The following is a 144,179-nucleotide window of genomic DNA, read 5'->3' as shown; positions in this document are numbered from 1 at the left end:
CAATACATCCACTGCAGGATCACTGCATCCACAGTCAGGGACAGTGCAGGGGGCACTGCAACCACTGCAGGGACACCTCATCAGCTGGTGACACTGCAGGTGCACTGCATCCACCTTCATGGGCTGTGCTTTCTACAACACAAAACACTTCATCCGCCTTGTGGGCCACTGCATCCAATGCACGGGCATGACATTCTCATTCACCAACGTGGCATGGGAACTACAGCCAGTGCACTATCACTGCATCCACCTTCATGGGCACTGCATACTCAGTCAGAACCTACTGCATCTACTGTCTGTGACAGTGTAGCCAATGCATGGGCACTGCATGCACATTACCGGACATTTCAGGAGGCACTGCAGCAAATGCAGCAACACTGCATCCATCTTCATGTGCAATACATTATCCGTCATATCATAGTGCATCCACCTTGTGGGATACTGCAGCCACTGCATGGGTGCTGCATCCACTTTCAGTGCTAGTGCAGGGGACACTTCATAACGCTGAAGTGGCACTGCAGGTGCACTGATATCATTGCAGGATCACTGTTCCTACTTCAGGGCAGTGAATACTACAACACAAAATACTTCATCCTCCTTGTGGTGCACTGCATCCACAGAAAGGGCAAGGCATTCTGAATCAGGGACACTTCAGGGGCACTGCAACCATGGCAGTGACACAGCATCCAGCTGAAGTGGCAATGCAGGTGCACTGAAATCACTGCACCATCACTGCATCCCCCTTCATGGGCACTGCATCATCCATCGTAACATACTGCAACCACCTTGTGGGACACTGCATCCACTGCATCAGCACTGCATCAACATTCAGGGACAATGCAGGTGGCACTGCAAACACTGCAGGGACACTGCATACCGCTGATGAGGCATTGCATACGCACTGTAATCACTGCAGGCTCACTGCATCCACCTTCGTGAGCACTGCATCCTCCATCACAACAAACTGCATCCACCTTCTCTGAAACGGCAGCCAATGCATAGGCACTGCATCCACATTAAGGGACAGTGCAGGGTGCACTGCAGCCACTGCAGGGAGAATGCATACAGCTGAAGTGGCAGGGTGGGTGCACTGCAATCAACACAGGATCACTGCATCCACTGCATGGGCAGTGGATGCAAATTGAGAGAAACTGCAGAGGGCATTGCAGCCACTGCAGGGTCACTGCATCAACCTTCATGGCCACTGCATCCTCCATCAAAGCATACTGCATCAAACTTGTGGGACACTGCATCCAATGCATGGGCACTGCATCCACATTCAGGGAAAATGCAAGGGTCACTGCAACCACTGCAGGATCTGTGCAACCACCTTCATGGGCACTGCATCATCCAACATGACATATTGCATCCACCTACTGGGACACTGCATCCACTGCATGGGTACTGCAGCAACATTCTGGGACCATGCACCGGGTAATGCAAACCATGCAAGGACACTCCATACCGCTGAAGTTTCACTGCTGGTGCACTGTAATCACAGCAGCCTGGCTGTATCCACCTTCGTGAGCATTGCATCCTCCGTCACTACATACAGCATCCAACATCTCTGACACTGCAGCCCCTGCATGGGCACTGCATCAACATTCTCGGACACTGCACAGGGCACCAAAACCACTGCAGGATCACTGCATCCAACTTCATGGGCACTGCATCATCTGTCACAATATACTGCATCCACCTTGTATGACACTGCATCCACTGCCTTGTCACTGCAATCCACACTCAGGGAAACTGCATGGGGCACTGCCACCACTGCAGGATCACTGCATCCAGCTTCATGGGCACTGCCTCCTCCATCACACCATACTGCCTTCACCTTGTGCGAAACTGCATCGAATGCATGTGCACTGCATCCACCTTCACGGACACTGCATCATCAGTCATGACATATTGCATCCACTTTGTGGGACACTGCATCCACTGCATGGCACTGCATCAACATTCAGGGACAATGCAGCGGGCACTGCAAACACTGCAGGGACACTGCATACCGCTGATGAGGCACTGCAGGGCCACTGAAATCACATGCTCACAGCATACACCTTCGTGAGCACTGCATCCTCTGTCACAACAAACTGCATCCACCTTCTGTGACACTGCAGCCAATGCATGGGCACTGCATCCACATTAAGGGACAGTGCAGGGGGAACTGCAACCACAGCACGCAGAATGCATCCAGCTGAAGTGACAGTGCAGGCACATGTAATCACCAAAGGATCACTGCATCCACTGCATGGGCACTGCATGCACATTCACAGAAACTTCAGAGGGCACTGCAGCCACTGCAGGATCACTGCAAACACTTTCATGGTCACTGCATCCTCCGTCTAAACATCTTGCATCCACCTTGTGGCACAGTGCATCCACTGCCTCGGCACTGCAAACCACGCTCATGGGAACTGCATGTGGCAATGCAACCACTGCAGGATCACTGCTACCACCTTCATGGGCACTGCATTCTCTGTCAAAACATACTGCATCCACCTGGTGGGACAAGGCATCCACTGCCTTGGCACTGCATCCACCTTTGTGGGCGCTGCATCCTCTGTCACAACATATTGCATTCTCCTTCTTTCACACTGAAGCCGCTTTATGGTCACCACATCCTCATTCAGGGAGAATGCAGGGAGCGGGGCAACCACTGCTGGGACACTGCATCCAGCTGAAGTGGCACTGCAGGCGAACTGTATCTCTGCAGGATCACTGCATCCACCTTCATGGGCAATGCACCCTCCGTCAGAACATACTGCATTCAGCTAGCATGTCTCTGCATCCAATGCATGGGCACTGCATCCAGCGGAAGTAGCACTTCAAGCGCACTGAAATCACCTCAGGATCAGTGCAACCTCCTTCCTGGGCACTGCCTCCTTTGTCACAACATAATGCATCCGCATTTGGGACACTGCATCCACTGCATGGGCAGTGCATCTGCATTCAGGGACACTGCAGTGGGCACCGTAACCACTGAAGGAACTGTGCAACCACCTTCATTGGCACTGTATCCTTCGTGACAACATACTGCATCCACCTTGTGGGACAGTGCATCCACTGCCTGGGCACTGCATCCATATTAAGGGACATTTCAGGAGGCACTGCAACCACTGCATACACTGCATCCAACTTCACGGGCACTGCATCATCCGTCATATCATACTGCATCCAACTTTTGGTACTTTGCATCCACTACATGGGCACTGCATCAAAATTCAGGGACAACGCAGGGGGCACTGCAACCGCTGAAGGTTCAATGCATCCAGTGCTTGAGCACTGCATCCACATTCAGGGAAACTGCAGGGGGTAGTGCAACCACTGCAGGATCTGTGCATTTATCTTCATGGGCACTGCATCATCTGTCACAACATATTGCATACACCTTGGGAGACAATGCATCCACAGCATGTGCACAGCATCCACCTTCATGGGCACAGCATCATGCATCATAACATGCTGCATTCACCTTGTGGGACACTGCATTCATGGCATGGGTACTCCAGCAGCATTCTGGGACAATGCAGCGAGCAATGCAAACCATGCAGGACACTGCATACCGCTGAAGGTTCACTGCAGGTGCACTGTAATCACTGCAGTCTCACTCTAACCACTTTAGTGATCATTGCATCCTCCGTAAAAACACACAGCATCCAACTTCACTGACATTGCAGCTACTACATGGGCACTGCATCCACATTCAGGGACAGTGCAGGGGGCACTACCACCACTGCAGGGACACTGCATCCACCTTCAAGAGCACTGCATCATCCATCATAACAGACTGCATCCACCTTGTGGCACACTTCATCCACTGCATGTGCACTGCAAAAAAATTCAGGGACAAAGCACGGGGCACTGCATATACTGCAGGGACAATGCATACAACTGAAGGGGAACTTCAGGCACACTGCAATCACTGCTGGCTCACTGCATCCTCCTTCATGGGCACTAGATCCTCTGTCACACCATATTGAATCCACCTTCTGTGACACTGCATCCACGGCGTGGGCACTGCATCCACATCCTGGGACACTGCAGCATGCACTGCATCCATGGCAGAGACAGTGCATAGAGCTGAAGTGGCATTGCAGGTGCAGTGAAATCACCACTGAATTACTGCATCTTCCTTCATGGGCACTGCATCCTCTGTCACAACATACTGCATCCACGTTGTGGGACAGTGCATCCACTGCATGGGAAGTGTATCCACATTCAGGGACACTGCAGTGGGCACACAACCACTGCAGGATCACTGCATCCACGTTCATGGGCACTGCATCCTCCGTCACAACATGTTGCATCCACCTTTTGGGACACTGCATACACTGCATGAGCACTGCCTCCAAATTCAGGGAAACTGCATGGGGCACTGCCACCATTGCAGGATCACTGCATCCACCTTCAAGGGCACTGCATCCTCCAACACAACGTACTGCATCCACGTTCACTGTCTCCAAATCCACTGCATGGGCACTGAATCCACATTCAGGGAAGGTTCAGGGTGCACTGCAACCACAGCATGGACTCTATATAAAGCTGAACTGGCTCCTCAGGCACAGTGAAATCATGGCAGGATCACTGCATCCAACATCCTGGGCAGTGCATCCTCCGTAACAGCATGCTGCATCCACCTTGTGTGACATTGCATACACTGCATGAGCACTGCCTCCAAATTCAGGGAACATGCAGAGAGCACTGCAACCACTGCAGCAACACTGAATGCACCTTCATGGGCACTGCATCCTCCGTCACAACATACTGCACCAACCTTGTGGGCCACTTCGTCCACAGCATTGGCACTGCATCCACATTACCAGACATTTCAGGAGGCACTGCATCCACTGCAGGGACATGGCATCCACCTTAATGGGCACTGCATCATCCGTCATAACAGGCTTCATCCACCTTGCAGCACACTGCATCCACTGCATGTGCACTGCATCAAAATTCAGGGACAATGCACGGCACAGTGCAAACACTGCAGGGACAACGTATACAGGTGAAGGGGCACTTCAGGGGCACTGCAATCACAGCGGGCTCACTTCATCCTCCTTCGTGGGCACTGGATCCTCTGTCACAACTTATTTCATCCACCTTCTGTGACACTGCATCAACAGCGTGCGCACTGCATCCACATTGTCGGACACTGCAGCATGCACTGCAACCACTGCAGAGACACTGCATACAGCTGAAGTGGCACTGCAGGTGCAGTGAAATCACCGCTGCATCACTGCATCCTCCTTCATGGGCACTGCATCCTCTATCACAACATACTGCATCCACCTTGTGGGACAATGCATCCACTAAATGGGCATTGCATCCACATTCAGGGACACTGCAGTGGGCACCGCAACCACTGCAGGATCACTACCTCCACCTTCATGGGCACTGCATCTTCCGTCATAACATACTGCAATCACCTTTTGGGACACTGCATCCACTGCCTCAGCAATGCATCTTCCGTCATAACATAGTGCATCCACCTTGTGGGACACTTCAGCCACTGTATGGGCACTGCATCCACATTCCCGGACATTTCAGAAGGCACTGAAACCACTGCAGCGACACTGCTTCCAATTTTGTGGGCACTGCATCATCCATCATAACAAACTGTATCCACCTTGTGGGACACTGCATTCACTGAATGTGCACTGCATCAAATTTCAGGGACAATTCACAGGGCACAGCGAACACTGCAGGGACAATGCATAGAGCAGAAGGGGCACGGCAGGCGAACTGCAATCACTGCAGGCTGACTGCATCCTCCTTCGTGGGTTCTGGATCCTCCATCACAACATATTGTATCTACCTTCTGTGACACTGCATCCATGGTATGGGCACTGCATCCACATTCTGGGACACTGCTGCATGCACTGCCACCACTGCAGAGACACTGCATACAGCTGAAGTGGCACTGCAGGTGAAGAGAATTCACCACTGCATCACTGCGTCCTCCTTCATGGGCACTGCATCCTCAGTCACATCATGATGCATCCGCCTTGTTTAACACTGCATAAACTGCATGAGCACTGCCTCCAAATTCAGGGAAACTTCAGGATGCCATGCAACCACTGCAGGAACACTGCATCCACCTTCATGGGCACTGCATCCTCCGTGAAAACATACTGCATCCACGTGGTGGGACACTGCATCCAGTGCATGGGCACTGCATCCACCTTACTGGACAGTGCAGGAGGCACTGCAACCACTGCAGCAACACTGCAGCCACCTTTATGGCGACTGCACATTCCGTCACAACATACTGCATCCACATGTGGGACACTTCAGCCACTGTTTGGGCCCTGCATCCACATTCCTGGACATTTCAGGAGGCTCTGCAACTACTGCAGCGATACTCATCCAACTGCATGGGCACTACATCATTCGTCATATCATACTGCATCCAACTTGTGGGACTTTCATCCACTGCGTGGGCACTGCATCAAAATATAGGGACTATGCAGGGGGCACTTCAACAACTGCAGGTTGACTGCATCCAGTTCATGAGCACTGAGTCCACCTGAATGGGCACTGCATCTTCCCTCAAAACATACTGCATCCACATTGTGGGACACTGCATCCACATTGTGGGACACTGCATCCACTGCCTCAGCACTGCATCCACATTCAGGGACACTGCAGTGGGCACCGCAACCACTGCAGGATCACTGCATCCACCTTCATGGGCACTGCATCCTTCGTCACAATGTACCTCGTCCACCCTGTGCTACACTGCATCCAATGCCTCGGCAGTGAAATCCACACTCAGAGAAACTGCATGGGGCACTGCCACCATTGCAAGATCACTGCATCCACCTTCATGGGCACTGCAACTTCCGTCACAACATACTGCATCCAACTTGTGGAACAGTGCATCCACTGCAGCGGCACTGCAATCCACACTCAGGGAAACTGCATGGGGCACTGCCATCATTGCATGATCACTGCTTCCACCTTCATTGGCATGCATCCTACGTCACAACATGCTGCATCCACCTTCATGAGCACTGCATCCTCCATCACAACATACTGCATAAACCTTCAGTGATACTGAAGCCACTGCATGGGCACTGAATCCACATTCAGGAAAGTTGCAGGGTGCACTGCAACCACAGCAGGGACACTGCATCCAGCTGAAGTGTCACTGCAGGCACACTGAAATCACTGCAGCATCACTGCATCCAACATCCTTGGCACTGCATCCTGAGTCAAAACATGCTGCATCCACCTTGTGGGACACTGCAACAATTGCATGAGCAGTGCCTCCAAATTCTGGTAAACTGCAGGGTTCCCTGGAACCACTGCAGGAACACTGCATCCACATTCATGGGCACTGCGTCCTCCGTGAGAACATATTGCATCCACCTTTTGGGACACTGCATCCACTGCATGGGCACTGCATCCAACTTACCGGACATTGCAGGAGGCACTGCAACCACTGAAGCAACACTGCATCCACCATCATGGGCCCTGCATCCTCCGTCACAACATACTGCATCCACCTTTTGGGATACAAGAAACACTGCATGGGCACTGCAGCAAAATTCAGGGACAAATCCGGGACACTGATAACCATGCAGGGACACTGCATACGGCTGAAGGAGCACTGCAGGCGCACTGTAATCACTGCATCCCTCTTCGTGAGCACTGCATGCTCCATGCCAACATACAGAATCCACCTTGTGGGAAACTTCATCCACTGCATGGGCACTTCATTCACATTACTGGACAATTAAGGAGGCACTGCAACCACTGCAGTGACACTGCATCCAACATCATGGGAACTACATAATCCGTCATATCTTACTGCATCCAACTTGTGGGACTTTGCATCCACTGCATGGTCACTGCATCAAAATTCAGGTACATGCACGGGCCACTGCAAACACTGCAGGGACAATGCATACAGCTGAAGGGGCAATTCAGGCGCATTGCAGTCACTGCAGGCTCACTGCATCCTCTTTTGTGGGCACTGGATCCTCCGTCTCAACATATTGCATCCACCTTCTTTGACACTGCATCCACAGCGTGGGCACTGCATTGACATCTTGGAGCACTGCTGCGTGCACTGCAACCAATGATGAGACACTTCATACAGCTGAAATGGCAATGCAGGTGCAGTGAAATCACTGCTGCATCACTGCATCCTCCTTCATGGGCACTGCATAATCTTTCACAAGATACTGCATACAACTTGTGGGACAGTGCATCCACTGCATGGGCACTGCATCCACATTCATGGACACTGCAGTGGGCACCGCTACCACTGCAGGATCATTGCATCCACCTTCAAGGACAATGCATCTTCCATCACAACATACTGCATTCACCTTGTGGGACACTGCATCCACTGCCTCGGCACTGCAATCCACACTCAGTTAAACTGCATGGGTCATGGCCAAAATTGCAGGATCACTGCTTCCAACGACATGGGCACTGCATCCTACGTCACAACATACTGCATTCACCTTTGGGACACATTATCCACTGCATGGGCAGTGCATCCACATTCAGTGACACAGCCGTGGGCACCGGAACCACTGCAGAAACTGTGCATCCACCTTCCTGGACAGTGCATCCTCCGTGACAACATGCTGCATCCACCTGGTGGAACACTGCATCCACGGCGTGGGCACTGCATCCATATGCTGGGAAAGTGCAGCATGCACTGCCACCACTGCAGAGACACTGCATACAGCTCAACTGGCACTGCAACTGCAATGAAATCACCACTGCATCACCACATCCTCCTTCATGGGCACTGCATACTCTGTCACAACATACTGCATGCACCATGTGGGACAGTGCATCCACTGCATGCGCACTGCATCCAAAATCAGGGACACTGCAGTGTGCACTGCAACCACTGCAGGATCACTGCATCAACCTTCATGGGCACTGCATCTTCCATCACAACATACTGCATCCACCTTTTGGGACACTGAATCCACTGCCTAGGCACTGCAATCCACACTCAGGGAAACTGCATGGGGAACTGAGAGCATTGCAGGATCACTGCATCCACCTTCATGGACACTGCATCCTACGTCACAACATGCTGCATCCACATCATGAGCACTGCATCTGTTGTCACAACGTACTGCATCCACCTTCGGTGACACTGAAGCCCTGCATGGGCACTGAATCCACATTCAGGGAAGCTGCAGTGTGCACTGCAACCACAGCAGGGACGCTGCATCAAGCTGAAGGGGCACTGCAGGCACACTGAAAGCACTGCAAGAGTATTGCATCCAACATCCGGGGCACAGCATCCTCCGTCACAACATGCTGCATCCACCTTGTGGGACACTGCATACATTGCATGGGCACTGTATCCACCTTACCAGACAGTGCAGGAGGCACTGCAACAACAACAGCAATGCTGCATCCATCTACATGGGCACTGCATCTTCCATCACAACATACTGCATCCACCTTGTGGGACACTTCATCCACTGCATGGGCTCTGTATCCACCTTTCCAGACATTTCAGGAGGCACTGCAACCACTACAGTGACACTGCATCCAACTTCATGTGCACTACATCATCGGTCATTTCATACTGCAACCAAATTGTGAGACATTGCATCAATTGTTTGGGCGCTACATCAAAATTCAGGGACAATACAGAAGGCACTGCAATCACTGCAGGTTCACTGCATCCAGTGCATGAGCACTGCATCCACATTCAGGGAAACGTCAGGGGGCACTGCAACCACTGAAGGATCAGTGCATCCACCTTAATGGTCACTGGACCATCAGTCACAACATATTGCATACATACACTTTGTGAGACATAGCATCCACTGCATGCACACAGCATCCACCTTCATGGGCACTGCATCATGCGTCATAACATACTTCATCCACCTTGTGGGACACTACATCCAATGCATGGGTACTGCAGCAACATTCTGGGACAATGCTGCGGGGAATGCAAACCATGTAGGGACACTGCATACCGCTGAAGGTTTCCTGCAGGTGCACTGCCTTCACTGTAGGCTAGCTGTATCCACCTTTGCGAGCACTGCATCCTCCGTCACAACATACAGCATCCCAATTCTCTGACACTGCAGCCACTAGATGGGCACTGCATCCACATTCAGGGACAGTGCAGAGGGCACTGCCACCACTGCAGGGACACTGCATCGACCTTCATGGGCACTGCATCATCCGTCATAACATACTGCATCCACCTTGTGGCACACTGCATCCACTGCATGGGCACTGCATCCAAATTCAGGGACAATTCACAGGGCACTGCAAACACAGCAGTGACAATGCATACATCTGAAAAGTCACTTCAGGCGCACTGCAGTCACTGCAGGCTCACTGCATCCTCTTTCGTGGGCACTGGGTCCTCTGTCACAACATATTGGATCCACCTTCTGTGACACTGATGCCACAGCGTGGGCACTGCATCCACATTCTGGGACACTGCAGCATGCACTGCAACCATTGCAGAGACACTGCATACAGCTGAAGTGGCACTGCAGGCGCAGTGAAATCACGGCTGCATCACTGCATCTTCCTTCATGGGAACTGCATACTCCGTCACAACATGCTGCATCCACCTTGTCAGACACTTCAGCCACTGTATGGGCACTGCATCCACATTACCGGACATTTCAGGAGGCTCTGCAACCACTGCAGTGACACTCAATCCAACTTCATGGGCATTACATCATCCGTCATATCATACTGCATCCAACTTGTGGGACTTTGCATTCACTTCATGGAAACTGCATTAAAATTCAGGGACAATGCAGGGGGCACTGAACCACTGCAGGTTCACTGCATCCAGTGCATGATCACTGCATCCACATTCAGGGACACTGCAGCCAGCACCACAACCACTGCACGGACAGTGCATCCACCTTTCTGGGCACTGCATCTTCCGTCGCAGCATACTGCATCCACCTTGTGGGACACTGCATCCACTGCCTCGGCACTGCAATCCACACTCAGGGAAACTGCATGGGACACTGCCACCATTGCAGGATCCCTGCATCTACCTTCATGAGCACTGCATCCTATGTCACAACATGCTGCATCCTCCTTTAGGGACACTGCATCCACTGCATGTGCACTGCAGCAACATTCAGGGACATAGCAGGGCACTTCAAACCATGCTGGGAAACTGCATAAAGCTGAATGAGCACTGCAGGTGCAGTGTAATCACTGCAGGCTCACTGCATCCCTCTTCGTGAACACTGCATCCTCCGTCACAACACACTCCATCCCCCTTCTGTTACACTGCATCCATGGCGTGGGCACTGCATCCACGTTCAGGGACAGTGCAAGGGGCATTGCAACCACTGCAGAGACAATGCATCCAGCTGAAGTGGCACTGCAGGTGCACAGAAATCCATGCAGGATCACTGATCCACCTTCATGGTCACTGCATCCACATTATGAGACAGGGGAGCCAGCTCTACATCAACTGCAGGATCACTTCATCAACCTTCATGGGCACAGAATCCTTCGTCACAACATAATGCATCCACATTGTGGGACACTGTATCCACTGCCTCAGCACTGCAAGAAACATTCATGGAAACGGCATGGGGCAATGTAACAAGTGCAGGATCACTTCCTTCACCTTCATGGCCACTGTATTCTCTGTCAAAACATTCTGCATCCACCTGGTGGGACACTGCATCCACTACTGGGGCACTGCATCCACCTTTGTGGGCTCTGCATCCTCTGCCACAAAATATTACATTCACCTTCTTTCATACTGAAGCCACTACACGGGCACTGCATCCATATTCAGGGACAAGGCAAGGGGCACTGCCACCACAGCAGGGACACTGCATCCACCTTCATGGGCACTGCATCATCTGTCATAACAGACTGCATCCACTTTGTGGCACACTGCATCCACTGCATGTGCACTGCATCAAAATTCAGGGACAATGTAGGGGGCATTGCAAACACTGCAGGGACAATGCATACAGCTGAAGGTCACTTCAGCAGCACTGCAATCACTGCAGGCTCACTGCATCCTCCTACGAGGGAACTGGATCTTCCATCACAACATAGTGCATCCACCTTCTGTGACACTGCATACACGGCGTGGGCACTGCATCCACATTCTGGGACACCGCAGCATGCAATGCAACCACTGCAGAGACACTGAATACAGCTGAAGTGACACTGCAGGCACAGTGAAATCAGCACTGCATCACTGCATCCTCCTTCATGTGCACTGCATCTTCTGTCACAACATACTGCATCCACCATGTGGGACAGTGCATCCACTGAATTGGCACTGCATTCACATTCAGGGACATTGCAGTGGGCACTGCAACCACTGAAGGATCACTGCAACCACCTTCATGGGCACTGCATCCTCTGTGACAACATACTGGATCCACCTGGTGCGACACTGCATCCAACTTCGTGGGCACTGCATCATACGTAATAACAGACTGCATCCACCTTGTGGCACACTGCATCCACTCCATGGGCACTGCATCCAAATTCAGGGACAATGCTGGGGGCACTGCAACCACCACAGGTTCACTGCATCCAGTGTCTGTGAACTGCGTCCACATTCACATAAACTGCAGAGGGCACTGCAACCACTTCAGGATCTGTGCATCCACCTTCATGGGCACTGCATCATCTGTCACAACATATTGCATGCACTTTGTGGGACAATGCATCCACAGCATGCTCACAGCATCCACCTTCATGGGCAATGCATCCTCCGTCACAATATATTGCATCCACCTTGTGGGACACTTCATCCACTGAATGGGCACTGCATCCACATTACCGAACATTTCAGGAGGCACTGCAACCACTGCAGTGACACTGCATCCAACTTCATGGGCACTACATCATCCGTCATATCATAATGCATCAAACTTGTGGGACTTTGCAGCCACTGCATGGGCACTGCATCAAAATTCAGGGACAATGCAGCGGGCACTGCAACCACTGCACGTTCACTGCATCCAGTGCATGAGCACTGCATCGACATTCAGGGAAACTGCAGGGGCAATGCAACCACTGCAGAATCCGTGCATCCACCTTCATGGGCACTGCCTCATCTCTCAAACCATATTGCAAACACCTTGTGGGACAATGCATCCACAGAATGCACACAGCATCCCCTTCATGGGCACTGCATCATCTGTCATAACAGACTACATCCACCTTGTAGCACACTGCATCAACTGCATGTGCACTGCATCAAAACTCAGGGACAATGCACGGGGCACTGCAAACTCTGCAGGGACAATGCATACACCTTCATGGGCACAGCATCCTCCGTGACAACATACTGCATCCACCTGGTGGGATACTGCACCCACTGCATGGTCACTGCATCCACCTTACATGACATTGCACGAGGCACTTCAACCACTGCAAAAACACTGCATCCACCTTCATGGGCACTGCCTCCTCTGTCACAACATACTGCATGCACCTTGTGGGACACTGCTTCCACTGCCTCGACACTGCAATCCACGTTCAGCGAAACTGCATGGGGCACAGCCACCATTGCAGGATCACTGCATCCAGTGCATGTGCACTGCATCAAATTTCAGGGTCAATGCATGGGGCACTGCAAACACTACAGCGACAATGCATACAGCTGAAGGGGCACTTCAGTCACACTGCAATCACTGCAGGCTCACTGCATCCTCCTTCGTGGGCACTGGATCCTCTGTCACAACATATTTCATCGAACTTCTGTGACACTGCATCCACGGTGTGGGCACTGCATCCACATTCTGGGACACCGCAGCATGCACTGCAACCACTGGAGAGACACTGCAACAGCTGAAGTGGCACTGCAGGTGCAGAGAAATCACCGCTGCATCACTGCGTCCTCCTTCATGGGCACTGCATCCTCTGTCACAACATACTGCATCCACCTGTTGGACAGTGCATCCACTGCATGGTCACTGCATCCACATTCAGGGACACAGCAGTGGGCACCGCGACCACTGCAGGATCACTGCATCAACCTTCATGGGCACTGCCTCTCCCGTCACAACATAGTGCATCCATCTTTTGGGACAATGCATCTACTGCCTCGGCACTGCAATTCACACTCAGGGAAACTGCATGGGGCACTGCCACCATTGCAGGAACACTGCATCCACCTTCGTGAGCACTGCATCCTCTGTCACAATGTACTGCATCCACGTTCGGTGACACTGAAGCCACAGCTTGGGCACTGAATCCACATTCAGCGAAGGTGCAGTGTGCACTGCAACCACAACAGCGACACTTCATCCAGCTGAAGAGGAACTGCAGGCATACTGAAATCACCACAGGATCACTGCCCCCACATTCACGGGCAGTGCGTACTACAACAAAAATCACTTCATCTTCCTTGTGGGACACTGCATCCACAGAAAGTGCACGGCATTCTGTATCAGGGACACTGCAACGGCACTGCAACCACTGCAGGTTCACTGCATCCAATGCATGGGCACTTCATCCACCTTACCGGACATTGCAGGAGGCTGTGCAACCACTGCAGGAACACTGCATCCACCTTCATGGGCACTGCCTCCTCCGTCACAACATACTGCATCCACCTTGTGGGACACTGCATCCACTGCATGGGTACTGAAGCAACATTCTGGGACACTGCAGCGGTCAATGCAAACCATGCAGGGACACTGCATATGGCTGAAGGTTTACTGCAGGTGCACCGTAATCACTGCAGGCTCACTGTATTCACTTTCGTGAGCATTGCATCATCCATCACAACATACAGCTTCCAACTTCTCTGACACTGCAGCCACTGTAAGGGGACTGAATCCAAATACAGGGACAGTGCAGTGGGAACTGCCACCACTGCAGGGACTTTACATCCACCTTCATGGTCACTGCATCATCTGTCACAGCATGCTGCATCCAACTTGGTGAGCACTGCATCCTCCTACACAATTTAGTGCATCCACCTTCGGTGACACTGAAGCCACTGCATCTGCACCGAATCCAAATTCAGGGAAGGAGCAGGGTGCACTGCCACCACAGCAGGGACACTGCATCCAGCTGAAGTGGCACTGGAGGCACACTGAAATCACCACAGGATCACTGCATCCAACCTCCTGGGCACTGCATCCTCCGTCACAACATGCTGCATCCACCTTGTGGGACACTGCATGCATGCATGAGTACTGCCTGCAAATTCAGGGAAACTGCAGGGGACCCTGCAACCACTGCAGGAACACTGCATCCACCTTCATAGGCACTGCATCTTCTCTCACAGCATACTACATCCACCTTATGGGACACTACAGCCACAGCGTGGGCACTGCATCCACATTGCTGGACATTGCAGGAGGCGATGCTACCACTGCAGCGACACTGCATCCAACTTCATGGGCACTACATCATCCGTCATATCATACTGTATCCAACTTGTGGGACTTTGCATCCACTGCAAGGGCACTGCATCAAAATTCAGGGACAATGCAGGTGGCACTGCAACCACTGCAGGTTCACTGCAACCAGTGCATGAGCACAGCATCCACATTCAGGGAAACTGCATGTTGCCCTGCAATCACTGCAGGATCCGTGCATACACCTTCAAGGGCACTACATCATCTGTCATAACGTACTGCATCCACCTTGTGGGACACTGCCTCCCCTGCATGGGTACTGAAGCAACGTTCTGCAACAATGCAGCGGGCAATGCAAACCATGCAGGGACACTGTATACCGCTGAACTTTCACTGCAGGTGCACTGTATCACTGCAGGCTCACTGTATCCACCTTCGTGAGCATTACATCCTCCGTCACAACATACAGCATCTGACTTCTCTGACACTGGAGCCACTGCATGGGCACTGCATCCACATTCAGGGACAGTTCAGGGGCACTGCCACGAATGCAGCGACACTGCATCCACCTTCATGGGCACTGCATCATCCGTCATAACAGACTGCATCCACCTTCTGTGACACTGCATCCACGGCGTGGGCAATGCATCCACATTCTGGGAAACCGCAGCATGCACTGCAACACTGCAGAGACACTGCATACAGCTGAAGTGGCACTGCAGGTGCAGTGAAATCATTGTTGCATCACTGCATCCTCCTTCATGAACACTACATCCTCTGTCACAAAATACTGCATCCACCTTGTGGGACAGTGCATCCAATGCATGGGCACTTCATCCAAATTCAGGGACACTGCAGTGGCCACCCAACCACTGCAGGTACACTGCATCCACCTTCATGGGCACTGCATCCTCGGCCATAACAGACTGCATCCACCTTGTGGCACACTGCATGCACTGCATGTGCACTGCATCCAAATTCAGGGACAATGCACGAGGAACTGCAAACACTGCAGGGACAATGCATACAGCTGAAGGGGCACAGCAGGCGCACTGCAATAACTGCAGGCTCACTGCCTCCTCCTTCGTGGGCACTGGATCCTCCATCACAACATATTGCATCCACCTTCTGTGACACTTCATCCATGGCGTGGGCACTGAATCCACATTCTGGGACACCGCTACTCCCACTGCAACACTGCAGAGACACTGCATACAGCTTAAGTGGCACCTCAGGCATACTGAAATCACCGCTGCATCACTGCATACACTTTCATGAGCACTGCTTGCTCCATCACAACATGCTGCATAGTCCTTGTGGAACACTGCATACACTGCATGAGCAGTGCCTCCAAATTCAGGGAAATTGCAGGGACCCTGCAACCACTGCAGTAAAACTGCATCCACCTTCATGGGCACTGCATCCCCCTTGACAACATACTGCATCCACCCGATGGGACACTGTATCCACTGCATGGGCACTGCATCCAACTTACTGGACATTGCAGGAGGCACTGCAACCACTGCAGCAAAAGAGCACCCACCTTTATGGGCACTGCATCTTCCATCACAACATACAGCATCCACCTTGTGGGACACTGCAGCCACAGTATGGATGCTGCATCCACATTCCCAGACATGTGTGGAGGCACTGCAACCACTGCAGCGATACTGCATCCAACTTCATGGCAATTACATCATCCGTCATATCATACTGCATCCAACTTGTGGGACATTGCATCCACTGCATGGGCACTGCATCAAACTTCAGGAACAATCCAGGGGGAACTGCTACCACTGCAGGTTGAATGCATCCAGTTCATGAGCACTGAATCCACCTACATGGGCACTGCATCTCTGTCACAACATACTGCATCCACCATGTGGGACAGTGCATCCACTGCATGGGCACTGCATTCACCTTCATGAGCACTGCATCTTCCATCACAACATATTGCATCACCTTTTGGGACACTGCATCCACTGCCTTGGCACTGCAATCCAACCTCAGGGAAACTGCATGGGGCACTGCCACCATCTCAGGATCACTGCATCCACCTCCATGGGCACTTCATCCTACGTCACAAAATGCTGCATCCACCTCCATGAGCACAGCATCCTCCATCTCAATGTACTGCATGCACCTTCGGTTACACTGAAGCCACTGCATGGGCACTAAATCCACATTCAGGGAAGGTGCACGGTGCACTTCAACCACAGCAGCGACACTGCATCCATCTGAAGTGGCACTGCAGGCACACTGAAACCACCGCAGGATCACTGCATCCAACATCCTGGGCACTGCATCATCTGTCAAAACATGCAGCATCCACCTTGTGGGACACTGCATGAGCACTGGCTCCAAATTCAGGGAAACTCCAGGGGGCGCTGCAACCACTGCAGGAACACTGCATCTACCTTCATGGGCACTGCATCCTATGTCACAGCATGCTGCATCCACCTTCCTGAGCACTGAATCCTCCATCACACCGTACTGCATCCACCTTCGGTGGCACTGAAGCCACTACATGGGCACTGAATCCACAATCAGAGAAGGTGCAGGGTGCACTGCAACTGCAGCAGGGACACTGCGTCCAGTTGAAGTGGCACTGCAGGCACACTGAAATCACCACAGGATCACTGCATCCAACATCGTGGGCACTGCATCCTCCATCACAACATGCAGCATCCACCTTGTGGGACACTGCATACACTGCATGTGCACTGCCTCCAAATTCAGGGAAACTGCAGGGGGCCCTGCAACCCCTGCAGGAACACTGCATCCACATTCATGGGCACTGCATCCTCTGTGACACATACTGCATCCACCTGGTGGGACACTACATCCACTTCATGGGCACTGCATCCACCTTACCGGACATTTCAGGAGGCACTGCAACCACTGCAGCAACACTGCATAGAACTTCATGGGCACTACATCATCCCTCATAACATACCGCATCCAACTTGTGGGACTTTGCATCCACTGCATGGGCACAGCATCAAAATTCAGGCACAATGCAGGGGGCATTGCAACCACTGCAGGTTCACTGCATCCAGTGCATGAACACTGCATCCACATTCAGGGAAGCTTCGGGGGCACTGCAACCACTGCAGGATCAGTGCATCCACCTTCATGGGCACTGCATTCTCTGTCAAAACAATCTGCATCCACCTGGTGGGACACTGCATCAACTTCCGGGGAAATCCACATTCATGGAAAACACAGGAGGGCGCTGCAACCACTGCAGCTACACTGCATCCAGCTGAAGTGGCACTGCAGCCTCACTGTAATACCCGCAGGATCAATGCATCCACCTTCATGGGCACTGCATCCTCCATCAGAACATACTGCATTCACCTAGCGAGTCAATGCATCCAATGCACCATCACTAGATCCAGCTGAACTCGCACTGCAAGTGAACTGAAATCACAACAGAATCATTGTAACCTGCTTCATGGGCGCTGCATCCTTGGTCACAACATACTGCATCCAAATTTGGGACACTGCATCCAAGGCATGGGCAGTGCATCCACATTCAGGGACACAGCACTGGGCATCGCAACCACTGCAGGATCACTGCATCCAGCTTCATTGTCACTCCATCTTCTGTCACAACATACTGCATTTACCTTGTGGGACACTGCATACCCTGCCTCTGCACTGCAATCCACACACAGGGAAACTTCATGGGGCACTGTCACCATTGCAGAATCACAGCATCCACCTTCATGGGCACTGCATCTTACCTCACAACATGCTGCACCCACCTTTGTGAGAACTGCACCCTCTGCATGTGCACGCAATCAAAATTCAGGGACAATGCACGGGGCACTGCAAACACTGCAGGGACAATGCATACAGCTGAAGGGGAACTTCAGGTGCATTGTAATCACTGTAGGCTCACTGCATCCTCCTTTGAGGGCACTGGATCCTCCGTCACAGCATATTGCACCCACCTTCTGTGACACTTCATCCAGGGCATGGGCATGGCATCCACAATCTGGGACACTTCAGCATGCTCTGCAACCACTGCAGAGACACTGCATACAGCTGAACTGGCACTGCAGGTGCAGTGAAATCACCGCAGGATGACTGCATCCAACATCCTGGTCACAGCATCCTCCGTCAAAACATGCTGCATCCACCTTGTGGGACATTGCATCCACTGAATGGGTACTGCAGCAACATTCTGGCACAAGGCAGCGGGCAATGCAAACCATGCAGAGACACTGCATACCGCTGAAGGTTCACTGCAGGTGCACTGCAATCACTGCAGGCTTGCTATATCCACCTGTGTGAGCATTGCATCCTCCATCACTACATACAGCATCTGACTTCTCTGACAGTGCAGCCACTGCATGGGCACTGCATCACATTCAGGGACAGTGCAGGGGGCACTGCCACCACTGCAGTGACACTGCATCCACCTTCATGCGCACTGTATCAGCCATCATAACACACTGCATCCACCTTGTGGGAAACTGTATCCACAACCTCTGCACTGCAATACACACCCAGGGAAACTGCACGGGGCACTGCCACCACTGCAGGATCACTGCATCCACTGCATGTGCACTGCTTCAAAATTCAGGAACAATGCAAGGGGCACTGCAAACAATGCAGGGACAATTTATACAGCTGAAGGTGCACTTCAGGTAGACTGCAATCACTGCCAGCTCACTGCATCCTACGTCATGGGCACTGGATCCTCCGACACAACATATTGCATCCACCTTCTGTGACACTGCATCCACGGTGTGGGCACTGCATCCACATTCTGAGACACTGCAGCATGCACTGCAACGACTGCAGAGACACTGCAGCATGCACTGCAACGACTGCAGAGACACTGCATACAGCTGAAGTGGCACTGCAGGCACAGTGATATCACCACTGCATCACTGTGTCCTCCTTCATGGGCAATGCATCCTCTGTCACAACATACTGCTCCCACCTTGAGGGACAGTGCATCCACGGCATGGGCACTGCATCCACCTTCATGTGCACTGCATCCTCCGTCACAACATACTGCATCCACCTTGTGGGACACTGCATCCATTACCTCGGCACTGCAATCCACACTCAGGGAAACTGCATGGGGCACTGCCACCATCTCAGGATCACTGCATCCACCTTCATGGGCACTGAATCCTACGTGACAAAATGCTGCATCCACCTCCATGAGCACAGCATCCTCCGTCTCAACATACTGCATGCACCCTCCGTGACACTGAAGCCACTGCATGGGCACTGAATCCACATTCAGGGAAGGTGCAGGGTGCACTGCAACCACAGCAGGGACACTTAATCCAGCTGAACTGGCACTGCAGGCACACTGAAATCAGCGCAGGATCACTGCATCAAACATCCTGGGCACTGTATCCTCCGTGACAAAATACTGCATCCACCATGTGGGACACTCCAGCCACTGCATGGGCACTGCATCCACCATACCGGACATTGCAGGAGGCACTGCAACCACTCCAGCGACACTGCATCCAACTTCGTGGGCACTACATCATCCATCATATCATACTGCATCCAACTTGTGGGACTTTGCATCCACTGCATGGGCACTGCATCAAAATTCAGGGACAAATCCGGCTGCACTGCAACCACTGCTGGTTCACTGCATCCAGTGCGTGAGCATTGCATCCACATTAATGGAAACTGCAGGGAACACTGCAACCACTGCAGGATTCGCGCATCCACCTTCATGGGTACTGCATCATCTGTCACAACATATTGCATACATGCGCACAGCATCCACCTTCATGGGCACTACATCATAAGTCATAACATACTGTATCCACCTTGTGGCACACTGCATCCAGTGAATGTGCACTGCATCAAAATTCAGTGACAATGCAACGGTCACTGCAAACACTGCAGGGAAAATGCATACAGCTGAATGGGCACTTCAGGCGCACTGTAATCACTGCAGGATCACTGCATCCACCTTCATGGGCCCTGCAGCCACATTCTGGGACACGGTAGTCGGGACCGCAACAACTGCAGGTTCACTTCATCAACCTTCATGGGCACTGCATCCTCCATCACAACATACTGCATCCACCTGGTGGGACAATGCATCCACTGACTGGGCACTGTATCCGCGTTCGTGGTCACTGCATCCTCTGTCACAACATATTGCATTCACCTTCTTTCACACTGCAGCCACTGCATTGTCACTGCATCCAGTTACAGGGAAAATGCATGCGGCACTGCAACCACTGCAGGGACACTGCATCCAGCTTAAGTGGCACTGCAGCAGCACTGTAATTCCCAGACGATCACTGCCTCCACCTTCATGGGCACTGCATCCTCCCTCACAACATACTGCATGCACCTAGCGTGTGACTGCATCCAATGCACGGGCACTGCATCTGCCTGAACTGCCACTGCAACCGCACTGAAATCAAAGCAGGCTCACTGCAACCTCCTTCATGGGCACTGCATCCTTGGTCACAACATACTACATCCACCTTGTGGGACAGTGCCTCCACTGCATGGGCGCTGCATCCATATTAAGGGACTCTGCAGTGGGCACCACAATCACTGCAGGATCACTGCATCCACCTTCATGGGCACTGCATCCTACGTCACAAATACTGCATCCACCTTCGGTGACACTGAAGCCACTGCATGGGCACTGACTCACCATTCAAGGAAGGTGCAGGGTGCACTGGAATAACATCAGCGACACTGCATCCAGCTGAAGTGGCACTGCAGGCACACTGAAATCACCACAGGATCACTGTATCCAACATCCTGTGCAAAGCATCCTCCGAAACAACATGCTGCATCCACCACGTGGGGCACTGCATACACTGCATGAGCACTGCCTCCAAATTAAGGGAAACTGCAGGGGGCCCTGCAACCACTGCAGGAACACTGCATCCACCTTCATGGGCACTGCAGCTTCCATCACAACATACTGCATCCACCTTGTGGGACACTGCATCCACTGCTTCCACACTGCAATGCACACTCAGGGAAACTTCATGGGGCACTGCCACCATTGCAGGATCACTGCATCCACCTTCATGGGGCTGCTTCCTACATCACAGCATGCTGCATCCACCTACGTGAGCACTGCATCCTCCATCACAATGTACTGCATCCAACTTCGGTGACCTGAATCCACTGCATGGGCACTGAATCCACATTCAGGGAAGGTGCATGGTGCACTGCAACCACAGCAGCGACACTGAATCCAGGTGAAGTGGCACTGCAGGCACACTGAAATCACCACAGGATCACTGCCTCCACCTTCATGGGCAGTGCATACTGCAACACAAAACAATTCATCCTCCTTGTGGGACAGTGCATCCCCAGAAAAGGCATGGTATTGTGACTCAGGGACACTGCAGGTTCACTGCAACTGCTGAATGGACACTGCATCCAGCTGATGTGACAGTTCAAGTGCACTGCAATCACCAGAGGATCACTGCATCCACTCCATGGGCACTGCATGCACATTCACAGAAACTGCAAAGGGCAATGCAGCCACTGCAGGATCACTGCATCTAACTTCATGGCCATTGCGTTATCCTTTGAAACATACTGCATCCACCTTGTGGGACACTGCATCCAATGCATGGGCACTGCATTGACATTCAGGAAAACTACAAGGGGAACTGCAACCACTGCTGTATCAGTGGATCCACCTTCATGGGCACTGCATCCTCCGTCATAACAGACTGCATCCACCTTGTGGCACACTGCATCTACTGCATTTGCACTGCATCAAAATTCAGGGACAATGCAGGGGGAACTGCAACCTCTGCAGGATCAGCGCATCCACCTTCATGGGCACTGCATCATCTGTCACAACATATTGCATAAACCTGTGGGACAATGCATCCACAGCATGCGCACAGCATCCACCTTCATGGGCACTGCCTCCACATTCAGGGACAGTGCAGGGAACACGGCATAAAGCTGAAGTGGCACAGCAGACCCTCTGCCATCACTGCAGGATCACGGCATCCACCTTCATGGGCAGTGCATACTACCACACAAAACACTTGATCCCCCTTGTGGGACAGTGCATCCACAAAAAGGGCACTGCATTCTGAATCAGGGACACTGCAGGGGAAGGCCAACCACTGCAGGGACACTGCAGTCAGCTGAAGCCACACTCCAGGCGCACTGCAATCATGGCAGGCTCACTGCATCCACCTTCGTGGGCACTGCATCCTCCATCACAACCTACTGCATCCACCTTCTGTGATACTGCAGCCACTGCATTGGCACTGCATCCACATTCAGGGACAGTGCAGGGGACACTGCATAAAGCTGAAGTGGCACTTCAGGCACACTGCCATCACTGCAGCATCACCACATCCGCTTTCATGGGTCGTGCATACTACAAGACAAAACACCTGATCCCCCTTGATGGACACTGCATCCTCAGAAAGGGCACGACATTCTGAATCAGGGACACTGGAGGGGCACTGCAACCACTGTAGGGACATTGCATCCAGCTGAAGTGGCAATGCAGGTGCACTGATATCACCGCACAATCACTGCATCCCCCCTCATGGTCACCGCATCATCCGTCATAACATACTGCATCCACGTTGAGGGACACTGCATCCACTGCAGGGGCACTGCATCATCCGTCATAACATACCACATCCACGTTGTGGGACACTGAATCCACTGCACCCACATTCACCGACAATGCAGCTGGCACGGCAACCACTGCAACATCACTGCATCCAATTTCATGGGCAGTGCATTCTCCATCACAATATACTGCATCCGCCTTGTGGGATACTGCATCCACTGCATGGGCACTGCATCCACATTCCAGGACATTGCGGGTGGCACTGCAACCACTGCAGTACCACTGCATCCACCTCCATGGGCACTGCAACATCTGCCAAAACATACTGCATCCACCTTGTGGGAAACTGCATCCACTGCCTCGGCACTGCAATCCAACTTCAGGGAAACTGCATGGGGCACTGCATCCACTGAAGGATCACTGCCTCCACCTTCATGGGCACTGCATTCTCTGTCACAGCATACTGCATCCACCTTGTGGGACACTTCATCCACAGCATAGGCACAGCATCCAACTTCGTGGGCACTGCATCATCCATCACAACATATTGCATCCACCTTCTGTGACACTGCAGCCACTGCATGGGTACTGCACCCACATTCAGGGACAGTGCAGGGGGCACAGCAACAACTGCAGGGACACTGAATCCAGCTGAAGAGACACTGCAGGGGCACATTCATCACTGCGGGATCACTGCCTCCACCTTCGTTGGCAGTGCATACTCCATAAAATAAGCTTCATCCTCTTTGTGGGACACTGCATCCACAGAAAGGGCATGGCATTCTGAATCAGAGACACTGCAGGGGCACTGCAACCACTGCAGGGACACTGCATCCAGCTGAAGAGGCAATGAGGGTGCACTGAAATCACCGCATGATCACTGCATCCCCCTTCAAGGGCACTGCATAATACGTCATAACATACTGCATCCACCTTGTGGGACACTGCATCCACTGCATCGGCACTCCATCAACATTCAGGGACAATGCAGGGGGCACTGAAAATACTGCAGGGACACTGCATACCGCTAATGAGGCACGGCAGGCCCACCGAAATCACAGCATGCTCACTGCATCCACCTTTGTGAGCAATGCATCTTCTGTCACAACAAACTGCATCCACCTTCTGTCACACTGAAGCCAATGCATGGGCACTGCATCCACATTAAGGGACAGTGCAGGGGGCACTGCAACCATTGCACACTCACTGCATCCAGCTGAAGTGACAGTGCAGTCACACTGCCATCACCACACGCTCACTGCATCCACTGCATGGGCACTGCATGCACATTCACAGAAACTGCTGAGGAAACTGCAGCCACTGGAGGATCACTGCATCCACCTCCATGGGCACTGCATCCTCCGTCAAAACATACTGCATCAATCTTGTGGGACACTGCATCCAGTGTATGGGCACTGTATCCACATTCAGGGAAACTGCAAGGGGCACTGCAACCACTCCAGGATCAGTGCATCCACCTTCATGGGCACCGCATCATCCATCATAACATACTGCATGCGCCTAGTGGGACACTGCATCCATTGCATGGGCACTGCAGCACCATTCTGGGACCATGCAGGGTGCAATGCAAACCATGCAGGGACACGGCATTCCGCTGAAGGGGCACTGCAGGTGCACTGTAATCACTGCAGGCTGACTCCATCACCTTCGTGAGCACTGCATCCTCCGTCACAACATACTGAATCCAACTACTCTGACACTGCAGCCAATGCATTGGCACTCCATCCCCATTCAGGGACAGTGCTGAGGGCACTGCAACCACTGCTGAGACAATGCATCCACCTGAAGTGGCACTGCAGGCCCTCTGCAATCACTGCAGTATCACTGCACCCACGGCCTTGTCACTAAAACCACATTGAGGGAAACTGCAGGGAGCACTGCAACCACTGCAGGATCCCTGTATCCACTGCATGGGCACTGCATCCACATTCACTGAGAATTCAGGTGGCACTTCAACCACTGCAGCATCACTGCATCCACCTTCATGACCAGTGCATACTACAACACTAAACACTTCATCTGCCTTATGGGACACTACATCCACTGAAAGGGCATGGCATTCTCATTAAGGGACAATGCAGGGTACACTTCAATCACTGCAGGATCACTGCATCCACCTTCAGGGGCCGTGCATAATCCGTCACAACATACTGCATCTACCTTGTGGGAAACTGCATCCACTGACTCGGCACTGCAATCCAACTTCAGGGAAACTGCATGGGGCACTGCATACACTGCAGGATCACTGCATCCACCTTCATGGGCACTGCATTCTCTGTCACAGCATACTGCATCCACCTTGTGGGACACTTCATCCACAGCATGGGCAAAGCATCCACCTATGTGGGCACTGCATCATCCAGCACAACATATTGCATCCACCTATCGGTGACACTGCAGCCACTGCATGGGAACTGCATCCACATTCAGGGACAGTGCAGGGGTCACCACAACCACTGCAAGGACACTGAATAGAGCTGAAGTGACACTGCAGGGGCACATCCATCTCTGCAGGATCACTACATCCACGTTCACTGGCATTGCACGCTACAACACAAAGCACTTCATCTGCCTTGAGGGACAATGCATCCACTGCATGGGCACTGCATCCACTTTCAGGGACAGTGCAGGGGACACTGCATAAAGCTGAAGGGGCACTGCACGCGCACTGACATCATTGCAGGATCTCTGTTCCACCTTCAGGGCAGTGCATACTACAACACAAAACACTTCATCCTCCTTGTGGTGCATTGCATCCACAGAAAGGGCATGGCATTCTGAATCAGGGACACTGCAGGGTCACTGTAACCACTCCAGGGACACGGCATCCAGCTGAAGTGGCAATGCAGGTGCACTGAAATCAACGCACGAACACTGAATTCCCCTTTATGGTCACTGTGCAGGAACTATGCACGGGGCACTTCAAAACCTGCAGGGACATTGCCTACTGCTGATGAGGCACTGCAGGCCCACTGTAATCACTGCATGCTCACAGCATCCACCTTCGTGAGCACTGCGTCCTCCAAAACAACAAACTTCATCCACCTTCTGTGACACTGCAGCCAATGCATGGGCACTGCATCCAATTAGGGGACAGTGCAGGGGGCACTGCAACTACTGCACGCACAATGCATCCAGCTGATGTGACAGTTCAAGCGCACTGCAATCACCAAAGGATCACTGCATCCAGTGCATGGGCACTGCATGCACATTCACAGAAACTGCAAAGGGCAATGCAGCCACTGCAAGATCACTGCATCCAACTCATGACCATTGCATTATCCGTCAAAACATACTGCATCCACGCTGTGGGACACATCATCCAATGGATGGGCACTGCGTCCACATTCAGGGAAACTGCAAGGGGCACTGCCACAACGGCTGTATCAGTAGATCCACCTTCATGGGCACTGCATCATCCATCATAACATACTGCCTCGGCATTGTGGGACACTACATCCACTGCATGGGCACTGCAGAAACATTCTGGGACCATGTAGGGGGTAATGCAAACCATGCAGGGACATTGCATGCCTCTTTGGGGCACTGCAGGTGCACTGTAATCACTGCAGCCTGACCGCATCCACCTTCCAGAGCACTGCATCCTCCATCACAACATACAGCATCCACCTAGTGTTACATTGCAGCCACTGCATGGGCATTGCATCCACATTCAGGGACAGTGCAGGGGACACTGCATAAAGCTGAAGTGGCACAGCAGGCCCTCTGCCATCACTGCAGGATCACTGCATCCACATTCATGGGCACTGCATCTTACGTCACAACATGCTGCATCCACCTTGTGGGATGCTGCATCCATTGCATGGGCACTGCATCCACATCCAGTGACAGTGCAGGTGGCACTGCAAGCACTGCAGGATCAGTGCATCCATCTTCATGGACACTGCATCATCTGTGACAACATACTTCCTCCAATCTGTGGGGCACTTCAGCCACAGCATTGGCACTTCATCCACATTACCAGACGTTTCAGGAGGCACTGCAACCACTGCAGCGACACTGCATCCAACTTCATGGGCACTACATCATTCGTCATATCATACTGCACCCAACTTGTGGGACTTTGAATCCACTGCATGGGCACTGCATCAAAATTAATGGACAATGCAGCGTTCACTGCAACCACTGCAGGTTCCCTGCATCCAGTGCATGAGCACTGCATCCACATTCAGGGAAACAGCAGGGGGCACGGCAACCAATGCAGGATCAGTGCATCCACCTTCATGGGCACTGGATCATCTGTCACAACATATTGCATACACCTTGTGGGACAATGTATCCACAGCATGCGCACAGCATCCACATTGATGAGCACTGTATCATCCGTCATAATATACTGTATCCACCTTGTGGGACACTGCATCCACTACATGGGCACTGGATCCACATTCAGGGAGACTGCCGTGGGCACCGCAACCACTGCAGGATCACTGCATCCACCTTCATGGGCAGTGCATCTTCCGTCACTGCATACTGCATAAAGATTGTGAGACATTGCATCCACTGCCTCGGCACTGCAATGCACACTCATGAAAACTGCATGGGTCACTGCCACCATTGCAGGATCACTGCATCCACTTTCATGGACACTGTATCCTACGTCACATCATTCTGCATACACCTTCGTGAGGACTGCATCCTCCGTCACAACGTACTGCATCCACCTTTGGTGACACTGAAGCCACTGCATGGGCACTGAATCCACATTCAGGGAAGGTGCAGGGTGCACTACAACTACAGCGGTACACTGCATCCAGCTGAAGTGACAGTGCAGGCACACTGAAATCACCGCAGGATCACTGCTTCCAACATCCTGGGCACTGCATCCTCCGTCAAAACATGCTGCATCCACCTTGTGGGGCACTGCATACACTACAAGAGCACTGCCTCCAAATTCAGGGAAACTGCAGGGGACCCACCAACCACTGCAGGAACACTACATCCACTGCATGGGCACTGTGTCCAACTTACCGGACATTGCAGGAGGAACTGCAATCACTGCAACAACACTGAATCCACATTCATGTGCACTGCACCCTCCGTCACAACATACTGCATGCACCTTTTGGGACACTTCCTCCACTGCATGGGCACTGCATCCACATTACCAGACATTTCAGGAGTCACTGCAACCACTGCAGCAACACTGCATCCAACTTCATGGGCACTACATCATCCGACATATCATACTGCATCCAACTTGTGGGACTATGCATCCACTGCATGGGCACTGCATCAAAAGTCAGGGACAATGCAGAGGGCACTGCCACCAATACAGGTTCACTGCATCCCGTGCATGAGCACTGCATCCACATTCAGGGAAACTGCAGGGGGCACTGCAACCACTGCAGCATCCGTGCATCCAACGTCATGGGCACTGCATCATGTGTCACAACATATTGCATACACCTTGTGGGACAATGCATCCACAGCATGCGCACAGCATCCACCTTCATGGGCAAAGCATCATCCATCATAACATACTGCATCCACCTTGTGGCACACTGCATCCACTGCATGGGTACTGCAGCAACATTCTGGACAATGCAGCGGGTAATGCAAACCATGCAGGGACAGTGCATTCCGCTGAAGGTTGACTGAAGGTGCACTGCAATCACTGCAGACTCTCTGTATCCACCTTCTTGAGCATTGCAACCTCCATCACAACATATAGCTTCTGACTTCTCTGAAACTGCAGTGATGGCATGGGCACTGCATCCAGATTCAGGGAGAGTGCTGAGGGCACTCCCAACACTGCAGGGACACTGCATCCACCTTCATGGGCACTGCATCATCCGTCATAACAGACTGCATCCACCTTGTGGTACACTGCATCCACTGCATGGGCACTGCGTCAAAATGCAGGGACAATGCATGGGGCACTGCAAACACTGCAGGGACAATGCATAAAGCTGAAGGGGCAGTTCAGACACACTGCAATCACTGCAGGCTCACTGCATACTCATTCAGGGGCACTGGATCCCCCGTCACAACATATTGCATCCACATTCTGTGACACTGCACCCACGGCGTGGGCACTGCATCCACATTCTGAGACACTGCAGCATGCACTGCAACCACTGCAGAGACACTGCATACGGCTGTAGTGGCACTGCAGGCACAGTGAAATCACTGCTGCATCATTGCATCCTCATTCACGGGCACTGCATGCTCTGTCACACCATACTGCATCCACCTTGTGGGACAGTGCGTCCAATGCATGGGCACTGCATCCACATTCAGGGACACTGCAGTGGGCACCGCTACCACTACCGGATCACTGCATCCACGTTCATGGGCACTGTATCCTAGGTCACAACATTCTGCATACACCTTCCTGAGCACTGCATCCTCCGTCACAACGTACTGCATCCACCTTCGGTGACACTGAAGCCACTGCATGGGCACTGAGTCCACATTCAGGGAAGGTGCGGGGTGCACAGCAACACAGCGGTACACTGCATCCTGATGAATTGGCAATGCAGGCACAATGAAATCACCGCAGGATCACTGCATCCAACATGCTGGGCACTGCATCCTGCATCACAACATGCTGCATCCAACTTGTCTGACACTGCATACACTGCCTGAGCACTGCCTCCAAATTCAGGGAAACTGCATGGGGCCCTGCAACCACTGAAGGAACACTGCATGCACCTTCATGGGCACTGCATCCTCCGTCAGAACATGCTGAATCCACCTGGTGTGACACTGCAACCACTGCATTGGCACTGCATCCTCTGTCACAAAATACTGCATCTACCTGTTGGGACGGTGCTTCCACTGCATGGGTAAAGCTGCAACATTCTGGCCCTATCCAGCAGGCAATGCAAACCATGCAGGGACACTGCATACCGCTGAAGGTTCACTGCAGGTGCACTGCAATCACTGCAGGCTCGCTGTATCCACCTTCGTGAGCCCTGCATCCTCCATCACAACATACAGCATCCGACTTCTCTCACACTGCAGACACTGCATGAGCACTGCATCCACATTCAGGGACAGTGCTGGGGGTACTGCCACCACTGCAGGGACACTGCATCCACGTTAATGGGCACTGCATCATCCGCCATAACAGACTGCATCCACGTTGTGGGACACTGCATAAATTGCATTGGCACTGCATCAAAATTCATGGACATGCATGGGTCACTGCAAACACTGCAGGGACAATGCATACAGCTGAAGGGGCACTTCAGGCGCACTGCAATCACTGCAGGCTCACTGCATCCTCCTTCGTGGGAACTGCATCCTCTGTCACAACATTTTGCATCCACCTTCTATGACACTGCATCCACGGCGTGGGCACTGCATCAACATTATTGTATACCGCAGCATGCACTGCAACCACTGCAGAGACACTTCATACAGCTGAAGTGGCACTAGAGACACACTGAAATCACCACAGGATCACTAGATCCAACATCCTGTGCACTGCATCCTCTGTCACAACATGCTGAATACACCTTGTGGCTCACTGCATGCACTGCATGGGTACTGCAGCAACATTCTGGCACAATTCATCGGGCAATGCAAACCAAGCAGGGACACTGTATACCGCTGAAGTTTCACTGCATGTGCACTGTAATCACTGCAGGCTCGCTGTATCCAGCTTCGGGTGCATTGCATCCTCCAACACAACATACAGCATCTGACTTCTCTGACACTGCAGCCGGTGCATGGGAACTGCATCCACATTCAGGGACAGAGCAGGGGGAACTGCCACCATTGCAGGATCACTGCATCCACCTTCATAGGTACTGCATCCTATGTCACAAAATGCTGCATCCACCATCTTGAGCACTGCAACCTCCGTCACAACATAGTGCAACCACCTTTGGTGACACTGAAGCCACTGCATGGGCAGAGAATCCACATTCAGGGAAGGTGCAGGGTGCACTTTAACCACAGCTGTGACACTGCATCCAACTGAAGTGGCACTTCAGGCACACTGAACTCACTGCAGGATCACTGCATCCAACATCCTGGGCACTGGATTCTCCGTCAAAACATGCAGCATCCACCTTGTGGGACACTGCATGAGCACTGCCTCCAAATTCAGGGAAACTGCAGTGGGCCCTGCAACCACTTCAGAAACACTGCATCCAGCTTCATGGGCACTGCATCCTCCATGACAACATACTGCATCCACCTGGTGGGACACTGCATCCACTGAATGGGCACTCCATCCAACTTACTGGGCATTGCAGGAGGCACTGCACCACTGCAGCAGCACTGCATCCACCTTCATGGGCACTGCACCCTCCATCACCACATACTGCATCCACCTTGAGGGACACTGCATCCACTGCATTGGTACTGCAGAAACATTCGGGGACAATGCAGTGGGCAATGCAAACCATATAGGGACAGTGCATACAGCTGAAAGGTTGACCTCACGTGCACTGTAATCACTGCAGGCTCACGGTATCCACCTTCGTGAGCATTGCATCCTCTGTCACAACATACTGCATCCACCTTGGGGGACACTTCAGCCACTGTATGGGCACTGCATCCACATTACCAGACATTGCAGGAGGCACTGTAGCCGCTGCAGCCACACTGCATCCAGCTTCATGGGTACTGCATCCTCCGTCACAACATACTGCATCCACCTTGTGGGACACGTCATCCACTACATGGGCACTGCATCCAAATTCAGGGCCAATGTACGGGGCACTGCAAACACTGCAGGGAAAAGGAATACAGCTGATGGGGCACTTCAGGCACACAGCAATCACTGCAGGCTCACTTCATGACTCTTCGTGAGCACTGAATTCTCAGTCACATCATACTGCATCCACCTTCAGGAAAACTTCATCCACTATAGGATCACTGCATCCACCTTCATGGGCACTGCAACTTCCGTCACAACATACTGCATCCACCATGTGGGACACTGCATCCACTGCCTCGGCACTGCAATCCACACTCAGGGAAACTGCATGGGGCACTGCCACCATTGCAGCATCACTGCATCCACCTTCATGGGCACTGCATCCTACGTCACAACATGCTGCATTCACCTTGTGGGACACTGCGTCCACTGCATTGGAACTGCATCCACATTCAGGGACAATGCAGGCATCACGGCAACTGCAGGATCACTGCCTCCAGCTTCATGAGCACTGCATCCTCTGTCACAACATACTGCATTCACCTTGTGGGACACTGCGTCCACTGCATTGGAACTGCATCCACATTCAGGGACAATGCAGGGGGCACTGCAACCATGGCAGGGACACTGCATCCAGCTGAAGTGGAACTGAATCCTCCATCACAACATACTGCATTCTACATGGTGGACATTGCATCCGCTGCATTTTCACTGCATCCCCATTCAGGGACAATGCAGGGGGCACTAAACCACTGCAGGATCACTGCATCAACATTGATGGGTATGGCATCCTTCATCAGAAAATACTGCATTCACCTAGTGGGAAACTGCATCAAGTGCATGGGCACTGCATCCACATTCACCGAAACTGCAGGGGCCACTGCAGGATCACTGCATCAACATTCATGGGCACTGCATCCTCCATCAGAAAATACTGCACTCACCTCGTGGGAAACTGCATCCAGTGCATGGGCACTTCATCCACATTCAGGGAAACTGCAGGGGGCAATGCAAACAATGCAGGATCAGTGCATCCACCTTCATGTCCACTGCATCCCCTCTCACAACGTGCTGCTTACACCTTGTGAGACAATGCATCCACTGCATGTGCACAGCATCCACCTTCATGGGCACTGCATCTTCATTCACAACATACTGCATAAACCTTTAGGGACACTGCTGCCACTGCATCAGCACTGCATTCACATTCAGGGACACAGAAGGTGGCACTGCAACCACTGAGGCAACACGGCTTCTAGCTGTGGAGGAAATGCCGGCGCACTGCCATCACTTCAGGATCACTGCATTCACCTTCATCGGCACTGCATATTCCAAAACACCAGAATACCTCCACATTGTGGGACACTGCATCCACTGCATGAGCACTGCATCCACATTCCAGGACAATGCAGGGAGTATTGCAACCACTGGAGGGACACTGCATCCAGCTGAAGTGGCACTGAAGATGTACTGCAATCACTGCCAGCTCACTGCATCCCACTCCTGGGCTCGGCATCCTCTGTCACAACATACGGCAACGATCTTTTGGTACTCTGCATCCACGGTATGGGCACTGCATCCACCCTGAGGGATACAGGATGGGGCACTGCAACCACTGCAGGTTCACCGCATCCAACTTCATGGGCACTGCATCCTCCAACAAAACATACTGCATCCGCCTCGTGAGACAAGGCAACCACTGCATGACCCCTGCATTCACATTCCAGCACATTGCCTGGGGCCCTGCAACCACTGCAGGGACACTGCATCCACCTTCATGTGCACTGCATCCTCCGTCACAACATACTGCATGAACCTTTATGTACACTGCCTCTACTGCATGGGCACTGCATTCACCTTGAGGGACACAGAAGGCGGCACTGCAACCACTGCAGCAACACTGCTTCCAGCTGATGAGGAAATGCAGGCACACTGCAATCACTGCAGGATCACTGCATCCACTGCGTGTTCACAACATCCACATTCAGGTACGCAGCATGGTGCACTGCAACCACTGGAGGGACTCTGCACCCATATGAAGTGGCACTGCAGGTGCACTGCAATGACTGCAGGATCACTGCATCGTCCTTCATGGGCACAGAATCCTGCTTCACAACATACTGCATCCACACTGAGTCACACTGCAGACACTGCATGGGCACAGCATCCACATTCAGGGACATGGCTGGGGGCTTGCAACCACTGCAGCTACAATGAATCCAGCTGTAGTGGCACTGCAGGCACACTGAAATCACTGAAGATTCACTGCAGAGGCACTGCATCAAAAACTCAGGTCAATGCCGGGGGCACAGCTATCACTGCAGGGACACTGCATCCGCCTTCATGTGCACTGCATCCTGCGTCACAACATACTGCACAAACCTTTAGGGACACTGCCTCCACTGCATTGACACTGCATTCACCTTCAGCGACACAGAAGGTGGCACTGGAACCACTGCAGCAACACTGCTTCCAGCTGATAAGGACATGCAGGCGCACTGCAATCACTGCTGGATCACTGCATCCACTGCATGTTCACAGCATCCACATTCACGGACACAGCAGGGTGCACTGCAATGACTGCAGGATCACTGCATCGTCCTTCATGGGCACAGAATCCTACATCACAACATACTGCATCCACCTTGAGTCACACTTCAGACACTGAATGGGCACAGCATCCACATTCAGGGACATGGCCGGGGGACTGGACCACTGCAGCTACACTGCATCCATCTGAAGTGGCACTGCACGTTCACTGCCATCACTGAAGGATCACTGCATTCACCTTCATCCTCACTGAATTCTACAACACACCACAATGCCTCCAAATTGTGGGACACTGCATCCACTGCATGAGCACTGCATCCATATTCCCAGACAATGCGGGGGGCACTGCAACCACAGCAGGGACACAGCATCCATCTTCAGGGGCACTGCATCCTGCGACAAAACATACTGCGTCCGGCTTGTGAGATACTGCATCCACTGCATGACACCTGCATTCACATTTCAGGACAATGCCGGGGGCACAGCAAACACAGCAGGGACACAGCATCCACCTTGATGGGCACTGCGTCCTCCATCACAACATACTGCATTAACCTTTAGGTACACTGTATCCACTGCATGGGCACTGCATTCACCTACAGGGACACAGAAGGTGGCACTGCAACCCATGCAGGGACACTGCTTCCAGCTGATGTGGAAATGCAGGTGCACTGGAATCACTGCAGGATCACTGCATACACTGCATGTTCACAGCATGCACATTCTGGGACACAGCAGGATGCACTGCAACCACTGCCGGATCACTGCATCCACCCTCATGGGCACTGCATCCTCCATCACATCATACTGCATGCACCATTTGGGACACAGCATCCACCGCCTGGGGACTGCATCCGCATTCTTGGACATTACAGTGGGCACTGCAACCACTGCAATGACACTGCATACAGCTGAAGTCGCACTGCGGGTGCACTGCATTCTGCACAGGCTCACTGCATCCACCTTCGTGGCCCCTGCACCCTCCATCTCAACATACTGCATCCACCTTTTTGGTCACTGCATGCCCTGTATGACTGCTGCATCCACATTCCCAGACAATGTTGGGGGAACTGCAAGCACTGCAGGGACACTGCATCCACTACATGTTCACAGCATCCACATTCAGGGACACAGCAGGGTGCACTGAAACCACTTCAGGGACACTGCATCCATCTGAAGTGGCACCTCTGTTGCACTGCAATGACTGCAGGATCACTGCATCCTCCTTCATGATCACTGAATCCTCCATCACAACATAAGACATCCACCCTGAGGGACACTGCATCCACTGGATGACCACTGAATCCACATTCAGGTAAACTGCATGGGGCACTGCAACCACTGCAGGATCACTGCATACACCTTCATGGCCACTGCATCCTCCAACACAACATACGGCATCCAACTTGTGTGACACTGCATCCACTGCCTGGGCACTGCATCTGAATACCCAGATAATGCAGACAGCACTGCAACCACTGCAGGGACACTGTATACAGTAGAAGCGGCACTGCAGGTGCACTGCCATCACTGCAGTCTCACTGAATTCATAGTCGTGGGCACTGCATCCTCCATTACAACATACTGAATATGCCTTGTGGGACACTGCATCCACTGCATGGGCACTCCATCCACATTCAGGGACACAGAAGGGGGCACAACAACCAGTACAGGAACACTGCATGCACCTTCATGGGCAATGCATCATCCATATTAGCATACTGCATCCACCTTGTGGGGCACTGAATCCACTGCAAGGGCACAGCATTCTCATTCAAGGACCCTGCATGGGGCACTTCAACCACTGCAGGATCACTGCATCCACCTTCATGGGCACTGCATCCTCCCTCCCAACATATATCATCACTGCATGAACACTGCTTCCAAATTCAGGGAAGGTGCAGGTTGCACTGCAGCGACTGCAGGGACACTGCATTCAGCTGAAGTGGCACGTCATGCGCACTGCAAACAGTGCAGGATCACTGCATCCACATTCATGGGCACTGCATCCTCTGTCACAACATACCACATCCATCTTTTGGTGCTCTGCATCCACTGCATGGGCACTGCATTCGTATTCAGAGACACAGAAGGGGGCACTGCAACCACAACAGGCACACTGCAGCCAGCTGAAGGTGCACTGCAATCACTGCAGAATCACTGCATCCTCCTTCATGGGCAATGCATCATCCGTCATAACATACTGCATCCACCTTGTGGGGCAGTGAATCCACTCCAAGGGCACGGCATTCTCATTCAGGGACCCTGCAGGGGGCACTGCAACCACTGCAGGATCACTGCATCCTTCTTCATGATCACTGAATCCTCCATCACAACATAGGGCATCTACCTTGAGGGAAACTGCATCCACTGAATGACCACTGTATCCACATTGAGGTTAACTGCAGGGGCACTGCAACCACTGCAGGATCACTGCATCCACCTTCTTGGGCAATGCATCCTCCGTCACAACATACTGCATAAACAATTAGGTACACTGAATTCACTGCATGGGCATTGCATTCACCTTCAGGGACACAGAAGGCGGCACTGCAACCTCTGCCAGATTAATGCATGCACCTTCATGGGCACTGCATCCTCGGTCACAACATACTGCATGCAGCTTGTGGGACACTGCATCCAATGCCTGGGCACTGCATCCACGTTCTCAGGCAATGCACTGGGCACTGCAAGCACTGCAGGGACACTGCATACAGCTGAAGTTGCACTCTATGCACACTGCTTTAAGCACAATCTCACTGCATCCACTTCGTGAGCACTGCATCTTCCATCACAACATACGACTTCCACCTTGTGGGACACTGCAACTACAGCATGGGTACTGCATACGCATTCAGGGAACTGTAGGGGGCACTGCAACCACTGAATCATCACTGCATCCACCTTCATGGGCCCGGCATCCTCCATTACAATATACTGCATCCCCCTGTGGGACACTGCATCCACTGCATGACTACTGCATCCACATTCCCGGAGAATGCAGGGGGCACTGCAAGCACTGCAGGGACATTGCATCCACCTTCATCAGAACTGCGTCATCCGTCATAACATACTGCATCCACTGCCTGGGCACTGCATCCACATTCCCTGACATTGCAGGGGGCACTACAACCACTGAAGTTTCACTGCATCCAATGCATTGGTGCTGCATCCACATTCCAGGACCAGGTCGGGGGCACTACAACCATGGCAAGGACACTGCATCCAGCTGAAGTGGCACGGCAGGCACACTGCAATCACTACAGGTTCACTGCATCCACCTTCGTGGGCACAGCATTCTATGTCACAACATACTGCATGCACCTTCTGGGACACTGCATACACTGCATGGGCTCTGCCTCCACATTCAGGGACAATGCAGGGGGCAGTGCACGCGCTGCAGGTTCACCACTTCATCATTCGTGGGCACTGCATCCTCGGACAAAACATACTGTATCCACCTTGTGAGACACTGTATCCACTGCTTTACCACTGCATCGGCATTCTAGGACAATGCCGGGGGCACTGCAACCACTTCAGGGACACTACATCAACCTTCATGATCACTGCATCCTACGTCACAACATACTGCATAAACCTTTAGGTACACTGTATCCTCTGCATGGGCACTGCATTCTCCTTAGGGACACAGAAGGCGGCAGTACTACCCCTGCAGGGAGACTGCTTCCAGGTGATGTGCAAATGCAGGTGCACTGCAATCACTGCAGGATCACTGCATCCACTCAATGTTCACATCATCCACATTCATCGACACAGCATGGTGCACTGCAACCACTGCAGGATCACTGCATACACCTTCATGGGCCCCGCATCCTCCATCACAATATACTGCATCCACCTTGTGGGACACTGCATCCACTGCATGACTACTGCATCCACATTCCCAGACAACGTGGGGGGCAATGCATGTACTGCTGGTACACTGCATCCACCTTCATGAGAACTGTATCATCCATCATAACATACTGCGTTCAGCTTGTGAGACACGGCATCCGCTGCCTGGGAACTGCATTAACATTACTGGACAATGCAGGGGTCACTGCAACCACTGAAGTTTCACTGCATCCACTGTATTGGCACGGCAACAACATTCAGGGAGACAGAACGGTGCTCTGCAACCAATCCAGGGATACTGCAGCCAGGTGAAGTGGCACTGCAGGTGCTCTGCAGTGCTTGCAGGATCACTGCATCCTCCTTCATGATCACTGAGTCATCCATCACAACATAAGGCATCCACCTTGTGGGACACTGCATCCACTGCATGAGCACTGCATCCACATTTAGGTAAACTGTACGGGGCACTGCAACCACTGCCAGATCACTGCATCCAGCTTCATGGGCACTGCATCCTCCATCACAACATACTGCATGCTCATTGTGGGACACTGCATCGACTGCATGGGCACTGCATCCAAGTTCAGGGACACTGCAGTTGGCTGTGCAACCACTGCAGCAACACTGCATCCAGCTGAAGCGGCACTGCAGGCACACTTCAATCAATGCAGGTTCACTGCATCCACCTTCGTGGACACTGCATCCTCCATCACAACATACTGCATTCAGCTTGTGGGACACTGCATGCACTCCATGGGCACTGCATCCATATTCAGGGAACTGCAGGGGGCACGGAAACCACTGCAGGCTCACCACAACCACCTTCCAGGGCACTGCCTCCTCTGACTAAACATACTGCATCCACCTTGTGAGACACTGCATCCACTGCATGACCCCTGAATCCACATTACAGGACAATGCCAGGGGCACTGCATCCACCTTCATGGGCACTGCAACCTCCGTCACAACATACTGCATTAACCTATAGGTACACTGCATCCACTGCATGGGCACTGCTGTCACCTTCAGGGACACAGTAGGCAGCACTGCAACACCTGCAGGGACACTGCTTCCAGCTGATGTGGAAATGCAGGCGCTCTGCAATCACTGCAGGATCACTGCATCCACTGGATGTTCACAGCATCCACATTCAGGGACACAGCAGTGTGAACTGCAACCAGTGCCAGATCACTGCATCTAGTTTCATTGGCCCTGCATTCTCATCACAACATACTGCATCCACCTTGTGGGACACTGCATCCACTGCATGACTACTGCATCCACATTCCTGGACAATGCAGGAGGCACTGCATCCACAGCAGCAACACTGCATCCAGCTGAAGTGGGAGTGCAGGCGCATTCAATCACTGCATGATAACTGCATTCATCTTCATCGGCACTGCATACTACAACACACCACAATGGCTCCACATGGTGGGACACTGCTTCCACTGCATGAGCACTGCATCCACATTACAGAACAATGCAGGGGGCATTGCAACCACTGCAGGACACTGCATCCAACTGAAGTGGCACTGAAGGCATACTGCAATCACTGTCAGCTCACTGCATCCAACTCGTGGGCAGTGCATCCACAGACAGGGATACAGAACGAGGCACTGCAACCACTGCAGGGACACTGCAGCCAGCTGAAGTGGCACTGCAGGTGCACTGAAATGAATGCAGGATCACTTCATCCTCCTTCATGATCACTGAAGCCTCCATCACATCATAAGGCATCCAACCTGAGGGACACTGCATCCACTGCATGAGCACTGCATCCATATTCATGTAAACAGCATGTGGCACTGCAACCACTGCAGGAGCAATGCATCCACCTTCATGGGCACTGCATCCTCCATAACAACATACTGCATGCACATTGTGGGACACTGCATCCAGTGCATGACCACTTCATCCATATTCCAGCACAATGCAGGGAGCCCTGCAACCACTGGAGGGATGCTGCTTCCACCTTCATGTGCACTGCATCCTCCATCACAACATACTGCATAAAACTTTAGGTACACTGCCTCCACTGCATGGGCACTTCATTCACCTTCATGCATAGCTCAGCCATGGCTCACACGTGATGCAGGTGTGCCAAAGAACTGGATCCCATGTGGCTGACACATGACAAAGGTTTTGGTCATGCATGGCTCACACATGGTTCAGGTGTGGTTCATGCATGTCTGTGGTGTTGCTCAGGCGTGGCTCACATGTGTTTGTGGCATGGGTGGCACGTGGTTAAGGCATGGCAGGCAAGTTGTGCCAGTGTGGCTGACACATGCTTCAAGTGAGGCTGACCTGTGGTTCAAGTCTGACTGGCACTTGGTTCAGGCCTGGCTGGCACGTGACTTGGCGTGGCTGAGCCTTGACACAGGCGTGGTTCACACGGTGTTCATGTGTGGCTGACACATGACTCAGGTGAGGTGGAAACGTGACACAGGTGTGCCTGAAAAGTCACGCAGGTGGGGTTCACACATGGTTCATGCATGGCCTTCGTGTGCTTCAGGGGTGGCTGGTGCATGGTTCACGCATGGGTGGCAGGTGGTTCAGGCATGGCTGAAATGTGACTCCGGCATGTGTGAAACAGGACTCCGGTGTGGCTGACACATGTGTCAGGCATGGTTGACTCGTGACTCAGGCATTCATCGCCCAGAATCCATGTGTGAAGGAATTGTGATCACGCAGGAGTCACATCCCGTACATGGGTGGTTCCCACTTGACTACAGGTTGTGGAAACGTGGCTCCCACATACTCAGTCATGGCTTCTACGTGGCTCACAGACGGCTCAGCTGTGTCTCATGGGTGGCTCCCCTGTGGTTCATGCTTGGTTCAAGCATGGAACATGTGTGTTTCACAGGTTCTTCAGATGTGGTTCAAGGGTGTCTCCCATGTGGTTCCTGCATGGCTCACACATGGTTCGGGTGTAATTCAGGCATGGATATCACACGACTCGTCTGTGTCACATATGGTTGAGGACACTCACACACGTGGTTCAGGCATAGCTCAGCCAAGGCTCACACGTGATGCAGGCGTGCCACGCAACTGGCTCTCATGTTGCTGACGCATGATACAGGCTTTGCTCACGCATGGCTCACACATGGTTCAGGTGTGCCTCATGCATGTCTGTGGTGTTGCTCAGGCGTGGCTCACATGTGTTTGTGGCATGGGTGGCACGTGGTTCAGGCATGGCAGGCAAGTTGTGCCAGTGTGGCTGACACGTGCTTCAAGTGAGGCTGACCTGTGGTTCAAGTGTGACTGGCACTTGGTTCAAGCGGGCCTGGCAAGTAACTTGGCAGGGCTGAGACTTGACACAGGCGTGGTTCACATGTTGTTCAGACATGGCTGACACATTACTCAGGTGAGGTGGAAACGTGACAGAGACGTTCATAACACGTCACGCAGGTGAGGTTCACACATGGTTGATCCATGGCCTTTGTGTGGTTCAGGGGTGTCTGGTGCATGGTTCACGCATGGGTGGCAGGTGGAACAGGCGAGGCTGAAATGTGACTCCGGCATGTGTGAAACATGTCTCCCGTGTTTCAGACACATGTGTCAGGCATGGCTGCCATGTGAGTCAGGCATTCATCACCCAGCATCCATGTGTGAAGGAATTGTGATCACGCAGGAGTCACATGCCGTACATGGCTGGCTCCCACGTGACTACAGGTTGCTGAAACGTGGCTCTGGCATACTAAGTTATGGCTGCCACGTGGCTCATGCATGGCTCAGCTGTGTCTCATTGGTGGCTCCCCTGTGGTTCATGCATGGTTCAAGCAAGGAATATGTGTGTTTCACAGGTTTTTCAGATGTGGTTCAATGGTGTCTCGCATGTGGTTCCTGCATGGCTTACACAAGTTTTGTGTGTAATTCAGTCGTGGATCTCACACGACTCGTCTGGGTCACTTATGGTTGAGGACACTCTCACACGTGGTTAAGGCATAGCTCAGCCATGGCTCACACGTGACACATGCGTGCCACTGAACTGGCTGCGATGTGGCTGACATATGATACAGGCTTTGTTGACGCATGGCTCACACATGATTCAGTTGTGGCTCATGCAGTTCTGTGGTGTTGCTCAGGCGTGGCTCACATGTGTTTGTGGCATGGTTGTCACGTGGTTCAGGCATGGCAGGCAAGTTGTGCCAGTGTGGCTGACACGTGCTTCAAGTGAGGCTGACCTGTGGTTCAAGTGTGACTGGCACTTGGTTCAGGCCCACTGGCACGTGACTTGACATGGCTGAGCCTTGACACAGGCGTGGTGCACACATTGTTCAGGCATGGCTGACACATGAAACAGGTGAGGTGAAAACGTGACACAGGTGTGCCTGACATATCATGCAGGTGAGGTTCACTCATGGTTCATGTGTGGCCTTCGTGTGGCTCAGGTTTGGCGGGTGCACAGTGCACGCATGTGTGGCAGGTGGTCCAGGTGTGGCTGACATGTGACACAGGCATGTGTGAAACATGTCTCCGGTGTGGCTGACAAATGTAGGCATGGCTGACACGTGACTCAGGCATACATTGCACAGGATCCATGTGTGGCAAAAATGTGGTCACACCTGTGTGACATGCCGTACAGGTGTCTCTGCCATGTCTCTCACAGGTTGCTTAAACGTAGCTCCCAAATACTCAGTCATGGCTGTCACATGGCTCGCGCATGGCTCAGCTGTGTTTCATGTGTGGCTCCCTGGTGGGTCATGTGCGATTCAAGCATCAAACATCTGTGTTTCACAGGTGGTTCAGATGTGCTTTAAGGGTGTCTCACATGTGATTCATGCATGGCTCACACATGATTCGGGTGTAATTCAGGCGTGGCTCATGCACAACTCTTCTGGGTCTCAAATGGTAGAAGACACTTTCACTGGTGGTTAAGACATAGCTCAGCCCTGGCTCACACGTGATGCTGGCGTGCCACAGCACTGGTTCCCACGTATCTGACACATGTTTCAGGCTTTTGCCACGCATGGCTCACACATGGCTCATGTGTGGCACATGCACAGCTGTGGTACTGCTCAAGCATGACTCACCTGTGTTTGTGGCATAGTTGTCACATGGTTCAGGCATGGCAGGAAAGTTGTGCCATTGTGGCTGAAACGTGCTTGGAGTGAGGCTGACCTGTGGTTCAAGTGTGACTGGCACTTGGTTCTGGTCTAGCTGGCACATGACATTGGCAGGGCTGAGACGTGACTCAGGCATGGCTCACAATTTATGCAGGCGGGGCTGACACATGACTCAGGTTAGGCAGCCACGTGACAGAGGCGTGCGTGACATGTCACTATGCTGTGGTTCACACATGCTTCAACAATGGCCATCATGTAGTTCAGGGGTGGCTGTTGCAGGGTTCACGCATGGGTGGCAGGTGGTTCAGGCGTGGCTGACATGTGACTCAGGCATGTGTGAAACATGACTCAGGTTGGCTCACACATGACTCCGGCATGGCTGACTCATGACTCAGGCATGCATTTCAGAGGATCCATGTGTGGGAGACATATGTTCACACATGTGTGACATGCTGTACAGCTGTGGCTCCCACAAGACTCACAGGTTGCTGCAACGTGGCTCCCACATAGTAAGTCATGGCCGGCACGTGGCTCACACATGGCTCAGCTGTGTATCATGTGTGGCTCCACTGTGGTTCATGTGCGGTTCAAGCACTGAACATGGGTGCTTCCCATGTGCTTCAGAGGCGGTTCAAGTGGGCCTCACATGTGGTTCAGGCATGGTTCAGTTGTGGCTCACACACTGTTCAGATGTAATTCAGGCATGGCTCACACATGACTTGTGAGGGTCACAAATGCTGCAGGAGACTTTCACACATGATATAGGCATGGCCCACACATGGTTCAGGTGCAGCTCAGCCAAGGCTCACACGTGATGCAGGCATGCAACAGAACTGGGTCACATGTGGCTGACGCAAGATTCAGGCATTTGTCACGCATGGCTCCCAAACGGCTGAGGTGTGGCTCATGCATGGCTGTGGTGCTGCTCTGGCATGGCTCACACTTGATTGTGGCATCGTTGGCACGTGGTTCAGGCATGGCAGGCATGTGGCTCCAGCATAGCTGACACGTGCTTCAATTGAAGCAGGCATGTGGTTAAATTGGGACTGACACATGGTTCAGTCGTGGCTGGCACATGACTTCGTCATGGCTGAGATGAGACTCAGGAGTGGCTCAAAAGGTTTTCAGGCATGGCTGACACATGACTCAGGTGAGGCTGCCATGTGACACAGGCGTGCCTGTCACATGATGCAGGTGTGGCTCGCACCTGGTTCATGCACAGCCTTCACGTGGCTCAGGGCTGGCTGATGGGTGGTTCACGCAGGGGTGCCAGGAGTTTCAGGTGTGGCTGACACATGATGCAGGCATGGCTGACACATGACTCATGAATTCATCACACATTATCCATGCCTGGCAGACAAGTGTTTCATGCATGGGTTACATGTCGTTCATGTGTGGCACACACGTGACTCGTTCACTGCTGACACATGGCTCCCACCTACTCAGACTTGGCTGGCACATGGTTCACGAATGCCCCAGCCATGATTCACGAGTGGCTCCCTTGTGGTTCACACCTTGAACATGTGTGATTCACACGTGTTTCCCATGTGGTTCAAGTGTGACACATGTGGTTCAGTCATGGTTCAGATGTGGCTCCCAAATGGTTCAGGTATAACCCAGGTGTGGCTCAAACATGGCTCATGTGCGTGTCACCTATGGTTGAGGAGTGTTTCACCCGTGATTCAGTCGTGGCTCACACGTGGTGCAGGCATGGCTCAGCCATGGCTCACCTGTAGTTCCGGAGAGCCTCAGACTGGGGCCAGGTGTGGATGACACACGATTCCGGAGTTTGCCACACATGGCTAACACATGTCTCTGGTGAGGCTCACACCATGCCTGGGCGTGTCTCTGGCATTGTTGCCCCGTGGCTCAGGCATGTCTGACACGAGATTCAGGAGTTGCTGTCATGTGTTTCAGGCATGGGATTAAGGCATGTCGCACATGGGTTCCAGTGGTATGTGATGCTTCATTCAGGCCACAGTGACACACATGATTTAGGCATGGCCCACACATGGTTCAGGTGCAGCTCAGCCAAGGCTCACACATGATGCAGGTATGCCACACAGCTGGGTCACATGTGGCTGATGCAAGATTCAGGCGTTTGTCATGCATGGCTCCCACACGGCTGAGGTGTGGCTCATGCATGGCTGTGGTGCTGCTATGGCGTGGCTCACACTTGTTTGTGGCATGGTTGGCACGTGGTTCAGGCATGGCAGGCAGGTGGCTCCAGCGTGGCTGACAAGTGCTTCAACTGAGGTGGGTGTGTGTTTAAATTGGGACTGACACATGGTTCAGTCGTGGCTGGCATGTGACTTCAGCATGGCTGAGATGAGACTCAGGCGTGGCTCACACGTCTTTCAGGCATGGCTGACATGTGACTCAGGTGAGGCAGCCACATGACACAGGCGTGCCTGTGACATCACACAGGTGTGGCTCGCAACTGTTTCATGCACGGCCTTCACATGGCTCAGGGATGGATCATGTATGGTTCCCGCATGGGTGCCAGGTGTTTTAGGTGTGGTTGACACATGATGCAGGCATGGCTGACATGTGACTCAGGCATTCATTGCACATTATCCATGCCCGGCTGACATGTGTTTCATGCATTGGTTACATGTCGTTCCTGTGTGGCACACATGTGACTCACTCCGTGCTGACAGATGGCTCCCACCTACTCAGACGAGGCTGCCACGTGGCTCATGCATGGCCCAGCCATGTTTCACGAGTGGCTCCCTTGTGGTTCACGTGTGGTTCACACCTTGAACGTGTGTGCTTCACACGTGTTTCACATTTGGTTCAAGTGTGTCTCATGTGGTTCATTCATCATTCAGTTGTTGCTCCCAAATGGTTCAAGTGTAACCCAGGTTTGGCTCACACATGGCTCATGTGCATGTCACCTATGGTTGAGGAGTGTTTCATCCGTAATTCAGGCGTGGCTCACACGTGGGGCAGGCATGGCTCAGCCATGGCTCACCTGTAGTTCAGGTGAGCCTCAGACCGGGGCCAGGTGTGGCTGACACATGATTCAGGAGTTTGCCACACATGGCTAACACATGTCTCAGGTGAGGCTCACGCCATGCTGGGGTGTGGCTCCGGCATGGTTGCCTCATGGCTCAGACATGTCTGACCCGAGTTTCAGGCGTTGCTGGCATGTGTTTCAGGCATGGGATTAAGGCGTGTCACACATGGGTTCCAGTGGTATGTGATGCTTTGTTCAGACCACAGTGACACATGATTGCTGTGTGGCTGACACTTGGTGTGTCGCCACTGACACATGGCTCAGGCGTGGCTCACATGTTGTTCGGATGTGGGTGACAGGTGATTCAGGCGTGGCTGGCAATTTTCTGATGGGTAGCTGACACATGAGGCATGCATGGGCCACACCTGACTCAGACATTCATTGCACATTAACCATGCGTGGCAGGCATGTGTTTCATGCATGGGTTACGTGTCGATCATTTGTGGGACACACATTACTCACTTTTTTCTGACCCATGGCTCCCACCTACTCAGACGTGGCTGGCACGTGGCTGACACATGGCCCAGCCATGTTTCACGTGTGGCTCCCATGTGGCTCACGTGTGGTTCAGGCTTTGAACATGGGTGCTTCACTCGTGCTTCCCATGTGGTTCATGTTTGACACATGTGGTTCAGTCATGGTTCAGCTGTGGCTCCCAAATGGTTCAAGTGTAACCCAGGGCTGGCTCACATATGGCTCATGTGCATGTCACATATGGTTGAGGAGTGTTTCACCTGTGATTCAGGCATGTCTCACAAGTGGTGCAGGCATGGCTCAGCCATGGCTCACATGTAATTCAGGCGAGCCTCAGACTGGGGCCAGGTGTGGCTGACACGTGATTCAGGAGTTTGTCACACGTGGCTAACACATGTCTCAGGGGAGGATCACGCATGGCTGGGGCGTGTCTCTGGCATGGTAGGCACATGGCCCAGGCATGTCTGTCATGAGACTCAGTCGTTGCTCACATGTGTTCCAGGCATGGGTTTCAGGTGTGTCGTGCATGGGTTCCAGTGCTGTGTGGTGCTTCGTTGAGTCGGCAGTGACACGTGATTGCTGTGAGGCTGACACTCGGTGTGTCCCAGTTGACACATGGCTCAGGCGTGGCTGGCATGTGGGTAGGATGTGGGTGACAGGTGATTCAGCTGTGGCTGGAACTTTACTGGTTCGGGGTTGACACATGACACAGGCATGGCCCACACGTGACTCAGTTATTCATCGCACATTATCCATGCATGGCAGGCATGTGGTCACAATGGGACATGTTGTACAGGTTTGGCTCCCACATTGCTGAAATGTGGCCCCCACATACTTAGTCATGGCTGGCACGTGGCTCATGCATGCCTCAGCCATGTGTCATGTGTGACTCACCTGAGGTTCATGTGTGGTTCAAGCATAGAACATGTCTGCTTCCCATGGGCTTCAGATGTGGTTCAAGGGTGCCTCACACATGGATCCAGCATGGTTCACTTGTGGCTCTCACACGGTTCAGATGTAATTCAGGCATGGCTCACACATGACTTGTGTGCGTCACAAATGCAACAGGAGACTTTCACACATGATTTAGGCATGGCTCACACATGGTTCTGGTGCAGCTCAGCCAAGGGTCACATGTGATGCAGGCATGATACAGAACTGGGTCGTATGTGGCTGACGCACAATTCAGACGTTTGTCATGCATGGCTCCCACATGGCTGAGGTGTGGCTCATGCATGGCTGTGGTGCTGCTCAGATGTGGCACACACTTGTTTGTGGCATGGTTGGCACGTGGTTCAGGCATGGCAGGCAGGAGGCTCAAGCATGGCTGTCATGTGCTTCAAGTGAGGCTGGCGTGTGGTTAAATTGGGACTGGCACATGGTTCAGTCATGGCTGGCATGTGACTTAGGCATGGCTGAGATGAGACTCAGGCGTGGCTCACACGATTTTCAGGCATGGCTGCCACATGACTCAGGTGAGGCAGCCACGTGACACAGGCGTGCCTGTCACATCATGCAGGTGTGGCTCGCACCTCGTTCATGCACAGCCTTCACGTGGCTCAGGGGTGGCTGGTGCGTGGCTCCTGCATGGGTTCCAGGTGTTTCAGGTGTGGCTGCCACATGCCACAGGCACGACTGACATGTGACAGAGGCATTCATTGCTCTTTATCCATGTATGGCAAACATGTGTTTCATGCATTGGTGACGTGTTGTCCGTGTGTGGGACACACGTGACTCACTTTTTGCTGACCCATGGCTCCCACCTACTCAGACGTGCCTGGCACCTGGCTCACACATGGCCCAGTCATGTTTCACGTGTGGCTCCGATGTGCACCATGTGTGGTTCAGGCATTGAAGATGCAACCCCCACTCGTGGTTCTCATGTGGTTCAAGTTTGACACATGTGGTTAAGTCATGGTTGATATGTGGCTCCCAAGTGGTTCAGGTGTAACCCAGGTGTGGTTGACACATGGCTCATGTGCGTGTCACATATGATTGAGGAGTGTTTCACCCGTGATACAGGCGTGGCTCACACGTGGTGCAGGCATGGCTCAGCCACGGCTCACCTGTAGTTCAGGTGAGCCTCAGACCGGGGCCAGGTGTGGCTGACACTTGATTCAGGAGTTTGTCACACAAGGCTAACACACGTCTCAGTGGAGGCTCATGCATGGTTGGGGCATGGCTCTGGTAGTGTAGGCATGTGGCTCAGGCATGTCTGACACGACACTCAGGCTGATGTTGACATGTGTTTCAGGCATGGGATTCAGCTGTGTCGGACACTGGTTCCAGTGCTGTGTGGTGCTTCGTTGAGGCTGCAGTGACATGTGATTGCTGTGGGGCTGACACTTGGTGTGGCGCCGTTGACACATGGTTCAGGCGTGGCTGACATGTGGTTCGGATGTGGGTGATAGGTGAGTCAGCTGTGGCTGGCATTTTACGGATGTGGGGATGACACATGACACAGGCATGGCTCACACACGACTCAGGCTTTCATGGCACATTATCCATGCGTGGCAGGCATGTGGTCACACGTGGGACATGTCGTACACTAGTGGTTCCCACGTTGCTGACACGTGGGCCACACATACTCTGTCATGGTGGGCACGTGGCTCATGCATGCCTCAGCTGTGTTTCATGAATGGCTCACCTGAGGTTCATGTGTGGTTCAAGCATTGAACATGGGTGCATCCCATAAGGTACAGATGTGGTTCAAGGGTGCCTCACATGTGGTTCAGGCATGGTTCAGTTGTGGCTCACACACAGTTCAGATGGAATTCAGGCATGGCTCACACGTGACTTGTGTGGGTCACAAATGCTGCAGGAGACTTTCACACATGATTTAGGCATGGCCCACACATGGTTCAGGAGCAGCTCAGCCAACGCTCACACGGGATGCAGGCACGCCACAGAACTGGGTCACATGTGGCTGATGCAAGATTCAGGCATTTGTCACTCATGGCTCCCACACGGCTGAGGTGTGGCTCATGCATGGCTGTGGTGTTGCTCCAGCGTTGCTCACACTTGATTGTGGCATGGTTGGCATGTGGTTCAGGCATGGCAGGCAGGTGGCTGCAGCGTGGCTGCCACATGCTTCAAGTGAGGCTGGCATGTGGTTAAATTGGGACTGGCACATGGTTCAGTCATGACTGGCATGTGACTTCGGCATGGCTTAGATGAGACTCAGGAGTGGCTCACAGGTTTTTCAGGCATGGCTGACACATGACTCATGTGAGGCAGCCATGTGACACAGGCGTGCCTGTCATCACACAGGTGTGGCTCGCACCTGTTCATGCATGGCCTTCATGTGGCTCAGGGATGGCTGGTCTGTGCTTCATGCATGGGTGCCAGGTGTTTCAGGTGTGGCTGACACATGACGCAGGCATGGCTGACACGTGACTCAGGCATTCATCGCACATTATCCATGCCTGGCAGACATGTGTTTCATTCATGGGTTATGTGTCGATCATGTGTGGGACACATGTTACTCGCGTTTTTCTGACCCATGGCTCCCACCTACTCAGACATGCCTATCACGTGTCTGACACATGGCCCAGCCATGTTTCACGTGTGGCTCCCATGTGGATCACGTGTGGTTCAGGCATTGAACATGGGTGCTTCACTCGTGGTTTCCATGTGGGTCAAGAGTGACACATGTGGTTCAGTCATGGTTCAGGTGTGGCTCCCAAATGTTTCAGGTGTAACCCAGGTGTGGCTCACACATGTCTCATGTGTGTGTCATCTATGTTTGAGGAGTGTTTCCCCCGTGATTCAGGGGTGGCACACACGTGGTGCAGGCATGTCTCAGCCATGGCTCACATGTAGTTCAGGCGAGCCTCAGACCAGGGCCAGGTGTGGCTGACACGTGATTCAGGAGTTTGTCACACATGGCTAACACACATCTGAGGGGAGGCTCCCGCATGGCTAGGGCATGGCTCTGGAATGGTAGGCACGTGGCTCAGGCCTGTCTGACACGAGACTCAGGCGTTTCTCACATGTGTTTCAGACATGGGATTCAGGTGAGTCAGGAACAGGTTCCAGTGCTGTGTGGTGATTCATTGAGGCCGCAGTGACACGTGACTGCTGTGGGGCTGACACTCGGTGTGTGGCAGTTGACACATGGAACAGGCGTGGCTGACATGTGGTTCAGATGTGGGTGACAGGTGATTCAGCTGTGGTTGGCCCTTTACTGATGCAGTGCTGACACATGATGCAGGCATGGCCCACACGTGACTCAGGCATTCATCGCACGTTATCCATGCTTGACAGGCATGTGGTAACACATGGGACATATCATACAGGTGTGGCTGCCAGGAAGCACATCTGAACTGCCTGTGAAACACAGATGTTCGATGCTTGAACCGAACATGACCCACAAGGGAGCCACACATGAAACCCAGATGAGCCATGCGTGAGCCATGTGCCAGCCATGACTGAGTATGTGGGAGCCACATTTCAGCAACCTGTGAGTCACGTGGCAGCCACACCTGTATGGCATGTCACACTCGCATGACTACATGACTACCACACATGGATCCTGTGTGATGAATGCCTGAGTCACGTGTCAGCCACGCCTGAGACATGTGTGAGCCACACCCGAGCCATGTTTCACACATGCCTGAGTCACATGTCAGCCACGCCTGAACCACCTACCACCCATGCATGAACCCTGCACCAGCCACCCCTGAACTACACGAAGGCATGAACCATGTGAGAATCACACCTCCATGACATGTCAGGCACGCCTGTTTCTCGTGGCCCCCTCACCAGAGTCACGAGTCAGCCATGCCAGGATAGCGTGTGGGTCACTCCTGAGTCACATCTCACCCGGGCCAAAGTCAAATGCCAGCCACGCCTGAACCAAGTGCCAGTCATACTTGAACCACAGGTCAGCCTCGCTTGAAGCATGTGTCAGCCACACTGGCACAACTTGTCTGCCATGCCTGGACCACGTGCAAACCATGCCACAAACACATGTCAGCCACACCTGAGCAGCACCACAGCCGTGCATGAGCCACACCGGAGCCATGTGTGGGCCCAGCATGACAAAAGCATGAATCACGTGTCAGCCACATGGGAGCAAGTGCTGTGGCACGCCTGCATCATGTGAGAGCCATGGCTGAGCTATGCCTGAACCACGGGTGAAAGTGTCCTCTATGATATGTGACCCACACGAGTCGTGTGTGAGCCACGGCTGAACTACACCTGAACCATGTGTGAGCCAGGCGTGAACCACATGGGAGACACCCTTGAAGCACATCTGAACCAACTGTGAAACACACATGATCGATGCTTGCATCGGACATGACCCGCAAGGGAGCCACACATGAGACACAGCTGAGCCATGCGTGAGCCAGGTGCCAGCCACGACTGAGTATGTGGGACCAACGTTTCAGCAACCTGTGAGTCACGTGGCACCCACAACTGTATGGCATGACACACACGTGTGACCACAAGTTTGCCACGCATGTATCCTGTGCGATGCATGCCTGAGTCATGTGTCAGCCATGCCTGTGACATGTTGAACCAAACCAGAGTCATGCTTCACACATGCCTGAGTCACGTGTCAGCCACACCTGAACCTCCTGCCACACATGCATGAACCCTGCAGCATCCACCCCTGAAGCACACAAAGGCCATGCAGGAACCATGTGTGAACCACACCTGTGTGACATGTGATGCAAGCCTGTGTCACATGGCCGCTTCACCTGAGTCACGTGTCAGCCACTCTTGCATATCTTGTGAGCCTCGCCTCAGTCACGGCTCAGCCATGCCAAAGTCACATGCCAGCCAGGCCTGAACCAAGTGCCAGTCACACTTGAACCACAGGTCAGCCTCACTTGAAGCACGTGTCAGCCACACTGGCAGATCTTGCCTGCCATGCCTGAACCACGTGACAACCATGCCACAAACACATGTGAGTCATGCTTGTGCAACACCACAGGAGTGCATGTGCCACACCTGAGCCATGTGTGAGCCATGCATGACATATGCCTGAATCATGTGTCAGCCAAATATGAGCCAATCCTGTGGCACGCCTGCATCATGTGTGAGCCATGGCTGAGCTCTGCCTGAACCACGTGTGAAAGTGTCCCATACCATGTGTCACCCAGACGAGACGTGTGTGAGCCCCGCCTGAATTACACCCGAAGCATGTGTGAGCCATGCATGAATCACATGTGAGACACCCTTGAAGCACATCTGAACCACCTGTGATCACAGATGTTCGATTCTTGAAATGCACATGACCCGCAAGGGAGCCACACATGAAAAACAGATGAGCCATGCGTGAGCCACGTGCCAGCCGTGCCTCAGTATGCGGGACCCATGTTTCAGCAACCTGTGAGTCACATGGCAGCCACACCTGTAATGCATGTCACACTTGCATGACCACATGACTACCACACATGGATCCTTTGTGATGAATGCCTGATTCACGTGTCAGCCACACCTGAGACATGTGTGAGCCACACCTGAGCCATGTTTCACACATGCCTGAGTCACATGTCAGCCACGCCTGAACCACCTGCCACACATGCCTTAACCCTGCAGCAGCAACACCTGACCCACTAGAATTCCATGCAGGAACCATGTGTTAATCACTCCTGTGTGACGTGTGATGCTATCCTGTGTCACATGGCCGCCTCACCTGAGTCACGTGTCAGCCACGCCTGTATAACTTGTGAGCCACACCTGAGTCACGGCTCAGCCGTGCCGAAGTCACATGCCAGCCGGTCCTGAACCAAGTGCCAGTCACATTTGAACCACAGGTCAGCCTCACATGAATCACGTGTCAGCCACACTGGCAGGACTTGCCTGCCATGCCTGAACCACGTGACAAGCATGCCACAAACACATGTGAGTCACGCTTGAGCAACACCACAGGCGTGCATGTGCCACACCGGAGCCATGTTTGAGCCATGGATGAACCATGCATGACGTATGCCTGAATCATGTGTCTGCCAAATGTGAGCCAGTCCTGTGGCACGCCTGCATCACGTGTGAGCCATGGCTGAGCTCTGCCTGAACCACGTGTGAACGTGTCCCAAACCATATGTCACCCAGACGAGTCGTGTGTGAGCCACGCCAGAATTACACCCAAAGCATGTGTGAGCCATGCATGAATCACATGTGAGACACCCTTGAAGCACATCTGAACCACCTGTGAAACACAAATGTTTGATGCTGGAGCCACACATGAACCGCAGGGGAGCCACACATGAAACACAACTGAGCCATGCGTGAGCCACGTGCCAGCCATGACTGAGTATGTGGGAGCCACGTTTCAGCAACCTGTGACTCACGAGGGAGCAACACCTTTACAGCATGTCACACACACGTGACCACATCTTCCACATATGGATCCTGTGAGATGCATGCCTGAGTCAAGTGTCAGCCATACCTGAGACATGTGTGAGCCACAGCAGGGTCATGTTTCACACAAGCCTGTGTCACATTTCAGCCACACCTGAAACACCTGCCACCCATGCATGAACCCTGCACCAGACACCCCTGTGCCACACGAAGGGCATGCATGAGCCATGTGTGAACCACACCCAGGTGACATGTCACACACGCCTGTGTCATGCGGCCGCCTCACCTGTGTCATGTGTCAGCCACGCCTGCATGACGTGTGAACCAGCCTGAGTCACATCTCAGCCATGCCGATGTCACGTGTCAGCCCATCCTGAACCAAGTGCCAGTCACACTTGAACCACAGGTCAGCCTCACTCGAAGCACGTGTCAGCCACACTGGCACATCTTGCCTGCCATGACGGAACCATGTGCCAACCAGGCCACAAACACATGTGAACCATGCCTGAGCAACAACACAGCTGTGCATGAGCCACTCCTGAGCCATGTGTGAGCCAAGCATGACAAAAGCCTGAATCATGTGTCAGATAAGTGGGAGCCAGCGCTGTGGCACGCCTGCATCATGAGTGAGACATGGCTGAGCTATGTCTTAAACACTGATGAAAGTGTCCTCTACCATTTGTGACCCAGACGAGTCATACATCAGCCACGCATGAATTACAATGGAACCATGTGTGAGCCATGCATGAACCACATGTGAGACACCCTTGAAGCACACCTGAACCACCTGTGAAACACACATGTTCGATGCTGGAGCCACACATGAAACCCAGCTGAGCCTTGTGTGAGTCACATGCCAGCTGAGACAGACTATGCGTGAGCCACGTTTCAGCAACCTGTAGTCAGGTGGGAGCCACACCTTTACGGCATGTCACACACGTGTGAGCACATGGCTGCCATTTATGGATACTCTGTGATGCATACCTGAGTCACGTGTCAGCCGTGACTGAGACATGTGTGAGCCACACCAGGGTCATGTTTCCAACATAGCCAGAGTCACATCTCAGCCACGCCTGAACCACCTGCCACCCATGCATGAACCCTGCACCAGCCACCACTGAACTACACGAAAGCCATGCAGGAAGCATGTGTGAACCACACCCAAGTGACGTGTCATGCATGCCTGTGTCATGTGGCCACCTCACCTGAGTCATGTGTCAGCTACGCCTGGATAACGTGTGAGCCATGCCTGAGTTATGTCTCAGCAGTGCCGAAGTCACATGATGGCCTGGCCTGAACCAAGTGCCAGTCACACTTGAACCACAGGTCAGCCTCACTTGAAGCACGTCTCAGACACACTGGCACAACTTGCCTGCCATCGGGGAACCACATGCCAACCATGAAAGAAACACATGTGAGCCATGCCTGAGCAACACCTCAGCCGTGCATGAGTCACTCCTGAGCCATATGTGAGCCAAGCATTAGAAAAGCCTGAGTCATGTGTCAGATAGTTGGGAGCAAGTGCTGTGGCACACCTTCATCACGTGTGAGCCATGGCTGAGCTATGCCTGAACAACATGTGAAAGTGTCCTCTACCATTTGTGACCCAGACCACTCTTGCGGGAGCCACACCTGAATTACACCCAAAACATGTGTGAGCCATGCAGGAACCACATGGGAGACACCCTTGAACCACATCTGAGAACCTGGGAAACACACATGTTCCATGCTTGAAGCACGCATGAACCACAGAGAAGCCACCCATGAGACACACCTGAGCCATGCGTGAGCCACGTGGCAGCCATGAGTGAGTATGTGGGAGCCCCGTTTCAGCAACCTGTAGTCCCGTGGGAACCACCCATGTATGGCATGTGACTCCTGCGTGATCACCTCTCCGTCACACATGGATACTGGGCGATGAATACCTGAGTCATGTGTCAACCATGTCTGACACATGTGTCAGCAAAACTGGAGTCCTGTTTCAAACATGCCAGATTCACATTTCAGCCATGCCTGAACCACCTGCCACCCATGCGTGCACAATGCACCAGCCACCCCTGATCCACATGAAGGCCTGCATGAACCATGTGTGAAAGACATCTGCGTGACTTGTCAGGTAAACCTGTGTCACGTTTCCACCTAACCTGAGTCACGAGTCAGGCACGCCTGAACAACATGTGAACCACACCTTTGTCAAGGCTCAGCTGCTCCAAGTCACGTGCCAGCCAGGCCTGAACCAAGTGCCAGTCAGACTTGAGCCACAGGTCAGCCTCACTTGAAGCACGTGTCAGCCACACTGGCACAACTTGCCTGCCATGCCTGAACCACGTGCCACCCATGCCACAAACACATGTGAGCCACGCCTGAGCAACACCAGAGACATGTGTGAGCCACACCCGAACCATGTGTGAGCAATGCGTGACCAAAGCCTGTATCATGTGTCAGCCACAGGGGAGCCAGTTCTGTGGCACGCCTGCATCATGTCTGAGCCATGGCTGAGCTATGCCTGAACCACGTGTGAGAGTGTCCTCAACCATATGTGTACCAACCGAGTTGTGTGAGATCCACACCTGAATTACACCCAAACCATGTGTGAACCATGCCAGAACCACATGGGAGATACCCTTGAACTACATCTGAAAACCTGTGAAAGACACATGTTCCATGCTTGAACCACGCATGAACCACAGGGGAGCCACCCATGAAACACAGCTGAGCCATGAGTGAGCCACGTGGCAGCCATGACTGAGTAGGTGGAAGCCACGTTTCAGCAACCTGTAGTCAAGTGGGAGCCAACCATGTACTGCATGAGACTCATGCGTGATCACCTTTCAGTCACACATGGCTACTGGGCAATGAATGCCTGAGTCACGTATCAGCCACACCAGATTCATGTTTCACACTTGCAGGAGTCAATTTTCAGCCACGCCTGAACCACCTGCCACCCAGGCATGCACCATACTCCAGCCAGCCTTGAACCACACGAAGGGCATGCATCAACCATGTGTGAACCACACCTGCATGATGTGTCAGGCACGCCTGCGTCACGTTTCCACCTCACTTGAGTCATGAGTCAGCCACGCCTGAACAACGTGTGAACCAAGCCTGTGTCAAGGCTCAGCCACGCCAAGTTACATGCTGGCCAGGCTTCAACCAAGTGCCAGTCACACTTGAACCACAGGTCAGCCTCACTTGAAGCATGTGTCAGCCACACTGGCACAACTTGCCTGCCATGCCTGAACCACGTGTCACCCATGCCAAAAACACATGTGAGCCACGCCACTCCAACACCACAGACATGCATGAGCCACACCTGAACCATGTGTGAGCCATGGGTGACCAAACCTGTATCATGTGTCAGCCACCTGGGAGCCAGTTCTATGGCACGCCTGCATCACGTGTGAGCCATGGCTGAGCTATGGTGAAGCACGTGTGAGAGTGTCCTCAGCCATATGTGACCCAGATGAGTCGCGTAGGATCCACGCCTGAATTATACCCGAACCATGTGTGAGCCATGCGGGAACCACATGGGAGACACCCTTGAACCACATATGAAGAACCTGTGAAACATACATGTTCCATGGTTGAACCACGCATGAACAACAGGGGAGCCACCCATGAGATACAGCTGAGCCATGCGTGAGCAACTTGGCAGCCATGACTGAGTATGTGGGAGCCACGTTTCAGCAACGTGTAGTCACGTGGGAGTCACCCATGTACGGCCTGTGACACCTGCATGACCACATTTCAGTCACACATGGATACTGTGCAATGAATGCCTGAGTCACGTGTCAGCCACACCGGATTCGTGTTTCACACACGTAGGAGGCACATTTCAGCCATGCCTGAACCACCTGCCACCCATGCTCCAGCCAGCCCTGAATCACACGAAGGCCATGCATGAACCATGTGTGAACCACACCTGCGTGACATGTCAGGCACGCATATGTAACATTTCCACCTCACCTGAGTCATGTGTCAGCCACACCTGAACAACGTGTGAACCATGCCTGTGTCAAGGCTCTGCCGCGCCAAGTCACGTGCCGGCCAGGCCCGAACAAAGTGCCAGTCACACTTGAACCACAGGTCCGCCTCACTTGAAGCCCGTGTCAGCCACACTGGCACAACTTGCCTGCCATGCCTTAACCACATGCCACCCATGCCACAAACACATGTTAGCCACGCCTGACCAACACCACAGACATTCATGAGCCACACCTGAACCATGTGTGAGCAATGCATGACCACACCTGTATAATGTGTCAGCTACATGGGACCCAGTTCTGCGGCACGTCTGTGTCACTTGTCAGCCATGGCTGAGCTATGCATGAACCGCGTGTGAGTGTCCTCAACAATATGTGACCCAGACGAGTCGTGTGAGATCCACGCCTGAATTACACCTGGACCATGTGTGAGCCATGCAGCAACCACATGGGAGACACCATTGAAACACATTTGAAGAGCCTGTGAAAGACACATGTTCCATGCTTGAACCACGAATGAACCACAGGGGAGCAACCCATGAAACACAGCTGAGCCATGCGTGAGCCACGTGGCAGCCATGACTGAGTATGTGGGACCCACGTATCAGCAACCTGTAGTCACGTGGGAGCCACCCATGTACGGCATGTGACTCCTGCATGATCACCTTTCCGTCACACATCGATACTGAGCAATGAATGCCTGAGTCACGTGTCAGCCATGCCTGACACATTTGTCAGCCGCACCAGAGTCCTGTTTCACACATGCCAGAGTCACATTTCAGCCACGCCAAAACCATCTGCCACCCATGCATTCACCATTCACGAGCCAGCCCTGAACCACACGAGGGCCATGCATGAAGCATGTGTGAACCACACCTGAGTCACGTGTCAGGCATGCCTGTGTCACGTTTCCACCTCACCTGAGTCATGTGTCAGCCACCCCTGAACAACATGTGAACCACACCTGTGTAAAGTCTCAGCTGCACCAAGTCACATGCCAGCCTGGCCTGAATCAAGTGCCAGTCACACTTCAGCCACAGGTCAGCCTCACTTGAAGCACATGTCTGCCACACTGGCACAATGTGTCTGCCAAGCCTGAACCACGTGCCACCCATGCCACAAACACATGAGAGCCATGCCTGTCCAACACCACAGACATGCATGAGCCACATCTGAAACATGTGTGAGCCATGCATGACCAAAGACTGTATCAGCCACGTGGGAGCCAGTTCTGTGGAATGCCCGTCTCACATGTGAGCCATGGCTGAGCTATGCCTAAACCACGTGTGAGATTGTCCTCAACCATATGTGACACAGACGAGTCGTGTGAGATCCACGCCTGAATTACACCGGAACCATGTGTGAGCCATGCGGGAACCACATGGGAGACCACCTCACCTGAGTCATGTGTCAGCCACGCCTGAACAACCTGTGAACCACGCCTGTGTCAAGGCTTGGCCGCGCCAAGTCACGTGCCAGCCAGGCCTGAACCAAGAGCCAGTCACAGTTGAACCACAGGTCAGCCTCACTTGAAGCACGTGTCAGCCACACTGGCACAACATGCCTGCCATGCCTGAACCATGTGCCACTCATGTGAAAAGCATGTGTGAGCCACGCCTGACCAACACCACAGACATGCATATGACACACCTGAACCATGTGTGAGTCATGGGTGACCAAAGCCTGTATCATGTGTCAGACACTTGGGAGCCAGTTCTATGGCACGTCTGCCTCACGTGTGAGCCATGGCTGAACAATCCCTGAAGCACCTGTTAGAGTGCCCTCAACCATATGTGACCCAGACGAGTCGTGTGAGACCCACGCCTGAATCACACCCGAACCATGTGTGAGCCATGCAGGAAGACATGGTAGACACCCTTGAACCACATCTGAAGAACCTGTGAAACACACATATTCCATGCTTGAACCACTCATGAACCACAGTGGAGCCACACATTAAACACTTCCGAGCCATGTGTGAGCCAGGTGGCAGCCATGACTGAGTACATGGGAGCACTGTTTCAGCAACACATGAGACCCGTGGGAGCCACACCTGTATGGCATGTCACACACGCATGCCCACACATCTGCCACACATTGATACTGTGCAAGGAATGCCTGAGTCACGTGTCACCAACACCCGGCAAGTTTCACACATGCCTGAGTCACATGTCAGCCTCGCCTGAACCACTGGCCACCCATGCGTGAACTGTGCACCAGCCACGCCTGAAGCACGTGTCACCACACTGGCACAACATGCCTGCCATGCCAGTCCCACATGCCCACCATGAGACAAACACATGTGAGCAACACCTCAGTCATGCATGAGCCACACCTTACCCATGTGGGAGCCATGCGTGACAAAAGCCTGAATCATGTGTCAGCCACAGGTGAGCCAGTTCAGTGGAACGCCTGCATCACTTGTGAGCCATGGCTGAGCTAGTCCGGAACCACGTGTGAAAGTGTCCACTACCACATGTGACCCACACTAATCTTGTGTGAGCCATGCCTGAATCACGCACGATCCATGTGTGAGCCATGCATGAACCACATGTGAGACACCCTTGAACCACATTTGAAACACACATGATCGATGCTTGAACCACACATGAACCACAGGGGAGCCACAGATGAAACACAGCTGAGCCATTCGTGAGCCACGTGCCAGCCATGACTGAGTACGTGGTAGCCCCGTTTCAGCAACACGTGAGACCTGTGGGAGCCACATCTGTACGGCATGTCACACACATGTGCCCACACGTCTGCCACACATGGATACTGTGCGATGAATGCCTGAGTCAAGTGTCACCAACACCCGGCATGTTTCACACATGCCTGAGTCACATGTCAGCCATGCCTGAACCACCAGTCACCCATGCCTGAACCAAGCCTCAGCCACACCTGAACAAAATGTGTGCCATGCCTGAGACACGTGTCAGAAACGCCCGAGGCACATGTGAGCAAGGTCAGATCAACACCCCACCCATGCATGAGCCTAACCAGAGAAATGTGTTAGCCATGTGTGACACACTCCTGAATCGCGAGTCAGCCACACCTGACCCCGGGTAGAGGAACGCCTGAACTACATGTGAGCCATGGCCCAGCCACTGCTGAACCACCTGCGAGCCACACATGAATCACAGATGAAAGCCCCCTGAACCATATGAGACGTCCACTTGAGTCATGTGTGATCCAAACCTGAGTTCCACCTGAACCACTGGTGAGCCTCCCTGAACCATGCCTGAACCTCATGTGACACACTTGACCCACATGTGAAGCACGTGTGAAGCACACATGTTCAATGCTTGAACCACACATGAGGCACATGGGATCCGCACGTGAAACATGGCTGAGCCATGCGTGGGCCACTTGCCAGACACGCCTGAGTATGTGGGAGCCTCATGTCAGCAACGTGTGAGTCACGTGGGAGCCACAAGAGAACGACATGTCCCCCATGGGTGAAGCAAGTGTACGCCACGTATGGATACTGTGCGATAAAGGCCTGAGTAGGCTGTCAGCCATGCATAAGACATGTGTCAGCCACACCAGAGTCATGTTTCTCACATGCCTGTGTCACATGTCAGCCTCGCCTGAACCACCGGCCACCCATGCGTGAACCGTGCACCAGCCACACCTGAAACACACGAAGGCCATGCATGAACCATGTGTGAACCACACCTGCATGACGTGTCAGGCACTATAGTGTCCTTCGGCCACCTCAACTGTGTAGTGTCAGCCTCGCCTGAATAACGTGTGAGCCATGCCTGAGTCACTTCTCAGCCATGCCAAAGTCACCTGCCATCCAGGCCTGAACCAAGTGCCAGTCACACTTGAACCACAGGTCAGCCTCACTTGAAGCACGTGTTGCCACACTGGCACAATGTGCCCACCATGCCTGTCCCACGTGCCCACCATGAGACAAACACATGTGAGCCATGCCTCACCAACACCTCAGCCATTCATGAGCCACACCTTAGCCATGTGGGAGCCATGCATGACAAAAGCCTGAATCATGTGTCAGCCACAGGTGAGCCACTTCAGTGGCACGCCTGCATCACTTGTGAGCCAGGGCTGAGCTAGGCCGCAACCACGTGTGAAAGTGTCCTCTACCATATGGGACCCATACTAGTCATGTGTGAGCCACGCCTGAAACATACCCGATCCACGTGTGAGCTGTGCATGAACCACATGTGAGACACCCTTGAACCACATCTGAAACACACATGTTCGATGCTTGAACCACACATGAACCACAGGGGAGCCACACACGAAACACAGCTGAGCCTTGTGTGAGCCACGTGGCAGCCATGACTGAGTATGTGGGGGTCACGTTTCAGCAATGTGGGAGCCACGCCTGTATGACATGTCCTACATGTGACCACATTCCTGCCACCCATGGATACTGTGCGATGAATGCCTGAGTCACGTGTCAGCCATGCCTGCGTCATGTGTCCTCCCCACATCAGGAAAGTGCCAGACACACCTGAATCACCTGTCACCCCAATCGGAACCACGTCAGGGAAACCTGAGCCATGCGTCACCTAGACACACCAAGTGTCAGCCACACCACAATCACGTGTCACTGCAGCCTGAACGAAGCCTCACACACCACTGGAAACCATGTCCGACACACCTGAATCTCATGTCTGAAACACATGTCAGCAACGCCTGAGTCTCATGTGAGACATGCCTGAGCCACGTGCCAACCATGCCAGATCAATGCCCAAGCCAGGCGTGAGTCTCACCTGAGACATGTGTTAGCCATGTTTGACATACTCCTGAATCATGTGTCAGCCACACCTGGACCCCATCTGAGGCTCACCTGAACTCCATGTGAGCCATGGCTGAGCCATGCCTGCACCACGTGTGAGCCACGCCTGAATCACGGGTGGAACAATCCTGAACCATCTGTGACACACACACGAGCCGTGTGTTAGCCACACCTGCGTTACACCTGAACCATTTGGGAGCCACACTTGAACCATGACTGAACCACATGAGACACACTTGAACCACATGGGAAACACGTGAGAAGCACACATGTTGAAGGTTTGAACCACACGAGACCCACAAGGGAGTCACTCGTGAAACATGGCTTGGCCATGCGTGAGCCACTTGCCTGCCATGTCTGAGTAGGTGGGAGCCATGTGTCAGCAGCAAGTGAGTCACAGATGAATGGCATGTAACCCATTCATGAAACACATGTCTGCCAGGAATGGATAATTTGTGATGAATGCCTGAGTCACTTGTGGGCCATGCCTGCATCATGCGTCAGCCCCACATCAGAAAATTGCCAGCCACACCTGAATCACCTGTCACCCACATCAGAACCACATGTCAGCCACGCCTGAGCCATGTGTCAACTGTGACACACCAAGTGTCAGCCACACAGCAATCACGTGTCACTGTGGCCTGAATGAAGCATCACATACCAATGGAACCCGTGTGCGACACGCCTTAATCCCATGGCTGAAATGCATGCCAGCAACGCCGGAATCTCGTGTCAGACATGCCTGAGCCACGTGCCAGCCATGTGTGACAAACTCCTGAATCATGTGTCAGCCACACCTGGCCCCGGTCTGAGGCTCAACTGAACTACATGTGAGCCATGGCAGATCCATGCCTGCACCACGTGTGAGCCACGCCTGAATCACGGGTGGAACACTCCTGAACCATAGGTGACATGCACACGAGCCGTGTGTTAGCCACACCTGCGTTACACCTGAACAATTTGGGAGCCACACTTGAACCATGACTGAACCAAATGAGACACACTTGAACCACATTGGAAACACGTGTCAAGCACACATGTTGAAGGTTTGAACCACACGTGAACCACAAGGGAGCCACTCATGAATCATGGCTGGTCTATGCATGAGCCACATGCCAGCCACATCTGAGTAGGTGGGAGATGTGTCAGCAGGGAGTGAGTCCCGTGTGTGCCACACATGAACGACATGTAACCCATGCATGAAACACATGTCTGCCAGGCATGGATAATGTGCGATGAATGCCTGAGTCATGTGTCAGCCATGCCTGCATCATGTGTCAGCCACACCTGAAACACCTGGCACCCCAGCGTGAACCATGCACCAGCCAGCCCTGAGCCACATGAAGGCCATGCATGAACCAGGTGCGAGCCACACCTGCGTGATGTGACAGTCACGCCTGTGTCACGTGGCTGCCTCACCTGAGTTGTGTCAACCATGCCTGAAAAACGTGTGAGCCACGCCTGAGTCTCATCTCAGCCATGCTGAAGTCACGTGCCAGCCACGACTGAACCATGTGTCAGTCCCAATTAAACCACACGCCCGCCTCACTTGAAGCACGTGTCAGCCACGCTGGAGCCACCTGCCTGCCATGCCTGGACCACGTGCCAACCATGCCACAATCCAATGTGAGCCACACCAGAGCAGCACCACAGCCATGCATGAGCCACACCTCAGCCGTGTGCGAGCCATGCATGACAAATGCCTGAATCTTGCATCAGCCACATGTGACCCAGTTCTGTGGCATGCCTGCATCACGTGTGAGCTTGGCTGAGCTGCACTTGCACAATGTGTGAGCCATGCATAAATCATGTGTGAAAGTCTCCTGCAGCATTTGTGACGCACACAAGTCATGTGTGAGCCATGTCTGAATTACATCAGAACTGTGTGTGAGCCACAACTGAACCATGCCTGAACGACATGTGAGGCACCCTTGAACCACATCTGAACTGCATGAGAAGCACTCATGTTCAATGCTTGAACCACACATGAACCTCAGGGGAGCCACACATGAAACACAGCTGAGGCCTGCATGAGCCACGTGCCAGCCATGACTGAGTATGTGGGCGCCGCGTTTCAGCACCGTGGGAGCCATACCTGTATGACATGTCCCCCGTGTGACCACATTCCTGCCACACATGGATAAAGTGCGATGAATGCCTGAGTAACATCTGAGCCATGTCTGCATCATGTGTCTGTCCCGCATCAGAAAAGTGCCAGCCACACCTGAATCACCTGTCACCCACATCTGAACCACGTCAGGCATGCCTGAGCCATGTGTCAACTGTGACACACCAAGTGTCAGCTACACAGCAAGCACGTGTCACTGTGGCCTGAACGAAGCCTCACACACCACTGGAACCCGTGTCCGAAACACCTGAATCACTTGCCTGAAACACATGTCAGCAACGCCTGAGTCTCATGTCAGACATGCCTGAGACACGAGCCAACCATGCCAGAGCCATGCCCCAGCCAGTCGTTAGTCTCACCTGAGACAAATGTTAGCCATGTGTGACAAACTCCTGAATCATGTGTCAGCCACACCTGGCCCCCATCTGAGGCTCACCTGAACTCCATGTGAGCCATGGCTGAGCCATGCCTGCAGCACGTGTGAGCCACGCCTGAATCACGGGTGAAACACTCCTCAACCATAGGTGACACGCACATGAGTCATGTGTGAGCGACACCTGGGTTACACCTGAACAGTTTGGGAGCCACACCTAAACCATGACTGAACCACATGTGACACACTTGTACCACACGGGAAACAACTGTGAATCACACATGTTCAAGGTGTGAACCACAAGGGAGCCACTCATGAATCATGGCTGGTCCATGCGTGACCCACGTGCCTGCCATGTCTGAGTAGGTGGGAGCCATGTGTCAGTAGGGAGTGAGTCACGTGTGTGCCACAAAAGAATGACATGTAACCCATGCATGAAACACATGTCTGCCAGGCATGGATAATGTGCGATGAAGGCCTGAGTCACGTGTCAGCCAGGCCTGCGTCATGTGTCAGCCAAACCTGAAACACCTGGCACTCCTGCGTGAAGCACCCACCAGCCAGCCCTGAGCCACGTGAAGGCCAGGCATGAACCAGGTGCGAGCCACACCTGCGTGATGTCACATCACGCCTGTGTCCCGTGGCTGCCTCACCTGAGTCATGAACAGCCATGCCTGAAAAACGTGTAAGCCACGCCAGAGTCTCATCTCAGCCATGCCGAAGTCACATGCCAGCCACAACTGAACCACGTGCCAGTCCCCATTTAACCACACGCCCGCCTCACTTGAAGCACGTGTCAGCCACGCTGGAGCCACCTGCCTGCCACGCCTGAACAATGTGCCAACCATGCCACAATCAAGTGTGATCCGCGCCTAAGCAGCACCACAGCCATGCATGAGCCCCACCTCAGCTGTGTGTGAGCCATGAGTGACAAACACGTGGATCTTGCATCCGCCACATTGAAGGATGGAGGCAGTGCTTTGTGCCTTCCACCTGCAGAACAATGGAGGGCATGGCTGAGAGCAAAGGGGGCTTTCTGCCATAGGTGCTTTCTGATCCCCTTCAGCGGTGGTGCCAGTGCCTTGTGCCTCCTACATCTAGAGGAATGGAGGGCACGGCCAAGAGTAAAGGGCCTTTCTGACATTGGTGCTTTCTGACACTCCCCCAACCATTGCTCAAGGGCGGTTCGTTGAAAGCCTATTGTCTGTCTCCTCCTCAGCATGTGGAACCACAATCATCCGGGCTTCGTCCCCATTGCTCAAGGGGAAGATGTAGGCATTTCGTCTGAGCCGGGTTGGCAAGGTGGAAATGCGGCAGAAGCAGATGTTGCAGATTGGCGAGTTAAGGGCTGAAAGGACACGGCGTTCAGCTGCGTTTGTATGAGATGTTCCCAGGACGCTGTAAGAGCACTGTGGAAAGAGAGTTTTTTCTCAGCTTCCTAAAGAGCTGGAAGCAGGACAAGATGTGGTTTGTCTCCCATTGAGGGGTGGATCCAGAGCCAGTGCCTTGTGCCTTCCACCTCTTGAGCAATGGAGGGTATGGCTGAGAGCAAAGGGGCCTTTCTGATATAGCTGCTTTCTGACACTCTCTCCAGCAGTGCACAATGGTGGTTGGAAATAGGCGTGCAGTCTATTGCCTCCTAAGCACGTGTACGCTCAATCATTTGGGACTCAGCCCAGTTGCTTCAGGGGAATATGTAGGCATTTCGTCTGAGCCAGGTTGGCAAGGTGGAATTGCGGCAGAAGCAGAAGTCCTAAAGTTGTGAGTTAAGGGATGGGAAAAAATGGCTTTTGAGCTGCCTTTGTATGAGAGGTTCCTGGTATGCTGTAACAGGACTGTGGAAGGCGAGTTGTTTGTCAGCTTCCTAAAGAGCTGGAGGCAAGACAGTTTATGGCTTGTCTCCCATTGAAGGATGGAGGCAGTGCTTTGTGCCTTCCACCTGCAGAGCAATGGAGGGCACGGCTGAGAGCAAAGGGGGCTTTCTGCCATTGGTGCTTTCTGACACTCTCCCAACCATTGCACTTGGTGGTTAGTTAAAAGCCTATTGTCTGTCTCCTCCTCAGCATGTGGAACCACAATCATCCGGGCCTATCCCCATTGCTCAAGGGGAAGATGTAGGCATTTCATCTGACCTGGGTTGGCAAGGTGGAAATGTTCAGGATGCAGATGTTCCAGACCGACGAGTGAAGTGCTGAAAAGAAACGGCGTTCAGCCTCCTTTGTATGAGATGTTCCCAGGACGCTCTAAGAGCACTGTGGAAAAGGAGTTTTTTCTCAGCTTCCCAAAGACCTGGAAGCAGGACAAGATGTGGTTTGTCTCCCATTGAGGGGTGGATCAAGAGCCAGTGCCTTGTGCCTTCCACCTCTTGAGCAATGGAGGGCACGGCTGAGAGCAAAGGGGCCTTTCTGACATAGCTGCTTTCCCACACTCTCTCCACCAGTGCACAACGGTGGCTTGTAAAAAGCCTATTGTCTATCTCCTCCTAAGCAGGTGGACGCTCAGTCCTTTGTGACTCAGCCCAGTTTCTTCAGGGGAAGATGTAGGCATTTCGTCTGAGCCGGGTTGGCAAGGTGGAATTGTGGCAGAAGCAGAAGTTCTAAAGTGGCGAGTTAAGGACTGGCAAGAAATGGCGTTTGACCTGCATTTCTATGACAGTTTCCCTGTAGGTGGTTCCCGGGAGTCGAGCAGGTGTTTCTGGCATTCTTGGCAGGTGCAGAAGGCGCGTCCATCAGGTGGTTCTGGACTTTCACGGAAGTGGTCCGGGGCGTCCAGCACGTTGTACTGGCACATCCGAGAGGTGGTTCCGGCATGCCCGGCAGGATATTCTGGAGTGTCGGCCAAGTGGTTCTGGCGTAGCCGGCAGGTGATTTTGGCATATCCAGCAGGTGGTTCCAGCGAGTCGAGCAGGTGGTTCCGGCGTGCTAGTAAGGTGGTTCAGGCGTGTTGGGAAAGTGGTTCCAGTCTGTCTGGGAGGTGGTTCCAGCGTGTCCAGCAGTTTTCTCAGGCACGTCTGAGAGGTGGTTCTGGCATGCCCGATAGGTGATTCCCGGAGTGTCCGCCAAGTGGTTCTGGCGTAGCCGGCAGGTGATTTTGGTGTGTCTGGCAGGTGGTTCCGGCATGTCGAGCAGGTGGTTCCGGCGAGCTCGGCAGGTGATTCTGGCGTCTCTGGCACGTGGTTCTGGCGTAGCCGGCAGGTGTTTTTGGCGTTTCCTGTAGGTGGTTCTGGGGAGTGGATCAGGTACTTCCAGCATGCTGGGCAGGTGCTTCCGGTGTCTCCGACATGTGATTCTGGGACATCTGAGGGGTGGTTCCGGCGTGCCCGGCAGGTGGTTCAAGCATGTCAGGCAGGTGTTTCCAGTCTGTCCAGGATGTGGTTCCGGCATGCCCAGCAGGTGATTCCAGACTGTCCGCCACGTGGTTCTGGCATAGCCAGCAGGTGATTTTGACGTGTCCGGCAGGTGGTTCCGGAGAGTCGAGCAGGTGGCTTCGGCGTGCTTGGCAGGTGGTTCTGGCGTGTCCAGCAGGTGGTTCCGGTCTGTCCAGTAGGTGGTTCCGGCATGTCCGCTACGTGGTTCTGGCACATCTGAGAGGTGGTTCCAGCATGCCTGGCAAGTCATTCCGGAGTGTCTGCCAAGTGGTTCTGGTGTAGCCGGCAGGTGATTCTGGCGTGTCCAGCAGGTGGTTCTGGGGAGTGGATCAGGTGGTTCCGGGATACTCGGCAGGTGGTTCCGGCGTGTCCTGCACATGTTTCTGGCACGTCTGAGAGGTGGGTTTGGCATGCCCGACAGGTGATTCCGGAGATTCCGCCAAGTGGTTCTGGTGTAGCCTTCAGGTGATTTTAGCATGTCCCTCATGTTGTTCAGTTCAGTCCGTGAGGTGGTTCTGGCGTGTACTTCACGTGGTTCTGACACATCTGAAGGGAGTTCTGTCATGCCCGGCAGGTGATTCTGGACTGTCTGACAAGTGGTTCTGGTGCAGCCGGCAGGTCATATTGGCGTATCCAGTAGGTGGGTCCTGCGAGTTGAGCAGGTGGTTCCAGCATGCTCGGCAGGTGGTACTGTCGTGTCCAGCAGGTGGTTCCAGTCTTTCCAAGACGTGGTTCCTGTGTCTCCGGCACGTGGTTCTGGTACATCAGAGAGGTGTTTCCGGCATGCCCAGCAGGTGATTCCGGACTCTCCGCCACGTAGTTCTGGCACGTCTGAGAGGTGGTTGTGGCATGCCTGGCAGGTGATTCTGGATTGTCCACTAAGTGGTTCTGGCATAGCCGGCAGGTGATTTTGACGTGTCCAGCAGGTGGTTCCGGCATGTCGAGCAGGTGGTTCAGGCGAGCGCGGCAGGTGCTTCTGGCGTCTCTGGCACATGGTTCTGGCAGGTTTGAGAGGTGGTTCCAGCATGCCCGGCAGGTGATCCAGGAGAGTCCGACAAGTGGTTCTGGCGTAGCCAGCAGGTGATTTTAGCTTGTCTGGTAGGTGGTTCAGGTGGGTCCAGCAGGTGGTTCCAGTCTGCCCAGGAGGTGGTTCCGGCGTGTCTGGCATGTGGTTCTGACACGTCTGAGAGGTAGTTCCAGCCTGTCCGGCAGGTGATTCCAGAGAGTCCCTCAAGTGGTTCTGGCGTAGCCAGCATGTGATTTGGACGTGTCCAGCAGCTGCTTCCAGCGAGTCGAGCAAGTGGCTCCGGCATGCTGGGCAGGTGCTCCCGGTATCTTTGGCACGTGGTTCTGGCACATCTGACAGGTGGTGCTGGCATGCCCGGCAGGTGATTCTGGAGTGACCGCCAAGTGGTTCAGGCATGTCCGGCAGGTGGTTCCGGTGAGTCGAGCAGGTGGTTCGACAGTGCTTGGCTGGTGGTCCAGGTGTGCCCGGCTGGTGGTTCCAGTCTGTCCGGGAGGTGGTTCTGGCGTGCCTGGCACGTCATTCTGAGACATCTGAAAGGTAGTTCTGGCATGCCCTTCAGGTGATTCCAGACTGTCTGCCACATCGTTGTGGCGTAGCCAGCAGGTTATTTTGGCGTGTTTGGCAGGTGGTTCCTGCAAGTTGAGCACATGATTCCGGCATCCTCGGCAGGTGGTTCCAGTTTGTCCGGCATGTGGTTCTTGCATAGCTGTCAGGTGATTTTGTCATATCAGGCAGGTGTTTCTGGAGAGTCGACCAGGTGCTTCCGGCGTGCCTGGCAGGTGGTTCAGGCTGGTCCCTCAGGTGGTTCCGGTCTGTCCGGGAGGTGGTTCCGGTGTGTCTGGCACATGATTCTGGCACATCTGTGACATGGTTCCTGCATGCCCAGCAGGCGATTCCGGACTGTCCGCCAAGTGGTTCTGGCGTAGCCAGCGGTTGATTTTGGCGTGTCCGGCAGGTGGTTCCGATCTGTCCAGGAGGTGGTTCTGGCGTGTCCCTCACGTGGTTCTGGGACATGTGAAGGGTGTTCTGGCATGTCCGGCATGGAACTCCAGAGTGTCTGCCAAGTGGTTCTGGTGTAGCCGGCAGGTGATTTTGGCGTGTCCGGCAGGTGGTTCCGGCGAGTCAAGCAGGTGGTTCCGGAGTGTCCAACAAGTGGTTCTGGCGCAGCTGGCATGTGATTTTGACATGTCCGGCAGGTGGGCCTTGGGAGTCGAGCAGGTGGTTCCGGCGTGCTCGGCAGGTGGTTCAGACGTGTCCAGCAGGTGGTTTGAGTCTGTCCAGGACGTAGTTCCGGCGAGTCTGGCACGTGGTTCTGGTACCTCTCAGAGGTGGTTCCCGCATGCCCAGCAGGTGATCCAGGAGACTCCTCTAAGTGATTCTGGTGTAGCCGGCAGGTAATTTTGGCATGTCCTTTACAAGGTCACGGCTTGCTCTGCAGGTGTTTCCGGCGTGTTCGGCCAGTGCATCCGGTGTCTCTGGCACGTTGTTCTGGCATGTCTTAGAGGTGGTTCCAGCATGCCAGGCAGGTGATACCGGAGTGTCCAGCAAGTGGTTCTGGCGTAGCCAGCAGGTGATTTTGGCATGTCCAGCAGGTAGTTCTGGGGAGTGGATCAGGTGGTTCTGGCATGCTCAGCAGGTGATTCCGGAGTGTCCGACATGTGGTTCTGGAACGTCTGAGAGGTGGTTCCTGCATGCCTGGCAGGTGATTCTGGAGTGTCTGCCAAGTAGTTTTGGCATAGTCGGCAGGTGATTTTGGCATGTCCGGCAGGTGGCTCCGGCGAGTCGAGCATGTTGTTTGGGTGAGCTCGGCAGGTGCTTCCGGCGTCTCCGGCACGTGGTTCTGGCACGTGTGAGAGGTGGTTCTGGCATGCCCGGCACGTGATTCCGGATTGTCCACTAAGTGGTTCTGGCGTAGCCGGCAGGTGTTTTGGCGTGTAAGGCAGGTGGGTCCTGCGAGTCGAGCAGGTGTTCTTGGCATTCTCAGCAGTTGGTTCAGGCATGTCCGGCAGGTGGTTCCGTTCTGTGCGGTTGGTGGTTCCAGCATGTCCGGCACGTGGTTCTGGCATGTCTGAGAGCTGGTTCCGGCATGCCTGACAGGTGATTCCGGAGTGTCCGCCAAGTGGTTCTGGCGTAGCCGGCAGGTGATTTTGGGGTTTCTGGCAGATGGTTCTGTGGAGTGCATCAGGTACTTCAGGCATTCTCGGCAGGTGCTTCCGGCGTCTCTGACTCATGGTTCTCGCACATCTGAGAGTTGGTTCCGGCATGCCCAGCAGGTGATTCCGGAATTTCCAGCAAGTGGTTCTGGCATAGCCGGCAGGTGATTTTGGCGTGTCCGGCAGGTGGGTCCTGTGAGTCGAGAAGGTGGTTCCGGCATGCTCGGCAGGTGCTTCCAGCGACTCCAGCATGTGTTTCTAGCACGTCTGAGAGGTGGTTCCGGCTTGCCCGGCAGGTGATTCTGGAGTGTCCGGCAAGTGGTTTTGGCACAGCCGGCATGTGATTTTGGCATGTCCGGGAAGTGGTCCTGCGAGTTGAGCAGGTGGTTCCTGCGTGCTCGGCAGGTGGTTCCAGTCTGTCCAGGACGTAGTTCAGGGGTGTCTGGCACATAGTTCTGGTAAGTCTCAGATGTGGTTCCGGTATGCCCAGCAGGTGATCCAGGAGACTACTCTAAGTGATTCCGGCGTAGCCGGCAGGTAATTTTGGCATGTCCAGTATGAGGTCACGGCCTGCTCTGCAGGTGATTCAGGCAGGTCCGGCAGGTGGTTCCGGTCTGTCCGGGAGGTGGTTCCGGCGTGTCCAGCACTTGGTTCCAGCACGTCTGAGAGGTGGTTCCAGCATGCCCGCCAGGTGATTCCGGATTGTCCACCAAGTGGTTCTGGTGTAGCCGGCAGGTCACTTTGGCGTGTCCGGCAGGTGGCTCCGGTGACTCGAGCATGTGGTTTGAGCGAGCTCGGCAGGTGCTTCTGGCGTCTCCGGCAGGTGGTTATGCCACTTCTGAGAGGTGGTTCTGACATGCCTGGCACGTGATTCTGGATTGTCCACTAAGTGGTTCTGGCGTAGCCGGCAGGTGATTTTGACGTGTCCGACAGGTGGGTCCTGTGAGTCGAGCAGGTGGTTCCGGCTTGCTCGTCAGGTGGTTCAGGCGTGTCCAGCAGGTGGTTCTGTTCTGTCTGCTAGGTGGTTCTGGCATGTCCGGAACTTGCTTATGGCACGTCTCAGAGGTGGTTCCGGCATGCCGGGCAGGTGATTCCGTAGTGTCCAGCAAGTGGTTCTGGCGTAGCCGGCAGGTGATTTTTGCGTGTCCGGCAGGTGGTTCTGTGGAGTGGGTCAGATACTTCCGGCATTCTCGGCAGGTGCTTCCGGCGTCTCTGGCTCATGGTTCTGGCACGTCTGAGAGGTGGTTCCGGCATGCCCGTCAGGTGATTCCAGAATGTCCGGCAAGTGGTTCTGGTGTAGCCGGCAGGTGATTTTGGCATGTTCGGCAGGTGTGCCCTGGGACTCGAGCAGGCGGTTGTGGCATGCACAGCAGGTGTTTCCAGCAACTCCAGTACGTGTTTCTGGCACGTCTGAGAGGTGGTTCCGCCAGGTCGAGAAGGTGGTTCCAGTGAGCTCGGCAGGTGCTTCCAGAGTCTCCGGCACGTGGTTGTAGCACGTCTGAAATGTGGTTCCATCATGCCTGGCAGGTGATTCCGGAGTGTCTGACAAGTGGTTCTTGTGCAGCTGGCATGTGATTTTGGCATGTCTGGTAAGTGGGTCCTGCAATTCGAGCAGGTGGTTCCTGCGTGCTCGGCAGGTGGTTCAGGCGTCTCTGGCAGGTGGTTCCAGTCTTTCCAGGACGTGTTTCTGGCGTGTCCGGCACGTGGTTCTGGTACATCTCAGAGGTGGTTCCGGCATGCCCGGCAGGTTATTCCGGAATGTCCCTCATGTGGTTCTAGCACGTCTGAGAGGTGGTTCCGGCATGCCCGGTAGCTGATCCCAGAGAGTCCTCCAAGTGATTCTGGCATAGCCGGCAGGTGATTTTGGCGTGTCCGGCAGGTGGTCCCGGGGTTCTCGGCAAGTGGTTCTGGCCGGTCCGGCATGTGGTTCCGGTCTGTCTGGGAGGTGGCTCCAGCGTGTCCGGCACTTGGTTGCGGCACGTCTGAGAGGTGGTTCCGGCATGCCCACCAGGTGATCCCGGAGAGTCCGCCAAGTGGTACTGGCATAGCCAGCATGTGATTTGGGTGTGTCCAGCAGGTGCTTCCAGCGAGTCGAGCAAGTGGTTCCGGCGTGCCCGCCAGGTGATCCCGGAGAGTCCGACAAGTGGTTCTGGCATAGCCGGCAGGTGATTTTGGTGTTTCCGGTAGGTGGTTCTGGTGAGTCGAGCAGGTGGTTCCGGCGTGCTCGGCTGGTGGTTCAGGCGGGTCCGGCAGGGGGTTCCAGTCTATCTGGGAGGTGGTTCAGGCGTTTCCGGCACGTGGTTGCGGCACGTCTGAGATTTGGTTCTGGCATGCCCGGAAGGTGATTCCAGAGATTCAGCCAAGTGGTACTGGCATAGCCGGCATGTGATATGGGCGTGTCCGGCAGGTGCTTCCAGCGAGTCGAGCAGGTGGTTACGGCATGCTCGGCTGCTGCTCTTGGTGTCTTTGGCACGTGGTCCTGGCACGTGTGAGAGGTGATTCCGGCATGCCCGGCAGGTGATTCCGGTGTGTCCAGCAAGGGGTTCTGGCGTAGCCGGCAGGTGATTTTGTGTGTCCAGCGGTGCTTTCGGCGAGTCGAGCAGGTGGTGCCGGCGTGTCCGGCAGGTGGTTTCGGGCTGTCCGGGAGGTGGTTCCGGCGTGTCCGGCATGTGCTTCTGGCACATCTGAGAGGTGGTTCCGGCATACTCGGCAGGTGATTCTGGATTGTCCACCAAATAGTTCTGGCGTAGCCAGTAGGTGTTTTTGGCGTGTCTGGCAGGTGCTTCCAGCGAGTCGAGCAGGTGGTTCCGGCGTGCTCGGCAGGTGGTTCACTTGTGTCCGGCAGGTGGTTCCACCCTATCCAGGACGTGGTTCTGGTACGTCTGAGAGGTGGGTCCGGCATGCCTGGCAGGTGATTCTGGAGTGTCCGGCAAGTGGTTCTGGCGTAGCTGGCAGGTGATTTTGGTGTGTCCAGCAGGTGGTTCCAGCGAGTCAAGGAGGTGGTTCTGGCGTGTCCAGCATGTGGTTCCGGACTGTCCAGGAGGTGGTTCCGGCATGCTCGGCATATGGTTCTGGTCTGTCCTGTAGGTGGTTCTGGCGAGTCCAGCAGGCGGTTTGGAGTGCTCGGCATGTGGTTCAGACGTGTCCGACAGGTGGTTCTGGTCTATCCGGGATGTGGCTCCGGCATGTCCGGCACATGTTGCTGGCACATCTAAAGAGGTTTCCGGCAGGCCCGACAGGTGATTTGAGAGTGTCCACCAAGTGGATCTGACATAGCCTGCATGTGGTTCCGGCGTGCTCAGCAGGTGGTTCAGGCGTGTCCTGCTGCTGGTTCTGGCACTTCTGAGAAGTGGCTCCGGCATTCCCCGCAGGTGATTCTGGAATGTCCACCAAGTGGTTCTGGCCTAGCTGGCAGGTGATTTTGGAATGTCCTGCAGGTGGTTCTGGCGAGTCGAGAAGGTGGTTCCGGCGTGCTCAGCAGGTGGTTCAGGCGTGTCTGGCAGATGGTTCCGGCGAGTCAAGCAGATGGTTCCGGTCTGTCCGGGAGGTGTTTCCTGCATGTCTGGCACATGGTTCTGGCATGTGTTACATGTGGTTCCGCCGTGCCTGGCAGGTGATTCCGGAGTGTCCGCCAAGAGGTTCTGGTGTAGCCGGCAGGTGATTTTGGCATGTCCAGCAGGTGGTTCCAGCGAGTCGTGCAGGTGGTTCCGGCATGCTCGGCAGTTGCTTCCGGTGTCTCCGGCACGTGTTTCTGGCACGTCTGAGAGGTGGTTCCGGCATGCACAGCAGGTGATTCCGGATTGTCCACCAAGTGGTTCTGGCATAGCAGGCTGGTGATTTTCCCGTGTCTGGCAGGTGCTTCCAGCGAGTCGAGCAGGTGGTTCCGGTGTGCTTGGCAGGTAGTTCAGGTGTGTCTGGCAGGTGGTTCCAGTCTAACCACGACATGGTTCTTGTGTGTCCGGCATGTGGTTCTGGTACGTCTGAGAGGTGGGTCCGGCATGCCCGGGAGGTGATTCCGGGGTTTCCGCCAAGTGGTTCTGTCATAGCCGGCAGGTGATTTTGGCGTGTCCGGCAGGTGGTTCCTGAGTGTCTGACAAGTGGTTCTGGTGTAGCCAGCTGGTGATTTTGGCGTGTCCGACAGGTGGTTCCGGCGAGTCGAGCATGTGGTTTTGGCATGCTGGGCTGGTGGTTCATGTGTGTCTGGCAGGTTGTTCTGGTCTGTCCGGGAGATGGTTCCCGTTTGTCCAGCAGTTGGTTCCTGTCTGTCCGGGAGGTGGTTCAGGCATGCTTGGCAGGTGCTTCCGGCGTCTCTGGAACGTGCTTCTAACACATCCAAGAGGTGGTTCCAGCATGCCCGGCGGGTGATTCCACAGTGTCCCGCAGGTGGTTCTGGTGTAGCTGGCAGGTGATTTTGGCGTGTCCGGCACGTGCTTCCCGCGAGTCGAGCAGTTGGTTCCCACGTGCTCGGCAGGTGGTTCAGGTGTGTCTGGCAGGTGGTTCCAGTCTGTCTGAGAGGTAGTTCCAGCATGTCCGGCATGTGGTCCTGGCACATCTGAGAGGTTTTTCCGGCATGCCAGGAACATGATTGCAGCTTGTCCGGCAAGTGGTTCTGGTGTAGCCGGCATCTGATTTTGGCGTGTCAGGCAGGTGGTTCTGGAGAGTCGATCGGGTGGTTCCGGCATGCTCGGCACGTGCTTCCGGCTTCTCCATTACGTGGTTTGTCATGTCTGAGAGGTGGTTTCGGCATGCCCGGCAGGTGATTCCGGAGTGTCCGCCAAGTTGTTCTGGCATATCCGGCACGTCATTTTGGCTTGTCAGGCAGGTGGTTCCGGCAAGTCGAGCAGGTGGTTCCGGTGAGCTCGGCAGGTCCTTCTGGCCTCTCTGGCACATGGTTCTGGTACGTCTGAGAGGTGGTTCCGGCATGATGGCAGGTGATTCCGGAGTATCTGGCAAGTGGTTCTGGCGTAGCCAGCAGGTTATTTTGGTGTGTATGGCAGGTGGTTCCTGCGAGTGGAGCAGGTGGTTCTGGCGTGCTCGGCAGATGGTTCAGGCTTGTCCGTCAGGTGGTTCTGGTCTGCATGGGAGGTGGTTCCGGCGTCTCCAGCACATGGTTCTGGCACTTCTGAGACGTGGTTCTGGCATGCCCGACAGGTGATTCTGTAGCATCCGTCAAGTGGTTCTGGCATAGCTGGCAGGTGATTTTTATGTGTTAGGCAGGTGAGTCTGGCGAATCGAACAGGTGGTTCCGGCGTGCTCGGCAGGTGGTTGAGGCATGTCCAGAAGGTGGTTCCCGTTTATGCGTGAGGTGGTTCCTGCGTATCCGGCACGTGCTTCCGGCATGTCTGAGAGGCTGTGCCGGCATGCCCAGCAGGCGATGCCGGAGTGTCCAACAAGTGGTTCTGGCGTAGCCGACAGGTGATTTTGTGTGTCCAGCGGTTGTTCCGGCGAGTCGAGCAGGTGGTTCCGGCATGCTCGGCACCTGCTTCCAGTGTCTTTGGCACGTGGTTCTGGTATGTCTGAGAGGTGGTACGGGCATGCCCGGCAGGTGATTCTGGAGTCTCCGCCAAGTGGTTCTGGCGTAGCCGGCAGGTGATTTTGTGTGTCCGGAGGTTGTTCCGGCGAGTCGAGCAGGTGGTTCTGGCGAGTCTGGCAGGTGCTTCCAGTCTGTCCGGGAGGTGGTTCTGGCATGTCCAGAGGGTGCTTCAGGCACGTCTGAGAGGCTGTGCTGGCATGCCTGGCAGGTGATTCCGGAGTCTCTGGCATGTGGTTCTGACACGTCTGAGAGGTGGTTCTGGCATGCCCAGCAGGTGATTCCGGAGTGTCCGACAAGTGGTTCTGGCGTAGTCAGCTGGTGATTTTGGCCTGTCTGACAGGTGGTTATGGGGAGTCGAGCAGGTGGTTCCGGCATACTGGGCTGGTGGTTCAGGTGTGTCCGACAGGTTGTTCTGGTCTGTCCGGCAGGTGGTTCCTGTCTGTTCGGGAGGTGGTTCAGGCGTGTTCGGCAGGTGGTTCCGGTGTCTCCGGCACGCGCTTCTACCACATCCGAGAGGTGGTTCCGGCATGCCCGGAGGGTGATTCCACAGTGTCCTGCAAGTGGTTCTGGTGTAGCCGGCAGGTGATTTTGGCGTGTCCGGCAGGTGCTTCCCGCGAGTCGAGCAGTTGGTTCCCACGTGCTTGGCAGGTGGTTCAGGCGGGTCCGGCAGGTGGTTCCGGTCTGTCCAGGAGGTTGTTCCAGAGTGTCCAGCACGTTGTTCTCGCACCTCTGAGAGGTGGTTCCGGCATGCCCGACAGGTGATTCCGGACTGTCCACCAAGTGGTACTGGCGTAGTGGCAGGTGATTGTGGCATGTCCGGCAGGTGGTTTCGGCGAGTCGAGCAGGTGGTTCCTGCGTGCTTGGGAGGTGCATCCGGTGTCTCTGGCACATGGTTCTGGCATGTCTGAGAGGTGGTTCCAGCATGCCAGGCAGGTGATTCTGGAGTGTCAGCCAAGTGGTTCTGGCGAGGCCGGCAGGTGATTTTGGCGTGTTTGGCATGGGCTTCCGGCGAGTTGAGCAGGTGGCTCCGGCGTGCACCACAGGTGATTCAGGCGTGTCCAGCAGTTGGTTCCATTCGGTCCGGTAGGTGGTTCCGGCGTGTCTGGTTTGTGGTTCTGGCACGAATGAGAGGTGGTTCTGGCATGCCCAGCAGGTGATTCCGGAGTGTCTGCCTAGTGTTTGGCGTTTCCGGCACGTGATTTTGGCGTGTCCGGCAGGTGTGTCCGGCCATTCTAGCAGGTGGTTCCAGCGTGTCAGGCAGGTGGTTCTGGTCGGTTCCGAGGTGGTTCCGGTCTGTCTGGGAGTTGGTTCCGGCATGTCCAGCACGTGGTTCTGGTGCAGCCAGCAGGTGATTTTGCCATGTCCGGCAGGTGGTTCCGACGAGTCGAGCAGGTGGTTCCGGCATGCTCGGCAGGTGGTTCAGGTGTGTCCGGCAGGTGGTTCCAGTCTGTCTGGGAGGTGGTTCCGGCGTGTCCGGCACGTGGTTCTGGCACGTCTGAGAGGTTTTGCCGGCATGCCCGGCACGTGATTCCAGCTTGTCTGGCAAGTGGTTCTGGTGTAGCCAGCACCTGATTTTGGCGTGTCTGGCAGGTGGTTCTGGCAAGTCAATCAGGTGGTTCCGGTGTGCTCGGCAGGTGGTTGCTGTGGGTCCGGCAGGTGGTTCCGGTCTGTCCGGGTGGTGTTTCCGGCGTGTCCGGCAAGTGCTTCCGGCACATCCGGGAGGTGGTTCCGGCCTGCTCGGCAGGTGCTTCCAGCATCTCCGGCATGTGGTTCTGGCACGTTTGAGAGGTCATTCCGGAATGCCCGGCACGTGATTCCGGAGTGTCCAGCAAGTGGTTCTGGCGTAGCCATAGGTGATTTTGGCGTGTATGGCAGGTGTGTCCTGCGAGTCTAGCAGGTGGCTCGGGCGTGCACAGCAGGTTGTTCAGGCGAGTCCGGCAGGTGGTTCCAGTCTGTCCAGGACCTGGTTCCGCCGTGTCCGGCACATGGTTCTATTACGTCTCAGATGTGGTTCCGGCATGTCCAGCAGGTGATTCCGGAATGTCCGCCAAGTGTTTCTGGCATAGCAGACACGTGATTTTGGCGTGTCTGACAAGGGGTTCCGGCGAGTCGAGCAGGTGGCTCCGGCGTGCTTGGAAGGTGGTTATGGCATTTCTGGCAGGTGGTTCCGTTCTGTCCGATAGGTGGTTCCTGGGTGTCAGGCAAGTGGTTCTGGCACGTCTGAGAGGTGGTTCCGATATGCCCAGCAGGTGATTCCGGAGTGTCAGCCAAGTGCTTCTGGCATAGCCATCAGTTGATTTTGGCGTGTCCGGCAGGTGGTTCTGGGAAGTGGATCAGGTGGTTGCGGCATGCTCGGCAGGTGCTTCCAGAGTCTCCAGCATGTGGTACTAGCACGTCTGAGATATGGTTCCAGCATGCCGAGCAGGTGATTCCGGAGAGTCCGCCAAGTGGTTCTGCTGTAGCCGACAGGTGATTTTGGCGTGTCCAGCAGGTGGTTCCGGAGAGTCGAGAGTTGTTCCGGTGTCCTCAGCAGCTGGTTCTGGGATGTCCGGAATGTGGTTTTGGCATGTCTGAGAGGTGGTTCTGGCATGCCTGGCATGTCTTTCCACACTGTCCTCCTCATGGTTCTGGCGTAGCCGGCAGGCGATTTTGATGTGTCTGGCAGGTGGTTCCAGCGAGTTGAGCAGGTGGCTCCAGCGTGCTCGGCAGGTGGTTCAGGCATGTCCAGCACGTGGTTCCGGTCAGTCCGGGACACGATTCCGGCGTGTCCGGAATGTGTTTCAGGCACGTTCGAGAGGTGGTTCCGGCATGCCCGGCAGGTGATTCCGGAGTGTCCGACAAGTGGTTCTGGTGTAGCCGGATGGTGATTTTGGCATGTCCGACAGGTGGTTGTGGCGAGTCGAGCAGGTGCTTCCAGCGTGCTCAGCAAGTGGTTCAGGCGTTTCGTGCAGGTGGTTCCAGTCTGTTCTGTAGGTGGTTTTGGCGTGTCCCGCACATGGATCTGGCACGTCTGAGAGGTGGTTCCAGCATGCCCGGCAGGTGACCTCGGAGAGTCCTCCAAGTGGTTCTGGCGTAGCCGGAAGCTGATTTTGCCATGTCCGACAGGTGGGTCTGGCGAGTCGAGCAGGTGGTTCCATGGTGCTTGGCAGGTGGTTCAGTCCAGTCTGGCAGGTGGTTCTGTCCTGTCGGGGAGGTGGTTCCGGGGTGTCCGGCACATGGTTCCGGCATGTCTGGGAGGTGGTTCCAGCATGTCCGGCAGGTGATTCCAGAGAGTCCGCCAAGTGGTTCTGGTGTAGCTGGCAGGTGATTTTGGCATGTCTGGCACGTGGTTCCGGCGAATCGAGCAGGTGGTTCTGGCGTGCTCAGCAGGTGGTTCAGTCAGGTACGGCAGGTGGTTCCGGTCTGTCTGGGAGGTGGTTCCGGCGTGTCCGGCACGTGGTTCCGGCACGGCGGGGAGGTGGTTCCAGCCACGCTATCAGGTGATTCCAGAGAGTCCGCCAAGTGGTTCTGGCGTAGCCGGCAGGTGATTTTGGCATGTCCGGCAGGTGGTTCCAGCAAGTCGAGCAGGTGGTTCTGGCATGTTCAGCAGGTGCTTCCGGTGTCGTTGGCACATGGTTCTGGCATGTCTGAGAGCTGGTTCCAGCAAGCCCTGCAGGTGATCCTGGAGTGTTTGCCAAGTGGTTCTGGCGTAGCTGGCACGTGATTTTGCATGTCCGGCGGTTGTTCCGGGGAGTCAAGCAGGTGGTTCCGGCGTGTCCGGCAGGTGGTTCTGGGGTGTCCGACACGTGGTTCTGGCATGTTTGAGAGGTGGATCCGGCATGCCCGGCAGGTGTTTCGGGAGTGTCCGGCCAGTGGTTCTGGCATAGCTGGCTGTTGATTTTGGCGTCTCTGGCAGGTGGGTCCAGCGAGTCGAGCAGGTGGTTCCGGCATGCTCAGCAGGTGGTTCAGGAGCATCCAGCAGGTCGTTCGGTTCTGTCTGGTAGGTGGTTCCGGCGTGTCTGGCATGTGGATCTAGCACGTCTGAGAGGTGGCTCTGGTATGACCGACAGGTCATTCCGCAGTGTCCGGCAAGTGGTTCTGGCATAGCAGGTAGGTGATTTTGGCGTGTCCAGCCTGTGGGTCCTGGGAGTCGAGAAAGTGCTTCCTGCGTGCTCGGCAGGTGCTTCCAGCGACTCCAGCACATGTTTCTGGCACGTCTCAGAGGTGGTTCCCGCATTCCAGGCAGGTGATTCCGGAGTGTCCGGCAAGTGGTTCTGGCATAGCCGGCAGGTGATTTTGGTGTGTCCGGTAGGTGGTTCCGGCAAGTCTAGAAGGTGGTTCCGGTGAGCTCGGCAGGTGCTTCTGGAGTCTCCGGCACGTGGTTGTGGCATGTTGAGATGTGGTTCTGGTATGCCTGGCAGGTGATTCCGGAGTGTTCGCCAAGTGGTGCTGGCGCAGCCAGCATGTGATTTTGGCATGTCCAGTAAGTGGGTCCTGCGACTCGAGCAGGTGGTTCCGGCATGCTCGGCAAGTGGGTTAGGCATGTCCGGCAGGTGGTTCCAGTCTGTCCAGGACGTGGTTCCGGTACGTCTCAGAGGTGGTTCTGGCATGCCCGGCAGGTGATTCCGGACTGTCCCCCACGTGGTTCTAGCACGTGTGAGAGGTGGTTCCAGCATGCCTGCCAGGTGATCCCGGAGAGACCAACAAGTGGTTCTGGTGTAGCCGGCAGTTGATTTTGGCGTGTCCGGTAGGTGGTTCTGGCGAGTTGAGAAGGTCGTTACGGCGTGTACGGCAGGTGGTTTCGGTCGGTCTGGGAGAGGTTCCGGCATGTCTGGCACTTGCTTCTGGCACGTCTGAGAGGTGGTTCCGGCATGCCAGGCAGGTGATTCCGGATTGTCCACCAAGTGGTTGTGGTGTAGCTGGCAGGTGATTTTGCCATGTCTGGCAGGTGGTGCCGGCGAGTTGAGCAGGTGGTTTGGACGAGCTCGACAGGTGCTTCCAGCGTCTCTGGCACGTGGTTCTGGTACGTCTGAGAGGGGGTTCAGGCATGCCTGGCACGTGATTCTGGATTGTCCACTAAGTGGTTCTGGTGTAGGCGGCAGGTGATTTTGGTGTGTCCGGCAGGTGGTTCTGTGGAGTGGATCAGGTACTTCTGGCATTCTCGGCAGGTGCTTCTGGTGTCTCTGGCTTGTGGTTCTGGCACATCTGAGAGGTGGTTCCAGCATGCCCGGCAGGTGATTCTGGAGTGTCCGAAAAGTGGTTCTGGCATAGCCGGCAGGTGATTTTGGCATGTTCGGCAGGTGGTTCTGGCAAGTCAAGCAGGTGGTTCCAGCGTGCTCGCTAGGTCGTTAACGCAGGTCCGGCAGGTCGTTCTGGTCTGTCCAGGATGTGGTTCCGGCGTGTCCGGCACATGGTTCTGTTTCATCTCAGAGGTGGTTCCAGCATGCCTGGCAGGTGATTCCGGACTGACCCCCACCTGATTCTAGCACGTGTGAGAGGTGGTTACAGCATGCCTGCCAGGTGATTCCAGAGTGTCCGGCAAGTGGTTCTGGCATAGCCGGCAGGTGATTTTGGTGTGTCCATCTGCTGGTTCCTGCGAGTCAAGAAGGTGGTTTCTGTGAGCTCGGCAGGTGCTTCTGGAGTCTCCGGCATGTGGTTGTGGCACGTTTGAGATGTGGATGCGACATGCCCGACAGTTGATTCCAGAGTGTCTGACATGTGGTGCTGGCGCAGCCGGCAGGTGATTTTGACATGTCTGCCAGGTGGTTCCGGCGAGTCGAGCAGGTGGTTCTGGCATGCTTGGCAGGTGCTTCCGGCGTCTCCAGTACGTGTTTCTGGAAAGTCTGAAAGGTGAATCCGGGATGCCCGACAGGTGCTTCCGGCATCTCCGGCACGTGTTTCTGGCATGTCTGAGAGGTGGTTCCTGCAGGTGGTTCAGACGTTTCCGGCAGGTGGTTCTGGCGAGTCGAGCAGGTGGTTCTGGCGAGCTTGGCAGTTGGTTCCGGTCTGTCCGGGAGGTGGTTCCTGCGTGTCTGGCACATGATTCTGGCACGTCTTAGATGTGGGTCCGATACGCCTGGCAGGTGATTCCGGAGTGTCCACCAAGTGGTTCTGCCGTAGCCGGCAGGTGATTTTGGTGTTTCTGGCAGGTGCTTCCGGCGAGTCAAGCCGGTGGTTCTGGCGTGCTTGGCAGGTGCTTCCGCCGTGTCTGGCATGTGGTTCTGACACGTCTGACAGGTGGTTCCGGCATGCCCGGCATGTCTTTCCAGACTGTCTGCCACGTGGTTCTGGCATAGCCGGCAGGTGATTTTGACATGTTCTGCAGGTGTTTCCGGCGAGTGGAGCAGGTGGTTCTGAGGTGCTCAGCAGGTGGTTCTGGCGTGTCCGGCATGTGGTTCCGGTCTGTCCGGCAGCTGGTTCCAGTGTGTACTGCACGTGTTTCTGGCACGTCTGAGAGGTGGTACCGGCATGCCCGGCAGGTCATTCCAGAGTGTCCGACATTTGGTTCCTGGATAGCTGGCATGTGATTTTTGCTGCTCTGGCAGGTGGTTCCGGCGAGTTGAGCAGCTGGGTCTAGCGTGCTCAGCAGGCGGTTCCGGCGTGACCAGCATGTGGTTCAGGCACATCTGAGAGGTGGTTCCAGGATGCTCGGCAGGTGATTCCTGAGTGTCCGCCAAGTAGTTCTGGCGTAGCCGGCAGGTGGTTGAGGCGAGTCCAGCAGGTGGTTCCGGCAAGTTGAGCAGGTGGTTCCGGCGTGCTCGGCAGGTGGTTCAGGCATGTCCCGCAGGTGGTTCCGGTCAGTACGGGAGGTGGTTCTGACATGTCCGGCACGTGGTTCTGGCACGTCTGAGAGGTGGTTCTGGCATGCCCAGCAGGTGAATCCTGAGTGTCCGCCAAGAGGTTCTTGCCTAGCCGGCAGGTGATTTTGGCAGGTCTAGCAGGTGGTTGTTGCGAGGCGAGCAGGTGGGTCCGGCATGCTCAGCAGGGGGATCAGGCGTGTCCTGCAGGTGGTTCCAGTCACTCCTGGAGGTCGTTCTGACCTGTCCAGCACGTGGTTCTGGCACGTCTGAGAGGTGGCTCTGGCATGCCCAGCAGGTCATTCCGGAGAGTCCGCTAGGTGGTTCTGGTGTAGCCAGCACGTGATTTTGGCATGTCCGGCAGTTGGTTCCGGCGAGTCGAGCAGGTGGATCCGGCGTGCTCGGCAGATGGTTCAGGCGTGTCCGGAATATGATTTGGCACGTCTGAGAGGTGGTTCTGGCATGCCTGGCATGTCTTTCCACACAGTCCGTCACGTGGTTCTGGCGTAGTCAACAAGCGATTTTGATGTGTTCGGCAGGTGGTTCCGGCGATTTGAGCAGGTGGGTCCGACATGCTCAGCAGACGGTTCCGGAGTGGTTCCAGCATGTCAGAGAGGTCGTTCTGGGATGCTCGGCTGGTGATTCCTGAGTGTCTGCCAAGTAGTTCTGACATAGCCGGCTGGTGGCTGAGGCGAGTCTGGCAGGTGGTTCCGGCGTGCTCAGCAGATGCTTCAGGCGTGTCCGTCAGTTGGTTACGGTCAGTCCGGGAGGTGCTTCTGGCGTGTGCGGCACGTGTTTCTGGCACGTCAGAGAGGTGGTTCTGGCATGCCCAGCTGCTGATTCCGGAGTGTCCACAAGTGGTTGTGGCGTACCCGGCCGGCGATTTTGACGTGTCCGGCATGTGGTTCCGGTGAGTCTAGAAGGTGGTTCTGGAGTGCTCAGCATGTGATTCCAGAGTGTCCACCAAGTGGTTCTGGCCTAGTCAGCAGGTGGTTTTGGCGTATCCAGCAGGTGGTTCCGGCGAGTTGAGCAGGTGGCTCCAACGTGCTCGGCAGCTGGTTCAGGCATCTCCGGAATGTGGTTTTGGCAAGTCTGAGAGGTGGTTGTGGCATGCCCGCATGTCTTTCCACACTGTCCGCCACGTGGTTCTGCCATAGCCGGCAGGTGATTTTGGCATGTCCGGCACGTGGTTCTGGCGAGTTGAGCAGGTGGCTCCGGCATGCTCAGCAGGTGGTTACGGCGTGTCCGGTTGGTGGTTCCGGCCTGTCCAGTAGGTGATTCCAGCGTTTCAGGCACGTGGTTCTTGTACGTCTGAGAGGTGGTTCCTGCATGCCCAGCAGGTAATTCCGGAGTGTCCGCTAAGTGGTTCTGGCGTAGCCGGCAGGTGATTTCCACCTGTCTGGCAGGTGCTTCTGGGGTTGTATCAGGTCGTTCCGACATGCTCGGCAGGTGCTTCCAGTGTCTTCAGCATGTGGTTCTGGCGCATCTGAGAGGTGGTTCCGGCATGCCCTGCAGGTGATTCTGGACTGTGTGCCAAGTGGTTCTGACGTAGCCGTCAGGTGATTTTGGCATGTCCAGCAGGTGGTTCTGGCGAGTTGAGCAGGTGCTTCCAGCGTGGTCGGCAGATGGTTCAGGAGTGTCCGACTGGTGGTTCCTGTCTGTCCGGTAGGTGGTTCTGGCGTGTCCGGCATGTGGTTCTGGCACGTTTGAAGAGTGGTTCCAGCATGCCCGGCATGTGATTCCGGAGTGTCCAGCAAGTGGTTGTGGCATAGCCGTCAGGTGATTTTGGCATGTCCGGCTGGTGGGTCCTGCGGGTCAAGCAGGTGGTTCCGGCACGTACGGCAGGTGGTTCTGGCGAGTCGAGCAGCTGGTTCCGGCGTGCTCGGCAGGTGGTTCAGGCAGGTCCCGCAGGTGGTTCTGGTCTGTCCGGCAGGTGGTTTCTGCGTGTCTGGCACATGGTTCTGTCACGTCTTAGATGTGGTTCTCACACGCCCTGCAATTGATTCCGGAGTGTCCACCAAGTGGTTCTGGTGTAGCCAGCAGGTGATTTTGGCATGTCCGGCAGGTGGTTCTGGCGAGTCGAGCAGGTGGTTCCGGCATGCTCGGCAGGTGCTTCCGGCGTCTCCGGCATGTGTTTCTGGCACGTCTGAGAGGTGGTTCTGGCATGCACGGCAGGTGATTCCAGATTGTCCACCAAGTGGTTCCAGTGAGTCGAGCAGGTGGTTCCTGCATGTCCGGCAGGTGGTTCCACTCTGTCCTGCAGGTGGTTCCGGTCTGTCATGGAAGTGGTTCCGGCGTGCTCGGCATGTGCTTCTGGTGTCTCTGGCATGTGGTTGTGGCACGTCTGAGAGGAGGTTCTGGAATGCCTAGCAAGTGATTCCGTAATGTCCGCCAAGTGGTTCTGGCGTGCCAGCGGGTGATCCTGGCGTGTCCAGCAGGTGGTTCCGGCGAGTCGAGCAGGTGGTTCCGGCATGCTCGGCATATGGTTCCGGTCTGTCTTGTAGGTGGTTTCGGCGTGTCCGGCACGTTGTTCTGGTACATCTGAGAGGTGGTTCAGGCATGCCCTACAGATGAATCCGGACTGTCCGGCACGTGGTTCTGGCATAGCTGGCAGGTGATTTTGGCGTGTCTGGCAGGTGGTTCCAGCGTGCTCGGCAGGTGGTTCAGGCACGTCCGGCAGGTAGTTCTGGTCTGTTCTGGAGGTGGTTGTGGCTTGTAAGGCACGTGGTTCTGATACGTATGAGAGGTGGTTCTGGCATGCCCGGCAGGTGTTTACAGAGAGTGCATCAAGTGGTTCTGGCATAGCAGGCAGGTGGTTCCGGTCTGTCTTGGAGATGGTTCCAGCGTGTCCGGCATGTGCTTCTGGCACGTGTGAGAGGTTGTGCCGGCATGCCCGAAACGTTATTCCGGCTTGTCCGCCAATGGGTTCTGGCATAGCTGGCAGGTGATTTTGGCGTGTCCGGCAGGTGGGTCCGGCGAGTCAAGCAGGTGGTTCCGGCAACTCTGGCAGGTGGTTCTGGTCTGTCCGGCAGGTGGTTCCGGCGTGTCTGGCACGTGCTTCTGGCACGTCTGAGAGGTTGTGCTGGGATACCCGGCAGGTTCTTCCAGACTGTCTGGCAAGTGGTTGTGGTGTAGCCGGCAGTTGATTTTGGCCGGTCCGGCTGGTGGTTCCAGTGAGTCGAGCAGTTGGCTCCGGCGTGCTCAGCAGGTGGTTCCAGCGTGTCTGCCAGGTGGTTCCATTCTGTTCTGTAGGTGGTTCCGGCGTGTCCGGCACGTGTTTCTGGCACGTCTGAGAGTTGGTTCTGGCATGCCCAGCAGGTGATTCCGGAGTGTCTGCCATAGGATTCTGGCATAGTCAACGGGTGATTTTGGCGTGTCCGGTAGGTGGTTCTGGCGAGTCAAGCAGGTGGCTCCGGCGTGCTCGGCAGGTGCTTCAGGTGTCTCCGACATGTGGTTCTGGCACGTCTGAGAGGTGGATCTGGCATGCCCAGCAGGTGATTCCGGAGTGTCCGGCAAGTGGTTATGGTGTAGCCAGCACTTTATTTTGGCGAGTCTGGCAGGTGGGTCCTGCGAGTTGAGCAGGTGGTTCTGGCATGCTCATCAGGTGGTTCAGGTGTGTCTGGCAGGTGGTTCCAGTCTGTCCAGGACGTGGTTCCAGCATGTCTGGCACGTGGTTCTGGTACGTCTGAGAGGTGGTACCCACATGCCTGGCAGATGATTCCGGACTGTCCGCCAAGTGGGTCTGCCATCGCCGACAGGTGATTTTGGCATGTCTGGCAGGTGGGTCCTGCGAGTGGAGCAGGTGGTTCCGGTGTGCTCGGCAGGTGGTTCAGGCATGGCCGGCAGGTGGTTCCAGTCTGTCCAGTAAGTGGTTCCAGCTTGTGCGGCACGTGGTTCTGGTACGTCTGAGAGGTGGTTCCGGCATGGCTGGCAGGTGATTCTGGACTGTCCCCCGGTGGTTCTGGCATAGCCTGCAGTTGATTTTGGCCTCTCCAGCAGGTGGTTGCGTCATGTCAAGCAGGTGGTTCCAGCGTGTTCGGCAGGTGGTTCCAGCATGTCTGGCAGGTGGTTCCATTCTGTCTGGTAGGTGGTTCCAGCATGTCCAGCACGTGCTTCTGGCGTGTCTGAGGGGTGGTTCTGGCCTGGCCGGCTGGTGACTCCGGCATGTGTGGCAAGTGGTTCTGGCGTAGCCGGCAGTTCACTTTGGTGTGTCCGGCAGGTGGGTCCTGCGATTCAAGCAGGTGGTTCCGGTGTGCTCGGCCTGTGGTCCAGGAGTGTCCGGCAGGTGGTTACAGTCTGTCCGGGACGTGGTTCCAGCATATCCGGCATGTGGTTCTGGTACGTCTGAGATGTGGTTCCCGCATGCCCGGCAGGTTATTCCGGACTGTCCTCCAGGTGATTCTCTCATAGCCAGCAGTTGATTTTGGCATGTCTGGGAGGTGGTTCCGGTGAGTCGAGCAGTTGGCTCTGGCGTGCTCGGCAGGTGGTTCCGGCATGTCTGGCAGGTGGTTCCGTTCTGTCCAGTAGGTGGTTCTAGTGTGTCTGGCACGTGGTTCTGGCACGTCTGAGAGTTGGTTCCAGCATGCCCAGCAGGTGATTCCGGAGTGTCCGCCAAGTGGTTCTGGCATAGCCGGAACGTGATTTTGGCATGCCCGGTAGGTGGTTCTGGGGAGTGGAGCAGGTGGTTCCAGCATGCCTGGCAGGTGATTCCGGAGTGTCCAGCAAGTGGTTCTGGTGTAGCCTGCAGGTGATTTTGCTGTGTCTGGCACATGGTCCCGGCGATTCAAGCAGGTGGTTCCGGCATGCTCGGCAGGTGGTTCAGTCTGGTCCGGCAGGTGGTTCTAGTCTGTCCGGGAGGTAGTTCCGGCATGCCCACACATGGTAATGGCACGTCTGAGATGTTGTGTCGGCATGCCCGACACGTATTCCAGCTTGTCCTGCAAGTGGTTCTGGGGTAGCTGGCAGGTGATTTTGGCATGTCCAGCAGATGGTCCTGGCAGTCGATCTGGTGGTTCCAGCATTCTCGGCACGTGATTCCAGAGTGTCCAACAAGTGGCTCTGTCATAGCAGGCTAGTGATTTTGGCAAGTCAGACAGGTGGTTCCCGCTGGTTGAGCAGGTGGTTCTGGCATTCTGGGTTGGTGGTTCAGGCTTGTACGGAAGTTTGTTCTGGTCTGTCCGGGAGGTGGTTCCGTCTTGTCCAGCACGTGGTACCTGTCTGTCCGGGAGGTAGTTCCGGTGTGCTTGACAGGTGCTACCGGCGTCTGCGGCACATGCTTCTAGCACGTCCGAGAGTTGGTTCCGGCCTGCAAGGCAGGTGATTCCGGAGTGTCCAGCAAGTGGTTCTAGCGTAGCCGGCTGGTTATTTTGGCGTGTATGGCAGGTGGTTGCTGCAAGTGGAGCAGGTGGTTCTGGCGTGCTTGGCAGATGGTTCAGGCTTGTCCGGCAGGTGGTTCCGGTCTACACGGGAGGTGGTTCTGGCGTGTCCAGCACATGGTTCTGGCACGTCTGAGATGTGGTTCGGGCATGCCAGGCAGGTGATTCCGTAGCGTCCGCCAAGTGGTTCTGGTGTAGCCGGCAGGTGATTTTGGCATGCCCGGCAGGTGATTCTGGAGTGTCTGACAAGTGGTTCTGGCGTAGCCGGCTGGTGATTTTGGCATGTCCGGCAGGTGGCTCCGACGAGGCAAGCAGGTGGTTCCGGTGGTCTCGGCAGGTGGTTCAGGTGAGTCCGGCAGGTGGTTCCAGTCTGTCCAGGAGGTGATTCCAGTGTGACTGGCACGTGGTCCTGGCACGTCTGAGAGGTGGTTCTGGCGTGCCCGGCAGGTGATTCCAGAGTGTCCGACATGTGGTTCTGGCTTAGCCGGCTGGTGATTTTGCCGTGTCCAGCAGGTGGCTCCTGCGAGTCAAGCAGGTGGTTCCTGCATGCTCGGCAGGTGGTTCAGGCGTGTCCGGCAGGTGGTTCCAGTCTGTCCAGGGCGTGATTCTGGCATGTCTGGCATGTGGTTGTGGCATGTCTGAGAGGTGGTTCCGGCATGCCCGGCTGGTGATTCTGGAGTGTCTGCCAAGTCATTCTGGCGTTGCCGGCAGGTGATTTTGGCGTGTCCGGCAGGTGGTTCTGGGGAGTGGATCAGGTGGTTCTGGCATACAAGGCAGGTCGTTCTGGTGTGTCCGGCACATGGCTCTGGAACGTCTGATAGGTGGTTCCGGCATGTCCGGCAGGTGATCCTGGAGAGTCCTCCTAGTGGTTCTGGCATAGCCCGCAGGTGATTTTGGCATGTCCGACAGGTGGTTCCGGTGTGCTCGACAGGTGGTTCAGGCAGGTCCGGCAGGTAGTTCCGGTCTGTCCTGGAGGTTGTTCTGGCGTGTAAGGCACATGTTTCCAGCACGTATGAGAGGTGGTTCTGGCATGCCTGGCAGCTGATTCCAGAGAGTCTACCAAGTGGTTCTGGCATAGCCGGCAGTTGATTTTGGCGTGTCCAACAGCTGGTTCCGGTGAGTTGAGCATGTGGCTCCAGCGTGGTCAGCAGGTGCTTCCGGTGTCTTTGGCACGTGGTTCCGGCACGTCTGAGACGTGGTTCCAGCATGCCTGGCAGGTGATTCCAGAGTGACCAACAAGTGGTTCTGGCGTAGCCGGCAGGTAATTTTTTCGTGTCCGGCAGGTGGTTCCAGCAAGTCAAGAAGCTGGTGCCGGTGTGCTCAGCATGTGCTTCCGGCATCTCCGGCATGTGGTTGTGACATGTCTGAGAGGTGGTTCCGTCATGCTTGACAAGTGATTCCAGAGTGTATGCCAAGTGCTTCTGGCGTGGCTGGCGGGTGATTTTGGCATATCCAGCATGTGGTTCTGGCGAGTCGAGCAGGTGGCTCCGACATGCTCAGCAGGTGGTTCCGGAGTGTCCAGTTGGTGGTTCTGGCCTGTCCGGTAGGTGCTTCCGGCGTTTCTAGCACGTGGTTCTGGCACATCTGAGAGGTGGCTCCTGCATGCCCGGCAGGTGATTCCGGAGTGTCCGCCAAGTGGTTCTGGCGTAGCTGGCAGGTCATTTTGGCCTGTCCGGGAGGTGGTTCTGGGGAGTGGATCAGGTCGTTCCGGCATGCTCGGCAGGTGCTTCTGGCATCTCCGGCATGTGGTTCTGGCGCGTCTGATAGGTGGTTCCGGCATGCCCTGCAGGTGATCCCGGAGAGTCCTCCAAGTGGTTCTGGCATATCCTGCAGGTGATTTTGGTGTGTCCTGCGGTGGTTCCGGCGAGTCGAGCAGGTGGTTCCGGCGTGTTCGGCAGGTCGTTCCGGTCTGTCCAGGAGGTGGTTCCGGCGTGTCTGGCACATGCTTCTGTCATGTCTGAGAGGTTGTGCCGGCATGCTGGAAGGTTATTCCAGCTTGTCCGCCAATTGGTTCTGGCACAGCCGGCAGGTGATTTTGGCATGTCCGGCAGGTGGTTCCGCCGACTTGCACAGGTGGTTCCGGCGTGTCCGGCAGGTGGTTCTGGTCTGTCCGGGAGGTGGTTCTGGCATGTCCAGCACGTGGTTCTGGCACGTCTGAGAGGATGCTTTGTGCATGCCCAGCAGGTGATTCCTGGGTGTCCGCCAAGTGGTTCTGGCATCACCGGCAGTTTATTTTGGTGTGTCCGGCAGGTCTTTCCAGCTTTTTGGGCTCATGGCTCTGGCTTGTAAGACAAGTGTTGGTGGCATTTCTGGCCCCAGGTTCTGACATACACTGCAGGTGGTTTCAATGATTCTGGCACCAGTTTGCGGCGTAACCATCAGGTGTTTCCAATGTGTCTGGCATGTCGTTGTGCTACGTTTGGAATCTGGTTCCGTCATGTCTGTTTTGTGCAGCTGGCATGTTGAAGAGATGGTTCTGCTGTGTCAGAATCGTTGTTCCACTGTGTCTGGCAGGTGGTTACAGGTGGTTCTGGTGTGAAACGTTGGTGCTTCTGGTGTGCCTGTTGGGTCATTCTGGCATGAATGTGTGGCTCTTTGAAAGTGTGCAGAGGGTGTTTTTGGCATGTCTCCAAAGGGTTTTCTGGCATCTAAGGGGCATGATTCCTTTCTATACGTCAGGTGAGTTTTTTCTCAGCTTCCTAAAGAGATGGAAGAAAGATGATCTGTGGCTTGTCGCCCCTTGAGGGCTGGAGCCAATGCATTGCGCATTCTATGTCTAGAGCAACGGAGGGCAAGGCAGAGAGGAAAGGGGACTTTCTGACATAGGTGCTTCCTGAGACTCGCTTCCCCAGCGCTCAACTGTGGTTGGTGAAAAGCGCATTGTCTATCTCCAGCTAAGCACATGGTCGCACAATCATTTGGGACTCAGCCCAGTTGCTTAAGGGGAAGATGTAGGCATTTCGTCTGAGCCGGGTTGGCAAGGTGGAATTGCGGCAGAAGCAGAAGTCCTAAAGCTGCGAGTTAAGGGCTTGGAAGAAATGCCGTTTGATCTGCCTTTGTATGAGGGGTTCCTGGTATGCTGTAACAGGACTGTGGAAAGCAAGTTGTGTGTCAGCTTCCTAAAGAGCTGGAGGCAAGACAGTTTATGGCTTGTCTCCCATTGAAGGATGGAGGCAGTGCTTTGTGCCTTCCACCTCTAGAGCAACGGAGGGCACGGCTGAGAGCAAAGGGCCCTTTCTGACATAGGTGCATTCTGACACTCTCTGACCCAGTGCACAATGGCGGTTTGTAAAACACCTATTTTCTGCTCCTGCTAAGCATGTGTAAGCATAATCATCTGGGCCTCGTCCCCATTGCTGAAGGGGAAGATGTAGGCATTTTGTCTGAGCCGGGTTGGCACGGTGGAAATCTGGCAGAAGCAGAAGTTCCAAATCAGCGAGTTAAGTGCTGAAAAGAAAAGGCATATGAGCTGCCTTTGTATGAGATGTTGCCAGGACACAGAAAGAGCACTGTTGAAAGCGAGTTCTTTCTCAACTTCCTAAAGAGCTGGAAGGAAGATGGTCTGTGGCTTGTTGCCCCTTGAGGGGTGGAGCAAGTGCATTGTGCATTCCACGTCTAGAGAAATGGAGGGCACGGATGAGAACACAGGGGTCTTTCTGAAATAGCTGCTTTCCAACACTCTCTCCAGCAGTGCACAATGGTGGTTGGAAAAAGGCCTGCAGTCTATTGCCTCCGAAGCACGTGGACGCTCAATCATTTGGGACTCAGCCCAGTTGCTTCAGGGGAAGATGTAGGCATTTCATCTGAGCCGGGTTGGCAAGGTGCAATTGTGGCAGAAGCAGAAGTTCTAAAGTGGCGAGTTAAGGGCTGGCAAGAAAGGCCGTTTGACCTGCATTTCTATGACAGTTCCCCGGAGGCAGTTCCCGGGAGTCGAGCAGGTGTTTCCGGCATGCTCAGCAGGTGGTTCCGGTCTTTCACGGAAGTGGCCCGGGGCGTCCAGCATGTGTTTCTGGCACATCTGAGGGGCGGTTCTGGCATGAGTGGCAGGTTATTCCAGATTGTCGGCCAAGTGGTTCTGGCGTAGCCGGCAGGTGGTTCAGGTGGGTCCAGCAGGTGGTTCTGGGGAGTGGATCAGGTGGTTCCGGCATGCTCGGCAGGTGCTTGCGGCGTCTCCTGCACGTGGTTCTGGTACATTTGAGAGGTGGTTCCGGCATGCCAGGCAGGTGATTCCGGAGTGTCCGGCAAGTGGTTCTGCCATAGCCGGCAGCTGATTTTGGCATGTCCGGCAGGCGGGTCCTGTGAGTCAAGCAGGTATTTCCGGCATGCTCGGCATGTGGTTCTGGCTTGTCCGTCATGTGGTTCCGTTCTGTCTGGTAGGTGGTTCCGGCATGTCCGGCACGTGGTTCTGGCACGTCTGAGAGGTGGTTCCAGCAAGCCCTGCTGGTGATTCCGGAGTGTCCAAGTGGTTCTGGCATAGCGGGCTGTTCATTTTTGCGTGTCCATTATGTGGTTCTGGTGAGTCAAGCATGTGGTTTCGGCGTGCTCGGCAGGTCGTTCAGGTGGGTCCGGCAGGTCGTTCCGGTCTCTCCAGCATGTGGTTCCGGCGTGTCAGGCACATGGTTCCAGCACGTCTGAGAGGTGGTTCGGGCATGCCCGCCAGGTGATCCCGGAGAGTCCAACAAGTGGTTCTGGCATAGCCGGCTGGTGATTTTGGCGTGTCAGGTAGGTGGTTCAGGCGGGTCCGGCAGGTGGTTCCGGTCTGTCCGGGAGGTGGTCCCGGCATGTGCAGCACGTGGTTCTGCCACGTCCGTGGTGTTGTGTCGGCATGCCCTGCACGTAATTCAGGCTTGTCAGGCAAGTCCTTCTGGTGTAGCCGGCATGTGATTTTGGCGTGTCTGGCAGGTGGCTCTGGCGAGTCGATCAGGTGGTTCCGGCATGCTCGGCAGGTGCTTCTGGCATCTCCGGCACATGGTTTGGCACGTCTAAGCGGTTGTGCCGGCATGCCAGGCAGCTGATTCCAGAGTGTCCACCAAGTGGTTTTGACATAGCCGGCATGTGATTTTGGCGTGTCAGGCAGTTGGTTCAGGCGAGTCGAGCAGGTGGTTCCGGAGAACTCAGAAGGTGCTTCCGGCATCTCCGGCACGTCATTCTGGCACATCTGAGAGGTGGTTCCCGCTTGCCTGGCAGGTGATTCCGGAATTTCTGACAAGTGGTTCTGACTGGTTATTTTGGCATGTATGGCAGGTGGTTCCTGCGAGTGGAGGAGGTGGTTCTTGCGTTCTCGGCAGATGGTTCAGGCTTGTCCTGTTGGTGGTTCCTGTCTGCACGGGAGGTGGTTCTGGCATGTCCAGCACATGGTTCTGGCACGTCTGAGACATGGTTCTGGCATGCCAGGCAGGTGATTCCGTAGTGTCCGCCAAGTGGTTCTGGCATAGCTGGCATGTGATTTTTGCGTGCTAGGCAGGTGGTTCAGGCAGGTCTGGCAGGTGTTTGCAGTCTGTCCATGACGTAGTTCCGGCATGCCCGGCAGGTGATTCCGGACTGTCCGCCACGTGGCTCTGGCATAGCCGGCAGGTGATTTTGGCGTGTCCGGCAGGTGTTTCCGGTCTGTCCTGGAGGTGGTTATGGCGTGTCCGGCATGTGCTTTTGGCACATCTGAGAGGTTGTGCCGGCATGCCCGAAATGTTATTCCTTTTTGTTCACCAAGTGGTTCTTGCGTAGCCGGCAGGTGATTTTGGCGTGTCCAGCAGGTGGGTCCAGCGAGTCAAGCAGATGGTTCTGGTGAGTCTGGCAGGTGGTTCTGGTCTGTCCAGGAAGTGGTTCCAGCGTGTCTGGCACATGCAGCTCGCACGTCTGAGAGGTTGTGCCAGGATGCCCAGAATGTTATTCCGGCTTGTCTGCCAAGTGGTTCTGGCGTAGCCGACTGGTGATTTTTGTGTGACTGGCAGGTGGGTCTGGTGAGTCAAGCAGGTGGTTCCGGTGAGTCTGGCAGGTGGTTCTGGTCTGTCCGGGAGGTTGTTCCGGCATGTCCGGCACGTGCTTCTGGCACGCCTGAGAGCTTGTGCTGACATGCCTGGCAGGTGATTCCAGAGTGTCCACCAAGTGATTCTGACATAGCCCGCAGGTGGTTCCAGCGTGCTCAGCATGTGGTTCAGTCGTGTCGGGCAGGTGGTTCCGGTCTGTCCAGGAGGTGGTTCCGGAGTGTCTGGCACGTGTTTCTGGCACTTCTGAGAAGTGGTTCTGGCATGCCCGGCAGGTGATTCCTGAATGTCCACCACGTGGTTCTGGCGTAGCCGGCAGGTGATTTTGACGTGTCCGGCAGGTGGTTCCAGCGAGCCGAGCAGGTGGTTCCGGTGTGCTCGGCAGGTGGTTCAGATGTGTCTGGTAGGTGGTTGCAGTATGTCTGGGAGGTGCTTCCAGGGTGTCCAGCACACGTTTCTGCTGCGTCTGAGAGGTGGTTCCAGCATGCCTGGGAGGTGATTCTGGAGTGTTCACCGAGTGGTTCTGGCTTAGCCGGCTGGTGATTTTGGGGTGTCCGGCAGATTGTTCCGGCAAGTCGAGCAGGCAGTTCTGGAGTGCTCAGCAGTTGGTTCAGACGTGTCCAACAAGTGGTTCCGGTCTGTATGGAAGGTGGTTCCGGCGTGTCCGGCACATGGTTCTGGCACATCTAAAGGGGTTTCCGGCATGCCCAACAGGTGATTCTGGAATTTCTGCCAAGTGGTTCTGGCGTGGCTGGCAGGTGATTCGACAGTGTCCGTCAAGTGGTTCTGACATAGCCTGCCTGTGGTTCCGCCGTGCTTAGCAGGTGGTTCAGGCATGTCCGGCAGGTGGTTCTGGAATTTCAGAGATGTAGTTCTGGCATTCGCAGCAGTTGATTCCAGAGTGTCCTCCAAGTGGTTCTGGCATAGCCGGCCGGTGATTTTGGCATGTCCGGCAGGTGGTTCTGGAGAGTCGAGGAGGTGGTTACGGCGTGCTAGGCAGGTGATTCAGGCGTGTCCAGCAGATGGATCCGGCAAGTCGAGCAGGTGGTTCTGAAGTGCTCGGCAGGTGGTTCCGGACTCTCTGGGAGGTGGTTCCTGTGTGTCTGGCACATGGTTCTGGCATGTCTTAGATGTGGTTCCGACACGACTGGCAGGTGATTCCAGAGTGTCCACCAAGTGGTTCTGGCGTAACCGGCAGGTGATTTTGGCATGTCTGGCAGGTGGTTCCGGCTAGTTGAGCCGGTGCTTCCGGCCTGCTCTCCAGGTGCTTCCGGTGTCTCTGGCACGTGTTTCTGGCACGTCTGAGAGGTGGTTCCGGCATGCACGGCAGGTGATTCCTGATTGTCCACAAAGTGGCTCCGGCGAGTCGAGCAGGTGGTTCCGGTGTGTCCGGCAGGTGGTTCCGGTCTGTCCTGGAGGTGGTTTCGGCGTGACTGGCACGTGCTTCTGGCACGTCTGAGAGGTTGTGCTGGCATGCCCTGCAGGTGATTCCGGAGTGTCCAGCAACTGGTTGTGGTGAATCCGGCAGGTGATTTAGGAGTGTCCGGCAGGTGGTTCCGGTGTGCTCTGCAGGTTGTGCAGGCAGGTCCGGCAGGTGGTTCCGGAATGTCCCCCACGTGGTTCTAGAATGTCTGAGAGGTGGTTCCAGCATGCCCGGCAGGTGATCCCGGAGAGTCCTCCAAGTGATTCTGGCGTAGCCGGCAGGAGATTTTTCCGTGACAAGCAGGTGGTCCTGGCGTGCTCGGCAGGTGGTCCAGGCTGGTCCAGCAGGTGGTTCTGGTCTTTCTGGTAGGTGGTTCTGGCGTGTCCGGCACTTGGTTCCGGCACGTCTGAGACGTGGTTCCAGCATGCCTGTCAGGTGATAGCGGAGAGTCCGACAAGTGGTTCTGGCATAGCCAGCAGGTGGTTCCGTCATGTCTGGCACGTGGTTCTGGCACATCTGAGAGGTGGTTCCAGCATGCCCTGCAGGTGAATCCGGAGTGTCCCCCAAGTGGTTCTGGCATAGCCGGCAGGTGATTTGGGCGTGTCCAGCAGATGGTTCTGGCGTGGATCAGGCGGTTCCAGCATACTCAGCAGGTTGACCCCGTGTGTCTGGCACATGGTTCTGGCACGTCTGAGATGTGGTTCTGGCATGCATGGCAGGTGATCCCGGAGAGTCCGACAAGTAGTTCTGGCATAGCCGACAGGTGTGTTTGGCGTGTCCATCAGGTGGGTCCTGCTACTCAAGCAGGTGGGTCCGGCATGCTCGGCAGGTGGTTCAGGCGCGTCTGTCAGGTGGTTCCGTTCTGTCTGGCCCGTGGTTCTGGCGAGTCAAGCAGGTGGTTCCAGCATGTTCGGCAGGTGCATCCGGTGTCTCTGGCACGTGGTTCTGGCATGTCTTAGAGGTGGCTGCAGCATGCCAGGCAGGTTATGCCGGAGTGTCCAGCAAGTGGTTCTGGCATAGCCGAAAGGTATTTTGGCGTGTAAGGCAGGTGAGTCCTGCGTGTCGAGCAGGTCGTTCCGGCATGCTTGGCAGGTGGTTCAGGCGCATCCATCAGGTGGTTCCGTTCTGTACGGTAGGTGGTTCCGGCGTGTCCGGCTCGTGGTTCTGGCACGTCTGAGAGGTGGTTCCCGCATGCCCGGCAGGTGATACCGGAGTGTCTGCCAAGTGGTTCTGGTGTAGCCGGCAGGTGATTTTGGGGTGTCCGGCAGGTGGTTCTGTGGAGTACATCAGGTACTTCTGGCATTCTCAGCAGGTGCTTCCGGCGTCTCCTGTTCAAGGTTCTCGCACGTCTGAGGGGTGGTTCTGGCATGCCCAGCAGGTGATTCTGGAATGTCCTGCAAGTGGTTCTGGCGTAGCTGGCAGGTGATTTTGGTGTGTCCGGCAGGTGAGTCCTGGGAGTCGAGAAGGTGGTTCCGGCATGCTCGGCAGGTGCTTCCAGCGACTCCAGCACGTGTTTCTGGCACGTCTGAGAGGTGGTTCCAGCATGCCCAGCCCGTGATTCCGGTGTGTCCGGCAAGTGGTTCTGGCATAGCCGGCAGGTGATTTTGGCGTGTCCAGCAGTTGGGTCCTGGTAGTCGACAAGGTGGTTCCGGCGTGCTCGGTAGGTGGTCCAGGCGGGTCCGGCAAGTGGTTCCAGAGTGTCCGGGAGGTGGCTCCAGCATGTCCAGCACGTGGTCCTGTCACGTCTGAGAGGTGGTTCCGGCATGCCAGGAAAGTGATTCCGGCATGGCTGCCAAGTGGTTCTGGCGTGCCGACGGGTGATCTTGATGTGTCTGGCAGGTGGTTCCGGCTAGTCGAGCAGGTGGTTCCGGCATGCTCGGCATATGGTTCCGGTCTGTCCTGTAGGTGGTTCCGGCGTACCGAGCATGCGGTTCTGGAGTGCTTGGCTGGTGCTCCCGGTGTCTTTGGCATGTGGTTCTGGCATGTCTTACAGGTGGTTCCGGCATGCCGGGCAGGTTATTCTGGTGTGTCCGGCAAGTGGTTCTGGTGTAGCCAGCAGGTTATTTTGCGTGTCCAGCGGTGGTTCCGGCGAGTCGAGCAGGTGGTGCCGGCATGTCCAGCAGGTGATCCAGGAGACTCCTCTAAGTGATTCTGGCATAGCCGGCAGGTAATTTTGGTGTGTCCGGTAGGAGGTCATGGCGTGATCTGCAGGTGGTTCAGGCAGGTCCGGCCAGTGGTTCTGGTCTGTCCGGGAGGTGGTTCTGGCGTGTCCGGCACTTGGTTCCAGCATGTCTGAGAGGTGTTTCTGGCATTCCCACCAGGTGATTCCGGATTGTCCACCAAGTGGTTCTGGTGTAGCCGACAGGTCACTTTGGCATCTCTGGCAGGTGGCTCCGGCGAGTCGAGCATGTGGTTTGAGCAAGATCGGCAGGTGCTTTCGGCGTGTCCGGCACATGGTTCTGACACATCTAAGAGGTGGTTCTGGCATACCTGAAAGGTGATTCCGGAGTGTCCGCCAAGTGGTTCTGACATAGCCGGCAGGTGATTTTGGGGTGTCCGGCAGGTGGTTCTGTGGATTGCACCAGGGACTTCCTGCATTCTCAGCAGGTGCTTCCGGCGTCTCCGGCTGATGGTTCTGGCACGTCTGAGAGGTGGTTCCAGCATGACCGGCTGCTGATTCCGGAATGTCCGGCAAGTGGTTCTGGCACAGGGGCATGTGATTTTGGCATGTCCGGTAAGTGGGTCCTGTGAGTCGAGCAGGTGGTTCTGGCATTCTCGGCAGGTGATTCAGGCGTGTCCAGCAGGTGGTTCCAGTCTGTCCAGGATGTGGTTCCTGCGTGTCCGGCACGTGGTTCTGGTACGTCTCAGTGGTGGTTCTGGCATGCCCATCAGGTGATTCCAGAGTGTCTCCCAAGTGGTTCTGGTGTGGCCAGCAGGTGATTCGAGAGTGTCCGCCAAGTGGTTCTGACATAGCCTGCATGTGGTTCAGGTATGCTCAGCAGGTGGTTCAGGCGTGTCCCGCAGGTGGTTCTGGCACTTCTGAGAAGTGGTTCCAGCATTTCCTGCAGGTGATTCCGGAGTGTCTGACAAGTGGTTCTGTCCTAGCTGGCAGGTGATGTTGGCGTGTCCGGCAGGTGGTTCCAGCGAGTCGAGGAGGTGGTTCTGGCGTGCTCGGCAGGTGGTTCAGGCGTGTCTGGCAGGTGGTTCCGGCAAATCGTTCAGGTGGTTCCAGCATGCTCGGCAGGTGGCTCCGGTCTGTCCGGGAGGTGTTTCCTGCGTGTCTGGCACATGGTTCTGGCATGTCTTAGATGTGGTTCTGACGCGCCCGGCAGGTGATTCCGGAGTGTCCAGCATGTGGTTCTGGCATAGCCGGCAGGTGATTTTGGCGTGTCCCACAGGTGGTTCTGACGATTCGAGCACGTGCTTCCGGTGAGCTCGGCAGGTGCTTCTGGCGTCTTTGGCACTTGATTTTTGCACATTTGAGAGGTGGTTCCGGCATTCCCGTCAGGTGATTCCGGAGAGTCTGGCAAGTGGTTCTGGCATAGCCGGCATGTGATTTTGGTGTGTCAGGATGGTGGGTCCTGTGATTCGAGCAGGTGGTTCCTGCATGCTCGGCAGGTGGTTCAGTCATGTCCGGCAGGTGGTTCCGTTGTGTCCGTTAGGTGGTTCCGGCGTGTCCAGCACATGGTTCTGGCACGTCTCAGAGGTGGTACCTGCATGCCCGGAAGGTCATCCCGGAGAGTCCTCCAAGTGGTTCTGGCGTAGCTGGCAGGTGATTTTGGCATGTCCGGCAGGTGGTTCTAGCCAGTGGATCAGGTCGTTCCGGTCTGTCCTGTAGGTGGTTCTGGCGTATCCGGCATGTGGTTCTGGCACGTCTGAGAGGTGGTTCCGGCAATCCCGGCAGGTGATTCTGGAGTGTCCGCCAAGTGGTTCTGGCGTAGCCAGCATGTGATTAGGGTGTGTCCGGCAGGTGCCTCCAGCGAGTCGAGCAGGTGGTTCTGGGGTGCTGGGCCTGTGCTTCCGGCGTCTCTGGCACGTGGTTCCAGCACGTCTGAGAGATGGTTCCAGCATGCCCGGCAGGTGATTCCGGAGTGTCTGCCAAGTGGTTCTGGTGTAGCCGGTAGGTGGTTCAGGCGTGTCTGGGAGGTGGTTGCGGTCTGTCCGGGTGGTGTTTCCGGCGTTTCCAGCAGGTGGTTCTGACACGTCTGAGAGGTGGTTCTGGCATTCCCGGAAATTGATTCCGGAGTGTCCGCCAAGTGGTTCTGAGGTTGCCGGCAGGTGATTTTGGTGTGTCTGGCAGGTGGTTGTGGCAAGTCAAGCAGGGGGATCTAGCATGCTTGGCAGCTGGTTCAGGCGTGTCCGCCAGATGGTGAAGGTCTGTCCGGGAGGTGGTTGCGGCGTCTCTGGCATGTGACTATGACTCATATGAGAGGTGGTTCCGGCATGCCCGGCAGGTGATTCCACATTGTCCACCAAGTGGTTCTGGCATAGCCAGCAGGTGATTTTGGCGTGTCCAGCAGCTGGTTGCAGCGAGTCGAGCAGTTGGTTCCAGGGAGCTCGGCAGGTGCTTCCGGCGTCTCCGGAATGTGGTTCTGGCACATCTGAGACGTGGTTCTGGCATGCCCGGCAGGTGATTCCGGAGTGTCCGACAAGTTGTTCTGGCGTAGCTGGCAAGTGATTTTAGTGTGTCCGTCCGGTGGTTCTGGGGAGTGGATCAGGTCTTTCTGGCATGCTCGGCAGGTTCTTCAGGCGTCTCCGGCATGTGCTTCTGGCACGTCTCAGCGGTGGTTCCAGCATGCCCGGCACGTGGTTCTGGAGTGTCCGACAAGTGGTCTGGTGTAGCTGGCTGGTAATTTTGGCGTGTCCGACAGAGGGTTCCAGCGAGTCGAGCAGGTGGTTCCAGTGTGCTCGGCAGCTGATTCAGGCGGGTCCGGCAGGTGGCTCCAGTCTGTCTGGGAGATGGTTCCAGCGTGTCCTGCACATGGCTCTGCCACGCCTGAGAGGTAGTTCCGGCAAGCCCGGCAGGTGATCCCAGAGATTCCTCCAAGTGGTTGTGGTGTAGCTGGCAGGTGAATTTGGCGTGTCCGGCAGGTGGTTCTGGCAATTCTAGCAGGTGGTTCCAGTGTGCTCTGCAGGTGGTTCAGGCGGGTCCATCAGGTGGTTCCGGTGTGTCCCGGAGGTGGTTCCAGGGTGTCCGGCATGTGGTTCCGGCACATCTGAGAGGTGGTTCTGGCATGCCTGGCAGGTGATTCGGGAGTGTCCAATGAGTGGTTCTGGCGCAGCCGGCAGGTGATTTTGGCGTGTCTGGTAGGAGGGTCCTGCGAGTCGAACAGGTGGTTCCTGCGTGCTCGGCAGGTGGTTCCGGCGTGCTCGGCAGGTGGTTCAGACGTGTCCAGCAGGTGGTTCCAGTCTGTCCAGGACATGGTTCCGGAGTGTCTGGCACATGGTTCTGGTACGTTTGACAGGAGGTTCCGGCTTGCCCGGCAGGTGATTCCAGACAGTCCACCAAGTGGTTCTGGCATAGCCGGCTGGTGATTTTGGCGTGTCCGGCAGGTGGTTCCAGCGAGTCGAGAATGTGGTTCCAGTGTACTCAGCTGGTGCTTCCAGAGGCTCCGGCACGTGGTTGTGGCATGTCTGAGATGTGGTTCCAGGATGACTGGCAGGTGATTCCAGAGTGTCTGACAAGTGGTTCTGGCGCAGCCAGCGTGTGATTTTGGCATGTCCGGTAAGTGGTTCCTGCGAGTCGAGCAGGTGATTCCGGCATGCTCGGCAGGTGGTTCAGGAGTGTCCTGCAGGTGGTTCCAGTCTGTCCAGGACGTGGTTCCGGCATGTCCGGTACGTGGTTCTGGTACATCTCAGAGCAGGTTCCGGCATGCCTGGCAGGTGATTCCGGACTGGCCCCCCCGTGGTTCTAGCAGGTCTGAGAGGTGTTTCTGGCATGCCCGGCAGGTGATCGCAGAGAGTCCTCCAAGTGATTCTGGCGTAGCCAGCATGTGATTTTGGTGTCTCCAGCAGGTAGGTCTTGCGAGTCGCGCAGGTGGTTCCTGCATGCTCGGCAGGTGGTTCAGGCATGTGAGGCAGGTGGTTCCGTTGTGTCCAGTAGGTGGTTCCAGCGTGTCCAGCACTTGGTTCTGGCTCGTCTGAGAGGTGGTTCCGGCATGCCTGGCAGGTAATTCCGGAGTGTCTGCCAAGTTCTGGCCTCGCCCACAGGTGATCTTGGCTTGTCCGGCAGGTGGTTCCGGCGTGCTCGGCAGGTGGTTCAGGCAGGTCGGGCAGGTGGTTCTGGTCTGTCCAGGAGGTGGTTCCGACATGTAAGGCACCTGGTTCCGGCATGTATGAGACGTGGTTCTGGCTTGCCTGGCAGGTGATTCCGCAGAGTGCAGCAAGTGGTTTTGGCGTAGCCGGCAGGTGATTTTGCCATGTCCAACAGGTGGTTCTGGCAAGTTGAGCACCTGTTTCCGGCGTGCTTGGCAGGTGCTTCCAGTGTCTTTGGCACGTGGTTCTGGCATGTCTGAGAGGTGGTTCCGGCATGCCCGGCAGGTGATTCCGGACTGTCCCCCACGTGATTCTAGCACATCTGAGAGGTGGTTCCGGCATGCCTGGCAGGTGATTCCGGACTGTCCCCCACGTGGTTCTAGCACGTCTGAGAGTTGGTTCCGGCATGCCCAGCAGGTCATCCCAGAGAGTCCTCCAAGTGATTCTGGCGTTGCTGGCAGGTGATTTGGCATGTCCGGCAGGTGGTCCCGGCATGCTCGGCAGGTGGTTCAGGCAGGTAAGGCAGGTGGTTCCAGTCTGTCCGGGAGGTGGTTCCAGCGTGTCCGGCACTTGCTTCCGGCACGTGTGAGAGGTGGTTCTATCATGCCCGGCAGGTGATTCCGGAGTGTCCATCAAGTGGTTCTGGAATAGCCGGCAGGTGATTTTGGCATGTCCGACAGGTAGGTCTTGCGTGTCGAGCAGGTGGTTCCTGTATGCTCAGCAGGTGGTTCAGGCGTGTCAGGAATGTGGTTCCTTTGTGTCCAATAGATGGTTCCGACGTGTCCGGCACGTGGTTCTGGCACGTCTGAGAGGTGGTTCCGGCATGCCTGGCAGGTAATTCCAGAGCGTCTGTCAAGTTGTTCTGGCGTAGCCGGCTGGTGATCTGGCATGTTCCTCAGGTGGCTCTGGGGAGCGGATCAGGTGGTTCCGGCATACTTGGCAGGTGGTTCCGGTGTTTCTGGCATGTGGTTCTGGCACGCCTGAGAGGTGGTTCCGGCATGCCCAGCGGGTGATCCCGGAGAGTCCTCCAAGTGGTTCTGGTGTAGCCCGCACGTGATCTTGGCGTGTCTGGCAGGTGGTTCCGGCTAGTTGAGCAGGTGGTTCTGGCGTGCTCGGCAGGTGTTTCCGGGGTCTCCAGCACGTGTTTATGGCACATGTGAGAGGTTGTGCCGGCATGCCTGACAGGTGATTCCGGAGTGTCCTGCAAGTGGTTCTGGCATAGCCGGCAGGTGATTTTGGCATGTCCAGCTGGTGGTTCTGGTGATTCGAGCAGGTGGCTCCGGCAGGCTCGGCAGGAGGTTTTGGCAGGTTTGGCAGGTGGTTCCAGTTTGGCTGGGAGGTTGTTGCGGTGTGTACGGCACATGGTTCCAGAACATCTGAGAGGTGGTTCTGGCATGCCCAGCAGATGATTCCAGGGAGTCCCCCAAGTGCTTCTGGAGTAGCTGGCAGGTGATGTTGGTCTGTCTGACAGGTGGTTCCGGCGATTCGACCAGGTGGCTCCAGAGTGCTCGGCAGGTGTTTCCGGTCTGTCAGGCAGGTGGTTCTGCGGTGTCCGGGACGAAGTTCTGGCATGTCTGAGAGGTTGTGCCGGCATGCCCTTCACGGGATGCTGGCTTGTCCGCCAAGTGGTTCTGGTGTAGCGGGCAGGTGATTTTGGCGTGTCCGGCTGGTGGGACCGGTGAATCAAGCAGGTGTTTCCGACAAGTCTTTCCTGTGGTTCTGGTCTGTCCAGGAGATGGTTCCGGCCTTTCCGGCATGTGCTTCTGGCACATCTGAGAGGTTGTGCTGTCATGCCCGGCAGGTGATTCCGGAGTGTCCGCCAAATGGTTCTGTCGTAGCCGGCAGCTGATTTTGCCGTGTCTGGCATGTTGTTCCAGCGAGGCGAGCATGTGGTTCCGGCGTGCTCGGCAGTTGGTTCAGGAATGTCTGGCAGGCGGTTCCAGTCTGTCTGGGAGGTGGTTCCAGCGTGTCCGGCATGTGGTTCTGGCACGTCTGAGAGGTGGTTCCCGCATGCCTGGCAGGTGATTCCAGAGAGTCCGCCAAGTGGTTCTGGCATAGCCATCTGATGATTTTGGCATGTCCAGCAGGTGGTTCTGGCGAGTCAAGCAGGTGGTTCCGGCGAGCTCGGCAGTTGCTTTTGGTGTCTCCAGCATGTGGTTCTGGCACATCTGAGAGGTGGTTCCTGCATGCCTGGCTTGTGATTCAACAGTGTCCGGCAAGTGGTTCTGGCATGGCCGGAAGGTGAATTTGGCATGTCCTGCAGGTTGGTCCTGGGAATCCAGCAGGTGGTTCTGGGTTGCTCGGCAGGTGGTTCAGGCATGTCCGGCAGGTGGTTCCAGTCGGTCCAGAACGTGGTTCCGTCATGTCCGGCACGTGGTGTCAGTACATCTGAGAGGTGGTTCTGGCATGCCCGGCAGGTGATTCCGGAGTGTCCGGCAAGTGGTTCTGGCATCGCTGGCAGGTGATTTTGGCGTATCCGGCAGGTGGGTCATGTGAGTCAAGCAGGTGGTTCTGGCATGCTCGGCAGGTGGTTCATGCCTGTCCGGCAGGTGGTTCCCGTCCGTCCAGGACGTGGTTCTGGCGTGTCCGGCACATGGTTCTGGTACATCTGAGAGGTGGTTCCGGCATGCCCGGCATGTGATTCCGGACTGTCTGCCACGTGGTTCTGGCATAGACGGCTGGTGATCTTGGCGTGTCCAGCAGGTGGTTACGGCGAGTCGAGAAGGTGGCTTCGGCGTGCTAGGCAGGTGGTTCTGGTCTGTCCTGTAGGTGGTTTCGGAGTGTCCGGCAGGTGATTCAGGAGTGTCCACCAAGTGGTTCAGGCATGTCCAGCAAGTGGTTCTGGTCTGTCCAGGTGGTGGTTCTGGCGTGTCCGGCACATGGTTCTGGCACGTCTGATAGGTGGTTCCAGCATGCCCGGCAGGTGATTCCGGAGTGTCCGGCAAGTTCTCCTGGCGTAGCCGGCAGGTGATTTTGGCATGTCCGGCAAGTGGGTCCTGCGAGTGGAGCAGGTGGTTCCGGCGTGCTTGGCAGGGGGTTCACGCGTGGCCGACAGGTGGTTCCAAACTTTCCAGTACGTGGTTCCAGCTTGTCCGGCACGTGGTTCTGGTACGTCTGAGAGGTGGTACCCACATGCCCGGCAGGTGATTCCGGACTCTCCGCCAAGTGGTTCTGCCATAGCCGACAGGTGATTTTGACATGTCCTGCAGGTGGTTCTGGGGAATGGATCAGGTGGTTCCGGCGTGCTCCGCAGGTGCTTCCGGTGTCTCTGGCATGTGGTTCTGGCACATCTGAGAGGTGGTTCCGGCATGCACGGCAGGTGATTCCGGACTGTTCCCCAGGTGGTTCTGGCATAGCAGGCCATTGATATTGGCCTGTCCGGCAGGTGGTTCCGGCGACTCAAGCAGGTGGCTCTGGCGTGTTCAGCAGGTGGTTCCAGCGTGTCTGCCAGGTGGTTCCGTTCTGTCCGGTAGGTGGTTCTGGCGTGTCCGGCACGTGCTTCTGGCACGTCTGAGAGGTGGTTCTGGCATGGCAGGCAGGTGATTCTGGAGTGTCCGGCAAGCGGTTCTGGTGTAGCCGGCAGTTCATTTTGGCGTGTCCGGCAGGTGGGTCCTGCAAGTCGAGCAGGTGGTTACGGCGTCCTCGGCAGGTGGTCCACGGGTGTCCGGCAGGTGGTTCCAGGCTGTCCAGGACGTGGTTACAGCATGTCCGGCACATGGTTCTGGTACGTCTGAGAGGTGGTACCTGCATGCCCAGCAGGTGATTCCAGACTGTCTGCCAGGTGGTTCTCGCATAGCCAGCAGTTGATTTTGGTGTGTCCGGCATGTGGTTCCGGCGAGTCGAGCAGATGGCTCCGGCGTGCTCGGCAGGTGGTTCCATAATGTCTGGCAGGTTGTTCTGGTCTGTACAGTAGGTGTTTCCAGCGTGTCCAGCACGTGCTTCCGTTACATCTGAGAGGTGGTTCCGGCATGCGCAGCAGGTAATTCCGGAGTGTCCGCCAAGTGGTTATGACGTACCCGGCAGGTGATTTTGGCATGTCCAGCTGGTTTTTCTGGCAAGTCGAGCTTGTGTCTCCGGCATGCTCAGCAGGTGCTTCCGGAGTCCCTGGCACGTGGTTCTGGTGTGTCTGATAGCTGGTTCTGGCATGTCTGGCATATGATTACGGAGTGTCCGTCAAGTGGTTCTGGCATAGCCTGCTGGTGATTTTGCGTGTCCGGTGGTGGTTCCGGCGAGTCGAACAGGTGGTTCCGGCATGTCTGCCAGGTGGTTCCATTCTGTCCAGCAGGTGGTTCCGGTGTGTCCGGCACGTGGTTCTTGCATGTCTAATAGGTTGTGCTGGCATGCCCGGCCCGTGATTCTGGCTTGTCTGCCAAGTGGCTCTGGTGTAGCCGGCAGGTGATTTTGCCGTGTCCGGCAGGTGGTTCCAGTGAGTCAAGCAGGCAGCTGCGGCGTGCTCGGCAGGTGCTTCCGGCATCTAGGCATGCGGTTCTGGAGTGTCTGAGAGGTGGTTCCGGCATGCCCAGCTGGTGTTTCCTGACTGTCCGCCAGGTGGTTCTGGCATGCCTGGCAGGTGATTCCAGAGTGTTCGGCAAGTGGTTCTGGTGTAGCCGGCAGGTGATATTGGCGTGTCCGGCAGTTGGTCCTGTGAGTCGAGCAGGTGGTTCCAGCATGCTCAGCAGGTGGTTCAGGCAGGGCCGGCAGGTGGTTCCAGTCTCTCCAGGACGTGGTTCCAGCGTGTCCAGCACGTGGTTGTGGTACATCTAAGAGGTGGTTCCGGCATGCCCGGCAGTTGAGTCCGAGTGTCCGCCAAGTGGTTCTGGCGTAGCCAACATGTGATTTTGGCGTGTCCGGCAGGTGGGTCCGGGGAGTCGAACTGGTGGTTCCGGCAAGCTTGGCAGTTTGTTCTGGTCTGTCCTGGAGGTGGTACCGGCGTGTCCGGCATGTGCTTCAGGCACGTCTGAGAGGTTGTGCCGGCATGTCTGGCAGGTGATTCCGGAGTCTCCAGTAAGTGGTTCTGGTGTAGCCGGCAGGTGATTTTGGCATGTCCGGCAGGTTGGTCCTGGGAGTCAAGCAGGTGGTTCCGGCTTGCTCGGCAGGTGGTTCAGGCATGTCCGACAGGTGGTTCCAGTTCGTCCAGGACATGGTTCCGATGTGTCTGGCATGTGGTTCCAGTACATCTGAGAGGTGGTTCTGGCATGCCCGGCAGGTGATTCCAGAGTGTCCGGGAAGTGGTTCTGGCATCGCCGGCAGGTGATTTTGGCATGTCTGGCAGGTGGGTCTTGTGAGTCGAGCAGGTGGTTATGGCATGCTCGGCAGGTGGCTCATGCCTGTCTGGCATGTGGCTCCCGTCCGTCCAGGACCTGGTTCCGGCATGTCCGGCACACGGTTCTGGTAAGTCTGAGATGTGGGTTCTGCATGCCCGGCAGGTGATTCCGGAGTGTCTGCCAAGTTGTTCTGGCATAGTTGGTAGGTGATTTTGGCATGTCCGTCATTTGGTTCTGGGGAGTGGATCGGGTGGTTCAGGCATGCTCGGCAGGTGCTTCCGGCGTCTCCGGCATGTGCTTCTGGCACGTCTGAGACGTGGTTCCGGCATGCCCGGTAGGTGATTCCAGTGTGTCCAACAAGTGGTTCTGGCATAGCCGGCTGGTGATTTGGGTATGGCGGGCTGGTGGTTCCAGCGGGCTCAGCAGGTGGTTCAGGAGTTTCCGGCAGGTGGTTCTAGTCCGTCCTATAGGTGCTTTCGGCATGTCCCACACATGGTTCTGGCATGTCTGAGAGTGGGTTTCGCCGTGCCCGACAGATGATACCAGACTGTCCCAAACGTGGTTCTGGCGTAGCTGGCAGGTAATTTTAGCGTGTCCAGCAGGTGGTTCCGGTGATTTGAGCAGGTGGTTCCGGCGAGCTCTGCTGGTCGTTCAGGCGTGTCCGGTAGGTTGTTCCTGTCTGCCCGGGAGATGTTTCCGGCGGGTCCGGCAGGTGGTTCCTGTGTCTCCGGGAGGTGGTTGTGGCGTGCTCAGCAGGTGCATCCAGTGTCTCCGGCACGTGCTCCTAGCACATCTGAGAGGTGGTTCCGGCATGCCTGGTAGGTGATTCTGTACTGTCCGCCACGTGGTACTGGCACATCTGAGAGGTGGTTCCGGCATGCCTGGCAGGTCTTCTCAGACAGTCCTCCAAGTGGTTCTGGCGTAGCCGTCATGTGATTTTGGAGTGTGCAGCAGGTGGTTCCAGCATGCTTGGCAGGTGGTTCATGCAGGTCTGGCAGGTGGTTCCGGTCTGTCCGGGAGGTGGCTCCGGCGTGTCTGGCATGTGGTTCCGGCACGTCTGAGAGGTGGTTCTATCATGCCCGGCAGGTGATTTCAGAGAGTCCGCCAAGTGGTGTGGCGTAGCCGGCAGGTGATTTTGGCAAATCCAGCTGCTGGTTCTGGCGAGTTGAGCAGGTGGTTCCGGCGTGCTTGGCAGGTGCTTCCGGCGTCTCTGGCACGTGTTTCTGGCACGTCTGACATTTGGTTCTGGCATGCCCGACAGGTGATTGTGCAGTGTCCAGCAAGTTGTTCTGGCAAGGGGGCAGGTGATTTTGGCGTGTCTGGCAGGTGATTTTGGCGTGTCTGGCAGGTGGTTCCTGTTAGTCGAGCAGGTGGCTCCGGCATGCTCGGCAGGTGGTTCCGGCATGTCCGACAAGTGGTTCTGGCATAGTCGACAGGTGATTTTGGCTTGTCCAGCAGGTGGTTCCAGCGAGTCGAGCAGGTGGTTCCGGAGTGCTTGGCAGGTGGTTCCGGTCTGTCTGGGAGGTGGTGCCAGCGTGTCCGACATGTGGTTCTGGCATGTCTAAGACGTTGTTCCAGCATTCCCTGCAGGTGATTCCGGAGTGTCCGCCATGTTGTTCTGGCATAACCGGTGTGTGATTGTGGTGTGTCCAGCACATGGTTCCACCGAGTAGAGCAGGTTATTCCGGCGTACCCAGCATGTGCTTCCGGTGTGTTCGGGAGGTGGTTCCAGCGTGTCAGGCATGTGGTTGTGATACGTTTGAGAGTTGGTTTCTGCATGCCTGCAGGTGATTCTAAAGTGTCCGCCATGTGGCTCTGGCATAGAAGGCAGGTGATTTTGGCATGTCCGGCAGGTGGTTCCGCCGAGTTGAGCAGGTGGTTCCAGCATGTCCGGCACGTGGTTCTGGCACGTCTGAGAGGTGCTTGGGACATGCCCGGCAGGTGATTCCTGGGTGTCCACCAAGTGGTTCTGGCATCACCGGCAGGTTATTTTGGAATATCCGGCAGGTCTTTCCTGCTTTTTGGGCTCGCGGCTCTGGCTTGTAAGACAGGTGTTGGTGGCATTTCTGGCCCCCGGTTCTGACATACTCCGCAGGTGGTTTCAGTGTTTCTGGCACCTGTTTGCGGCATATACATCAGGTGTTTCCAATGTGTCTGGCATGTCATTGTGCTGTGTTTGGAATCTGGTTCCGTCGTGTCTGTTGTGTGCGGCTGGCATGTTGAAGAGATAGTTCTGCAGTGTGAGAATCGTTGTTAGACTGTGTCCGGCAGGTGGTTACAGGTGGTTCTGGCATGCAATGTGGGTGCTTCTGGTGTGCCTGTTGGGTCGTTCTGGCATGAATGTGTGGTTCTTTGAGAGTGTGCGGAGGGTGTTTTTGGCATGTCTCCTGGGGATTTCTGGCATCTAAGAGGCATGATTCCTTTTTATACGTCAAGTGAGTTTGTTCTAAACTTCCTAAAGAGATGGAAGAAAGATGGTCTGTGGCTTGTGGCCCCTTGAGGGGTGGAGCCAATGCATTGTGCATTCCACGTATAGAGCAATGGAGGGCAAGACTGAGAGGAAAGAGACCTTTCTGACATAGCTGCTTTCCGACACTCTCTCCACCAGTGCTCAACTGTGGTTGGTGAAAAGCGTATTGTCTATCTCCTGCTAAGCACATGGTTGCACAATCATTTGGGACTCAGCCCAGTTGCTTAAGGGGAAGATGTAGGCATTTTGTCTGAGACTGGTGAGCAAGGTGGAATTGCGGCAGAAGCAGAAGTTCTAAAGCTGCGAGTTAAGGGCTGGGAAGAAATGCAATTTGAGCTGCCTTTGTATGAGAAGATCCTGGTATGCTGTAACAGGACTGTGGAAAGCGAGTTGTTTGCCCACTTCCTAAAGAGCTGGAGGCAAGACAGTTTATGGCTTGTCTCCCATTGAAGGATGGAGGCAGTGCTTTGTGCCTTCCACCTCTACAGCAATGGAGGGCGCGGCTGAGAGTAAAGGGGTCTTTGTGCCATTGGTGATTTCTGACACTCTCTCAATCATTGCACTTGGTTGTTAGTTAAAAGCCTATTGTCTCTCTCATCCTCAGCATGTGGAACCACAATCATCCGGGCCTCATTCCCATTGCTTGAGGGGAAGATGTAGGCATTTCGTCTGAGCCGAGTTGGCAAGGTGGAAATGTGCTGGATGCAGATGTCCCAGACCGACGAGTGAAGTGCTGAAAAAAAATGGCGTTCAGCCTCCTTTGCATGAGATGTTCCCAGGACGCTGTAAGAGCACTGTGGAATGCGAGTGCTTTCCCAGCTTGCTAAAGAGCTGGAAGCAGGACAGTTTATGGCTTGTCACCAATTGAAGGACGGAGGCAGTGCTTTGTCCCTTCCACCTGTAGAGCAATGGAGGGCACGGCTGAGATCAAAGGGCCCTTTCTGACATTGGTGCTTTCTGACACTCCCCCAACCATTGCTCAAGGGCGGTTGGTTAAAAGCCTATTGTCTCTCTCCTACTAAGCAGGTGGAACCACAATCATTCTGGCCTCGTCCCCATTGCTTAAGGGGAAGTTGTAGGCATTTCGTCTGAGCCGGGTTGACAAGGTGGAAATGTGGAACATGCAGATGTTCCAGATCGGCGAGTGAATTGCTGGAAGAAACGGCGTTCAGCTGTCTTTGTATGAGACGTTCCCTGGATGCTCTAAGAGCACTATGGAGTGCGAGCTCTTTCTCAGCGTCCTAAAGAGCTGGACGCAAGAAGGTTTGTGGTTCGTCTGCCATTGAGGGGTAGAGCCAGAGCCAGTGCATTGTGCCTTCCTCCTCTAGAGCAAATCAGGGCACGGCTGAGATCAAAGGGACCTTTCTGACATAGGTGCTTTCTGACACTCTCTCCACCAGTGCACAATCGTGATGTGTAAAAAGCCTATTGTCTCTCTCCTCTTAAGCATGCGGAAGCACAGTCATATGGGCCTCGTCCCCGTTGCTGAAGGGGAAGATGTAGGCATTTCGTCGGAGCCCGGTTGGCAAGGTGGAAATGCGGCAGAAACAGAAGTTCCAAATCAGCAAGTTAAAGGCTGAAAAGAAACGGCCTTTCAGCTGCCTTTGTATGAGATGTTCCCTGGATGCTGTAAGATCACTGTTGAAAGCGAGTTCCTTCTCAGCTTCCGAAAGAGATGGAAGCAAGGTGGTCTGTGGCTTGTCGCCCCTTGAGGGGTGGAGCAAGTGCATTGTGCATTCCACGTCTAGAGCAATGGAGGGCACGGCTGAGAGCAAAGGGGTCTTTCTGACATAGCTGCTTTCTGACACTCTCTCCAGAGTGCACAATGGTGGTTGGAAAAAGGCCTGCAGTCTATCGCCTCCTATGCACGTGGACGCTCAATCATTTGGGACTCAGCCCAGTTGCTTCAGGGTAAGATGTAGGCATTTCAGCTGAGCCGGGTTGGCAAGGTGCAATTGTGGCAGAAGCAGAAGCTCTAAAGTGGCGAGTTAAGGGCTGGCAAAAAAGGCCGTTTGACCTGCATTTCTATGACAGTTTCCCCGGAAGCGGTTCCCGGGAGTCGAGCAGGTGTTTCCGGCATGCTCGGCAGGTGGATCCGGTCTTTCACGGAAGTGGCCCGGGGCGTCCAGCATGTGGTTCTGGCACATCTGAGGGGCGGTTCAGGCATGAACGGCAGGTTATTCCGGAGTGTCGGCCAAGTGGTTCTGACGTAGCCGGCAGGTGGCTCAGGTGGGTCTGGCAGGTGTGTCCGCTGAGTCAAGCAGGCGGTTCTGGCGTGTCTGGCAGGTGGTTCTGTTCTGCCCCAGAGGTGATTCCGGAGTGTCCTGCAAGTGGTTCTGGTGTAGCCAGGAGGTGATTTTGCTCTGTCCGGCAGGCGGTTCTGGCGTGTCTGGCAGAACGTTCTGTTCTGCCCGGAGGTGATTCCGTAGTGTCTGGCAAGTGGTTCTGGCATAGCCGGCAGGTGATTTTGGCGTGTCTGGCAGGTGATTCTGGGGAGTGGATCAGGTGGTTCCAGCATGCTCGGCAGGTGCTTCCGGAGTCTCTGGCATGTGGTTCTGGCACTTCTGAGAGGTGGTTCCGGCATGCCAGGTGGGTGATTCCATAGAGACTGCCCCGTGGTTCTGGCATAGTTGGCAGGTAATTTTGGCGTGTCCAGCAGGTGGTTCCGGCGAGTCGAGCAGGTGGTTCTGGCATGTCCGAGATGTTGTGTCGGCATGCCCGGCATGTGATTCAGGCTTGTCCGGCAAGTCGTTCTGGTGTAGCCGGCATGTGATTTTGGCATGCCTGGCAGGTGGTTCTGGCGACTCGATCAGGTGGTTCTGGCATGCTCGGCAGGTGCTTCTGGCGTCTCCGGCACGTGGTTTGGCACGTCTGAGAGGTTGTGCCGGCATGCAGGCATCTTATTCCGGAGTGTCCACTAAGTGGTTTTGGCATAGCTGGCGCGTGATTTTGGAGTGTCAGGCAGGTGGTTCCGGCGAGTCGAGCAGGTGGTTCCGGTGTGCTCAGCAGGTGCATCTGGTGTCTTTGGCACGTGGTTCTGGCATGTCTGATAGGTGGTTCCAGCATGCCTGGCAGGTGATTCCGGAGTGTCCGCCAAGTTATTCTGGCGTAGCCGGCAGGTGATTTTTCGTGTTCGGCATGTGGTTCCGGCGAGTCGAGCCAGTGGTTCCAGCGTGCTCGGCAGGTGGTTCAGGTGGGTCCGGCAGGTGGTTCTGGTCTGTCCTGGAGGTGGTTCCTGTGTGTCCGGCACGTGCTTCAGGCATGTCTGAGAGGTTGTGGTGGCATGCCCGGCAGGTGTTTACGGAGTCTCCAGTAAGTGGTTCTGGTGTAGCCGGCAGGTGATTTTGCCATGTCCAGCAGGTGGTTCCGGCGAGTCAAGCAGGCGGCTGCGGCGTGCTTGGCAGGTGCTTCCGGCGTCTAGGCATGCAGTTCTGGAACGTCTGAGAGGTGGTTCTGGCATGCCCAGCAGGTGATTCCGGAGTCTCCGGCAAGTGGTTGTGGCGTAGCCGACAGGTGATTTTGGTATGTCCGGCAGGTGGTTCCAGCGAGAGGAGCTGGTGGTTTTGGTGAGCTTGGCAGGTGCTTCCGGCATCTTGGGCACGTGGTTCTGGCACGTCTGAGAGGTGGTTCTGGCATGCCCAGCCTGTGATTCCGGAATGTCCTGCAAATGGTTCTGGCTTAGCCGGCAGGTGATTTTGGCGTGTCTGGCAGGTGGTCCTGGGAGTTGAGGTGGTGGTTATGGCGTGCTCGGCAGGTGGCTCCAGTGTGTTAAGGTTGTGGATCTTGCATGTCCGGCACATGGTTCTGGTATGTCTGAGAGGTGGGTCCGGCATGCCCGGCAGGTGATTCAGGACTGTCCGCCATGTGGTTCTGGCATAGCCGGCAGGTGATTTTGGCGTGTACAGCAGGTGCTTCCGGCGTGTCCGGCACGTGCTTCTGGCATGTCTGTGAGGTGGTTCCGGCATGCCCCGCGGGTGATTCCTGATTGTCCACCAAGTGGTTCTGGCGTAGCCGGCATGTGATTTTGCATGTCCGGCGGTGGTTCCGGCGAGTTGAGCAGGTGGTTCCGGCGTGTCCGGCAGGTGGTTCCGGCATGTCCGGCAGGTGGTTCCAGTCTGTCCTGGAGGTGGTTCCGGCGTGTCCGGCACGTGCTCCTGGCATGTCTGAGAGTTTGTGCCGGCATGTCCGGAACGTTATTCCGGCTTGTATGCCAAGTGGTTTTGGCGTAGCCGGCAGGTGATTTTGGTGTGTCTGGCAGGTGGGTCCAGCGAGTCAAGCAGTTGGTTACAACGAGTCTGGCAGGTGGTTCCGGTCTGTCCGGGAGGTGGTTCTGGCGTGTCTGGCATGTGCTTCTGGCACGTCTGAGAGGTGGTTCCGGCATTCACAGCACGTGATTCTGGTTGTCCATGAAGTGGTTCTGCCATAGCCGGCAGGTGATTTTGGCGTTCTCGGCAGGTGCTTCCAGAGACTCCAGCATGTGTTTCTGGCACGTCTGAGAGGTGGTGCCGGGATGCCCAGCAGGTGATTCCGGAGTGTCCGACAAGTGGTTCTGGCACAGCCAGCATGTGATTTTGGCATGTCCGGTAAGTGGGTCCTGCGAGTCGAGCAGGTGGTTCCAGCGTGCTCGGCTGGTGGTTCAGGCAGGTCTGGCAGGTGGTTCTGGTCTGTCTGGGAGGTGCTTCCGGCGTGTATGGCACGTGGTTCTGGCACCTCTGAGAGGTGGTTCCAGCGTGTCCGGCAGTTGATTCCAGATTATCCAGCAAGTGGTTCTGGTGTAGACGGAAGGTGATTTTGGCGTGTCTGGCATGTGGTTCCAGCGAGACGAGCTGGTGGTTTTGGCGAGCTCGGCAGGTGCTTTCGGTGTCTCGGGCACGTGTTTCTGGCATGTCGGTGAGGTGGTTCCAGCATGCCCAGCCTGTGATCCCGGAATGTCCGGCAAGTGGTTCTGGCTTTGCCGGCAGGTGGTTATGGCGTGCTCGGCAGGTGGTTCCACCATGTCTGGCAGGTGGTTCCGGTCTGTCCAGTAGGTGTTTCTGGCACGTCCGGCAAGTGAGTCCGGTACGTCTGAGAGGTGGTTCCGGCATGCCCGGCATGTGATTCCGGCTTGTCCGCCAAGTGGTTCTGGGGTAGCCGGCAGGTGATTTTGGCGTGTCCGGCAGGTGGGTCCGGCGAGTCAGGCAGGTGTTTCCAGCGAGTTTGGCAGTTGGCTCCAGTCTGTCTGGGAGGTGGTTCCTCCGTGTCCGGCAGATGGTTCCAGCACGTCTGAGAGGTGGTTCTAGCATGCCCTGCGGGTGATTCCAGAGAGTCCGCCAAGTGGTTCTGGCGTAGCCGGCAGGTGATTTTGGCATGTAAGGTAGGTGGTTCTGGTGGGTCGAGCAGGTGGTTCTGCCGTGCTCGGCAGGTTGTTCAGGCGGGTCCGGCATGTGGTTCCGGTCTGTCCGGGAGGTGGTTCCGGCACGTCTGGCACATGGTTCCGGCACGTCTGAGAGGTGGTTCTAGCATGCCCTGCAGGTGATTCCAGAGAGTCCGCCAAGTGGTTCTGGCGCAGCCGGCATGTGATTTGGACGTGTCCGGCAGCTGCTTCCAGCAAGTCGAGCATGTGGCTCTGGCGTGCTGTGCAGGTGCTCCCGGTATCTTTGGCATGTGGTGCTGGCATGTCTGAGAGCTGGTTCTGGCATGCCTGGCAGGTGATTCCGGGGTGTCTGCCAAGAGGTTCTGGCGTAGCCGGCAGGTGATTTTGGCGTGTTCGGCAGGTGGTTCAGGCATGTCTGGCTGGTGGTTCAGGTCTGTCCTGGAGGTGGTTCCGGCGTGTCCGGCACGTGGTTCCGGCACGTCTGAGAGGTGATTCCTGCATGCCCAGCAGGTGATTACAGAGAGTCCGCCAAGTGGTTCTGGCATTGCCGTCTGATGATTTTGGCGTGTCCAGCAGGTGGTTCTGGCGAGTCAAGCAGGTGGTTATGGCGAGCTCGTCAGTTGCTTCCGGCGTCTCCGGCATGTGTTTCTGGCACGTCTGAGAGGTGCTTCCTGCATGCCCGGCTAGTGATTCAACAGTGTCCAGCAAGTGGTTCTGGCATAGCCGGCAGGTAAATTTGGCGTGTCCTGCAGGTTGGTCCTGGGAGTCGAGCAGGTGGTTTCAGCTTGCTCAGCAGGTGGTTCAGGCATTTCCGGCAGGTGGTTCCTGTCGGTCTGGGACGTGGTTCCGTCGTGTCTGGCACGTGGTTTCAGTACATCTGAGAGGTGGTTCTGGCATACCCGGCAGGTGATTCCGGAGTGTCCGGCAAGTGGTTCTGGCATCGCTGGCAGGTCATTTTGGTGTGTCCGGCAGGGGGGTGCTGTGATTCGAGCCGGTGGTTCTGGCATGCTCGGCAGGTGGTTCATGCCTGTCCGGCAGGTGGTTCCCGTCCATCCAGGACGTGGTTCCGGCGTGTCCGGCATATGGTTCTGGTACATCTGAGAGGTGGTTCCGGCATGCCCGGCTGGTGATTCCGGACTGTCTTCCACGTGGTTCTGGCATAGCCGGCTGGTGATTTTGGCGTGTCCAGCAGGTGGTTCCGGTGAATCGAGAAGGTGGCTTCGGTGTGCTCAGCAGGTGGTTGCGGTCTGTCCTGTAGGTGGTTTCGGAGTGTCCGGCAGGTGATTCCGGAGTGTCCACCAAGTGGTTCAGGCGTGTCCGGCACGTCGTTCTGGCTCGTCTGAGAGGTGGTTCCGACATGCTCGGCAGGTGATTCTGGAGTGTCCGGCAAGTGGTTCTGGCATAGCTGGCAGGTCATTTTGGCATGTCCGGCAGGTGGGTCCTGCGAGTGGAGCAGGTGGTTCTGGTGTGTACGGCAGGTGGTTCTGGCGTGTCTGCCAGGTGGTTCTCGCATAGCCAGCAGTTGATTTTGGCATGTCCTGTAGCTGGTTCCGGCCAGTCGAGCAGGTGGCTTCGGTGTGCTCAGCAGGTGGTTCCGCTCTGTCCTGGAGGTGGTTCTGGCAAGTCCAGCACGTGCTACTGGCACGTCTGAGAGTTTGTGCCGGCATGCCCTGAACGTTATTCCGGCTTGTATGCCAATTGGTTCTGGCGTAGCCGGCAGGTGATTTTGGTGTGTCCGGCAGGTGGGTCCGGCGAGTCAAGCAGGTTGTTCTGGCGTGCTCAGCAGGTGGTGCAGGCGGGTCCGGAAGGTGTTTCCGGTCTGTCCAGTAGGTGGTTCCGGCGTGTCCGGCATGTGCTTCCGGCACATCTGAGAGGTGCTTCCGGCATGCCCCGCGGGTGATTACATAGAGTCCGCAATGTGGTTCTGCCCTAGCCGGCAGGTGATTTTGGCGTCTCCAGCAGGTGGTTCCGGCGTGCTCGGCAGGTGCATCCGGTGTCTCTGGCACGTGGTTCTGGCACATCTGAGAGTTGGTTCCAGCATGCCTGGCAGGTGGTTCCGGAGTGTCCGCCAAGTGGTTCTGGCGTAGCTGGCAGGTGATTTTGCCGTGTCCAGCATGTGGTTCCGGCGACTCGAGCATGTGGTTCCAGCGTGCTCGGCAGGTGGTTCAGGTGGGTCCGGCAGGTGGTTCTGGTCAGTCCTGCAGGTGGTTCCGGCATGTCCAGCACATGGTTCTGGCACGTCTGAGAGGTGTTTCCGGCATGCCCGACAGGTGATTCTGGAGTGTTCGGCAAGTGGTTCTGGGGTGTCTGGCAGGTGATTTTGGCATGTCCAGCAGGTGATTTTGACGTGTCCGGCAGGTGTTTCTGGCAAGTTGTTCAGGTGGTTCCGGCGTTCTCGGCAGGTGATTCCGGCATGTCTGGCATGTGGTTCCAGTCTGTCCAGTAGTGGGTTCCGGCGTGTGCTGCACGTGGTTCTGGCACGTCTCAGAGTTGGTTCCGGCATGCCCCGCGGGTGATTACATAGAGTCCGCAACGTGGTTCTGCCCTAGCCGGCAGGTGATTTTGGCGTCTCTGGCAGGTGGTTCCGGCAAGTCGAGCAGGAGGTTCCGGCGTGCTCGGCAGGTGCATCCGGTGTCTCTGGCACGTGGTTCTGGCACGTCTGAGAGTTGGTTCCAGCATGCCTGGCAGGTGGTTCCGGAGTGTCCGCCAAGTGGTTCTGGCGTAGCTGGCAGGTGATTTTGCCATGTCCAGCATGTAGTTCCGGCGACTCGAGCATGTGGTTCCAGCGTGCTTGGCAGGTGGTTCAGGTGGGTCCAGCAGGTGGTTCTGGTCAGTCCTGCAGGTGGTTCTGGTATGTCCAGCACGTGGTTCCGGCACGTCTGACAGGTGGTTTGGGCATGTCCAGCAGGTGATTCCGGATTGTCCACCAAGTGGTTCTGGCGTAGCCGGCAGGTGATTTTGGCGTGTCCAGCAGGTGGTTCTGCGGAGTGGATCAGGTGGTTCCGGCATACTCGGCAGGTGGTTCCAGCTTGTCCGGCACATGTGTCTGGCACGTCTGAGAGGTGGTTGTGGCATGCCAGACACGTCATTCCCGATTGTCCACTAAGTGGTTCTGGTGTAGCCGGTAGGTGATTTTGGCAAGTCAGGCAGGTGAGTCCTGTGAGTCGAGCATGTGGTTCTGCCATGCTCGGCAGGTGGTTCAGGCACGTCTGGCAGGTGGTTCCGTTTTGTCTATTAGGTTGTTCCGGCGTCTGCAGCACGTGCTTCAAGGACGGCTGAGAGGTGGTTCCGGCATGCCCGGCAGGTCATCCCGGAGAGTCCTCCAAGTGGTTCTGGCGTAGCCGTCAGGTGATTTTGGCATGTCCGACATTGGGTTCCGACGTGCTCGGCAGTTGGTTCAGGCAGGTCCAGCAGGTGGCTCCAGTCTGTCCTGGAGGTGGTTCCAGCGTGTCCGGTACATGGTTCCGGTACGTCTGAGAGGTGGTTCTATCATGCCCGGCAGGTGATTCCAGAGAGTCCACCAAGTGGTTTTGGCATAGCCGGCAGGTGATTTTGGCGTGTCCGGCAGGTGGTTCAGGTGAGTTGAGCAGGTGGTTCTGCCGTGCTCGGCAGGTGCTTCAGGCGTCTCCAGCACGTGCTTCTGGTGTGTCTGACAGCTGGTTCCGGCATGTCTGGCAGATGATTTCGCAGTGTCCGGCAAGTGGTTCTGGCATAGCCAGCATGTGATGTTGCCTGTCCGTCGGTGTTTCCGGCGAGTCAAACTGGTAGTTCCGGCGTGTCTTCCAGGTGGTTCCGGTGTGTCCGGGAGTTGGTCCGGCGATTCCGGCACGTGGTTCTTGCACGTCTGATAGGTTGTGCCGGCATGCCCGGCACGTGATTCCGGCTTGTCCACCAAGTGGTTCTGGTGAAGCCGGCAGATGATTTTGGCGTGTCCAGCAGGTGGGTCCAGGGGGTCAAGCAGGCGGTTCCGGCGAGTTTAGTAGTTGGTTCCGGTGTGTGCTGGAGGAGGTTCCGGCATGTCAGGCATGTGCTTTTGGCACATCTGAGAGGTTGCGCTGGTATGCTCGGCAGGTGATTCCAGAGTGTCCGGCAAATGGTTCTGGTGTAGCCGGCAGGTGATTTTGCTGTGTCCGGCAGGTGATTCCGGAGAGTCGAACAGGAGGCTCCGGCGTGCTCGGCAGGTGCTTCCGGAGTCTGGAGCACGTGGTTCTGGCACGTCTGAGAGGTGGTTCCCCCATGCCCGGCAGGTGTTTCCGGACTGTCCGCCAGGTGGTTCTGGCATGCACGGCAGTTGATTCCGGAGTGTCCAGCAAGTGCTTCTGGCATAGCCTGCAGGTGATTTTGGCGTGTCCGGCAGTTGGTCCTGTGAGTCAAGCAGTTGGTTCCGGCGTGCTTAGCAGGTGGTTCAGGCAGGGTGGGCAGGTGGTTCCAGTCTCTCCAGGACGTGGTTACAGCGTGTCCAGCACGTGGTTGTGGTACGTCTAAGAGGTGGGTCCGACATGCCCGGCTGGTGCTTCCGAGTGTCCGCCAAGTGGTTCTGGCGTAGCCGACAGGTGATTTTGGCATGTCCGGCAGGTGGGTCCGGCGAGTCAAGCAGGTGGTTCCAGCGAGTTTGGCAGTTGGTTCCGGTGTGTCCTGAAGGTGGTTCCGGCGTGTCCGGCACGTGCTTCAGGCACGTCTGAGAGGTTGTGCTGGCATGCCCGGCAGGTGATTCCGGAGTATCCGGCAAGTAGTTCTGGTGTAGCCGGCAGGTGAGTTTGCTGTGTCCGGCAGGTGGTTCCGGAGAGTCGAGCAGGAGGCTACAGCGTGCTCAGCAGGTGCTTCTGGAGTCTCCGGCACGTGGTTCTGGCACATCTCAGAAGTGGTTCCGGCATGCCCAGCAGGTGATTCTGGAGTGTCCGGCAAGTCGTTCTGATGTAGCCGGAATGTGATTTTGCCGTTTCCGACAGGTGGGTCCTGGGAGTCGAGCAGGTGGTTATGGTATGCTCGGCAGGTGATTCAGGACTGTCCGCCACGTGGTTCTGGCATAGCCGGCAGGTGATTTTGGCGTCTCCAGCAGGTGGTTCCGGCGTGTCCGACACGTGCTTCTGGCACGTCTGAGAGGTGGTTCCGGCATGCCCGGCAGGTGATTCAGGACTGTCCGCCACGTGGTTCTGGCATATCGGGCAGGTGATTTTGGTGTGTCCAGCCGGTGGTTCCGGCGTGTCCGACACGTGCTTCTGGCACGTCTGAGAGGTGGTTACGGCATGCCCGGTGGGTGATTCCGGATTGTCCACCAAGTGGTTCTTGCATAGCCAACAGGTGATTTTGGCGTGTCCGGCAGGTGGTTCCAGCGTGCTTGGCAGGTGTTTCAGGCGTGTCCGGCACGTGGTTCCGTTGTGTCCTGTAGGTGATTCCGGCGTATCCAGCACATGGTTCTGGCATGTCTGAGAGGTGGTTCCGCCATGCCTGGCAGGTGATTCCGGAGTGTCTGCCGAGTGGTTCTGATGTAGCCGGCAGGTGATTTTGGCGTGTCCAGCAGGTGGTTCTGGGGAGTGGATCAGGTGGTTCCAGCATACTCAGCAGGTGGTTCTGGCGTGTCTGGCACATGTGTCTGGCACGTATGAGAGCTGGTTCCAGCATGCCTGGCAGGTGCTTCCAGAGTCTCCACAAAGTGGTTCTGGCATAGCCGGCAGGTGATTTTGCCGTGTCTGCCATTTGGTTCCGGAGACTCGAGCAGGTGGTTCCAGCGTGCTCAGCAGGTGGTTCAGGTGGGTGTGGCAGGTGGTTCTGCTCTGTCCTGGAGGTGGTTCCGGCATGTCCAGCATTTGGTTCTGGCACGTCTGAGAGGTGGTTCTGGCATGCCCAACAGATGATTCCAGAGTGTCCGGCATGTGGTTCTGGCGTAGCCAGCAGGTGATTTTGGTGTGTCCGTCAGGTGATTTTGACGTGTCCGGCAGGTGTTTCTGGCGAGCTGTTCAGGTTGTTCTGGCATTCTCGGGAGGTGATTCCGGTGTGCTCGGCAGGTGCTTCCGGAGTCTCCAGCACGTGGTTCTCGCACGTCTGAGAGGTGGTTCCGGCATGCCCGGCAGGTGATTCCTGAGTGTCCGGCAAGTGGTTCTGTCATAGCCGACAGGTGATTTTGGCGTGTCCAGCAGGTGGGTCTGGCGAGTCAGGCAGGTGGTTCTGGCGAGTTTGGCAGTTGGTTCCGGTCTGTCCTGGAAGTGGTTCCGGCGTGTTCGGCATGTGCTTCAGGCACGTCAGAGAGGTTGTGCTGGCATGCCCTGCAGGTGATTCCGGATTGTCCAGTAAGTGGTTCTGATGTAGCCGGCAGGTGATTTTGCCATGTCCAGCAAGTGGTTCTGGTGTAGCCGGCACGTGATTTTGCCGTGTCCAGCATGTTGTTCCGGCGACTCGAGCAGGTGGTTCCAGCGTGCTCGGCAGGTGGTTCAGGTGGGTCCGGCAGGTGGTTCTGGTTATCCCGGAGGTGGTTCCGGCATGTCCAGCACATGGTTCTGGCACGTCTGAGAGGTGGTTCCGGCATTCCCGACAAGTGATTCCGGAGTGTCCGGCAAGCGGTTCTGGCATAGCCGGCAGGTGATGTTGGCATGTCTGGCAGGTGATTTTGGCATGTCAGGTAGGTGGTTCTGGCGGGTTGAGCAGGTGGTTCTGCCGTGCTCGGCAGGTGGTTCAGGCGGGTCCGGCAGGTGGTTCTGGTCTGTCCGGGAGGTGGTTCTGGCATGTCTGGCACATGGTTCTGGCACGTCTGAGAGGTGGTTCTAGCATGCCCTGCAGGTGATTCCAGAGAGTCCGCCAAGTGGTTCTGGCGTAGCTGGCATGTGATTTGGACGTGTCCGGCAGCTGCTTCCAGCAAGTCGAGCATGTGGCTCTGGTGTGCTGTGCAGGTGCTCCCGGTATCTTTGGCATGTGGTGCTGGCATGTCTGAGAGCTGGTTCTGGCATGCCTGGCAGGTGATTCCGGGGTGTCCGCCAAGTGGTTCTGGCGTAGCCGGCAGGTGACTCCATGTCCGGCGGTGGTTCCGGTGTGCTCAGCAGGTGCTTCCGGCGTCTCTGGCATGTGCTTCTGGCACATCTGAGAGGTGGTTCCGGCATGCCCGGCAGGTGATTCCGGAGTGTCCGACATGTAGTTCTGTCACATCTGAGAGGCGGTTCCGGCATGCCCGGCTGGTGATTCCAGATTGTCCGCCACGTGGTTCTGGCACGTCTGAAAGGTGGTTCCAGCATGTCCAGCAGGTCATCCCAGAGAGTCCTCCTAGTGCTTCTGGTGTAGCCGTCAGCTGATTTTGGCATGTCTGGCATTTGGTTCCAGCATGCTCGGCACTTGGTTCAGGCAGGTCCAGCAGGTGGTTCCGGTCTGTCTGGGAGGAGGTACCGGTGTGTCCGACAAGTGGTTCTGGCGTAGCTGCCAGGTGATTTTGACGTGTCTGGCAGGTGGTTATGTGGAGTGCATCAGGTACTTCCGGGATTCTCAGCAGGTGCTTCTGGCGTCTCCGGCTCATGGTTGTTGCACATCTGAGAGTTGGTTCCAGCATGCCCAGCTGGTGATTCCGGAATGTCTGACCAGTGGTTCTGGCATAGCCAGCAGATGATTTTGGCGTGTCTGGCAGGTGGGTCCTGGGAGTTGAGAAGGTGGTTCCGGCGAGCTCGGCAGGTGCTTCTGGCGTTTCCGGCACGTGGTTCTGGCACGTCTGAGAGGTGGTTCTGGCATGCCCGGCAGGTGATTCTGGAGTGTCTGCCGAGTGCTTCTGGTGTAGCCCGCAGGTGTTTTTGGTGTGTCCAGAAGGTGGTTCTTGCGAGTCGAGCAGGTGGTTCCGGCGTGGTCGGGAGGTGGTTCAGGCAGGTCCGGGAGGTGTTTGCAGTCTGTCCATGACATGGTTCCGGCATGCCCGAAGGGTGATTCCGGACTGTCCGCCACGTGGTTCTGGCATAGCCTGCACGTGATTTTGGCGTGTCTGGCTGGTGGTTCTGGCGATTTGAGCAGGTGGCTCTGGCGTGCTCGGCATGTGGTTCCGGCATGTCCTGCGCTGCTTCCGGCAATTCGAGCAGGTGGTTCTGGCGTGCCCGGCAGGTGGTTCCAGTCTGTCCTGGAGGTGGTTATGGTGTGTCCGGCACGTGCTTCTGGCACATCTGAAAGGTTGTGCTGGCATGCCCGGAACGTTATTCCTTCTTGTTTGCCAAGTGGTTCTTGCATAGCCGGCAGGTGATTTTGGCGTGTCCGGCAGGTGGGTCCATCGAGTCAAGTAGGTGGTTCTGGTGAGTCTGGCAGGTGGTTCTGGCCTGTCCAGGAAGTGGTTCCAGCGTGTCCAGCACATGCAGCTGGCACGTCTGAGAGGTTGTGCCAGCGTGCCCAGAACGATATTCCGGCTTGTCCGCCAAGTGGTTCTGGCGTAGCCAGCTGGTGATTTTGGTGTGACTGGCACGTGGGTCTGGCGAGTCAAGCAGGTGGTTCCAGCGAGTTGGCATGTGGTTCAGGTCTGTCCCGGAGGTTGTTCCGGCATGTCCGGTACGTGCTTCTGGCACGTCTGAGAGGTTGTGCTGGCATGCCCGGCATGTGATTCCATAGTGTCCGCCAAGTGGTTCTGACATAGCACACAGGTGGTTCCGGCGTGCTCAGCATGTGGTTCAGTCGTGTCCGGCAGGTGGTTCCGGTCTTTCCGGGAAGTGGTTCCGGAGTGTCCGGCACGTGTTTCTGGCACTTCTGAGAAGTGGTTCTGGCATGCCTTGCAGGTGATTCCAGAATGTCTGCCACGTGGTTCTGGCGTAGCCGGCAGGTGATTTTGGCATGTCCGGCAGGTGGTTCCAGCAAGTCGAGCAGGTGGTTCAGGCGTGCTCGGCAGGTGGTTCAGACGTGTCCGGTAGGTGGTTGCAGTCTGTCCGGGAGGTGCTTCCAGAGTGTCCAGCACATGTTTCTGATGCGTCTGGGAGGTGGTTCCAGCATCCCTGGGAGGTGATTCTGGAGTGTCCACTGTGTGGCTCTGGCTTAGCCGGCTGGTGATTTTGGCGTTTCCGGCAGATGGTTCCGGCGAGTTGAGCAGGCAGTTCTGGAGTGCTCCGCAGGTGGTTCAGACATGTCCAACAGGTGGTTCCGGTCTGTATGGAAGGTGGTTCCGGCACCTCCGGCACATGGTTCTGGCACATCTAATGGGGTTTCCGGCAGGCCCAACAGGTGATTCCGGAGTGTCTGCCAAGTGGTTTTGGCCTGGCTGGCAGGTGATTCGAGAGTGTCCGTCAAGTGGTTTTGACATAGCCTGCCTGTGGTTCCAGCGTGCTTAGCAGGTGGTTCAGGCATGTCTGGCAGGTGGTTTTAGCATTTCTGAGAGGGGGTTCCGGCATTCCCAGCAGTTGATTCCGGAGTGTCCACCAAGTGGTTCTGACATAGCCGGCAGGTGATTTTAGCATGTCCAGCAGGTGGTTCCGAAGAGTCGAGGAGGTGGTTATGGCGTGCTCGACAGGTGGTTCAGGCGTGTCCAGCAGATGGTTCCGGCGAGTCAAGCAGGTGGTTCCGGAGTGCCTGGCAGGTGGTTCCAGACTCTCTGGGAGGTGGTCCTGTGTGTCTGGCACATGGTTCTGGCACGTCTTAGATGTGGTTCTGACACGCCTGGCAGGTGATTCCGGAGTATCTGACAAGTGGTTCTGGCGTAACCAGCAGGTAATTTTGCCATGTCTGGCAGGTGGTTCCAGCTAGTCGAGCCAGTGGTTCTGGCCTGCTCGCCGGGTGTTTCCGGTGTCTCTGGCACGTGTTTCTGGCACGTCTGAGAGGTGGTTCCAGCATGCACAGCAGGTGATTTCTGATTGTCCACCAAGTGGTTTCGGCGAGTCGAGCAGGTGGTTATGACGAGTCTGGCAGGTGGTTCCGGTCTGTCCGGTAGGCGGTTCTGGGGTGTCCTGCAGGTCCTTCTGGCACGTCTGAGAGGTGGTTCCGGCATTCATGGCATGTGATTCCAGATCGTCCATCAAGTGGTTCTGCCGGAGCTGGCAGGTGATTTTGGCGTGTCCGGCAGGTGGGACCTGGGAGTCGAGCAGGTGGTTCCAGCGTTCACGGCATGTGCTTCCAGCGACTCCAGCATGTGTTTCTGGCACGTCTGAGAGGTGGTTCCGGCATGCCCAGCAGGTGATTCCAGAGTATCCGACAAGTGGTTCTGGCGCAGCCAGCATATGATTTTGGCATGTCCGGCAAATGGGTCCTGCGAGTCGAGCAGGTGGTTCCGGCGTGCTCGGCTGATATTTCAGGCAGGTCCGGCAGGTGGTTCCGGTCTGTCTGGGAGGTGGTTCCGGCGTGTCGGGCACATGGTTCCGGCACGTCTGAGAGGTGGTTCTATCATGCCCGGCAGCTGATTCCAGAGAGTCCACCAAGTGGTTGTGGGGTAGCTGGAAGGTGATTTTGGTGTGTCTGGCAGGTGGTTCAGGCGAGTTGAGCAGGTGCTTCCGGCGTGATCAGCAGGTTCTTCCGGCGTCTCCGGCATGTGTTTCAGGCACATCTGAGAGGTGGTTCCGGCATGCCCGATAGCTGATTCCAGAGTGTCCGGCAAGTGGTTCTGGCGTAGCTGGCAGGTGATTTTGGCGTGTCCGGCAGGTGGTTCTGGCGAGTCGAGCAGGTGGCTCCGGCATGCTCGGCAGGTGCTTCCGGCGTGTTCAGCAGGTGGTTCCGGTCTTTCCAGTAGGTGGTTCCGGCGTGTACGGCACGTGGTTCTGGTATGTCTCAGAGGTGGTTGCGCATGCCCAACTGGTGATTCCGGACTGTCCGCCACGTGGTTCCAGCACATCTGAGCATTGGTTCCAGCATGCCCGGCAGGTCATCCCGGAGAGTCCTGTACGTTTTTCCAGCTTGTCTGGCACGTGGTTCTGGTACGTCTGAGAGGTGGTTCCGGCATGGCTGGCAGGTGATTCTGGACAGTCCCCCAGGTGGTTCTGGCATAGCCAGCAGTTGAGTTTGTCCTGTATGGCAGGTGGTTCCAGTGGGTCGTGCAGGTGGCTCCGGCGTGTTCAGCAGATGGTTCTGGCGTGTCTGGCAGGTGGTTCCAGTCTGTCCAGTACGTGTTTCCAGCTTGTCCAGCACGTGGTTCTGGTACGTCTGAGAGGTGGTTCCGGCATGGCTGGCAGGTGATTCCGGACTGTACCCCAGGTTGTTCTGGCATAGCCGGCAGTTGAGTTTGGCCTGTCCCTCAGGTGGTTCCAGCAAGTCGAGCTGGTGGCTCCGGCGTGTTCGGCAGGTGGTTCCGGCATGTCTGGCAGGTGGTTCTGTTCTATCCTGTAGGTCGTTCCTGCATGTCCGGCACGTACTTCTGGCATGTCTGAGTGGTGGTTTTGGCATGCCCAGCACGTGATTCCGGAGTGTCCGGTAAGTGGTTCTGGTGTATCCGGCAGTTCATTTTGCTGTGTCCGGCAGGTTGGTCCTGTGAGTCGAGCAGGTGGTTCCGGCGTGCTCGGCAGGTGGTCCAGGCGTGTGTGGCACGTGGTTCCAGTCTGTCCAGGACGTGGTTCCAGCGTGTCCGGCATGTGACTCTGGTACGTCTGAGAGGTGGTTCCTGCATGCCTGGCAGGTGATTCTGGACTGTCCGCCAGGTGGTTCTCGCATAGCCAGGAGTTGATTTTGGCATGTCCGACAGGTGGTTCCGGCGAGTTGAGCAGGTGGCTCCAGCATGCTCGGCAGGTGGTTCCAGCATTTCTGGCAGGTGGTTCCGGTCTTTCCGCTAGGTGTTTCCGGCGTGTCTGGCACATGCTTCTGGCACGTCTGAGAGGTGGTTCCGGCATGTGTGGCAGGTGATTCCGGAGTGTCCGCCAAGTGGTTCTGGCGTACCCGGCAGGTGATTTTGGCATGTCCGGCAGGTGTTTCTGGCGAGTCGAGCAGGCGGCTCCAGCATGCTCGGCAGGTGCTTCCGCCGTCTCCGGCACATCGTTCTGGTGTGTCTGAGAGCTGGTTCCGTCATGTCCGGCAGATGATTCCGGAGTGTCCGCCACGTGGTTCTGGCATACCTGGCAGGTGATTTTGGCATGTCAGGTAGGTGGTTCCGGCGAATCGAGCAGGTGGTTCCAGCATGCTTGGCAGGTGGTTCAGGTGGGTCTGGCAGGTGGTTTCGTTCTATTCGGGGTGTTGTTCCGGCATTTCCGGCACATGGTTCTGGCACGTCTGAGAGGTGGTTCCGGAATGCCTCGCAGGTGATTCCAGAGAATCCACCAAGTGGTTCAGGCATAGCCGGCAGGTGATTTTGGCGTTTCCGGCAGGTGTTTCCGGCGATTCAAGCAGGTGGCTCCAGACTGCTGGGCAGGTGCTTCTGGTCTTTGGCACGTGGTTCTGGCATGTCGGAGAGTTGGTTCCGGCATGCCTGGCAGGTGATTCCGGAATGTCCGCCGAGTGCTTCTGGCTTAGCCAGCTGGTGATTTTGGCATGTCCGGCAGCTGGTTCTGACGAGTCGAGCAGGTGGTTCAGGAGTGCTCGGCAGGTCGTTCAGACGTGTCCGACATTTGGTTCCGGTCTGTCCGGGAGGTGGTTCCAGCGTGTCAGGCACCTGGTTCTGGCACATCTAAAGGTGTTTCCGGCAGGCCCGACAGGTGAGTCCGGAGTCTCCGCCAAGTGGTTCTGACATAGCCGGCATGTTGTTCCGCCGTGCTCCGCAGGTGGTTCAGGCATGTCTAGCAGGTGGTTCCGGTCAGTCTGTGATGTGGTTCCGGCGTGTCCAGCACGTGGTTCTGGCATGTCTGAGAGATGCTTCCGGCATGCCCGGCAGATGATTCCGGAGTGTCCTACAAGTGGTTCTGGCGTAGCCAGCAGGTGATTTTGTCATGTCCGGCAGGGGGTTCCAGCAAGTCGAGCAGTTGGTTCCAGCGTGCTCGACAGGCGGTTCCGGTCTGTGCTGGAGGTGGTTCCGGGGTGTCCGGCACGTGTTTCTGGTACGTCAGAGAGGTGGATCCTGCATGCCCGTAGGGTGATTCTGGAGTGTCCTGCAAGTTGTTCTGGCATACCTGGCAGGTGTTTTTGTCGTGCCTGGCACATGGTTCCGGCGAGTCAAGCAGGTCGTTCCGGCATGCCTGGCAGGTGATTCCCGATTGTCCACTAAGTGGTTCTGGCATAGCTGGCAGGTGATACTGGCAAGTCCGGCAGGTGGGTCCTGCGAGTCGAGCAGGTGGTTCCGGCGTGCTCGGCAGGTGGTTCAGGCGGGTCAGGCAGGTGGTTTCCCTCTGTTCGGGGTGTGGTTCTGGCATCGCATGCACATGGTTCTGGCACGTCTGAGATGTGGTTGCGGCCGGCCCGACAGGTGTTTCCCCAGTGTCCGCCAAGTGGTTCTGGCGTAGTTGGTAGGTGATTTTGGCATGACCGGCAGGTGGTTCCAGGAAGCCCGGCAGGTGATTCCGAAGTGTTCACCAACTGGTTGTGGCATAGCCAGCAGTTGATATTGGCCTGTCTGGCAGGTGGTTCCGGCGAGTCAAGCAGGTGGCTGCGGCGTGCTCGGCAGCTGGTTCCGGTCTGTCTGGTAGGTGTTTCCAGCGTGTCCGGCACGTGCTTCCGGCACGTCTGAGAGGTGGTTCCGGCATGCACGGCAGGTGATTCTGGAGTGTCCGCCAGGTGGTTCTGGCGTACCTGGTAGGTGATTTTTGCGTGTCCGACAGGTGTTTCCGGCGAGTCGAGCAGGTGGTTCCGGCGTGCTCGGCAGGTGGTCCAGGTGTGTCCGGCAGGTGGTTCCAGTCTGTCCAGGACGTGGTTCCAGCGTGTCCGGCACCTCGTTCTGTTATGTCTGAGAGGTGGTTCCTGCATGCCCGGCAGGTGATTCCGGACTGTCCGCCAGGTGGTTCCCGCATAGCCAGCTGTTGATTTTGGCCTGTCCGGCAGGTGGTTCCGGCGAGTCGAGCAGGTGGCTGCGGCGTGCTCGGCAGCTGGTTCCGGTCTGTCTGGTAGGTGTTTCCGGCGTGTCCGGCACGTGCTTCCGGCACGTCTGTGAGGTGGTTCCGGCATGCGCGGCAGGTGATTCTGGAGTGTCCGCCAGGTGGTTCTGGCGTACCCGGCAGGTGATTTTGGCGTGTCAGGTAGGTGGTTCCGGCGAGTCGAGCAGGTGGTTCTGGCGTGCTCGGCAGGTGGTTCAGGTGGGTCTGGCAGGTGGTTTCCCTCTGTTCGGGGTGTGGTTCTGGCATCTCATGCACATGGTTCTGGCACATCTGAGATGTGGTTGCGGCAGGCCCGACAGGTGTTTCCGCAGTGTCCGCCAAGCGGTTCTGGCGTAGTTGGCAGGTGATTTTGGCATGACGGGCAGGTGGTCAGCAAGCCCAGCAGGTGATTCCGAAGTGTTTACCAACTGGTTGTGGCGTAGCCGGCAGATGATTTTTGCGTGTCCATCAGGTTGTTCTGGCGAGTCGAGCAGGTGGTTCCGGCGTGCTCGGCAGGTGCTTCCGGGGTCATTGCCACGTGGTTCTGGCATGTCTGAGAGGTGGTTCCGGCATGCCCGGCAGGTGATTCTGGAGAGTCCACCAAGTGGTTTTGGCGTAGCCGGCAGGTGATTTTGGCATGTCCGGCAGGTGGTTCAGGCGAGTTGAGCAGGTGGTTCCGACGTGCTCAGAAGGTGCTTCCGGGGTCTCCGGCACGTGTATCTGGCACATCTGACAGATGGTTCCGGCATGCCGAAAGGTGATTCCGGTATGTCTGGTAGGTGGTTCTGGAATGCACGGCACGTGGTTCTGGTATGTCTCAGAGGTGGTTGTGCATGCCCAACAGGTGATACCAGACTGTCCGCCACGTGGTTCTGACACGTCTGAGAGGTGGTTCCAGCATGCCCGGCAGGTGATTCCGGAGTGTCCGCCAAGTGGTTCTGGTGTAGCCGGCTGGTGATTTTGCATGTCCGGCGGTGGTTCCGGAGGGTCGAGCCGGTGGTTCCGGCGACTGTTTCCTGTGGTTCCGGTCTGTCCGGGAGGTGGTTCCGGCGTGTCCGGCACGTGGTTCCAGCATGTCTGAGAGGTGGTTCTATCATGCCCGGCAGGTGATTCCAGAGAGTCCACCAAGTGGTTTTGGCGTAGCCGGCATATGATTTTGGCCTGTCAGGCAGGTGGTTCCGGCATGGCCAGCAGGTGGTTCCGGCGAGCTCGGCAGTTGCTTCCGGTCTCTCCGGCACGTGGTTGTGGCACGTCTGAGAGATGGTTCCGGCATTCCCTGCAGGAGATTCCGGAGTCTCCGGCGTGTGGTTCCGGCACCTCTGAGAGGTGGTTCCAGCATGCCCGGCAGGTGATTCCGGAGTGTCTGCCGAGTGGTTCTGGCATGGCCGGCAGGTGATTTTGGCGTCTCCAGCAGGTGGTTCTGGGGAGTGGATCAGGTGGTTCCGGCATACTCGGCAGGTGGTACCGGCGTGTCTGGAACATGGTTCTGTCAAGTCTGAGAGGTGTTTCCGGCATGCCCGACAGGTGATTCCGGAGTCTCTGGCATGTGGTTCTGCCTCATCTGATAAGTGGTTCCGGCATGCCCGGCAGGTGATTCCGGAGTCTGCGGCATGTGGTTCTGGCACATCTGAGAGGTGGTTCCTGCATGCCCTGCAGGTGATTCCAGAGTGTCCGGCAAGTGGTGCTGGCATATCCGGCTCGTGATTTTGGCATGTCCAGCAGGTGGCTCCAGCGAGTCGAGCAGGTTGTTCTGGCGTGCTCAGAAGGTGGTTCAGGCGGGTCAGGCAGGTGCCTCCAGTCTGTCCAGTAGGTGGTTCCGGAGTGTCCTGCACGTGCTTCCGGCACGTCTGAGAGGTGGTTCCGGCATGCCCGGCGGGTGATTCCATAGAGTCCGCCACGTGGTTCTGGCCTACCCGGCAGGTGATTTTGGCTTCTCCGGCAGGTGGTTCCGGCGAGTCGAACAGGAGTTTCTGGCGTGCTCGGCAGGTGCATCCGGTGTCTCTGGCACGTGGTTCTGGCACGTCTGAGAGGTTGTTCCAGCATGCCCGACAGGTGATTCCGGAGTGTCCAGCAAGTGGTTCTGGCGTAGCCAGCAGGAGATTTTGGCGTGTCCAGCAGGTGATTTTGACGTGTCCGGCAGGTGTTTCTGGCGAGCTGTTCAGGTGGTTCCGGCCTTCTCAGCAGGTGGTTCCGGCAAGTCGAGCAGGTGGCTCCGGCATGCTAGGCAGGTGGTTCCGGTGTGTCCGGCAGGTGGTTCCGGTCTTTCTGGTAGGTGGTTCCGGCGTGTACGGCACGTGGTTCTGGTACGTCTCAGAGGTGGTTGCGCATGCCCAACTGGTGATTCCGGACTGTCCGCCACGTGGTTCTGGCACGTATGAGAGGTGGTTCCAGCATGCCAGGCAGGTCATACTAGAGAGTCCTCCAAGTGGTTCTGGCGTACCCGGCAGGTGATTTTGGCATGTCTGGCTGGTGGTTCTGGCGTGCTCGGCAGTTGGTTCAGGCAGGTCCGGCAGTTGGTTCCAGTCTGTCAGGGAGGTGGTTGTGGCGTGCTCACCAGGTGCTTCCAGCATCTCCGGCACGTGCTTCTAGGACGTCTGAGAGGTGGTTCCGGCATGCCCGGCAGGTGATTCCAGAGTGTCCGGCAAGTGGTTCTGGCGTAGCCAGCAGGTGATTTTGGCATGTCCGGCAGGTTGGTCCTGCGAGTGGTGCAGGTGGTTCCAGCGTGTTCGGCATATGGTTCACGCGGGGCCAACAGGTGGTTCCAGTCTGTCCAGTACGTGGTTCCAGCGTGTCTGGCACGTGATTCTGGTACGTCTGAGAGGTGGTTCCTGCATGCCCGGCAGGTGATTCCGAGTGTCCGCCAAGTGGTTCTGGTGTAGCGGGCAGGTGATTTTGGTGTGTCCGACAGGTGGGACTGGTGAGTCACGCAGGTGGTTCCGGCGAGTATTTCCTGTGGTTCCACTCTGTCTGGCAGATGGTTCCGGCCTGTCCAGCACGTGCTTCTGGCACTTCTGAGAGGTTGTGCTGGCATGCCCAGCAGGTGATTCTGGAGTGTCCGTCAAGTGGTTCTGGTGTAGCCAGCAGGTGATTTTGCCGTGTCCGGCATGTGGTTCTGGCGAGTCGAGCATGTGGTTCCGGCGTGCTCGGCAGTTTCTTCAGGCAGTTCCAGCAGGTGGTTCCGGTCTGTCCGGGAGGTGGTTCTAGCGTGTCTGGCACATCGTTCCGGCACATCTGAAAGCTGGTTCCAGCATAGCTGGCAGGTGATTCCAGAGAGTCCGCCCAGTGGCTCTGTCATAGCTGTCATTTGATTTTGGCACGTCCAGCAGGTGGTTCCTTTCTGTCCAGTAGTTGGTTCTGGTGTCTCCGGCACGTGGTTCTTGCACGTGTGAGAGGTGGTTCTGGCATGGCCGGAAGGTGATTCTGTAGTGTCCGCCAAGTTGTTCTGGCGTAGCCGGCAGGTGATTTTGGTGTGTCTGCCAGGTGGTTCTGTGGGGTGGATCAGGAACTTCCGGCATTCTCGACAGGTGCTTCCGCGGTATCCGTCATGTGGTTGTGGCACCTCTGAGAGGTGGTTCCAGCATGCCCGGCAGGTGATTCCGGAGTGTCTGACAAGTGGTTCTGGTGTAGCCGGCTGGTGGTTTTGGCGTGTCTGGCAGGTGGTTCTGGCGAGTTACGCAGGTGGTCCCGGCGTGTCCGGCAGGTGGTTCCGGTGTGTCCTGGAGGTGGTTCCCACGTGTCCAGCATGTGCTTCTGACACATCTAAAAGGTTGTGCCGTGATGCCCGAAACGTTATTCCAGCTTGTACACAAAGTTGTTCTGACGTAGCTGGCAGGTGCTTCCGGCGAGTCTGGCAGGTGGTTCCGGTCTGTCCGGTAGGTGGGTCCAGCGTGTACGGCACGTCGTTCTGACACCTCTGAGAGGTGATTCCGGCATGCCCAGCAGGTGATTCCCGAGTGTCCGCCAAGTGGTTCTAGCATGGCCGGCAGGTGATTTTGGCGTTTCCGACAGGTGTTTCCGGCTAGTCGAGCAGGTGGCTCTGGCGTGCTCGGCCGGTTGGTTCCGGCGTGTCCAGCAGTTGGTTCCCTTCTCTCCAGTAGGTGGTTCCCGCATGTCCGGCATGTGGTGCTGGCACGTCTGAGAGGTGATTCCGGCATGCCCAGCAGGTGATTCCCGAGTGTCCGCCAAGTGGTTCTAGCATGGCCGGCAGGTGATTTTGGTGTTTTCGGCAGTTGGTTCTGTGAAGTGGCACAGGTGGTTCTGGCATGCTCGACAAGTACTTCCGGCGTCTCCGATATGTGGTTCTTCCACATTTGAGAGGTGGTTCCGGCTTGACCGGCATGTGATTCCGGAGTGTCTGCCACGTGGTTCTGGTGCAGCCGGCAGGTGATTTGGGAGTGTCTGGCAGGTGGTTCTGGCGAGTGGATCAGGTGGTTATGGCATGCCCGGTATTTGAACCTGGACTGTCAGCCACGTGCTTCTGGCACACCCAGCAGGTGATTTTGGCATGTCAGGGATCTGGTTACGGTGAGTCGAGCAGGTGGTTCCGGTGTGCTCGACAGATGGTTCCAGTGTGTCTGGCAGGTGGTTCCGGTCTTTCCGGTAGGTGGTTCTGGCGTGTACGGCACGTGGTTCTGATACGTCTCAAGGTGGTTGCGCATGCCCAACAGGTGATTCCAGATTGTCCGCTCCGTGGTTCTGGCACGTCTGAGAGGTGGTTCCGGCATGCCCAGCAGGTCATCCCGGAGAGTTCTCCAAGTGGTTCTGGCGTAGCCGGCAGGTGATTTTGGCGTGTCCGGCGGGTGGTTCAGGCGTGGCCGGCAGGTGGTTCCAGTCTGTCCAGTACGTGTTTCCAGCTCGTCCGGCACATGGTTGTGGTACGTCTGAGAGGTGGTTCCGGCATGGCTTGCAGGTGATTCCGGACTGTCCCCCAGGTGGTTCTGGCATAGGCAGCAGTTGATTTTGGCCTGTCCGGCAGGTGGTTCCGGTGTGTCTGGCAGGTGGTTCCGTTCTGTCCGGTAGGTTGTTCCGGCATGTCCGGCACGTGCTTCTGGCACGTCTGAGAGGTGGTACTGGCATGCCAGGCAGGTGATTCCGGAGTGTCCGGTAAGTGGTTCTGGTGTAGCCGGCAGTTCATTTTGCTGTGTCCAGCATGTGGGTCCTGCGAGTCAAGCAGGTGGTTCCGGCGTGCTCGGCAGGTGGTCCAGGCAGGTCCGGCAGGTGGTTCCAGTCTGTCCAGGATGTGGTTCCAGCGTGTCCGGTACGTGGCTCTGGTACGTCTGAGAGGTGGTTCCTGCATGTCCGGCAGGTGATTCCGGAGTGTCCGCCTGGTGGTTCTGGCGTAGCCAGCTGTTGATTTTGGTGTGTCTGGCAGGTGGTTCCGGCGAGTCGAGCAGGTGGCTCCGGCATGCTTGGCAGGTGGTTCCGGCGTTTCTGGCAGGTGGTTCCGGTCTGTCCGGTATGTGTTTCTGACGTGTCCGGCACATGTTTCCAGCACATCTGAGAGGTGGTTCCGGCATGCGTGGCAGGTGATTCTGGAGTGTCCGCCGAGTGGTTCTGGCATAGCCGGCAGGTGATTTTGCATGTCCAGCGGTGGTTCCGGCGAGTCGAACAGGTGGTTCCGGCATGTCTGCCAGGTGGTTCTGGTGTGTCTGGGAGGTGGTTCCCGCGTGTCCGGCACGTGGTTCTTGCACGTCTGATAGGTTGTGCTGGCATGCCCGGCATGTGATTCCGGCTTGTCCACCAAGTGGTTCTGGTGTAGCCAGCAGGTGATTTTGGCGTGTCTAACAGGTGGGTCCGGAGATTCAAGCAGGTGGTTATGTCGAGTTTGGCGGTAGGTTCCGGTGTGTCCTGGAGGTGGTGGTGGCATGTCCGGCACTTGCTTCTGGCACGTCTGAGACGTTGTTCTGGCATGCCCTCAGGTGATTCTGGAGTATCCGGCTATTGGTTCTGGTGTAGCCGGCAGGTGATTTTGCTGTGTCCAGCAGGTGGTTCCGGAGAGTCGAGCGGGAGGCTCCGGCATGCTCGGCAGGTGATTCTGGAGTCTCCGGCACGTGGTTCTGGCACGTCTGAGAGGTGGTTCTGGCATGCCCGGCAGGTGATTCCGGAGTGTCCAGCAAGTGCTTCTGTCGTAGCCAACAGGTGATTTTGGCGTGTCCGGCAAGTGGGTCCGGCGAGTCAAGCAGGTGGTTCCGGCGAGTTTGGCAGTTGGTTCCGGTCTGTCCTGGAGATGGTTCCGGCGTGTCATGCATGTGCTTCAGGCACGTCTGAGAGGTTGTGCTGTCATGCCCGGCAGGTGATTCCAGAGTCTCCAGTAAGTGGTTCTGGTGTAGACGGCAGGTGATTTTGCCGTGTCCGGCAGGTGGTTCCGGCGAGTCGAGCAGGCGTCTGCGGCCTGCTCGGCAGATGATTCTGGCGTCTAGGCATGCGGTTCTGGAACATCTGAGACGTGGTTCCGGTATGCCCGGCAGGTGTTTCCGGACTGTCCGTCAGGTGGTTCTGGCATGCCCGGCAGGTGATTCCGGAGTGTCTGGCAAGTGGTTCTGGCGTAGCGGGCAGGTGATTTTGGCATGTCCGGCAGTTGGTACTGCGAATCGAGCAGGTGTTTCCAGCGTGCTCATCATGTCGTTGAGGTGGGGCCAGCAGGTGGTTCCAGTTTCTCCAGGACGTGGTTCCAGCGTGTCCAGCACGTGGTTGTGGTACGTCTAAGAGGTGGTTCCGGCATGCCCGGCAGGTGATTCCGAGTGTCCGGCAAGTGGTTCTGGCATAGCCGACAGGTGATTTTGGTGTATCCGACAGGTGGGTCCGGCGAGTTGAGCAGGTGGTTCCGGCGAGTTTGGCATTTGGTTGTGGTCTGTCGTGGAGGTGGGTCCGGCGTGTCCAGCACATGCTTCTGGCACTTCTGAGAGGTTGTGCTGGCATGCCCGGCAGGTGATTCTGCAGTGTCCGCCAAGTGGTTCTGGCATAGGCGGCAGGTGATTTTGCCATGTCCGGCATGTGGTAGCAGCGAGTCGAGCATGTGGTTCCGGCGTGCTCGACAGTTGGTTCAGGCAGGTCTGGCAGGTGGTTCCGGACTGTCCGGGCGTTGGTTCCGGCGTGTCCAGCACGTGGTTCCGGCATGTCTGAGAGGTGGTTCTATCATGCCCGGCAGGTGATTCCAGAGAGTCCACCAAGTGGTTTTGGCATAGCCGGCAGGTGATTTTGTCGTGTCCGGCAGGTGGTTCAGGCGAGTCGAGCAGGTAGTTCCGACGTGCTCGGCAGGTGCTTCCGGCACGTGATTCTGGCACATCTGACAGGTGCTTCTGGCATGCCCGAAAGGTGATTCCGGTCTGTCCTGTAGCTGGTTCCGGTGTGCACGGCACGTGGTTCTGGTAGGTCTCAGAGGTGGTTGCCCATGCCCAACAGGTGATTCCGGACTGTCCGCCACGTGGTCCTGGCACGTCTGAGAGGTGGTTCCAGCATGCGCGGCAGGTCATCCCGGAGAGTCCTCCGAGTGGTTCTGGCGTAGCCCGCAGGTGATTTTGGCGTGTCCGGCAGGTGGTTCCATCGTGCTCGGCAGGTGGTTCAGGCATGGCCGGCAGGTGGTTCCAGTTTGTCCAGAACGTGTTTCCAGCTTGTCCGGCACGTGGTTCTGGTACGTCTGAAAGGTGGTTCCGCCATGGCTTGCAGGTGATTCCGGACTGTCCCCCAGGTGGTTCTGGCATAGCCAGCAGTTGATATTGGCCTGTCCGGCAGGTGGTTCCAGCGTGTTTGGCAGGTGTTTCTGTTCTGTCTGATAGGTCGTTCCGGTATGTCCGGCACGAGCTTCTGGCACGTCTTAGAAGTGGTTCTGGCATGCCCGGCAGGTGATTCCGGACTGTCTGCCAGTTGGTTCCCGCATAGCCATCTGTTGATTTTGGCCTGTCCAGCAGGTCGTTCTGGCGAGTCGAGCAGGTGGCGCCGGCATGCTCGGCAAGTGGTTGCGCCATCTCTGGCAAGTGGTTCTGGTCTGTCCTGTAGGTCGTTCCGGCATGTAAAGCACGTGCTTCTGGCACGTCTGTGAGGTGGTTCTGGCATGCCAGGCAGGTGATTCCTGAGTGTCGGGTAAGTGGTTCTGGTGTAGCCGGCAGTTCACTTTGGCGTGTCCGGCACATGGGTCCCGCGAGTCGAGAAGGTGGTTCCGGCGTGCTCGGCAGATGTTCCCAGCATGTCTGGCAGGTGATTCCGGAGTGTCGGGTAAGTGGTTCAGGTGTAGCCGGCAGTTCATTTTGGCTTGTCCGGCACATGGGTCCCGCGAGTCCAGCAGGTGGTTCCGGCGTGCTCGGCAGGTGATCCAGGTGTCTCCGGCAGATGGTTCCAGACTGTCCAGGACGTGGTTCCAGCATGTCCGGCACATGGTTCTGTTATGTCTGAGAGGTGGTTCCTGCATGCCCGGCAGGTGATTCTGGACTGTCCCCCAGGTGGTTCCCACATAGCCAGCTGTTGATTTTGGCCTGTCCGGCAGGTGGTTCCGGCGAGTCGAGCAGGTGGCTGCGGCGTGCTCGGCAGCTGGTTCCGGTCTGTCTGGTAGGTGTTTCCGGCGTGTCCGGCACGTGCTTCCGGCACGTCTGCGAGGTGGTTGCGGCATGCGCGGTAGATGATTCCGGAGTGTCCGCCAGGTGGTTCTGGCGTACCCGGCAGGTGATTTTGGCGTGTCATGTAGGTGGTTCCGGCGAGTCGAGCAGGTGGTTCCGGCGTGCTCGCAGGTGGTTCAGGCGGGTCTGGCAGGTGGTTTCGGTCTGTTCGGGGTGTGGTTCCGGCATCTCATGCACATGGTTCTGGCATATCTGAGATGTGGTTGCGGCAGGCCCGACAGGTGTTTCCGCAGTGTCCACCAAGCGGTTCTGGCGTAGTTGGCAGGTGATTTTGGCATGACGGGCAGGTGGTCAGCAAGCCCGGCAGGTGATTCCGAAGTGTTTACCAACTGGTTGTGGCGTAGCCGGCAGATGATTTTTGCGTGTCCAACAGGTGGTTCAGGCGAGTTGAGCAGGTGGCTCCGCGTGCTCGGCAGGTGCTTCCGGTGTCTTTGGCACGTGGTTCCGGCATGTCTGAGAGGTGGTTCTATCATGCCTGGCAGGTGATTCCAGAGATTACGCCAAGTGGTTGTGGCGTAGCCAGCAGGTGATTTTGGCATGTCCGGCTGCTGGTTCCAGCAAGTTGAGCAGGTGGTTCCGGTGTGCTCGGCAGGTGCCTCCGACGTCTCCGGCATGTGCTACTGGCACGTCTGACAGGTGGTTCTGGCATGCCTGACAGGTGATTCTGCAGTGTCCAGCAAGTTGTTCTGGCGTAGGCGGCATGTGATTTTGGCGTGTCTGGCAGGTGATTTTGGCGTGTCTGGAAGGTAGTTCCTGTGAGTCGAGCAGGTGGGTCCGGCGTGCTCGGCAGGTGGTTCTGGTGTGTCTGGCAGGTGGTTCCGGACTTTCCGGTAGGGGGTTCCGGCATGTCCGGCACGTGGTTTGGTACTTCTGAGAGGTGGTTCCCGCATGCACGGCAGGGGATTCTGGACTGTCAGCCACGTGGTTCTGGCAGGTCTGAGAGGTGGTTCCGGCATGCCTGGCAGGTGATTCTGGAGTTTCCGACAACTGGTTCTGGCGCAGCCAGCATGTGATTTTGGCATGTCCGATAAGAGGTTCCTGCGTGTCGAGCAGGTGGTTCCTGCATGCTCGGCGGTTGGTTCAGGCGTGTCCGGCAGGTGGTTCCAGACTGTCCAGGACGTGGTTCTGCCATGTCCAGCAAGTGGTTCTGGTACGTCTCAGAGGTTGTTCCGGGATGCCTGGCAGGTGATTCCGGACTGTCCCCCACATGGTTCCAGCACTTCTGAGAGGGGGTTCTGGCATTCCCGGCAGGTGATTCCGGAGAGTCCTCCAAGTGATTCTGGCATAGCCGGCAGGTGATTTTTGCATGTCCGGAGGTGGTTCCAGCATGTCGAGCTGGTCGTTCCGGCTTGCTCGGCAGGTGTTTCCGGCATCTCCAGCAAGTGGTTCTGTCTGGTTTGAGAGGTGGTTCTGGCATGCCCAGCAGGTGATTCCAGAGTGTCCAGCAAGTGGTTCTGGCATAGCCAGCAGGTGATTTTGGCGTGTCCAGCAGGTGGTTCTGGGGAGTCGATCAGGTGGTTCCGGCATACTCGGCAGGTCGTTCCGGCGTGTCCAGCACCTGGTTATGGCACGTCTGAGAGGTGGTTCCGGCATGCCCAGCAGGTGATTCTGGAGTGTCTTCCAAGTCGTTCTGGCTTAGCCCGCAGGGGATTTTGGCGTCTCCGGTGGGTGGTTCTGGGGAGTGGATCAGGTGGTTCCGGCATACTCGGCAGGTGGTTCCAGCGTGTCCAGCACATGGTTCTGACACATCTGAGAGGTGGTTCCAGCATGCCCAGCCTGTGATTCCAGAATGTCCGGCAAGTTGTTCGGCCTAGCCGGCAGGTGATTTTGGTGTGTCCAGCAGGTGGGTCCTGGGAGTTGAGCAGGTGTTTACGGCGTGCTCGGCAGGTGGTTCCAGTGTGTTAAGGACGTGGATCTTTTGTGTCCGACCTATGCTTCTGGCACGTCTGAGAGGTGGCTCCGGCATGCCCAGCAGCTGATTCCAGATTGTCCAGCAAGTGTTTCTGGCATAACCGACAGGTGATTCTAGCTTGTCCGGCAGGTGGTTCCGGCGAGCTCAGCAAGTGCTTCCAGCATCTCTGTCACGTGTTTCTGGCACATCTGACAGGTGGTTCCGGCATGCCCAAAAGGTGATTCCGGTCTGTCCGGTAGGTGGTTCCGGCGTGCACGGCACGTGGTTCTGGCACGTCTCAGAGGTGGTTCCAGCATGCCCGGCAGGTCATCCCGGAGAGTCCTCCAAGTGGTTCTGGCGTAGCCCACAGGCGATTTTGGCGTGTCCGGCAGGTGGTTCCGTCGTGCTCGGCAGGTGGTTCAGGCGTGGCCAGCAGGTGGTTCCAGTCTGTCCAGTACGTGTTTCCAGCTTGTCCGGCACGTGGTTCTGGTACGTCTGAGAGGTGGTTCCGCCATGGCTGGCAGGTGATTCTGGACTTTCCCCCAGGTGGTTCTGGCATAGCCAGCAGTTGATATTTGCCTGTCCGGCAGGTGGTTCCGGCGAGTCTGGCAGGTGGCTCCGTTCTGTCCGATAGGTCATTCCGGCATGTCCGGCACGGGCTTCTGGCACGTTTGAGAAGTGGTTCTGGCATGCCAGGCAGGTGATTCCGGACTGTCCGCCAGGTGGTTCCCGCACAGCCAGCTGTTGATTTTGGCCTGTCCGGCAGGTGGTTCCGGCAAGTCGAGCAGGTGGCTCCGGCATGCTTGGCAGGTGGTTCCGGCATGTAAGGCATGTGGTTCTGGTCTGTCCGATAGGTCTTTCTGGCATTTCCGGCATGTGCTTCTGGCACGTCTGAGAGGTGGCTCTGGCATGCCAGGCATCTTATTCCGGAGTGTCAGGTAAGTGTCTCTGGTGTAGCCGGCAGTTCATTTTGGCGTGTCCGGCACGTGGGTCCTGCGAGTCGAGCAGGTGGTTCCGGCGTGCTCGGCAGGTGGTCCAGGCGTTTCCGGCAGGTGGTTCCAGTCTTTCCAGGACGTGGTTCCAGCGTGTCTGGCACGTGGTTCTGTTACATCTGAGAGGTGGTTCCTGCATGCCCGGCAGGTGATTCTGGACCGTCCGCCAGGTGGTTCCCGCATAGCCAGCTGTTGATTTTGGACTGTCTGGCAGGTGGTTCCGGCGAGTCGAGCAGGAGGCTCCGGCATGCTCGGCAGGTGGTTCCGCTCTGTCCAGTAGGTGTTTCTGGGGTGTCCGGCACGTGCTTCCGACACGTCTGGGAGGTGGTTCCGGCATGCGCGGCAGGTGATTCCGGAGTGTCCGCCAGGGGGTTCTGGCGTATCCGGCAGGTGTTTCTGGCAAGTCAAGCTAGTGGCTCCGGCATGCTCGGCAGGTGCTCGGCGTCTCCGGAACGTGGTTCTGGTGTGTCTGAGAGCTGGCTCTGGCATGTCCGGTAGATGATTCCGGAGTGTCCGCCAAGTGGTTCTGGCATACCCGGCAGGTGATTTTGGCGTGTCAGGTAGGTGTTTCCGGCGAGCCGAGCAGGTGGTTCCGGCGTGCTCTGCAGGTTGTTCAGGCGTGTCTGGCAGGTGGTTTCCGTCTGTTCGGGGTGTGGTTCCGGCATCTCATGCACATGGTTCTGGCACGTCTGAGATATGGTTGCAGCCAGCCCGACAGGTGTTTCCGCAGTGTCCGCCAAGCGGTTCTGGCATAGTAGGCAGGTGATTTTGGCATGACCGGCAGGTGGTTCTAGCAAGCCCGGCAGGTGATTCCAAAGTGTTCACCAACTGGTTGTGGCATAGCCGGCAGATGATTTTTGCGTGTCCGGCAGGTGGTTCTGGCGAGTCGAGCAGGTGGTACCAGCGTGCTCGCCAGGTGCCTCCGGGGTCATTGCCACGTGGTTCTGGCATGTCTGAGAGGTGGTTACGGCATGCCCGGCAGGTGATTCCAGAGTGTTTGCCAAGTGGTTCTGGCATAGCCGGCAGGTGATTTTACATGTCCAGCGGTGGTTCCGGCGGGTCGAGCCGGTGGTTCCGGCGTGTCCGGCAGGTTTTTCCGGTCTGTCCGGCAGGTGGTTCTGGGGTTTCCGGCACGAGGTTCTGGCATGTCTAAGAGGCTGTGCCGGCATGCCCCTCACGTGATTCCGGCTTGTCCCCCAAGTGGTTCTGGCGTAGCGGGCAGGTGATTTTGGCGTGTCCGGCAGGTGGGACCGGTGAGTCAAGCAGGTTGTTCCGGCGAGTGTTTCCTGTGGTTCTGGTCTGTCCGGGAGATGGTTCCGGCCTGTCCGGCACATGCTTCTGGCACTTCTGAGAGGTTGTGCTGGCATGCCCGGCAGGTGACTCCGGAGTTTGCGCCAAGTGGTTCTGGCATAGCCGGCAGGTGATTTTGCCATGTCCGTCATGTGGTTGCAGTGACTCGAGCAGGTGGTTCCGGCGTGCTGGGCAGGTGGTCCAGGCTTGTCCGGAATGTGGTTCCTGTCTGTCCAGGACGTGGTTCCAGCGTGTCCGGCATGTGGTTCTGTTACGTCTGAGAGGTGGTTCCTGCATGCCCGGCAGGTGATTCTGGACTGTCCACTACGTGGTTCAGCCACATCTAAGAGGTGGTACCTGCATGCCCTGCAGGGGATACCGGAGAGTCCTCTAAGTGGTTCTGGAGTAGCCCACAGGTGATTTTGGCATATCCAGCAGGTGGTTCCGGCATGCTCGGCAGGTGGT

The sequence above is a fragment of the Equus caballus genome, chromosome 6 (genome assembly GCF_041296265.1).
Source record: "Equus caballus isolate H_3958 breed thoroughbred chromosome 6, TB-T2T, whole genome shotgun sequence".
Lineage (NCBI taxonomy): Eukaryota > Metazoa > Chordata > Mammalia > Perissodactyla > Equidae > Equus > Equus caballus.
The sequence above is the reverse complement of the archived record's forward strand: the minus strand, read 5'-3'. Positions refer to the sequence as shown.